General features: G+C 38.3%; 1 protein-coding gene across 3 annotated transcripts; it reads right to left on the bottom strand.

Moving 5' to 3' along the window:
* Positions 1-45,216: 45,216 nt before the first annotated feature.
* Positions 45,217-124,114, bottom strand: MAP3K1 (mitogen-activated protein kinase kinase kinase 1). Of its 3 annotated transcripts, none has more exons than XM_072749953.1 (20): positions 123,618-124,114; positions 79,836-79,986; positions 76,393-76,593; positions 72,338-72,538; positions 71,884-72,000; positions 71,369-71,517; positions 65,567-65,688; positions 64,898-64,979; positions 64,598-64,781; positions 62,045-62,323; positions 58,920-59,041; positions 57,305-57,396; positions 56,474-56,663; positions 54,871-56,149; positions 54,355-54,507; positions 52,693-52,855; positions 50,909-51,040; positions 49,907-50,049; positions 49,047-49,178; positions 45,217-47,824 (listed from the first exon to the last, which is right to left on the bottom strand). In XM_072749953.1, exons 1-20 carry the CDS (start codon positions 124,097-124,099, stop codon positions 47,675-47,677), a joined length of 4,524 nt encoding a protein of 1,507 aa, XP_072606054.1. In that variant the 5' UTR covers positions 124,100-124,114; the 3' UTR covers positions 45,217-47,674. The 3 variants fall into 3 exon arrangements, with proteins under 3 accessions (XP_072606054.1, XP_072606055.1, XP_072606056.1); XM_072749954.1 differs by lacking the exon at positions 123,618-124,114 and adding an exon at positions 123,350-123,411; XM_072749955.1 differs by lacking the exon at positions 123,618-124,114 and adding an exon at positions 122,617-122,702.
* Positions 124,115-134,495: the final 10,381 nt, after the last annotated feature.

Here is a 134,495-nt window from a genome sequence, read left to right as displayed (position 1 = left end):
AAGGATGTCGGCAGACTCTGGAGGCTCTGCGGTCAGGTGCTTGTGTTTGGTAAATTGGCATCACCCAGATTTACCTGATTTGCTAAATGGAGTCCATTCAGTTCCAGGATGCATTGATAAACAGCATTCAAAGAAAGTGATTTTATGGTCTCTACACTTAAAAGGAACCGAAAAGAACTAGTAGAATACTTAGCTGTGGTAATATACTTTTTTTTAAAGCAGTTTTTGTATATATTTCCAGTGTTTTAAAAGTTTTTATCATGTAGTGTAATCATCTGTGTTGTCCATCCAGTACCATTTTGTGTAGACCTGATTATTATCAATAATTATTATCAATTATTCATTGATTGATACATAATGACTTACGACATTATATTAGCTTTACATGTCCAACTAATGATTCTATATTTGTATATATTGCAAAATGATCACAATAGATCTAACATTGGTCACCATACATGGTTACATTTTTTTTCTTGGACTATTTTTTTTTTTTCTTTTCAATTCATGAGAGACACACAGAGAGAGGCAGAGACACAGGCAGAGGGAGAGAAGCAGGCTCCCTATGTGGAGCCTGATGCCGGACTTGATCCCAGGACCCCAGGATCACGCCCTGAGCTGAAGGCAGATGCTCAACCACTGAGCCACCCAGGCGTCCCTTTTTCTTGGACTTTTAAGATCTCTCTTAGCAACTTTCAAATATACGGTAGAGTATTGTCACCTACAATCACCACACTGTACATTACATCTCCAGATCTTATTTTCTTTTTTTTCTTATTTTCTAACCATCCTCTACCCTCCAGCCCCTGGCAACCTCTGGCAGCTGTCGATCTATTCTCTATGAGCTTGTTTTATATTGTTTTGTTTTTTAGATTACACATATAGACGAAATTATACAGTATTTGTCTTTCTCTGTCTTATTTCACTTAGCATGCTATCCTCAGGCTTTATCTCTATTGTCCCAGATGGCAAGATTTTCTTTTTAATGGCTGAGTAATATTCCATTGTATGTGTCTATATACATATACACACTTTGGTTTCTTTATCCATTCATCCATTGATGGACACTTCCATGGTTTCCATGTCATTGGTGTTGTAAATATTGCTGCAGTGGACATAGGGGTGCATATATCTTTTCTAGTAAGTGTTTTCATTTTCTTTGGAAAAATACCCAGCTGTAGAATTGCTGAATCATATGATAGTTCTCTTTTTTTAATGTTTTAAGGAACCTCCATACTGTTTTTCCTAATAGCTGCACTAACTTACAGTCTCACCAGCAGTGCATGAGAACTTTCCACTTGTTATTTCTTGTCTTTTTCAGAATACCCATTCTAACAAGTGTGAGGTGTTATTTCCTTGTGGTTTTGATTTTAATTTCCCCGAAGATTAGTGATGTTGAGTATCTTTTCATTTGTCTGTTGGCCATATTGTATATCTTCTTTGCAAAAAAATGTCTACTCAAGTTTTTTTTTTTTTTTTTAAGATTTTATTTTTATTTATTCATGAGAGACAGAGAGAGAGAGAGAGAGAGAGGCGAGACACAGGCAGAGGGAGAAGCTCCTCCATGCAGGGAGCCTGATGCAGGACTTGATCCCGGGACTCCAGGATCAGGCCCTGGGCCCAAGGCAGCGCTAAACCACTGAGCCACCCGGGCTGCCCTCTACTCAAGTCTTCTGCCAATTTTTAAAAATTGGGTTGTGGTCTTTGTTTTTTTTTTTTTTTTCTTTCTGTTGTAGGATTTCTCTATATTTTTTGGATACTAACCCCTTATTAGATATATGATTTGCACATATTTTATTCCATTCCATAGGTTGCCTTTTCATTTTGTTGATGGTTTCCTTTGCTGTGCAGAAGCTTTTTACTTTGACGTAGTCCCATTTGTTTATTTTTACTTTTGCTGCCTTTGCTTTTGGTGTTAGATTAACAAAACAGTTATTGTCAAGACTGATGTGCAGGAGCTTACCACCTGTATTTTCCTTATTACCTAGGAGTTTTATGATTTCAGGCCTTCAATTTAAGTCTTTAATCCATTTTGAGTTTGTTCTCATGTATAGTATAAGGTAGTAGGCCAATTTCATTCTTTTGCACAAGGCTGCCCACTTTTTCCACCACCATTTGTCGAAAGGGCTATCTTTTCCCCATTGTATATTCTTGGCTCCTTTGTCATAAGTTAATTCACCATGTAAGTGTGGGTTTATTTCTGGACTCTGTTTTCTCTTCCCTTTATCATCTATGTTTATACTGACACTATACTATTTGGTTACTGTAGCTTTGTAATATACTCTGAAATCAAGGAGCAGGCCTCCAGATTTGCTCATCTTTGTGAAGATTGCTTTGGCTGTTCGGGATCTTTTGTGGTTCTGTACGCATTTTAGGATTACTTATTTTATTTTTGTGAAAAATGCCATCAGACTTTTGAAAGGAATTGCATTGAATCTGTGGATTGCTTTGAGTACTAAGGGCATTTTAACAGTATTAGTTCTTCCAGTCCCTGAACAGGGAATATCTTTTCCTATACTTGCTGCTGCTTCCATTTTCTTTTGTTAATGTCTTAGAGTTTTCAGGGTATAGATCTTTCACCTCCTGGGTTAATTTTATTTCAACTTCTTCTTTTTTTTTTTTCTTTTTCTTCTTTTAAAGAGAGAAGGAGAGTAGAGGCAGAAGGAGAGAGAAAATCTTTTTTGGGGTGTGGGAGGAAGAGATAGAATTTTAAGCAGGCTCCACAATCAGCATGGAGCCCCATGTGCCACCCCATCTCATGATCAGAGATTATGACTTGAGCCAAAATCAGGAGTCAGACATTTAACCAACTGACGTATCCAGATGTCCTTCTATTTTATTCTTTTTGATACAGTTGTAAAGGAGATTGTTTTCTTAATTTTTCTTTCTGATAGTTCATTTTTAGGATGTAGAAACAACAGATTTTTATATACTGATTTTGTACCCTGTAACATTACCGAGTTTATTAGAATAGTTTTTCGATAAAGTCTTTAAGGTTTTCTTGATGTATTATCTGTATATAATATGTAATGTGCAAATAGTGACAGTTTTACTTCTTTTCCAGTTTGGATGTCTTTGTTTCTTTTCTAATTGTTCTGGCTAGGACCTCCAGTATTATGTTGAACTTAAATTTATGCTATTAAAATTACTTTTTAATTACCTAAGTTATTCATAAAAACAACATTCTTCTAATAACAAATAGAAACATGGTAAATAAGGCTAAAATCTCATTTAATCACTCCCTTTGACCTGTGCTTACACCAATTCTGGTCCTCACCTGGTTTCCTCAGAAGTTATCAGACTGATGGGTTTTCTGCAAGTCTTATTTCTATGTATTTATATACCTGTGCATATTCCTACAGAAAATCATAGAAATATGTGTGAGTGTTTTTAAACTACTATCAATATCTGCAACTTCTTTTGTTTATTCAGAAATATATTTTGGTGTCTCCCCATACTAGTTTGTATAATTCTGCTTTATTATTCTGTTTATTTCTAAAGTTTTACCATCAAGTTTAATATTTACTATAATTTTCTGGTAGGAATAGTTTGAGTTTAAAAAGTTCTCTTTAGTTTTGATTTGTCAGGAATTTTTGTCTTAATATTCAATGTTGAATATCACATGGCTTTCTTTGCTGTTTAATGAGATGATAACATAATTTCTCTATGTTCTTCTGTTAATGTAGTGAATTACAATGACACATTGTCAAATGTTGTGCCATCCTGGAAGTCTGGAGCTAACTCAGTTATGAGTAACACTTTGGTCATACTCTTTAGGTTTTTATTTGCTTTTGTTGTCTCATATTTATTTTAAAGTGTATTTTAAATTTTTCAGCCTCATGGTTTATTTGTAGTTTTGTTTTCAGGTTTTGGTGTTAGGCTTGTTTACACTGACCTCTTAAATGTATTGAGAAGTGTTCTCTTCTTTACTTTCTAAAAAAAGCCAAAAATTTGTATATGAGTGCTTTTATTCTTTCCTTGATTGTTGATAGAATTCATCAGTGTAACCGTTGAACCTGTAGTTTTCTTTGATAATGAATTCATTTTTTTACGATTGGAGTACAGTTGTTATACAATATTATTTTCAGGTGTACATTGTGATTCAACATTTATATGCATTAGGAAGGGATCACCAGGGACGGGATGCCTGGGTGGCTCAGCAGTTAAGCGTCTGCCTTCAGCTCAGGGCGTGATCCTGGGGCCCGGGGATCGAGTCCTGCATTGGGCTCCCTGCATGGAGCCTGCTTCTTCCTCCGTGTCTCTACCTCTCTCTCTGTGTCTCTAATGAATAAATAAATAAATAATATAAAATATATATATACACACACATATATAAAAAAAAAGGAAGTGATCACTATAAATGTAGCTACCATCTGTCACCATACAAAGTTGTAACTTTATTATTACTTATATTCCCTATGGTGTACGTTGCTTTCTTATTTATCTTATATCTTATCTGTCTTTATCCTTATGTGAGGATCAAGCCTCACATCCTTTTAGGTACAAACTTCTCCTTTCCCTATTTTTGCCTGTCTTCCCTGTGGCACCACAGGATTACTGTCTGTATCTATGAGTCTGTTTCTGTTTTTGTTGTTTTGTTTTGTTTTTAGGCTCCCTGTTATAAGTGAAATCATGTGATAGATGATTTTCTCTGTCTACTTATTTCACTTAGCAAGATGGCAAGATTTCATTTTTTAAATAGCTGAGTAGTATTCCATTGTATATTTGTATACCATATATTCTTTATCCATTCATCTTTTGATGGACAGTTGTTTCCATATCTTGGCTGTTGTATGTAATGTTGTAGTGAACATGAGGATGCATATATCTTTCTAGTGTTTTTGTTTTCTTCCAGTAAATACCTGGCTGTGGAATTGCTGGATTATATAGGTATTTCTATTTTTAATTTTTTTGGGAACCTCCAGACTATCTATCGCAACTGCAGCATTTTCCATCCCCACCAACAGTACCCAAGTGTTCCTTTTTTCTCTATCTTTGCTAACACTTATTTCTTGTCTTTGAGACTCAACATTCTGACTGGTGTGAGGTGATATCTCATTGTAGTATTGCTTTGCATTTCACTGAAGATTAGTGATGTTGACCATCTTTTCATGTGTCTGTTAACCATCTATATATCTTTGGAGAAATGACTATTTAGGTTTGCTACCCATTTTTAATTGGATTGTTTTTTTTTATATTGAGTTGTATGAGTTATTTATATATTTTGGATATTAATCCCTTATCTGTCTTATCAGTTGCAGATATCTTTTCCCATTCAGGTGGGTGCCTTTCATTTTGTTGATGGTTTCCTTTACCATGGAAAAGTTTTTTAGTTTGATGTAGTCCGATGTCTTTATTTTTGTTCTTGGTGCCCTTGTTTGAGGATATAGAGCCAAAAAAATATTTCTGAGACTGATGTCCACAAGTTTACTGCCTATGTTTTCTTCTAGTTTTATGGTTTCTGGTCTTACATTTAAGTCTTCAACACATTTTGACTTGGTTTTGTATATGGTGTAAGAAAGTGACCCAGTTTCATTGTTTTACATGTAGCATAATAGTCCAGTTTTCCCAGGACCATTTATTGAAGAGATTGGTTCTTCCTTATAGTATATTCTAACCTTCTTTGTTGCCAATTAATTGACTGCAAAGTGTAGTGTTTTTCTGGACTCTTTCTCCTGATCTGTGTGTCTGGTTTTGTACCAGTACCACACTTTTTGATTATTATAGCTTTATAGTATAGTTTGAGATCAGGGAGTGTGATGCCTCTAGCTTTGTTGTATTTTCTCAAGATTGCTTTGGCTATTTGGCATTTTTTGTTGTTTCAGAAAATTTTTCGATTAATTAACTTAGTTCTGTGAAAAATATTGGTGTTTTCATAGAGATTGCACTGAATCTGTAGCCTCTCTTTCTGTCAAATAAATAAAATCTTAAAACAACAACTCATTATTCCAATCCAAGAGCATGGAGCTTCTTTTCATTAATTGTATTGTCTTCAATTTTTTATTCACTGTTTTATAGTGTTCAGTGTGTGGGTTTCACCTCCTTGGATAAATTTATTCCTAGGTATTCTTTCTGATGAAATTGCAAATGGGATTGTTTTCTTAGTTTTTCTGTCTGCTACTTTATTATTGTTCTATACAGCAACAGATTTATGTGTATTATTTTTTTTATCCTGCAACTTTAGGTTCATTTATTCTAATAGTTTTCTGGTGGTATTATTATGTTTTATATATGTAGAATCACATTTCTGCAAATGGTGACATTTTTACTTCTTGTTTTCCAATTTGGTTGCTGTTTATTTCTTTTTCTTGTCTGATTGGTGTCATTAGGACTTTCAATACTTTGTTTAATAAAAGTGTCCAGAGTGAGTATATATATATATTTTTTTTCGGAGTGGGTATCCTTGTCTTATTCCTGATCTTAGATGAGAAGCTTTCAGCTTTTCACCATTGAGTATGACATTATTTTTGTGTTGTTGGTATATGGCCCTTTTTATGTTGAGGTATGTTCCCTCTTAGCCACTTTGTTGAGAATTTTTACCATAAAAATTCATAACATAACATAATGGATGTTGATTCTTATCACATGCTTTTTTGTGTCTATTGAGATGATCATGTAATTTTTATCCTTCTTTTTGTTAATGTGGTGTATTACATTGAAGATTTGCAAATATTGTGTACCTGGAAAACAGTCTAGGTGATCATGCTGCATGTTTATTGTATTAGTGAATACAGTTTGCTTATATTTTGTTGAGGATTTTTGCATCACGTTCATCAGGGATATTGGCCTGTAATTTTCTTTTTTATGGGCATTTTTCTTTGCTCTTGGTATCAGGCTAATACATTGTGGAATGAGTTTGGAAGCATTCCTTCCTCACCAATATTTTGGAATAGTTGGAGAAGGGCAGGTTTCAACTCTTCATTAAATGTTTGGTAGAGAGGTGGCCCGATGGCTTAGCAGTTTAGTGCCACCTTCAGCCCAGGGTGTGATCCTGGAGGCCCGGGATTGAGTCCCTTGTTTGGCTCCCTGCATGGGGCCTGCTTCTCCCTCTGCCTGTCTCTGCCTCTCTCTCTCTCTATTTCTAATAAATAAATAAAATAAAAAGAAATGTTTGGTAGAATTCACTTGGAAGCCATCTGGTCTTGAATTCCTATTTGTTGGGAGGTTTTTTGTTTTTTGTTTTTGTTTTTTTCTGATTCAAATTCATTGCTAGTTATGGGTTTGGTAGATTTTCTATTTCTTCTTGATTCAATCTCATAAGATTGTATGTTTGTAGGAATTTACCTATTTCTTCTAGGTTATCTCATTTTTAGCCTATTAATTCCAGTTTTCTCATAATCCTTTGTATTTCTGTGGTGGTATATGTACCTTCTCTGTTATATGTACCATTTCTGATTTTATTTATTTGGGCTTTGCTTTTCTTTTTCTTTCTTTCTTTCTTTCTTTCTTTCTTTCTTTCTTTCTTTCTTCTTTTTTTTTAAATCTGGGTAATGGTTTATCAATTTTGTTTATCTTTTCAAAGAACTAGCTATTTCATTATTTCCTCTGTGATTTTTTTTTAAGGTTTTATTTATTATTTATACGTAGTTTGCTGTTTTGGAATAGAATACTTTTTTAAGTCCATCTGGTATAACATGTCATTTAAAACCATTGTTTCCTTATTGATTTTTTTGTCTGGATGATCTATCCATTCATGTAAGTGGGGTGTTAAAGTCCCCTACTATTATTTTATCACTGTCCATTTTTGCCTTTGTGTCTGTTAATATTTGCTTTATGTGTTAGGTGCCCCTGTGTTGGGTGTGTAGATGTTTTTAAGTGTTATATCCTCTAGTTGGATTGATCCTTTTATCTTTTGTAATGCCATTCTTTGTATTTAGTTACAGCACGTGTGTTACAGTGTTTCAGCCTGATATGAGTATTACTCCAGCTTTCTTTTTGTTTCTAATTGTATGGAATATCTTTTTCTCTCTTCACTTTATTTTTTTTTTAATTTTTTAATTTTTTAATTTTTTATTTATGATAGTCACAGAGAGAGAGAGAGAGAGGCAGAGACACAGGCGGAGGGAGAAGCAGGCTCCATGCACTGGGAGCCTGATGTGGGATTCGATTCCGGGTCTCCAGGATCGCGCCCTGGGCCAAAGGCAGGCGCCAAACCGCTGCGCCACCCAGGGATCCCCCTCTCTTCACTTTAAGTCTTTGTGTGTCTAGATCTGAAGTGAGCCTCTGGTAGGCAGCCTGTAAGTGGGTCTTGTTTTTTTTTTTTTTTTTTATCCATTTTCCCCCTTATGTCTTTTTTTTTTTTTTTTTTTGAGATTTTTATTTATTTGAGAGAGAGAGAGAACAAGCAGTGGGGAGGGGCCGAGGGAGAGAGAGAGAAGCAGACTCCCTGCTGAGCAGGAAGCCTGATGCGGGGCTCCATGCTAGGACCCAGAGATCATGACCTGAGCTGAAGGCAGACACCCGATTAAACCACCCAGGCACCCCCATCTTATTTCTTTTCATTGGAGCATTTTGTTCATTTGCATTTAATGTAATTATTGATAGATATGTACTGCTTGCTGTTTTTGTCGATTGTTTTCTGGTTGTTTTTGCTGTTCTCTCTTCTCTTACCCTCTTCCTTTGTGATTTGGTTATTTTCCTTAGTATTATGTTTGTATTCCTTTCTGTTTATTTTTTATGTATCTGTTATTTTTAGTATTTAGTTTTGTGGTTCATATATAACATGAGGTTCATATGTAACATCCTAAGTATTTAGCAGTCTATTTTAAGTTGATGGTCATTTAAGCTCAAACCCATTTAGGTTCATGTTAAAAACACTACAGTCCCCCTATCCCCAACATTTTATGTTTTTGATGTTATATTTTACATATTATTATTTTGTGTATCCTTTAATTATTTTAGGTCTTGATGATTTTACTACTTTTTTACTCCTTTTGTCTTTTAACCTTCATAACTAGCTATGTAGGTGATTGGCCCATTATCTTTATTATGTGTTTACCTTTACCAGTGTTATTTTTTCTTTCACATATTCTTATTTCTAATTAATGCCTTTTTTTTTTTTTTCATTTAAAGAAGTTCCCTTAGTGTTTCTTGTAAGACTGGTTTTGATGTTGATAAACTCCATTAGCTTTTGCTTATTTGGGAAACTCCTTTTCTCCTCTTCAGTTCTGAGTGATAACTTTGTCAGGTAAAGTATTCTTGTTATAAATGTTTTCCTTTCAACTCTTTGAATATATTGTGTCACTTCCTAATGGCCTTTGAAATCTGAAAAAAATCAGCTGATAGTCTTTTGAGGGTCCCCTTATACATTACTAGTTGCTTTTGTTGCTGATTTTAAGATTTTGTCTTTAACTGTTTACACTGATTATAATATATTTTGGTGTGGGTCTCTTTGGGTTCATCTTGTTTAGGAAACTGTGTTTCCTGAAATGAGATGTCTCTTTCCTTTACCACGTAGGGAAAATTTCTGTCATTATTTCTCCAAATAGGTTTTCTGCCCCTTTATGTCTGTCTTCCTCTGCGACCCATTATGCAAATATTTCTGTGCTTCCCAGCATGCTCTTGCTGGGAATGTTGTCCCATAGGTCTCTTAAGCTATCCTGTTTTTGATTCTTTTTTCTTTTTGCTTTTCAAATTGGGTGATTTCTATTACCCTGTCTTCCAGGTTCCTGATCCATTTTTGTGGATCATCTCATCTGCTGTTGTTTTCTTCTAATATGTTCTTCGTTTCAGTTATTCTTGAGCTCTGATTGATTCTTTTTTTTTTTTTTATTTTGTGTGTGTTTATTGAAGTTCTCAGTGTTGTTCATCCATTCTTCTCCTGAGTTTATGAACATTACTTTGAACTTTTATTCAGGTTTATTGCTTATCTCTCTTTTCTTTAGTTCTTTTTCTGAGGTATTGTCTTGTCTTTTGTTTGGAACTTATTCCTTCATGTCTTTCTTTTGCCTAACTGTATGTGTTTCTTTGTAGGTAGATCAGTCATATCTTCCATCTGCATGGCTTTATGCAGAAGGTATCCTGTCAGACCCAGTTGTGCAACCCCATCCCCAATCCATTACTGGAGCAAGGTTCCCTAGTGGTCTCCCCTGTTTGAGCTGCAGGTACCCTCCTGGGCTGCACTTGGTGTGGACTCACTGGTGTGCAGGGCTATTCCCCAGATTATGCACCTGCCCATTAATTGCAGAGTCTTGGTTTCCTATTGCCATCTGGGTCTCCCATACGTAAACCCCACTGGTTTTCAAAGCCAAGTGTTATGGGGGCTCCTCTTTCCCAAGCATGTCTCTTGGCTGTGGATCCAGATGTGGGGCTTGGACCTCTTACTCCTTTTTTGAAGGCTTATATGTTTGTGTTATACCTCCTGCAGGGCATCACTGTGCAAGGGCTGTGAATCCTGACTTCACATGTCTGCCCCTTCCACCCATTCTGATGTGGCTTTCTCTTTGTAGTTGTAGAAGATCTATTCTGGTAGTCTTCAGTTTGTTTTCAGAGATAGTTCTGTATGTAGTTGTGGGTTTTGGTATGTCTGTGGGAGGAAGTGAGCTCAGGATCTTTGTACTTTGCCAACTCGATCCCCCGCTCCTGAATTCAGTTTCTTTGAAAGCTATTGAAAATTTCTGTTTTATCTTCTTTCAGGTTTGGTAAGATATTTTTCATGGAATTTGTTCATTAATGCTGGCAAACTGTTTGGCATAAAGTTTTCACTAATATAGTCTTACTATCTCTTTGATCTTTAATGAAAATCCCATTTTCATTCCTGATATTGGTAATTTGTGTCTTGCTCTGTCTTCATTGTTGTAACTGGGAGTTTTCTGTTTTTTCAAAGAGCTTTTGGGTTTATTAATTTTGTCTTATGTTTGTCTATTTTCTATTTTGTTAATTTCTGTTTCTATTATTTTATACATTCTACTTTGGTTTTACTCTTTTTTGAGCTTTGATGTAGAACCTTACATCACTGATTTTAGACCTTTGTTTATTCCTTTCTTTTTTTTTTTGTTTCATGTTTTTATTTAAATTCTGGTTAGTTAACATATAGTGGAATATTAGTTTCAGGAGTAGAATTAGTGATTCATCACTTACAGAAAACATCCGGTGCTTATCACAAGTACTCTCCTTAATACCCATCACCCATTTAGCCCATACCCCCACCCAGATCTCACCTCCAGTAACCCTCAGTTAAGAGTGGTTTTTGGACTTTTTTTAAAAAAGATTTTTTTTATTTATTTATTTGAGAGAGAGTAGGGAGAAGAGCAGAGGAAGAGGAAGAGAGAAGGGGAAAATAATCTTAAGCAGACTCCGTACTGAGCTTGGAGCCCAGCATAGGGCTTGATCTCTTGATCCTGAGATTATGACCTGAGCTGAAACCAGGAGTCTAACGTTTGACTGAGCTGTGTCCCAAGAGTCTGTTTATGGTTTGCCTTTCATGGTCTACCGTTTTCTCCCCAATATTTATCTGTTTTTTTTTTCTTAAATTCCACATATGAATGAAATCATATGACTTTTGTCTTTCTCTAACTTGTTTTGCTTAGCATAATACACCATAGCCATAGCTCTATCCGTGTCATGGCAAATGGCAAGATTTCATTCTTTTTTTATGGCTAATATTCCAGTGTATGCATATATACCACAACTTCTTTATCCATTCATTGCTCAGTGGGCTTTAGGGCTTTTCCCATAATTTGTTGATAATGCTGCTACAAACATCGGGATACATGTGTCCCTTCAAATCAGTATCTTTGTATCTTTTGAGTAAGTACCTAGTAGTGCAATTGCTAGGCTGTCGGGTAGCTCTATTTTTAACTTTTTGAGGAACCTCCAAACTGTTTTTACAGAGTGGCTGCACCAGGTTGCATTCCCACCAACAGTGTTCCCCTTTCTCTGCATCTTCACCAACACCTGTTTTCCTGAGTCGTTCATTTTAGCCATTCTTACAGGTGTGAGATGCTATTTCATTGTAATTTTGATATGCATTTCCCTGATGATGAGTGATGTTGAGCATCTTTTCATGTGTCTGTTAGCTGTATGTCTTTGGAGAAATGTCTGTTCATGTCTTTTGCCCATTTCTTTACAGGATTATGTGTTTCGGGGTGTTGAGTTTGATAAGTTCTGTATAGGTTTTGTATACTAACCCGTTTTTAAAAAGTTTTCTTAGTTTCATTGATTGTTCCTTTGCTGTGCAGAAGTTTTTTATCTTGATGAAGTCCCAATAATTCATCTTTGCCTTTGTTTCCCTTGCCTCAAGGGACCAGTCTAGAAAAAAGTTGCCATGGCCCATGTCAAAAAAATTACTGCCTTCTACTCTCTTTTAGGATTTTGAATAGTTTTAGGGCTCACATTTTGGTCTTGAATTCATTTTGAATTTTTGTTTGGTGTAAGAAAGTGGTCCAGTTTCATTCTTCTGCATTTTGCTGTCCAGTTTTCCCTACACCGTTTGTTGAAGAGACTGTCTTTTTCCCATTAGGTATTCTTTCCTGATTTTTCAAAGATTAGTTGACCATATAATTGTGGGTCCATTTCTGGAATTTCCATTCTGTTCCATTGATCAATGCATCTGTTTTTGTGCTGCTACCACACTGTCTTAATGACTACAGCTTTGTGATAAAACTTGAAGTCCAGAATGGTGATACCTCCAGCTTTGCTTTTCTTTTTCAAGACTGCTTTGGCTGTTGAGGGTTTTTTGTGATTCTGTACAAATTTTAGGATTGTTCTAGTTCTGTGAAAAATGTTGATGGTATTTTGATAGGGATTACTTGAAATGTGTGGATTGTTTTGGGTAGTATAGACATTTTAACACTATTCTTCAATCAATGAGCATAGAATATTTTTCCATTTCTTTGTGTCTTCTTCGATTTCTTTTATAAAAGTTATATAGTTTTCAGAGTACAGATCCTTTGCCTCTTTGATTAGGCTTATTCCTAGGTATCTTATGGTTTTTGATGCAATTTTAAGTGGAATCAATTCCTTTATTTCTCTTTCTGCTGCTTCATTATTGGCGAATGGAAATGCAGGATTTCTGTATGTTGATGATTTTCTATCCTGCTACTTTACTGAATTTATGTATCAGTGCTAGCAATTTTTTGGTCAAGTCTTTCAGATTTCCTATATAGAGTATCATGTCATCTGCAAATAGTGTAGATTTGGGACTTCTTCCTTGCCAATTTGGGTGCCTAGTACTTCTTTTAGCTGTCTGATTGCCAAGGTTAGGACTAACAGTACTGTGTTAAATAACAATGGTGAGAGTGGACGTCCCTGTCTTGTTCCTGATTGTAGAGGAAAAATCTTATTCCCCATTGAGAAAGATATTAGCTGTGGATTTTTCACATATGGCCTTTATGATGTTGAGATATGTTCCCTGTATCTCTACTTTTTTGAAGGTTTTTATCAGGAATGGATACTGTACTTTGTCCTATGCTTTTTCTGCATCTTTTGAGAGGATCATAGGGTTCTTATTCTTTCTTTTATTAATGTGATGGATCACATTGACTGATTTGCAAATATTGAATCCCCCTTTGTAGCCCAAGGGTAAATACCACTTGACTGTGGTGAATGATAATTTTAATGTACTGTTGGATTCAATTTGGTAGTATTTTGTTGAGAATTTTTTGCATCCATGGTCATCAGGGATATTGGCCTGTAATTCTCCTTTTGAGTGGGGTCTTTGGTTTTGGGATGTAGGTAATGCTGATCTTGTAGAATGAGTTTGGAAGTTTTCCTTCCATTTCTGTTTTTTGGAACCATTTGAGAAGAACAGGTATTAACTCTTATTGAAATGTCTGGTAGAATTCCCCTGGGAAGCCGTCTGACCCAGGACTTCTGTTTCTTGGAAGGCTTTTGATTACCGATTCAGTTCCTTTGCAGGTTATAGATCTGTTCAAGTTTTCTGTTTCTTCTAGTTTCAGTTTTGGTAGTTTGATATGTTTCTAGGAATTTATGTATTTCTCCCAGATTGCCCAACTTGTTGACATATAATTTTTTCATAATATTCTTCTAAAATTGTTTGTATTTCCTTGGTGTTGGTTGTGATCTCTCCTCTTTCATTCATGATTTTATTAATTTGGGTCCTTTCTCTTTTCTTTTTGATAAGTCTGACTAGAGGGTTATCAATTGTATTGATTCTTTCGAAGAACCACTCCTGGTTTCATTGATCTGTTCTACCAATTTTTGTTGGTTCCTGTATCTTTTATTTATGCTCTAATTTATATTATTTCCCTTCTTCTCCTCGCTTTATTTATTTATTATTTCCCTTCTCCTGGTTGTTCTTTTAGCTTCTTTAGGTATAGGGTTAGATTGTGCATTTGAGATTTTTCTTGCTTCTTGAGGTATGTCTGTATTCTTCTCTCTTAGAGAGGGAGAGCGAGAGAGAGAGAGAGACAGAGACAGAGACAGAGACACAGGCAGAGGCAGGCTCCATGCAGGGAGTCCAATGCGAGACCTGATCCCTGGACTCCAGGATCACACCCTGGGCTGAAGGCAGGCACTAAACCGCTGAGCCACCCAGGGGTCCCCAAAATTTCTTCTTTAATTTTCTGGTTGACCCATTCGTTCTTTAGTAGGATGTTCTTTAACCTCCATGTATGTGTGGTCTTTCTTTCCTTTTTTTTTTTTTTTTGTGGTTGACTTCAAGTTTCATAGCATTGTCGTCAGAAAATATGCACAGTATAATCTTCTTTTTGTATTTGTTGAGGTCTGATAATGTGACCCATTATGTAATCTATTCTAGAGAATTCACTCAAGAATGTGGATTCTGCTACTTTAGGTTGAAATGTTCTGAATATGTCTGTTAAGTCCATCTGGTCCACTGTGTCATTCAAAGCCATTGTTTCCTTGTCGATTTTCTGACTAGATGATCTGTCCATTGCTATAAATGGGGTATTTAAGTTCTTTACTATTATTGTTTTATTACCAATGAGTTCCTTTGTTATTGTTTTATATATTTGGGTGCTTCCAAGTTGGGTGCATAAATATTTACAATTGTTAGATCTTCTTGTTGGATAGATCGCTGTGTAATGATATAGTGCTGTTCTTAATCTCTTGTTACAGTCTGTGGTTTAATGTCTGGTTTGTCTGATATAAGTATAGCTACTCCAGCTTTATTTTGATGTCCATTAGCATGATAAATTGTTCTCCACCCTCTCACTTCCAATCTGCCAGTGTCTTTAAGTCTAAAATGAGTCTCTTGTAGGCAGCATATCGATAGATCTTGTTTTAGCACTTAGTCCATTTACATGTAGAGTGATGATTAATAGATAAGAATTTCGTGCTGTTGTATTACTTGTTAAGTAGTTATTTCTAAAGATTTTCTCTGTTCCTTTCTAGTATTTGTTGCATTTGGTCTTTCTTTCCCACTCGAAGCATCCTCTTTAATAGTTCTTGCAAGACTGGTTTAGCAGTCACGAACTCCTTTAGTTTTGTTTGTCTGGGGAGCTCACTTTCTCTCCTATTTATGATAGCCTTGCTGGATAGAGTTGTTGGTTGCATATTTTTCCCATGCAGTACTTTGAGTATATCATGCCACTTTCTTCTGGCCTGTCAAGTTTCTTTGGAGAAATTTGTTCCTAACCTTATTTGTCTTTCCTTGTAAGTTAGAGATTTCTTTTCCCTTTCTTTTCCCTGCTTTTAGAATTTTTTCCTTATCTCTATATTTTGCAAATTTTACTGTGATATGTCTTGGTGTTGGCCTCCTTTCTTGATTTTGACGATAGTTCTCTGTGCCTCCTGGATTTGGATATGTGTTTTCTTTTCCATATTAGGGAAAATTTTCAGTTATAATTTCCTCAAGCTGCCCCTCTTCCCTTCTCTTTTTCATCTGGGACTCCTATGATATGAATATTATGCTTTTATGAGGTCACTGAGTTCCTTATGTCTACATATGTGATCCAATATTTTTCTTTTCCTCTTCATTATTTTCTATAATTTTATCACTATATCACTTATTCAGTCCTCTGCTTCTTCCATTCTTGTGGTCATCATATTCAGTTGGTTTCACAGCTGAGTTACAGCATTCTTTTCCTTTTAATTTTGGCCTGACTAGTTTTTAGGTCTTTTACTTCTGTGGTAAGAGACTCCCTAGTGTCTTCTATACTTTTCTAAGCCCAACTAGTGTCCTTATGATTATTGTTTTAAATTCTGGATTAAAAATAAATAAATAAATAAATAAATAAATAAATAAATAAATAAATTCTGGATCAAGCATAGTTTTTTTTATATCTGTATAGTTTTTTTTATATCTGTTTCAATTAGATCCCTGGCCATGACCTTTTCTTTCTTTGGGATGAATTCCTCCATGTTGGCATTTTGTGTAGGTCTTTCTCATCTTCTCTGTGTTAGGAAAGCCTGTTATTTTTCCTGCTCCTGAGAGTAATGGCTTTTTAAGAAAAGGTCATAAACTGTCCAGGGCCTGCCAATTCAGGAAGTGTTTCTGATGTATGCTCTGTGCACTCTACTGCTATGTTTTGGCTGTTGTTTCCCTCTGATCAGCAGCCCTCTGCAGAGTTTCTCCTTGCCTGCAGTGGGGAGTGTTTGTACCTTGGCCAGAGTGTGGTGAGTTTTAACTAGGTGTGCTCTGGTCTCCTTGTTCAAAGAGACCTGCTGCTGCTGCTCCCAGAGCTGAAGCTTTGCAGCACTCTATGGTCAGTAGATTTGGTGCATGTGGTGGGTTTGTGCTGGTCTTCTGGGGGAGGGGGCTGCTGCTCTGGTTCTCATGCACACTTGTCCTATTAAAGAAGCACATGCAGAATACAGGGGGAGGGTAAACCACTTGGTATAAGTGGTTTATGCCTCCCTCCACTGTTGGTGTTTCGCTGCACCATAGGAGGGTAGGGAGGGAAATGACACCGGTCCTCTCCCTTCTCCCTGAAAAATGGAGTTTGTGCCCATCACTGTTCAGGAAGCCCTCACAAGAGAGTGAACAATCTCCCCTCATGTGTCCCAGGCCTCCCTCAGATCCCTGCCTTTACCCTGTCTGTGTCTGGTTTGTCTGCTGCCCTGCAGCACAGTATACCTGTGTTCTATCCCAGGGAGGCTGGCTGAGTTTTAAAACTCCAAACTTTAAGGACCTGGCATGTGACAGATCTACAGTGGTCCTCAATGGGAGGGTCTCACTGTTCTGGGCCTGGTGCAGGTTTTTCCCAGAAGGACAGTCACACCAAATCATAGGAGCTTGGAATTTGGAGGAATCTTGATAGGTGTTTCTGTGCCTGTGCGCCTGAGGGACGGGAGAAGGTAATGGCGCCCAACAGCCCTTTTGTCCGTGGTAAGGCAATGCTACCTCTTCCAAATGTGCTCCAAGAAGGGGGAACCATTTTTCCCAGTGTGTCCTAGGGGATCCTCAGATTGTGCTATCCACTACTGGACTCTCTGCCCTCCTTTACAGGCACGCTGCAGGGTCTGCTAGGCTCCACATCAACCATGGCACTGACCTCTAAAATTCTAGTCTTCCAGTTCTTCTGGTTGTCAAAACTCAAAATATTCAACCCGGAGGAGGGGCAAGATGGTGGAAGAATAGGGTCCCCAAACCACCTGTCCCCACCAAATTACCTAGATAACCTTCAAATCATCCTGAAAATCTATGAATTCGGCCTGAGATTTAAAGAGAGAACAGCTGGAATGCTACAGTGAGAAGAGTTTGCACTTCTATCAAGGTAGGAAGCCGGGGGGTGGGGGGTAAGAAACAAAAAGCATCCAAGGGGGAGGGGCCCCGCGAGGAGTCCGGCTAAGGGCAGGGCGAGTGCCCCCAGGACAGGAAAGCCCCGTCCCAGAGAAGCAGGAGCTGCACCAATCTTCCCGGGCGGAAAGGCTCTCGCAGGTAGTTAGAGCAGGACCCCAGGAGAGCGGGGATGCCCTCAGGCTCCTTGGGACACTAACAGAGCAACTGCCTACCGGGGAGAGTGCGCCGAGCTCCCTAAGGGCTGTAGTGCGCACACGTATTACCCGGGAGCAGCTCGGAGGGGCTCCGGCGGCGGCGGCTCCGCGGAGAGGGGGCTGCGCGTCCCGGGAGCAACTCGGAGGCAGCTCCGGCAGAGGAAGAGGCTCCGTGCGGAGGGGGCTGCGCAGCTCCGGGAGCAGCTCGTGGAGAGGCGGCTGCGCGGCAAGGAGCGCGAATCCAACAGCGCAGGCCCGGGAGCACTGGGCGCCGGGGACACGGCCCAGGACCCGGACTCCCCCCGGGACAGGCAGAGGCCGGGAGGGCCCAGGACAGCAAGGACGCTCCTGCCCGGAGCTGAGCAGATCAGCGGCCCCGCCCCGGAGCATCCAAGCCCCTGCAGATAGAGAGCTCCGTTACTGCGGGAGCTGAATCCAGGGCTCCAGAGCTGGCCGCCACCACTGTGGTTGTTCCTCCTGGAGCCTCACGGGGTAAACAACCCCCACAAAGCCCTGCACCAGGCAGGGGGCAGAGTAGCTCCCCAAGTGCTCACAATTGAAAATCAAGCACAACGGGCCCCTCCCCCAGAAGACCAGCTAGAGGGACCGGTTCCAGGGGAAGTCAAGGGACTTAAAGTATACAGAAACAGAAGATACTCTTCCTTGTTTTTTTTTTTTTTTTTTTTTCTTTTTGGTTTGTTTGCTTACCCCACCCTTTTTTCCCTTTCTTTCTTTTTCTTTCTCTTTTCCCTCTCTTTTTTCTTTTTTTCTTCATTTTTTCTTTTATCTTTTTCTCTTTTCTTTCCTTCTTTCTCTCCTCTCTTTTTCTCCTTTTCCCAATACAACTTGTTTTTGGCCACTCTGCACTGAGCAAAATGACTAGAAGGAAAACCTCACCTCAAAAGAAAGAATCAGAAACAGTCCTCTCTCCCACAGAGTTACAAAATCTGGATTACAATTCAATGTCAGAAAGCCAATTCAGAAGCACTATTACACAGCTACTGGTGGCTCTAGAAAAAAGCATAAAGGACTCAAGAGACTTCATGACTGCAGAATTTAGATCCAATCATGCAGAAATTAAAAATCAATTGAATGAGATGCGATCCAAACTAGAAGTCCTAATGACGAGGGTTAATGAGGTGGAAGAACGAGTGAGTGACATAGAAGACAAGTTGATGGCAAAGAGGGAAACTGAGGAAAAAAGAGACAACCAATTAAAAGACCATGAAGATAGATTAAAGGAAATAAAGGACAGCCTGAGGAAGAAAAACCTACATTTAATTGGGGTTCCCGAGGGCACCAAAAGGGCCAGAGGGCCAGAATATGTATTTGAACCAATCCTAGCTGAAAACTTTCCTAATCTGGGAAGGGAAACAGGCATTCAGATCCAGGAAATAGAGAGATCCCCCCCCCCCCCAAATCAATAAAAACCGTTCAACACCTTCGACATTTAATAGTGAAGCTTGCAAATTCCAAAGATAAAGAGATCTTTAAAGCAGCAAGAGACAAGAAATCTCTGACTTTTATGGGGAGGAGCATTAGGGTAACAGCAGACCTCTCCACAGAGACCTGGCAGGCCAGAAAGGGCTGGCAGGATATATTCAGGGTCCCAAATGAGAAGAAAGAAGACTTTATCCAGCAAGGCTCTCGTTCAAAATGGAAGGAGAGATAAAGAGCTTCCAAGACAGGCAGGAACTGAAAGAATATGTGACCTCCAAACCAGCTCTGCAAAAAATTTTAAGGGGGACTCTTAAAATTCCCCTTTAAGAAGTTCAGTGGAAGAATCCACAAAAACAAGGACTGAATAGATATCATGATGGCACTAAACTCATATCTGTCAATAGTAACTCTGAACGTGAACGGGCTTAACGACCCCATCAAAAGGCGCAGGGTTTCAGACTGGATAAAAAAGCGGGACCCATCTATTTGCTGTCTACAAGAGACTCATTTTAGACAGGACACCTACAGCCTGAAAATAAAAGGTTGGAGAACCATTTACCATTCAAATGGTCCTCAAAAGAAAGCAGGGGTAGCCATCCTTATATCAGATAAACTAAAATTTACCCCGAAGACTGTAGTGAGAGATGAAGAGGGACACTATATCATACTCAAAGGATCTATCCAACAAGAGGACTTAACAATCCTCAATATATATGCCCCGAATGTGGGAGCTGCCAAATATATAAATCAATTAATAACCAAAGTGAAGAAATACTTAGATAATAATACACTTATACTTGGTGACTTCAGTCTAGCTCTTTCTATACTCGATAGGTCCTCTAAGCACAACATCTCCAAAGAAACAAGAGCTTTAAATGATACACTGGACCATATGGATTTCACAGATACCTACAGAACTTTACATCCAAACTCAACTGAATACACATTCTTCTCACGTGTACATGGAACTTCCTCCAGAATAGACCACATACTGGGTCACAAATCGGGTCTGAACCGATACCAAAAGATTGGGATCGTCCCCTGCATATTCTCAGACCATAATGCCTTGAAATTAGAACTAAATCACATCAAGAAGTTTGGAAGGACCTCAAACACGTGGAGGTTAAGGACCATCCTGCTAAAAGATGAAAGGGTCAACCAGGAAATTAAGGAAGAATTAAAAAGATTCATGGAAACTAATGAGAATGAAGATACAACTGTTCAAAATCTTTGGGATGCAGCAAAAGCAGTCCTAAGGGGGAAATACATCGCAATACAAGCATCCATTCAAAAACTGGAAAGAACTCAAATACAAAAGCTAACCTTACACATAAAGGAGCTAGAGAAAAAACAGCAAATAGATCCTACACCCAGCAGAAGACGAGAGTTAATAAAGATTCGAGCAGAATTCAACGAATTCAATGAACTGTGGAACAGATCAACAGAACCAGGAGTTGGTTCTTTGAAAAATTAATAAGATAGATAAACCATTAGCTAGCCTTATTAAAAAGAAGAGAGAGAAGACTCAAATTAATAAAATCATGAATGAGAAAGGAGAGATCACTACCAACACCAAGGAAATACAAACGATTTTAAAAACATATTATGAACAGCTATACGCCAATAAATGAGGCTATCTAGAAGAAATGGACACATTCCTGGAAAGCCACAAACTACCAAAACTTGAACAGGAAGAAATAGAAAACCTGAACAGGCCAATAACCAGGGAGGAAATTGAAGCAGTCATCAAAAACCTCCCAAGACACAAAAGTCCAGGGCCAGATGGCTTCCCAGGTTTAAAGAAGAAACCATACCTATTCTACTAAAGCTGTTTGGAAAGATAGAAAGAAATGGAGTACTTCCCAATTCGTTCTATGAGGCTAGCATCACCTTAATTCCAAAACCAGACAAAGACCCCACCAAAAAGGAGAATTACAGACCAATATCCCTGATGAACATGGATGCAAAAATTCTCAACAAGATACTAGCCAATAGGATCCAACAGTACATTAAGAAAATTATTCACCATGATCAAGTAGGATTTATCCCCGGGACACAAGGCTGGTTCAACACTCGTAGAACAATCAATGTGATTCATCGTATCAGCCAGAGAAAAACCAAGAACCATATGATCCTCTCATTATATGTAGAGAAAGCATTTGACAAAATACAGCATCCATTCCTGATCAAAACTCTTCAGAGTGTCGGGATAGAGGCAACATTCCTCAACATCTTAAAAGCCATCTACGAAAAGCCCACAGCAAATATAATTCTCAATGGGGAAGCACTGGGAGCCTTTCCCCTAAGATCAGGAACACGACAGGGATGTCCACTCTCACCACTGCTATTCAACATAGTACTGGAAGTCCTAGCCTCAGCAATCAGACAACAAAAAGACATTAAAGGCATTCAAATTGGCAAAGAAGAAGTCAAACTCTCCCTCTTCGCCGATGACATGATACTCTACGTAGAACATTCAAAAGCCTCCACCCCAAGATTGCTAGAACTCATACAGCAATTTGGTAGCGTGGCAGGATACAAAATGAATGCCCAGAAATCAGTGGCATTTCTATACACTAACAATGAGACTGAAGAAAGAGAAATTAAGGAGTCAATCCCATTTACAATTGCACCCCAAAGCATAAGATACCTAGGAATAAACCTAACCAAAGAGGTAAAGGATCTATACCCTAAAAACTATAGAACACTTCTAAAAGAAATTGAGGAAGACACAAAAAGATGGAAAAATATTCCATGCTCATGGATTGGCAGAATTAATATTGTGAAAATGTCAATGTTACCCAGGGCAATTTACACGTTTAATGCAATCCCTATCAAAATACCATGGACTTTCTTCAGAGAGTTAGAACAAATTATTTTAAGATTTGTGTGGAATCATAAAAGACCCCAAATAGCCAGGGGAATTTTAAAAAAGAAAACCATATGTGGGGGCATCACAATGCCAGATTTCAGGTTGTACTACAAAGCTGTGGTCATCAAGACAGTGTGGTCCTGGCACAAAAACAGACACATAGATCAGTGGAACAGAATAGAGAACCCAGAAGTGGACCCTGAACTTTATGGTCAACTAATATTCGATAAAGGAGGAAAGACTATCCATTGGAAGAAAGACAGTCTCTTCAATAAATGGTGCTGGGAAAATTGGACATCCACATGCAGAAGAATGAAACTAGTCCACTCTCTTTCACCATACACAAAGATAAACTCAAAATGGATGAAAGATCTAAACGTGAGACAAGATTCCATCAAAATCCTAGAGGAGAACACAGGCAACACCCTCTTTGAACTCAGCCACAGTAACTTTTTGCAAGATACATCCATGAAGGCAAAAGAAACAAAAGCAAAAATGAACTATTGGGACTTCATCAAGAGAAGAAGCTTTTGCACAGCAAAGGATACAGTCAACAAAACTACAAGACAACCTACAGAATGGGAGAAGAGATTTGTAAATGACGTATCAGATAAAGGACTAGTTTCCAAGATCTATAAAGAACTCATTAAACTCAACACCAAAGAAACAATCCAATCGTGAAATGGGCAAAAGACAGGGAGAGAAATCTCCCAGAGGAAGACATAGACACGGCCAACAGGCACATGAGAAAATGCTCTGCATCACTTGCCATCAGGGAAATACAAATCAAAACCACAATGAGATACCACCTCATATCAGTGAGAATGGGGAAAATTAACAAGGCAGGAAACCACAAATGTTCGAGAGGATGCGGAGAAAAGGGAACCCTTTTACACTGTTGGTGGGAATGTGAACTGGTGCACCCACTCTACAAAACTGTGTGGAGGTTCCTCAAAGAGTTAAAATAGACCTGCCCTACGACCCAGCAATTGCACTGTTGGGGATTTACCCCAAAGATTCAGATGCAATGAAACGCCGGGACACCTGCATCCCGATGTTTATAGCAGCAATGTCCACAATAGCCAAACTGTGGAAGGAGCCTCGGTGTCCATCGAAAGATGAATGGATAAAGAAGATGTGGTTTATGTATACAATGGAATATTACTCAGCCATTAGAAACGACAAATACCCACCATTTGCTTCAACATGGATGGAACTGGAGGGTATTATGCTGAGTGAAGTAAGTCAATCGGAGAAGGACAAACATTATATGTTCTCATTCATTTGGGGAATATAAATAGTAGTGAAAGGGAATATAAGGGAAGGGAGAAGAAATGTGTGGGAAATATCAGAAAGGGAGACAGAACATAAAGACTCCTAACTCTGGGAAACGAACTAGGGGTGGTGGAAGGGGAGGAGGGAGGGAGGGCAGTATGTTCTTAGAGTCAAAGAGGGGAAAAGGCTCCTTTTTGCCAGAAAAGGAGTGGGAAGATATGGGGGAGATGGTAAATAAGGGATTTTAATGCATAGGGAAAGGGAAGGGGATGGTGGGTTGTGCACTTTTCTCCTACCCCGTAGCCTCAATATAGGTGGAAGGGGAGGAGGGTGGGGGGTGGGGGTGAATGGGTGACGGGCACTGAGGGGGGCACTTGACAGGATGAGCACTGGGTGTTATTCTGTATGTTGGTAAATTGAACACCAATAAAAAATAAATTTATTATTAAAAAAACCCAAAATATTCAACCCTTCTCATTTTTCCAGTGAATGGCTTTTGGGAAATTTTTCCTTGTGTGATCCTCGTGCACGTCTTTCTCTCTCTTGCCTCTGGGTGATTAGTGCTCCCTCCCCTCTACAACACCCACATCCTTTCTTCCCCAAATCACATCTCTGCACCTGCTACCTTGACAGTGTGACGTCTTCTCTCCACCTACTTGGGCTGTTTGTTCTGTCAGTCCTCAGATTGATTTCTTAGGTTTTCATAATGATTCAATAATTAGCTATGTTTGATTGATAAGACAAGCCTGGGGTCCCACTACTACTCTGCCATTTTAGCTCTATCCAGTTTTTTCTGATATAAGCTTCTGAAGTTATAACTTTCTTTCAAAACATTATTCTGGATCATTCAGGAATTTTAAGATGTTGTAATTTCATTATCATTCAGTACAAAATGTATTTAAAGTTCCCCTTATAATTTCTTTTTTGATCTATGGATTATTTAGAGGTGTGTTTTGATTTTCAAATATTTGGGGCTTTCTTTTTTGTTTTTAAGATTTATTTATTAATCCATGAGAGAGACAGACTGAGAGAGAGAGGCAGAGACACAAGCAGAGGGAGAAGCAGGCTCCACATTGGGAGCCTGATGTAGGACTCGATCCCGGGACCCTGGGATCACGCCTTAAGCCAAAGGCGGGTGCCCAACTGCTGAGCCACCCAGGCATCCTATTGTAATTGGTTCTTAATTGTGTTGTGGTTAGAGAAAATGCATGGCTTCCGTTATTTTAAATTTTTTGACTTGTTTTGTCTTTGTATGTAATATTCTATCTTGGTGATAATACCATGCACAGTTGAAAAGAGTCTATATTCTGTAATTGTTACGGTTAGTGTTTTGGGTCATGGTGGTTGATAGTGTTGATGATTAGATGATCATCTGCGTCTGTAATGATTTACATAAGAATTGAAATATATATAAATGAGAAACAGACTGGTGGACAATTTTATAATATACGTTACAAGTGAAATGTTAGCATTGATAGGTATGGAAATGTGCTGCTGTCCCAAACTGCTAACTTCTCTCAGATTCTTTGCCCTTACTTCTTATTGTTGTTTCAAATCTCCAAAGACCCTACACAATTAAGAATAAGATACGTGTGCTATATTTTATCATTTAATGCCCATTTATGGTATAAATCACAAAAATGCCATGTGGAAAGATAATCTATATGAGTAATATCCTAAGAACCCACAAGTAGGGCATGTGTCTCTAGACATACTGTAGCTTCTAGAATTCAAAATGAGATTTCAGTACGTAATTTATAGAATACCTTCTACATTCAAGGCTCTAGTATAGGAAGCAGATACAAAATAAATACAACAATAATGTCAGCAAGTAATTAGTGGCCTGAAAATGAGTCAGGGTACTGACAAGAAAGTATGATGGATAACTTATTTGTGTATCATCTGTTTCCTGCTGGGACTTAATTGTCTTTATAAGGTTCACCTGGTGAGAATAGCAATAGCAACATTAGATAGGAAGGTGACATGAATGACTGAGACCAAATTACAGGGAGTCACCAAACTTGGGAAGATCTGTGGGGAAGAGTCTCTGGATAGGAAATGCAAAGGCACTGTGATAAGGGAGGACCTTGACATGTTCAAGTAAGGAAAAGAAGACCAGTGTGGTTAGAACATGGTAGTAAGGAAGAAGGGAAAGATGAAGTCAGGGAAAAGGACAAATCACATAGGGCCTTGCAGATCTAGATCTGATAAGGAGTTGGGATTCTCAGTGAATGGAAAGCCATTAGGGTGTGATTTTTGTATTTATAAGATCACTTTGAGTAGTTTTTGTAGAGAATAGGGGGGCAGTCACCCTGCAGGGAGGGTTCATTAAGAAGCTGATACAGTAGTTCAGGTGCAAGACGATGATAGCTTGGCCTGGAGTGGCAACTGTGAAGGTGGAAAGGATGGATGGATTAGGATTATTTTTTGGTGGAGTTGATAGGACTTGCTGATGGATGTGGCAGGGGGAAGATTTGAAATGTCTGTGAGAAATGTCAAATAACTAGTTTGACATCCACATCTGATAGCATGAAAGTGAAGCCATACCTGGAGATAAAATTAGAATCTTTAGCCAGAGGGCTGTATGTCACCTGGGAAGAAAAAATAGTAAAGGACATAGATTGATCAATGACCATGAGTTTTGCAAGATGTGGTCCCATAATGATTTGGGCAAAAGTAGTTTGAGTGAGTTTGAGGTTTTTTTTTTTTAAGATTTTATTTATTTATTCATAGAGATGCAGAGAGAGAGAGAGGCAGAGACACAGGCAGAGGGAGAAGCAGGCTCCATGCAGAGAGCCTGACGTGGGACTCAATCCAGGGTCTCCAGATCACGCCCTGGGCTGCAGGCGGCGCTAAACCGCTGCGCCACCGGGGCTGCCCAAGTTTGAGGGTGTTGAGGAGAAAATGTGAAGTTAGAAAGGAGAAGCATCCACAATGTTTTAGGTAAGTTTCACTGAAAGGGAGGCAGAGAAATGGAGCTACAAGTAGAGAGGAATTTGATAAAATGAAAACCTCTCTGGCATATTTGTGTGCCAATGAGAATGATCCAACAAAGAGAAAGAAATCAATAAAGATGTATGAATAGTTTCCTGAATAAAATCTTTGAGAAGATGGGAGCTGAATGAGAGCACAGGTGGAGAGGTTATTCTCTGACAGGGTAGAGGCACATCTTTAGTTGTAGCCAGAGGGAAGGAAGAAAATGTGGGCTCAGAAGAAGGTGTATTCGTGGGTTTGACTAAAGAAAGATGAGGCTAAGTTTGATAGCTTCTAGTTTCTTAGCAACCTGTGAGGTAAAATCATTAACTGAGAAGTTATTGGGGGAATAAGGGAGGCTTGAGATGAGAAGATGAGATGTAAATAGCCTAGAATGAGAAAACCAACCTTGTAGGGAAATGCAGGAGGGAATTGCTGAGCTGTTTTGAGTGAACCTACCATTGTCTGTCCTATTCTGGCGAACCAAAGAGGGGTCTTACTCCCTTTCTCCACTTGCAGAGGAGGAGGTTTAGGTTTTTTTGTCTGTGGAAAATGAGGAAAAGACTGAGTTTATGTTGACATACTACTAGATATCCTGACATTTTATGAAATTTTTTATGGTTAGAATCACTAACTTTGAGTTTGTTGAAGAAAGAAGAGTTTTTCAAACTTGGGGCACCAAAGTGGCTCGTTTGAGTAAGCATTTGAGTCTTGATTTTGGCTCAGGTCATGATCTCAGGGTCATGAGATTAGGCCCTGAGTTGGTTCTGTACTGGGCATGGAACATGCTTAAGATTCTCTCTCTTTGCCTCTGCCCCTCACCACGACTCACATGCATATGCGTTCTCTCTCTCTCAAAAACAAAGTGTTTCCAATGATAAGCTAGAGGACAGGCAGGCTTATTTTGCATGAATTAAATGATACATTTTTAGTCTCTTTTCCTTGTTCCCTGAATGGAATTTTATTGGTGTGTATGCGTGCGCGTGTGCGTGTGTGGTGTATTGAAGGGGAAGGTAACAGTAGATTGGAGGCAGAACCTAACAGTTCTCTGATGGAAGAGAGATGATGTTTAAAGATGGGAGGTATTCTGGAGGGTATTTGAATACCAGCACTGTCTAATGTGGGTAATATAACCAGCAAGTATTTATTCACCCATAACTATGTGCATAGATCCAGCTTCCAAAGATTACACTTTGATTGGAAAAACATATAATTTAGAAAAATTAAATATTAATTACCATAGTATGAGTTATTGGAGTTAAGGAGTCCTTGAAAGAAATAGGTAGAAAAAAGGTGGAAGAGAAGGGATAGTATAAGCCAGTAGTGCTCATAATTTACCCTGTGGACATTGGGGGCCTCTAGGATTTTTTAGAGATCTGCAAGGTCAAAACGACTTTCATAGTAGTATTAAGATGTTATTTATGTTTGTTTATTCCCATCTTCTCAAGGGTACAGTGAAGTTTTCTAGAGGTTACATGTTGGGTGAAGCATATAGGAGAATCCAGCTCTTAATTTTTTTTTTTTTATGGTTGATCCATTTGTATATTGACATGGACCATTTTTAATTTCTTTTTCTCTTTTCTTTTTAAAAAAATTATTTTAACCTTTTGGTGCTCATCCAAAGAAGTGTACTCCTTAGTCCCCGTCACCTACTTCACACTTCACCCTCCCAGTAACCATCAAATTGTTCTCTATAGTTGAGAGTCTGTATTGCTCGCTCGCTGTCTTTCTCTCTCTCATTTTCTCCTTTGCTTTTTTTTTTGTTTCTTAAATTCCAAATATGAGTGAAACCATATGGTATTTGTCTTCTCTGACTCACTTATTTCCCTTAGGATTAAAGTCTTTAGCTGCCATTTGTGTTGCAAATGGCAAGATTCCATTATTTTTTTATAGCTGAATAATACTCCATTGTATATTTATATCTTCTTTATCTATTCATTGATCAGTGGTAGGCTTCCATAGTTTGGTAAATAATGCTACTATAAAAATAAGCATGCATATATCCCTTTGAATTAGTGTTTTTGTATTCTTTGGATAAACATCCAGTAGTATGATAGCTGGATTGTAGGATAGTTCTTTTCTTAACTTTCTGAAGACCCTCTATACCGTTTTCCAAAGTGGCTGCACTAGTTTGCATTCCTACCAACAGTGTAAGAGGGTTCCTTTTTATGCACATCTTCACCAACACTTGTTATTTCTTGTGTTCCTGATTTTAGCCTTTTTAACAGGAGTGAAGTGATATCTCATTGTAGTTTCGATATGCATTTCCCTGATGATAAGTGATATTGACTATCTTTTCATCTATCTGGATGTCTAATTTGAAGAAATGTCTGTTTATGTCTTTTGCCCATTTTTAATTAGATTATTTGGTTTTTAGGTGTTGAGTTTGATAAGTTCTTTATATTTTATATTTTTTGGATACTAACCCTTTATTGGATATGTCATTTGAAAATGTCTTTTCCTATTCCATAGATTGCCTTTTAGTTTGGTTGATTGCTTTGCTGTGCAGAGGACAGCACATTATTTTGATGTATTCCCAGTAGTTTGTTTTTGGTTTTGATTCCTTTGCCTCAAGGGACCAATCTAGAAAAAAGTTGCCGTGGCCCATGTGAAAAAAATTACTGCCTCTGCTCTCTTCTAGGGTTTTTATGGTTTTAGAGCTCACATTTAGGTCTTGAATTCACTTAGAATTTATTTTTGTTTGGTGTAAAAAAGTGGTCCGGTTTCATTCTTCTGCATTTTGCTATCTAGTTTTCCCTACACTATTGAAGAGACTGTCTTTTTCCCATTAGATATTCTTTCCTGATTTGTCAAAGATTTAATTGACCATATAATTGTGGGTCCATTTCTGGATTTTCCGTTCTGTTCCATTGATCAATGCGTCTGTTTTTGTGCCAGTACCACACTGTCTTGATGACTACAGCTTGTGATAAAACTTGAAGTCCAGAATGGTGATAATTCTTTTCTTTTTCAAGATTTGCTTTTCTTTTTCAAGATTGCTTTGGCTGTTCAGGGTCTTTTGTGATTCTATACAAATTTTAGGATTGTTCTAGTTCTGTGAAAAATTCAGTGAATGTAGTAAATGTAAAATAATAAATGTAGTATTTAGATGGAGATCGCATGAAATGTGTGGATTGTTTTGGGTGGTATAGACATTTTAACAATATTTGTTCTTTCAGTCCAGGAATGTGGAATAGCTTTCCGTTTTTTTGTGTACTTTTCATTTCTTTACTATTTTTTATAGTTTTCAGAGTACAAATCTTTCATCTCTTTGTTTAGATTTATTCCTAGAGACTTGATTATTTTTACTACAGTTGTAAATGGGGTTGTTTTCTTAACTTCTCTTTCTATTGCTTTTTTTTTATTGCTTCTTTATTGATATTTAGAAGTGCAACAGATTTCTGTATGTTGACTTTGTATCCTCCACCTTTACTGAGTTTGTGTATTAGTTCTAGCAGTTTTGGGGAGAGTCTTTTAGGTTTTATGTATATAGTATCATGTCATCTGGAAATAGTGAAAATTTTACTTTTTCCTTACCAATTTGCATGCCTTTTATTTCTTTTTGTTATCTGACTGCTGTGGGTAGGACTTCCAGTACTATGTTGAATAAAAAGTGGTGAGACATCCTTATTTTGTTCCTGACCTTAGGGGAAAAGCTCTCAATTTTTTCCCCAGTGAGGGTGATGTTAGTTGTGGGTTTTTCATATATGATCGTTATATTGAGGTATGTTCCCTGTAAACTTGTGTTGAGGGTTGTTATCATGAATGGATGTTGTACTTTGTTGGATACTTTTAATGCATTTATTGAAATGATCATATGGTCTTTATCCTTTCTCTTATTGATGTGCTGTATCACACTGATTGATTTGTGAATATTGAACCACCTTTGCATTGCAAAAATAAATCCCACTTGGTCATGGTGAATGATTTTTTTTCAACGTATTGTTGGATTTGGTTTGCTAGTATGTCGAGGATTTTACATCTATGTTCATCAGAGATACTGGCCTGTAGTTCTCTTTTTTTGTGGTATCGTCATCTGGTTTTGATATCAGGGTAATGCTGGCCTCCTAGAATGAATTTGAAAGTTTACCCCTCTCCCCCTTTTTTGGAGTAGTTTGAGAAGAATAAGTTTTAGATTTTCTTTAAATATTTGGTAGAATTCTAAAATCTTTTCACAAGGGATGGAGTACACCTGGATAGCTCGGTTAAGCATCTGCCTTCAGCCCAGGTTATGATCCTGGGGCCCTGGGATCACGCCCAATGGGAGTCTGCTTCTCCTTCTCCTTCTGCCCCTCTCCCTGCTTGTGTGCCCTCTCAAATAAATAAGATCTTTAAAAAGTGTGGCAGAATTTGCCTGTGAAGACTTTTGTTTGTTGAAAGTTTTTTTTTTTTTTTTTTTACGAATTCACTTATCTTTGCTGGGGTTTAGTCTGTTCAAATTTTTTGTTTCTTCCTGTTTCAGTTTTGGTAGGTTGTAAGTTCCTAGAACTTAATCAGTTTCTTCTAGGTTTCCACTTTGTTGGCATATAGTTGTTCATAATATTCTGTTATGTTTGTTTGTATTTCTCTGGTGTGTGTTGTTATTTCTCCCCTCTCATTTGTGATTTTTTGGGGTTCTTTTTCTTTTTCTTGATAAGTCTGGCCAGAGGTTTACATCAGTTTACTGATTTTTTTCAAAGGACCAGCTCCTGGTTTCATTGATCTGTTCTGTTGGGTTTTTTTGTAGCTTCTGTATCATTTGCTTCTGCTCCAATCTTTTTCTTTTTCTCTCCTGTTGTTTTTAGGTTTTGTTTGTTCTTTTTCTAGTTTCTTTTGGTGTAAGGTTGGGTGGTTTTTATTGAGATTTTTCTTGTTTCTTGAAGTAGGCCTGTACTCCTGTAAACTTCCCTCTTAGAACTGCTTATGCTGTGTCCCAAAAGTTTTGGACTATTGGATTTTCATTCTCATTTGTTTCATGTACTTTTTTGTTTTTTTATTTCCCAGTTTACTCATTCATTATTTAGTAGCATGTTCTTAAACCCCCATGTTATTTGTAGTCTTTCCAGATTTTTTCTTGTGGTCGACTTCTAGTTTCATAGTGTTGCGGACAGAAAAGATGCATGATGTGACCTCAGTCTTTTTGAATTTGTTGAGGCTTGCTTTGTGGATGCTTTTTTTTTCCCCAGGAGAATGTTAACAACAGCTTTATTTGTCATCAGTAAAAATTGGAAACAACCCAAATCTCCTTCAGCTAGTAAATGAATGAACAAAACATGGTATGTTCACAATGGATTATTACTCAGCAATTAAAAGGATCAAACTACTGATAATACAACAATGTGGATGAATCTCAAGTGATTAACTTAAGTGAAAGGAGCAGACTCAAAATCTACATACGTGATTTCATTTACAGGCCATCGTTTAAAAGACAAAACTATAGGGAAGAAAACAGACTCCTAGTTGCCAGGGGCTTGAGCTGAGGGATGAAGGAGAGCGTTCTGGATGTAATGGAATGTAATCTGTGATCTGTTTTGGAGAATGTTACATGTGCACATGAAAAGAATGTATATTCTGCTGTTTTAGGATGGAGTGTTCTGAGTATATCTGGTAAATCCATCTGGTCCAGTGTGTCATTAAGAACCATTGTTTCCTTGTTGATTTTCTGTTTGGATCATCTGTCTATTGATACAAGTGGGATGTCGAAGTGTCCTACTATTGTTGAATTATTATCAATTAGTTCCTTTATGTTGTTATTAACTCCTTTTAAAAAAAAAAAAGATTTACTTATTTATGAGAGACATAGAGAGAGAGTTGGAGACACAGCAGAGGGAGAAGCAGGCTCCTCGCGGGGAGCCCGATGCAGGACTCGATCCCGGGGTCCTGGGATCGTGAGCTGAGCCAAAGGCAGATGTTCAACCACTGAGCCACCCAGGTGCCCCTGTTATTAACTGTTTTATATTAATAAACAGGTGCTCCCATGTTGGGTGAGTGAGTAATTACAATTGTTATACCTTCTTGTTGGATTGTTCTCATTATTTTATAATGTCCTTCTTTGTCTTTTGTTAGTCTTTGTTTTAAAGTCTGTTTTGTCTGATATAAATATTGCTGCTCCAACTTTCTTTTGACTTCTATTTGCACAATATGTTTCTTGATTCCTTCACTTTCAATTTGCAGGTGTTTTTAAAAAGTCTAAAATGAGTCTCTTTTGGTAGCACATAGATGGGTTTTGTATTTGTTTATTCTATTCTGTCACCCTATGTCTTTTGATTGGAGCATTTAGTTCATTTATATTCAGGGTGATTGGGATCCCTGGGTGGTGCAGCGGTTTGGCGCCTGCCTTTGGCCCAGGGCACGATCTTGGAGACCCGGATCGAATCCCACGTCGGGCTCCTGGTGCATGGAGCCTGCTTCTCCCTCTGCCTATGTCTCTGCCTCTCTCTCTCTCTCTCTCTCTGTGACTATCATAAAAAATATATATATATATATATTTTTTTTTTTTCAGGGTGATTATTAATAGGCATGTATTTACTGCCATTTTATTACTTGTTTTGTGGTTTTGAAGATTTTCTTTGGTCCTTTCTTGTCGTTCTGTCTTTTGTGGTTTGTTGGTTTTCTTTAGTGATATATTTGGATTTCTTTCTCTTTAATCTTTGCATATTTATTAGTGGTTTTTGATTTGTGGTTACCATTAGGTTTGTATATAACATCTTTTGCAGGGTGCCTCGGTGGCTCAATGGTTGAGCGTCTGCCTTTGGCTCAGGTCGTGATCCCGGGGTCCTGGGATCAAGTCCCACATAAGGCTCCCCATGGGAAGCCTGCTTCTCCCTCTGCCTATGTCTCTGCTTCTCTCTGTGTCTCTCATGAATAAATAAATAAAATCTTAAAGAAAAACAACATCTTTTGCATATAGCAGTCTATATTAAGTTGATGGTTGTTTAAGTTTGAACTTGTTCTTTATCTCCTCCCCATGTTTTAGGTATATGGTGTATATTTTACAGACTTTTATTTTGTGAGTTCCTTGACCAATACTTTACAGAAATAATAATTTTTACTGCTTTTGTGTTTTTACTGTCATTTTTGTCTTTCCACTCAGAGAGTCCCTTTTAGTATTTCTTGGAGGGCTGGCTTAATGGTCACCGACTCCTTTAGTTTTTGTTTGGAAAAACTCTCTCCTTCTATTTCGAATGATAGCCTTGCTGGATAGATTATTTGCAGGTGCAGGATTTTCCCATTTGCACTTTGCTTTTTTTTTTTTTTTTTTTTTTTTGAGTAACCTCTCCACCCATTGTGGGACCCAGATTCATGACCCCTGCGATCAAGAGCTACATGCTCTATTGACAGCCAGCCAGGCTCCTCTCCTATTCAGCACTTTGAATATATCATGCCACTTCTTTGTGGCTTGGAAAGTTTCTGGCGAAAAATCTGGCAATAGCAGTATGAGATTTCCTTTGTAGATAACTATCTTCTTTTGCTGCTTTTTTAAAAAAGATTTATTTATTCTTTTGAGAGAGAAAGAATATGCATGCAAGCACATGTACACAGGGAGGGGCAAAGAGAGAGAGGTAGAAAATCAGACTTCCTGTTGAGGGCAGAGCTGGTGTGGTCTCAATCCCAGGACCCTGACATCAAGACCTAAGCTGAAATTGAGAGTCGGACTCTTAACCTACTGAGCCACCCAGGTGCCCCATATCTCACTGCCTTTAATAGCTTTTCATTATCACTATATTTTGCCATTTTCATTATAATATGTCTTGGTGTGAATCTGATTTTGTTGATTTTTGGGGAGTTCTCTGTGACTCCTGCATCTGGGTATCTATTTCCTTCCCCAGATCAGGGAAGTTATTCTTTAAGTAAAGTTTCTGCCACCTTTTCTCTTTCTTCTTCTAGGACTCCTGTGATACAAATATACTATGTTTGATGGAGTCACTGAGTTCACTAAGTCTATTCTCATTTCGCATAATTCTTTTCTCTCTGTTTTCTTCCAAACTGCTGTTTATTCTGTCAAGTGTGTTTCTCATTTTATTTACTGAGCTCTTTATCTGTTCTGTGTTGTTCCTTATCTATGTGTTAATAGTCTCACTCGTGGTCTCCACTCTTTTCTCAAGCCCAGGGAGTATCCTTATCACTGCTTTCAATTCTCCATCAGGCATGTTTACTTCTATCTTTTTCACTTAAATCCCTAGTGTGGCCTTGTCCTCTTCTTTCATTTGGGACAAATTCCTCTGTCTTCTCAGTTTGTTTAAGTCTCTGTGCCTGTTTCTTTGTGTTAGGAAAGTCAGCTATGGTTCCTATTCTTGAGAGTAATGGCTTTATGAAGAGGTCCCTGCAGTGTAGTGTCATCTGTTTCCTAAGGCCTGGTGCTACTGAGGGTATCTCCATTGTGTGCTGTGTGTGCTCTGCTTTCGTGTCCTGGCTGCCTTATCCTTCAGGCCAGTCATTTGCAGAGGCTCTTGGCCTGTTGTGGGCAGTGTTTGGTGTCTGGTCTGAAAGTGGTGAGTTTCAAGTAGTGTACTCTGGTCTGCTTGTGAAATGAGAGACCTGTTGCCACTGTGCCACCAGAACTGAGGGTGCCCAAAACTCTATAACATCAGGAGATGTGAGGTGTGAGCATAGGTTTGAGCTAGTCTTGTGGGGGAAGGGCCCACTGAGCTGGAACTGAGGCAAATGTTGACTGATAGGGGCAGCTCCACCAAAGCTTGGGTGTGCAGAGCTTGGTGTAAGTAAGTTAGGTAGTGTCTGTGCTGGTTCCTGCAGGTGGCTCTGTGCTTCTTATGAGGGGCAGGATGGGAAATGGTGCCGGTGAGTTCTTTTCTACCAGGAGGAGTCTCACCATGAACACTGCCTCTCTGTGACATGCTCTGAGATGAGCAGCTAACCTCACCATGTGTGCCCCAGGTGCTCTTCAGATTGCTCTTTCTGCTGTAAGTCTGCAGGATGTTTGACCTGACTTTTCTCTAAGAGCAGCCCCAATGTCCTCTGAGCTCTTCTGGAGCCAAGCATGCTGACCTTTAGAACTCCAGGCTTTAAGCCAGGCTGGTTGGAAGAACTCAAGAAATTCAGGCTTGCTTGCTTTCTACCCCAGTTGCTACAGGGGATTCGTTTTTCCCTTGCCCTCCGCTGTGTTTTAACTTGTCTGTAGCCCTTCTCTGCGACCATGGCTCCCTCCCCACCGCAGCGGCCACAGTCTCTTTCTCTCCCAAACTACGTCTCTGCACTTCCTACTTTCTTCAGGGTGGCCTCTACCTTTAGTTGTGGAGTTGTTTTGCCAGCCTAAAAGTCGATTTCTGGAGTATTTAGGATGATCTGATAGTTATCTAGTTGTATTCATAGGGTGAGGTGAACCTAGGGTCCTCCTATTCTGCCATCTTCCCCTGTCTTGAGAATCTAGTTCTTTTATTAAGCTAGAAATAAAATACCTGTGGAAAAATATAAAAAATGCCATTCTTCTCACTGCTTGGCAGGGTGAGGAGAATTAGCTGTTTTTTCATCAAGGTATGTGATCTATATTAAGATGTAATAGATGTTGAATTTTTATTTTTATGAATTAACAGGTAAATATTTTAAAGCATTAGTTTTCATATAATATGGGAAATATCAGTAGATACAGCCCATGTAAACAGAAGCTCCCTGGGGACTCTTGATAATTTTCAAAAGTGTAATAGAGCCTGAAGATGAAAATGTTTTTAAAATCGAGTGTTAGAACCATAAAAAGAAGAAAAGAAATGAGCTCTGCTAGTCTTTGGATTAGCCAAAGCCGCCGCTTCCTCCAGACACTTTACTGCCATCTAGTGGAAAGTAATAAATACACAAATCTATTAGGACAGTAGTGTGAATGATGCCTTAAAGAATTGTGTGGTACACTGTTGGTTGTGGCATCTCTGAATATCAACTGGAAGATTCAGTGCAGTTAGTTTCAGCTACCTTTCACACCAAATTACGAGACCAAGAAGTTTGAGAACCACTGGCATGAGCAAAAGTACAGAGATGGGATTGAACCCAGTCGGTATACAGAGCAAAAATAGAATGATCTGAGTAAAGCAAAAATTTGCCTTTGGAGTAGTAGGAAATAAAGTTTTCGGGCCAAGTAAGATTACACCTTTGGAAATGTTGAGATCTGAGGTAGTAGGTGATAGGGAGTCATTGAAGGTTCCAGAGCACTAGCATGCAGAAATAGTTTAGGAAGCTCAGAGGAATAGTGGTTGCCAAGACAGGTAGGTGGTGAGTGGGTGGGTAGATGGATGGTGGATGGATGGGTGAGAGCAGGGGTGGAAAGCTGGGAGCAAGGGGGGTGTTCAGAACAGGAGAACGTCAAAAAAGCTATCAGGTGTCCTGATATAACCTGTCTGGTTGTAACTGTCTAGCAGAGAGGATGGGAGAGTAGGAATGTCCTGTCAGATAATAAACATTGAGTCTAGATTTTAGAAGTCTCAGTGATTGCCTTTTGAGTTTTTCAGTTTTCTAAGAGGAATACTAACACAACTGCTTTATTCATGAGAGAGGTGAAGTAAAGTCTGATTTTCAGATAATTGGCAAAGTTAACACACCAAGCATTCGTTAATTAAAGAAAAGTTTTACTCTGCTGCCCTCTTCTGGATATTATGTAATTGTCTAAGTAGTTCTTTAACTGGTGGTCAGTCAGTTCGTGTGGGCAGAATTGCCACTCAGATGCGGCAAAAGAAGGAAATCAAGGTAAAATGTAAAAAAGAAATGATGACAAACCAAAAAACATACAAACTTAGACATATTTTACCAAAATTTATTTGAAAATTTTTAACCTATGGAAAAGTACAATGAACAACCTTTTAAGTAGTTTCACCAGTTGTCCGTATTTTGCAACGTTGCCTCCTTTTGTCTCTTTTTTTCCTTTCCATTTGAGTGTAAGTTCCAGGCATCAGCTTTACAAGAATGACATTTTCCTATGTGATCCCAATATCATATGCATCATGAATATATAGTCCACACTTAAATTTCTCTTGTCTCAAAAATGACTTTTGGTATTTGTTTCTTATTTTTTCTTTTCTTAATTATTATTATATTTTTAAATATTTTATTTATTTATTTATTTATTTAAAGATTTTATTTATTTTTCATGAGAGACAGAGAGAGAGAGAGGCAGAGACACAGGCAGAGGGAGAAGCAGGCTCCATGCAGGGAGCCAGATGTAGGACACGATCCCGGGACTTAGGATCACGCCCTGGGCCAGAGTCAGACGCTCATCGCTGAGCCACCCAGGAGTCCCTACTATTTTAGTTACATTCAGTTTGCAAACATATGGCATAACACCCAGTACTCATCCCATCAAGTTGTTATTTGTTTTTTAAATTGGATCAGAGTTCATGTATTGCATTTAGTCTCTTAATCTGGTCTAATTTAGTCTACCCTGCTTTTATTTGTTTTTCATGACATATAACTTTTATTTATTTATTTATTTAGTCAGTCAGTCAGTAGGCTCCATACCCAGTGTGGACACAGCATGGGGTCTGAACTCACAACCCTGGGATCAAGACCAGAGCTGAGATCAAGAGTCGGACACTTAACTGATTGAACTACCCAGACGCTCCAAGACATAAAACTTTTATGAAGATATCAGACCTGGTGTCTTGCATAATATTTTATGTTCAACATTTTTCTGATTGTTTCTTCATAATTCAACTTGGACACTTTTGGCAAAAGGTAGACTTCTAATTTTGATGATAAAGATATATATAATGTATACTTCTTACTGCATCACATCAAGAGTCACATCATTTCAGTCTGTTCTGGTATTGCGATGCTATTTATGACCACTTCTGGTGACAACAGACCTCCACTGGAAGATATTGGTTTCCCATTGTATTTTTAAATAATCTCTAGAGTGATGTTCTGTGGCCATGAGAGGATCCTTTTTTTCAGTATTTCACTCAGTGGTTTCAGCATCAATGAGGATTTTTGCCTGAGTCCATTGCTACACTGGCGTTCATGAAATGATGTGTTTCTAACATTTGATGATCAAATTACCCCAGATTGTTCTGTAGGAGCCCTGTTAAGTTGTATCCTTTTGATTTGCTCCATTAGGCTTATGTACTAGGCTCACTTTATATTTTATTGTTCCAGATCTGAAACTGGTTATTTATATAAGGAGCACTGTTTCTTTTCATTTACAGTGTCAGCCTTAGAAGCCAAGATTGAGAAGCTAGATATGCACATTGTTACTGAAAACTATATATATATATATATAATATATATGTATATATAATACATATGTATATATATTATTTATTTTAAAGATTTTATATATTTATTCATGAGAGACATAGAGGTGGAGACATAGGTAGCATGAAAAGTAGGCTCCCCATGGGGAGCATCTCTTGATGTGTGTTGGCTCTCTGTACATATTATCTGGAAAAATAACTATTCTGTATACTATAGAACTCTGCCTGTTTTCTAATCATATTGTTTTTTGGTGTTTAATTGTATGAGTTCTTTATATATTTGGATATTGACCCCTCATTGCATATATCATTTGCAAACATCTTCTTCTATTTAGTAGGTTGCCTTTTTGTTTTGTTGATGGCAGCCTTTGCCGTCCAAAAGTTTTTTAGTTTGTTTTAATTCCAGTAGTTTATTTTTGCTCTTGTTGCCCTTGCCAGAGGAGAGTGAACCAAAAAATATTGCTAATTCTAAGGTCTAGGAATTTACTGCCTATTTTCTCTTTTGAGATTTTTATGGATTTATCTCCTGTGTTTAGGTCTTTAATCCACTCTGAGTTTATTTTTGTATGTGGCGTAAGAAAGTGTTTTCTTTTACTCGTAGCTGTCCAGTTTTTCTAGCACCATTTATTGGGAAGGGGACTGTCTTTTCCTCATTGTGTATTCTTGATTCCTTTGTCATAGATTAATTGACCATATAAGTGTGGCTCTACTTCTGGGCCCTCTGTTTTCTTCCATTGATCAGTGTTTCTGTTTTTGTGCCAGTACCATACCATTTTGATTACTATAGTTTTGTTGTATAGTGTAAAATCTGGGACTGTGATACCTCCAACTTAGTTACTTTTTCAGGATTATTTTGGCTACTCAGGGTCTTTTGTGGTTTCAGACAAATGTTAGGATTCTTTGTTCTTGTTCTTTGTTCTTGTTCTGTGAAAAATGCTATTGGTATTTTTCTTTAAGATGTATTTATTTGAGAAAGAGAGGGAGTGCACACATGAGGGGAAGGGCCGAAGGGAAGATTCTCAAGCAGACTCCTCACTGAGTGGAGTGACCCCACTCAGTCAGTGAGTATGGTATTTATATATGATTATAAATCATATTGCTGGGCTCAATCTCAAAACTAGTGCAGTCATGACCTGAGCCATAACCAAGTCTGGGACGCTTACCGACTGAGCCACTCAGGTGCCTCTATTAGTATTCTGATAGGGATTGCATTGAATCTATAGACTGCTTTGAATAGTATGGACATCTTAAAATTAATTCTTCCAGAACACCTTGAATTCATCTTCAGTTTCTTTCATCGATGTTTTATAGTTTTTAGAGTACAGGTCTTTCACCTCTGTGGTTAAATTTACTCCTCAGTATTCTTCTTGATGCAATTGTAAATGAGATTATTAATTTCTCTTTCCGCTAATTTTTAACACTGTATAGAAATGCCACATTTCTCTACATTGATCTTGTCTCTCAACTTTAGAGAATTCATTTATTCTAACAGTTTTTGGTGGAGTCTAAGATTTTGTATATATATGATTATATTATCTGCAGACAATGGCAATTTTACTTCTTCCTTTCTGATTTGGATGCCTTTTAGTTCTTTTTTCTTATTGTTCTGGCCAGGAAATTCCAGTACTTTGTTGAGTAAGATTGGTGAGACTAGGCACCCCTGATTGTTCCTGATTTAAGAGGAGAAGCTTTCAACTTCTCATCTACACAACCATATGCAGCCCTCATCCTGTCAGTATATTTACATAAAGGTTGAAAAATATCTTTATGTACATTGACTTTAAGGGAAAAGAAGTTACATATATGAAAACTTAGTCAAGTATGCTGTTAGTTGTGTACATGTCATGTATGGCCTTTATTATATTGAAGTATGTTCTTTTGATACCCTAATCATGGAGTGCTTTTTTTTTAAAATCATAAAACAATATTGCCATTTTGTCAAAAGCTTTCTGTATCTCTGTGGCATATCACATTTTTTGATTTGTATATGTTGAACCATGCTTGTATCCTAGGAATAAATTCCTCTTGGGTTCATGGTGTATGATCCTTTTAATGTGCTGTTGAATTCAGTTTGATAATGTTTTGATGTGATTTTTTTGAGTCCATATTTATCAGAGACTTTGGCCTGTAGTTTTCTTTCCCTGTAGAGTCTTCATATGGCTTTGGTATCGGGGTAATGCTGGCCTCATGAATTAGTTTGGGCGTGTTGCCTACTCTTCAGTTCTTTGGAAAAATTTGGGAAGGATATTAATTCTTTAATGTTTGATAGAATTCACCTGTGAAACAATCTGGTCCTGGGCTTTTCACTTTTGGGAGTTTTAAAATTACTGATTCAGTCTCCTTACTTGTTATCAGTCTGTTCACATTTTATTTCTTCATGATTCAGTTTTGTTAGGACCTATTATGCTGTTGATGTCACTCTCTGCCTTCACAATTCTTTTTTAAAGTAGGCTCCAAGCTCAGCATGGAGCCCGGTGTGGGGCTTGAACTCCCCACCCTAAGGTCAAGACCTGGGCTGAGCTCTAGAGTTGGACACTTAACCGGCTGAGCCACCCAGTCACCCCCATTCATAATTTATCTGGACACTGCAGTTATCTCCTGACTTTGTCTCTGCTTCTTGTACCACCCTGTTTGATCTTTCTTCAAGATGCTACTAGAGTGATCTTCACAAAATTGTTTCATGCTCCTTCCTGCCAAGGATTTCTCAGTATTTCCCATCCCATCTTATTTCTCCTTCCTTCCCTTTCACCCTAGATACACCCTCATTCTCCTATTATGTCTTTATGCATGTTGAGAAATCTTCAGCAAATTGACTTTAAAGGAAAATAACATTTATTTATCTCTAAACTCGGGATCCCTGGGTGGCGCAGCGGTTTGGCGCCTGCCTTTGGCCCAGGGCGCGATCCTGGAGACTCGGGATCGAATCCCACATCAGGCTCCCGGTGCATGGAGCCTGCTTCTCCCTCTGCCTATGTCTCTGCCTCTCTCTCTCTCTCTCTCACTGTGTGCCTATCATAAATAGAAAATAAAAAAAAAATTTATCTCTAAACTATAACAGGAATGTCAGCATTGTCAGAAAAGCTACTTTGGGGTGTGATGGCTTTGCCTTTTCTACCGTCAGGCTATCCTCGTTTTATCTCTGCGTGGCTGGCAAACTATGAGGGCCATGAGGCGTGGGCTACAGTGACTCCAGCGTGGCTACAAGGTGATGAGACTGGCTTCAGTCACGGATGGAGTTCTTTCTTCACATAATACAGACAGAATATCTGTTGTCAAATAAAATTCACGACAACTGTATCACGGTGATGATGGCGTATTTGAATGCTACATATGCATAACTTGCTACCTGATGATGAGGCTCGTGGTAAACATTTCACATTAGTGCATATAATTAGACATCAGTTCTCTCTTCAGAGGTTTCTTCTCTAGCATCAATGATCAGCATCTCCACTTTCCCCTCTTCTTACAGCTCTTAGAAGTCAAAGTCCTGGATTCACTTTTCCAAAGCCGAGATTCTCTTCCAATATTCTACTTTTGTTTTATAAGTCTGGACTAAGGTCAGATCAGAACGTGGTTGGCCACACAGGTCAGATCTAGCATATGAGTTCTGTTAGCCTATAATTACTAATCCAAATTTTAAATTAGTTTCTCCCAGTGTTTAAATACCAGAAAACTGTAGATAAAATATAGATTTCCAGTTTCTTTTAAAAATTTAAAGGCTTGGGCACTGTTATTTTTTTTTCTTCCCATTCCAACATGGCAAGCATGGACCTTGAACCTGAGTTTAGCTTGGACTGTCAGACTGGCCACACACCCTACTAAGGACACCTCTAGCCACACAGGTATTTAAGTGTGGAACCTTTGTGTCACTCATGCACTCATACAAACATATATTGTGCATCCAACGTGCCTGGCAATGTTCTAGGCCATTTACATAGGTTCTTCACTTCATACAACACTGTCACTTTTACAGAGGCAGAAATAAATGGAGGTTCAAAAGGTCAAATGGCAAGTGGCAGAGCCAGATTTGACCCAGGGTATGTTTCATGCTCTGTGGTTTCCAGGTCCATCTTTATGACCTACTTTAAAAGGCCCATCCTTTCCTCCTTTATGTCAATTCAACCTGAGTTTTTTGCTTACAATCAAGAAAGGAGAAACCTAAAAATTGCAGATATGGTCCTTTTACACAATTATTAATGCCATTTAAATAGAATCAAAGAACAATAGAATTTAATTCCTATAAGGCAAAAACCTGTTCTCAAAGGTATTGTTTTCTGGAAATGACAGAAGTATACACTTTAATAGTAATATCTAGAGCCTGTTTAAAAGATGCACATTTTGGGGGGTGCCTGGGTGGCTAAGTTGGTTAAGCATCCGACTCTTGATTTCAGCTCTGGTCATGATCTCAGGGTTGTGAGATAGAGCCCCACATCAAGGTCTGCACTGGGCATGGAACCTGCTTATGATTCTCTCTCTCTCTCTCTCTCTCTCTCTCCCTCCCCCCCACCCCACGACCTCCCTGTGCCTCATCTCTGCTCCCCCTCCTCTCTTAAAAAAAGATGCGCATTTTCAAATTATACAGAAACTTTAAAACAAAATGCTGTCTGAACTCACACTTACTCCATGATATTACCTATTTTGTAGGGTTAATTCATCTTGTTTCTGATTAAGTTTGATCCTGTGAGAAATGACTACTGGCAGAAAAATGAAGAATAAAGTGGAAATGAGTACACAAGCACAGGTACAATCTAAGACTGAAACTGTGGGGCAGGCCAAGGGAGCTCCCTGTTGTAGCTTATGTTGCAGAATGATTGAAATTGGCTCATTTCTGCATTTGTGAAATGGAGTATAATCACTGTGTTCTAAGGTTTGCCTGACAAATACTTGCTAGTGAGTAATTCTTCATTCCTCTTCTAATCAGTTTAACATAAGAGGGCAGTTTTTATTGTTTTTTCAATTCCATACAATATAAAAAGAGTTGTGTGGATGGAGTCAGTTAAGTTTAATCTATACTGCCTTGGAATAGTAGTAGTATTTATGTGAAAGTACGTAACATACCAAGTCATATAAGGTAGACTGTTCGAAGAGTTATAATTTTCACTTAAGATTTAAAAGAAAAACAAAATTTTTTGGAAGAGCTTTTCTTCTGGTCAAAAAGCCCTTAGATGTTGATAGTGGGGGGGAGGCTGTGAGTAATGGGGCCAGAAGGCATATGGGTAATCTCTGAATCTTCTGCTCAGTTTTACTGTAAACCTAAAACTGTTCTAAAAACTAAAGTATATCGTATACATATGCTGCAATATGTATAATACAACTTTTATATATACATGTAAGATGGTTTTAAAAAAAAATATGTGGAACAAATATGTATTAAAGCCCACAGGTAAATGGGAACAAAGGCAGTCCAGCAGGGGTTGGGGCCATGCAGGGAAGGAAGCCTGATGGGCATCAGGAAGATTGGCTACTCAGGGGGTTAGGGGGAGGACTTGAAGAGATTAAGATCCATATATATGAATATATCTTGATATATATATCTTGATATATATATATGGATATATCATATATATATATTGAACAGATCCATATATTGGATCTTAATATATGGATCTTAATATACCATATATTGAGGCACATGGGGGTCAGGGTTTTTGTTTAGGGAAGTGTTAAAAATATGGAATGAGGGGAAGCTTGAATGAAGAACCCTAGTGGTGGTAAATTGAAATTAGATTGGTATGAACTCATGGTTTGTGTATGTATGTATATTTCTCATCTGTGCACAAGAGAAACTACTTGGAATATATATAGTAGTTTTGTCTACCAGGAAGGTGTGGGAGCCAGTGACAAAGGCACACCCAAGAGCAATGAATACTGGTGGCTTGCCAGTTGGGACACAGAAGCTAGCTTTCAAGAGGCATCCAATGGCCGAGAATGACAATTTGAGCAAATACATGATGACAGTAATGGATTTTCTCTCACTGAATAGGAATCCACAAATCCATTGTTATATAAATGAATAATAAGTGGGAGAAGAGGAAGCTCTTCTTTATAGCAAACTGTCCATTAATAAAATACAGAAAGAATGCAAGAACTAGAAAATCAGCAATTGGCAAGTGTCAGAGTAGTAATTCAGAATTCAGGAAAGCTAAGAGCAGAGGGCTAAAGTTGAATGAAGAACAAACTACATAGTCTCAAAGTATCATCTCTGCACAATACTTAATATAAAGCTAGATATTATGAAGGGAAACAGTAACTTGATAGTGGTGAGTGAGGCCTACTCAGATGATCACCGTATCACCAGCACTGGCACAGATTGGCTTTGGAGCGCCTCCTGGTAAGACACACCAAGAAGAGCACAGCGTCACCCCTCCCACATTCCGGTCACAAACTCATACTCTGAATCCAGGCATGAGGAAGCACCAAACTCCAGTGAAGGACCTCTATAAAACATTAGCCTGTAATCTTAAAAAATATTAAGGTCCTGAAGGTCAAGAAAAAACTGAGGAGTGAGTCTGGACTGAATGAAACTGAAGAAACTTGACAAGTAGGAGGAACATATGATCTTGGTCTGGATCCTTTAGCTATACAGGACATAACTGGGCACCTGGCAAAATAAACAAAATTCCAACCTTTGTTCAAAAACTTTTATTTACTATAAAGACAAACACCAAAATAGGTACAAATACTATAAAATTGGTTCAATGGGGTAAAAATTTTAATTAAAATATCTTGATATATTTAAAATAACAAAGGATACATTTAAGCCAAATTTTCTTAACCCAGAGATTTTTTTTGTAACATTTGCTTACACAGTAAGGTGCTAATAGAAGTTAGCCCTTAAGCCCTGGAAGTCTTAGGAATCATAGTCACACAGCAAATATAATTTCATTGTGAAAGTGAACTTTGGTAGAAGAAAAATCTATAGGACACCTGAGGTAGTAGAACCTGGAATAAACAGCAGTAGACATTATTTACAACTTGAGTACCAAATAACATTAAGAACACAAAAATAATTACACAATACAATTTTCAGTCCAGCTTTGATCCAAAGAAAATAAGATTATATCACATTTGCATTGAAAACAAAACAAAACACAAAACACCACAATTACCAGCAAGCTGAGGGAACTGCAAACAAACTCAAACAATGGATTTGGACATCTAGAGGCAGTTTGAGTTTGAAATGTGGTGGGCATGGTGATCTACAAAGTAATACTGATTAGCTGAGGTTCCTCAGTTTATACAGTTTACATTTCTGTCAGACACAGTATTAATCTGACCAGTGATCTTCCAGTACATAAAATGGCAAGAGTGCATCCATTAAAGCTTGCACATGAGAAACTCGGAAACAATCTTATTAGGGTTGTGAAAATTCTAAGTAGTCACACACACAAAAAAAGAAGAAAATAAAAAAAAGACAGTCAAGTACAACACATTTAGAGCTACCAAACTTCACATTTCGGTACTATTTTTAACTCTTCAAATATTGCCAATCTTCCAAAACAAAGGAATGTAAAATTTCACTAAGAGACACATTCACATAAAAAAAAACCTGCTTTTTAAAAATTATATGCAATATATCCTTGTAAACTTATCTTGTAACTTATTTTACTTCCAATTTGTGATGTACATTTAAAATGTACTCTATATAGCTTATTTAGTTTATCCTGAGTCTTTGAGAATAACCAATTCTGTTTCACTCTGCAATAATTCAACTGGCTTCTGAAGAGTTAAAACTTAACATCTCAAAAAGTTGTATTAAATATTTAATCAGTACTTGATTTAAAAGACTTACAAAAAGATAAAAGAGCTGCCATTTTCCTTCAGGATTCCATGCATCTGAATTCAACTCAGATGAAAACCAGTAGATAATTGGGCAAAATCCTATAATTAGTGTGTAAGTGAAATTCAATTTCACTTTTCTTTCTGATCATGTTTTCAAAGTTACAAGCAAATTTATTTTGTAAAAACACTATTACTCATTGGTAGTTGAGTCATTAGTTAATTTTCCTTTAAGTATCAGCCAGGCCTACTGTAAGGAGATGATGCATGGTAGAAGGAAAATAGCAGTTTAATAATATTATTAGTGGTGATGATGAACAATGGATTGTTACATACAAAGTAAGACTTCAGTGGTGTGAAGTTTCCTACAAAAGAAACCAATACATTAAAAAAAAACAATTTCAAGGTAATCTTGATCTTGGTTGTGAGCTGCATCACAGAGAATGTTGATTTTCACTTAATTTATATTTAACCTGCATGAAAAGAGCAGTGACTGACTCAGTGAAGGTAGTATTTTATTATATTCCAATTTTTAAAACAAACAAAATTAAATCTGTATTAAAACAAAAAAACCTCTTGCAATAGCAAGATATTTAATAAACCCTAGTTCACACCTAGTTCTATTTTTTTTTTCTGGTTTGAAAAGATCACCTTTCCCTGAATATTAAACAAAATGAAGGTAAAATGAAAATATAGAACCATAATTTCCAAAAACGAAATGAATGGGCCAACAGTAAAATGCACAGTGAACCACAACTGCCCAGGAATTTAAAAAATAAAGGTCAATTGTGGTTCATAAAGAAGTTATCAACTTTTAAAAATATATTTACTGCTACTTATAGCATATTCTGACCTAAAAGAGGCAGATACTGATTTATAGCCAGTGACAAAAAAAAAAACTGAACGGAATTGTAGAACCCCCTGCTTGTCATCACGATATGGAAGAAAAATTGAAACATTAAAATAGATCCTGAGCCCCTCAGCTGCTAATATTGCTGAAAAAGTGCTCCAAAAAAACCAAAATATGCTTGTTAGTCATGCAAAACTTCGTTGCTTTCCTGTTTACCTATGGCCAGTTCTTTGAAAGGCACGGTTTACAGTTTGTGCACAAATTGTGGACTTTTGCATACTAAGCTTAGGTACAGATCATGATTTGTCAATCACATACTTAGGTAAGGGTTCCCCACTGGTCTTGTTCATAGCTGTTCAGTGGCATGAAGGCCAGCAGATTATCAGCGTGGTTCCCCACAAAAGTTTTGCTCTCGTTGAGCATCCTGTCTCCATTATAGTTTATTTGTATAATTGGCTACCATGTAGTACGGAAGACCGGATGCTTCAGTAGCTCTCTTGACGGGGGTCTGTCCTGAGGTTGAAGTTCTAAACACCGAAGAGCCACATCTCGTAAACCAGGAGACAAATGTGAGGGGATTGATGGAGCAGTCGTCGCACTTGCAATCTGTAAGAAAAACCACCAGCGTGTTTAAACTTTCCACAATAGGAGCTTCTGATCTAGAAGTACACGTGCATCCTGTACATAGAAGAACTGAAGCTGAAATTGGTGGACTTGCTTCCTGACAGGGAGTCTCTGGAAAAACTCACCCACTGGATGGGAGGCTTCCTCTAAGAATCTTCAAATTTTAGGATTTCAGAATTTAATCAAACACATCCTGAGCAGATGAATCTATGGTTTTCCTTTCCTTGTCTCAAATGAACATGACTAAGTACATCAAAATGATTAGACAGGTAAAGTATTCACTTCATACTGTATGCTCTCCTCATACTCTGCAGTGTGATGGTTTGTCATCCTTGCTTCATCATACATGTTCTATTATTCAGCACAGAGAGCTATACAAAGCTACTGAGACCACACCTGGCCAGTCCGCTTAGTACATCAGAAACTCAACTGCACAGAATGGGGAAGGTATGGAAGTGTGGGAAGGACTGGTGGAGGTGCTGGGAGGTACTGAGGTACTGGTGCACTGGATTTCGAGTTACTCAGGCCCAGAGATTTTATTCCCATAATAATCCCATGAAGTAGATGCTGTAATTATACTCGTTTTATAACCAAGAAAACAGAGGGCAGATGGAGTCATTTCCCGAGTCACATGGCTTTTTAAGTTTAAAGGCTGGAACCACCGTTTGAAATCAGGTCTGTATCATTCCAGAGCCTGAGTTTTTAACTGGCACATGTCTGGATCAAAAGCTAAAAATCTAAACTACTATACTTTTCTCCGCTGGAAATGGACAGAATGGATTTGAGAGTTGTCAGAAAGGTAGAACAGACGGGATTTGGTACCTCACTCGTGTAAATTTTTTAAATACAGAAAATAGTAAATCAGATTTTAAAGATTTGTGGATTGTGTCCATAAAGAGCTCTACATTTTTACATTTGAAAGTTGGATATACTTACGTACATATTTCACCTAAGAACAATGATTCATTATTTGCTAACTCATTGTTCGAAGTGACTTTATAGAGCCTAACTATTTGAAAAACGAGGACCGACTGTACATGTCACCAACATTCATCACACCGTATGAATTCCGAGAGATACATATATGCATATTTATTTCAAGGAGGATACATGCTTTGACATTAGATTGAGAGTTAAGGGGAACCCATGAAAATCTGCCTCCTGCCAATTACAGCAGAAAAAGTAATTTTTATATTATAGTTACCTTAAATATCAAAGCAAGATGATTGGAGTGTTTTTCTGCATTCCAAGGTGGTTTAGCACAAGCCATTTCTATAATAGCACAGCCAACACTCCATACATCACAGCTCCTACCATACTGCTGACCTCTTAGTACCTAAAATAGTTAATTTAGAAATATGACTCATTAACAAAAGAGAAAAATATTCTGTAGTCATGTATTCTAGGTTTTATTTCAGACCAAAACAATGGTACAGACAGCAACTCCATGGACTACCTTGATGTCTCATTTATTTCATTAACAAGCTTAATCTCCTACGTGGCACAAAAGTACTTTGGAGAATTGTGAGATTCTGAAAAGGAGTCAGATCACAGAATATCCAAGCAGCCCCTGTGTACTTAAAGTCACTGTGGGGCCAGAGGACAACCAATTATCACTACATATAAACATGAAGAGTGTGGAACACAACTGAAGAAGCCTGATTCAGAACAGCAATACTATGTGAAATTTCTTCACTACTGTGAAGACTAGCTTCTGTGTGCTCATCTCCCTTTGGAATAGAGAGAGAGCAATTGTTAAGATTTTTAATTATGTGTACTTTGGGCATACTACAAAACAAGTAGTACAACTACCCCAAAATTCTCTGTTGGCAATGGTCTTATAAGCAAGTCTACTAAAGCCTGCTCTTTTAGAATTTTGTCAAGACAAAGATGGAAAGTCAGGGATTAAGAGTCTGAAATCAAGGATATCATTAAAACCTTATTTTAGAGCCATAATCTTCTCATTGGTAAGCACATACGGAACAACACTGCAACCTAAGTTGCTATAATTCTGTCACATGGAAAGCCAGCTACTTTGCCATCACATTCACAGCTGCTTCTCACCTCAGGTGCCATAAATGCAATTGTTCCCAATAACTGTCCCTGAAACTCTCCTGCACCAGTTCCTTTTGATGCCAACCTGGCTGCAGCTCCAAAATCTGCAATTCTCAGTCTCTGACCTGTGCTGTCAATTAGCAAATTGGCACCTGTCAACAAAAAGAGCAAATGACCTTGTATGTTAAAAAACAAAAGAATAGATTCAAAACTCAGTAAAATACTACTAATGAAATAGGACAGTAACAAAGGAAGTGGGCATGGAAGGGTTCAGAGAAATCTCCCCTCTTGATTCACTTCATTCTTGCTAAAAAGGCACACAGGTATCAACAATGTGAAAATAAAATCCAAATCTTCAGAGGGAAAGATCAAAGTAACAAGGCAGAAGGAGATCAAGGCAGACATTTAATGAAATGTTACTAAGTGTTGAAAACCTTTAATGTTCCCAACAAAAATCTTCCCTCAAAGTTAAAATTTTAGTGGTTTCCATTTTAAGACAGTTCTATTGAAACATACTCACCTAGACCAATTCAAAATAGTGTAATTCCTTAATTATAACTCATAAAAGTTAATGTTATAAAATTATTTGAATACTAGTCACACATACATGTCAGAAAACAGTTATTCTTAATAAGATAAACTGCAAAAGATCTTAAAGGATTTTTCTCAAAAGAAGCTCATGATACCCCAATTATTCTAAATAAAACTAGAAACAGGAACGTTTGGGGAGGCAGTAGTAGATCATGAGACCAAGAAATCAGAATCCTGATTTTTATACCTGGTTTGCCATCAATTAGCAGTGAGACTGGAAAAATCAGTCTCTCTGAGGAAGGCAGATTTCATGACTCCAAGGTTCCTTTCACTTCTAATAATTCTAGTAATTTGAGTTACTCAGGAAAAACAATCTGATAGTTGATCTTAAGTTAGAAACTGCCAATAAAGGTCCAAGTTGTAAAACTCTCATTTGTTTTCTATTTATTGTTAGTAGGTAGTAATTAAAAGAATTCCTACCTTTGACATCTCTATGAATGATCTGGTTTTCATGGAGATAGGAAAGGCCACGAAGTAACTGTTCAGTATAGTTAATAACTACTGATTCCTTGAAGGCTCCGTATTTACTGAGCAAATGAGCCACAGATCCCCCTAGAAGACAAACATATAATACTAATTATCATAAACTTAAGCCAAAATTAAAACCGCTTATTACACTTTGGTTACATAAGCTTGCACCACAAGAGCTCACATTCACATTTGAAATGTTAAGTTTATACTCTGCATCAGAAGCGAAATGGACTTAAAAACTAACACATTCCAGTCATCTCAAAACCTGTCAAACATTTTCATCAAACTTTCACGAACTAGTTTTTTTGAAAGGTCAAGATTTCAGAAAGCTTTAAACTTAACAGTTTTGCACCAAACTATTTTTGCAATGTACAATTCACCTGTCTTTTTGATGAAGATGTATAAAATACTTTTCATAATAAGACTTAAGCTGCAGGGTAGGGCACCTGAGTGGCTCAGTCAGTTGAGCATCTGCCTTCGGCTCAGGTCATGACCCTGTGGTCCTGGGATGGAGTCCCGAGTGGGACTCCCTGCGTAGCGGGGAGCCTACTTCTCCCTCTCTTCCCCGCTTGTGCTATCTTGGTCGCTATTTCTGTGTTTCCCTCAAACACATAAAATCTTAAAAAATAAGACGTAAGTAAACAGTGCTAAACATGTTATTTAGCAGAAGGTAGAGCGAATGGAGGAGCCAGAAGATCCAGCGTTAGGTTTCATATTCTCCTGGGAATGCTCTGACCTGGGACAGGTCACAAACTCAATAAACCTCACTAAGAATTATTTATAATAGTCAATCTTATCAACGCAGCTACAACCAACATCAGGGAACATACTAAAGAATGGATATGTGAATAGAAATCCACTCTTCAAATGTAAAAAAAATCTAAGAAGTGAAACCAAGCATTTATTTGTTCTATACATCCTAAGTTACTTGTCTTACTGTATGTATGATATGATACCACATAAAACCTAGTCTGTATTTGTTCAAGCAGATAATAAGGTTCAGTTTTCTCTGTCAGTGCTAGTTGACCTACAATAAGTTTTCCAAGTTCTATCTTGATTTCATTTTTATACTGTCAAGTTAGAACATCTCTCATTGATGATGGCCGCCTGGAAAAATATGGGTCTTATACATAGCAGGTTTAAAAAAAAAAATATTCCTATAAAACAGTGCTATACAATCATTTAAAAAGAAACACTGAAAAAATCTGAAAGGTAGAGACAATATCTTATTTTTATTTAAATGTAAGACAAGGGATCCCTGGGTGGCACAGCGGTTCGGCGCCTGCCTTTGGCCCAGGGCGCGATCCTGGAGACCCGGGATCGAATCCCATGTCGGGCTCCCGGTGCATGGAGCCTGCTTCTCCCTCTGCCTGTCTCTCTACCTCTCTCTCTCTCTCTCTCTGTGACTATCATAAATAAATAATAATAAAAAAAATAAAAATAAATAAATGTAAGACAAAACGGGCAACCCAACCCTCTCAGGTTCCCTCCCTCTTTGGGAGCTTTGTAGTATCACTCTGTAAACTTTGCTGCCAATCAATCAATCAATCAATCAATGTAAGACAGAACAAAGTATTTACAGTTCATATTATGTTAGGTAGGGGTGACTTGCTTTTAGAAATTCAAACTACTTATTAAAAACAAGTGTTCATTAAACTGTTTTTCCTAAATTCAATGTCAGCCAGAAAGTTAAATTCATGTACTATCACTGGCAATTTAAAACAGGAACATACCTGCCATCCATTCAATGAAGAGATTATAATTGCTCTTCTCACATGTGGCTCCCAACATCCTAATGATGTTGGGATGATTCAAATGGCTCATCATTCTGATCTCTTCTCTTAATGCTTCCACTACTTCTTCTTGTTCAGAAGATGTATTTCTGACATATGTCACCTGTTTTAATAACCATGTTTACAAAGTTTTGAATTCTGATGAATTTCCATTTATAATTTTTACTAACAATCTGATCTGAAATGGACAAATTCAAATCAGTTTATATATTAACAGAAGTTGGCATTTTTGTTCATGGATGCAATGTAGATAATTTATTAAAAACCAAGTCAAAATCTTCTACAGAAAAGAGTCTAGCTTAAGAAGCACTGAAATAGGGAAAAAACTGGGACTTAGCCAATCCTCCAAAACTGTCTAAAGATAGAATAAGAAAAGCCTATCCGTGGAAGAACCAACAGAATTTAAAGATGAAAGTTTTAAGAATGCCTGGGTGGCTCAGTGGTTGAGCATCTGCCTTTGGCTCAGGGTGCGTGATCCCGGAGTCCTGGGATCAGGTCCCACACTGGGCTCCCGCAGGAAGCCTGTTTCTCCTTCTCCCTCTATGTCTCTGCCTCTCTGTGTCTCTCATGAATAAATAAAATCTTTAAAAAAAAATGAAAGCTTTGGGATCCCTGGGTGGCGCAGTGGTTTAGCGCCTGCCTTTGGCCCAGGGCGCGATCCTGGAGACCCGGGATCGAGTCCCATGTCAGACTCCCGGTGAATGGAGCCTGCTTCTCCCTCTGCCTGTGTCTCTGCCTCTCTCTCTCTCTCCATGTGACTATCATAAATAAATAAAAATGAAAAAAAAATTCTTTAAAAAAAATGAAAGCTTTGTTATTTATCTTCATAAACATGCTCACTAATAAAAAGTAAGCTACAGAGATCCCAAGATGATATTGCACTGGTAACACTGCTAAAAGGAGTAGGAAACCATAACTCTTGCTTATAAAAAGCACAAAAAAGACCAAGAACCTGGAGGTCCATCTTGATGTTGCATCTTATTTTTTTTTTTTTTAAGATTTTATTTATTTATTCATGAGAGACACACAGAGAGGCAGAGACACAGGCAGAGGGAGAAGCAGGCTCCATGCAGGGAGCCTGATGTGGGACTCGATCCCGAGACTCCAGGATCACGCCCTGGGCTGAAGGCAGGCACTAAACCGCTGAGCCACCCAGGGATCCCCGATGTTGCATCTTAAAATAATCATGCTTCAAGACTATATACTTTCAGGGATCATTTCTATAGTTAAAATAATCATGCTTCAGCTTTTCATTAGAATTCATGATGCTTTTAGGGGTGCCTGGGTGACTCAGTTGAGCATCTGCTTTCAGCTCAGGTCATGATCCCAGGGTCGTAGGCTTGAGTCCCGCATCAGGCTCCCTGCAGTGAGCCTGACTCTCCCTCTGCCTCCCTCTCTCTCTCTCATGAATAAATAAATAAAACCTTAAAAGAAAAAAAAGGAATTAATGATGCTTTTGGTGCTGGCAGTATTTATTTTGAAATCTGGGTTTCTGAAAATTAAAGAACCTAAAGCATATATACATAGTGACATATCCTTTTTCTTATTTGCTCATGCTTTGTTTTTATAATTTAAGTCATTATGTGCTCACTAGATTTTTACCTGTTTAACAGCCATTAAAGTTCCAGTTCCCACATCCTGAGCCTGGTAACAAGAAGAAAATGCTCCAAGGCCTATCTGCTGACCTTTCAGCCATTCAGTGTCTTCTCTGTAAGGTTGTTTTGCTTTGGTATGTCCTGGTAGAGTTTCCGGTGTCTACATATTAAATGAAAGCAATCTTTTTACTGTTAAGTTAAAAGAGGAAGAGTTTGTAAAATTAGTCTGGCAAAGTATTATTCTTGTTCAGTCTGGCTTCCCAAACCACCTATAAAGTTCTGAAGGGACAGTGCTGGTGACCAGTGTCAAAAGCAGAAGTGATCACCATTACAGAATCAATCAGAAATGCCTTTGAAATAGGCAAGTAGTGTTTGTGGTAAAGCAACGATACAAAACTGTTGTATAATTCCATGTGAAAAACTGCTTCTAATGATTAACTCATGTGAAAAGCATCATTTCTGAATTAGATTTCTTTTAGCTTGCTCCAAGGAAATTCTCTAATCTCTTCAAGACTATACTTACATCCTGTTGAATAATGATGATATCTTCTCCATTTTCAACCTGTAGTTGAGGAACTATGGGGAGGGCATCCTGAGACGCTGACATTGCCATGGCAATTGCTAAAGCTTCTTCTTCTTCAGCTTCCATCTTTTCTTTGCATTTCTGATTATGATTCACATCATCTTTGTAGGTATCATCATTTTCATCCTTTTCAGGAGAGAGGACAGCAACTTCTGACTTAAAAGTTACTGTCGTGTCACTTGAAGGCATGGATGCTTCAAGAAGGTCCTCAATACTAGAGTTGAGTTCTGTGTTGACATCTAACCTGCATTTCTCTTCTACTGGGGTGAACACTGTCTCATCACTGGGTATAAGAGCATTACTACTATTGCTGCTGCTGCCAAAGCTGTCATCACATTTGGAAGTACTGTTCAGATCAAGTGTCATGTTATTCTTTGAGGCATCTCCCTGTTTACTTGTATTACCTGGGGTAGGTCGAGATGGCTTTGGCCTGTGTATATTACTAGAGGGCAGGGGTCTTGATTGAGTAAAAATGGGGGAAAGTTTATCTGAGTCTCTGTTTTCGGAACAGTTTCTCTGGAACTGTAGAGAAAACTTGCGCTGTGTTTGAGGAGATGCAGAAGGTATTTTGCAGGGAGTGAATCCCTGAGGTCTATGCTTAGAGACCTCTGTTCCAGTGCCAGGTGGTGCAGATGGGGCAGATGAAGGAGGAGTTGACAAGGGTGGAAACATTAACGGGGAATGATGAGATAAAGGAGAGGAGTTCAAACACTGACTGTGCGGTCTGCCTTTTGTTTGAACCATTGGCTTTGGTTGCTCCATTGTTGAACTGGGAAGTCCTACAGAAATGCTGCCCAGTCTGTCAGTAATGTCCTCTGAATTGGCACTCAGTTTTGTAGCACACAGTCCTTTTCCAGTTTTCTCTAAATGGTCTGTACGCTCAAGGGGGCTGTTCTCTGTGGCTTCTGGATAGCTGGTGGGGACAGATGCCTGCAAAAAGCTGTCATGTCGATCATCCAAAGTGTCTCCTATGCCCAGATGGATGGCCTCAGCGATTTCCACCTCATCTGCAATAGCCATCAAACGACGACGCATCCTGGTAAAATGAGTGGAACTGGAAACATTCAGCATTTCTAATAGTTTTGAAAATACGTGGGGTACTGCAGTAACCATTCTTGCAGAACTCAAATATATCCTTCGGGAGAGTTTACCAACCATTGAGTGGGAATTATCAATGGACTGCAAAGCAAAGGTTAAGAGGGACAGCAGCTTTTTATACCTGAAAGAAAAAAAGACACATTCAATTACTAGACAAGTCAAAATTACTGCAAAATGTACGCAAATAAAAAGAAGGTACTACTTTAAAGCGTATACATTTAAAAATGTCATTTCAGAACAAAGGATTGATAATTTTTTGGGGAGGATCTATAAATTTTTAATTAGCCTAGACTTGAGGTTTTTATGTCAATTGAAGATTAAGGTATTAGTAACTTATATATGCTCTGTAGTTTGAGTCTTTCATAAATCTAATGTGTCTTTCTTAGGGGGTAGGGATGGGGCAGGAAGGAAGAACAAAGTAATCTATTTGCAGAAGAAAAATTACCTGACTTCAACAGGCTCAGCTTGTGAAACATCAGTACTGACAATATGAGGGTAAAATTCAGCAGGAAATTCCAACAGCAGTCTGTCTACAAGACAAAGGCGGCCCAGGAGTTCTTGCCAGTTGTTTGACTCAGTTTGGTTTCCAAGAATACAACTTAAGACGTAATCAACGCCACCAATACCAATGGATCCTATGAAAAGGAAAGTAAAAATAACTGAAAAACAGTGATATTAAAATCTAAAACAGGGACGCCTGGGTGGCTCAGCAGTTGAGCACCTGCCTTCGGCCCAGGGTATGATCCTGGAGTCCCAGGATCGAGTCCTGCATCGGGCTCCCTGCATGGGAGCCTGCTTCTCTCTCTGCGTCTCTCATGAATAAATAAATAAAATCTAAAACAAAACATCAAAAGAGCATAATGCCAAGAATAATACTCTAATTATATTTATTTTAAGATTTCCTTAGAGGCACCTGGGTGGTTCAGTCAGTTAAGCATCCTACTCTTTATTTCGGCTCAGGTCATGGTCTCAGGGTCCTGGGATCAAGCCCTGTGTTTGGCTCTGCACTCAGTGGGGAGTCTGCTCCCTCTCCTGCTGCCCTTCCCTCTATATGCATGTACACACATGTGCGCACGTGCCCCCCCCTGCTCAGATTAAATGAATCTTTTAAAAAAGAATTTCTTTGGCTAATTCATATTTCTACTGTTAGGTGACTAAATCCATTTACACAGTTACTCCAAAGTCCTGTATACAACTGCCCTATCAGAGATTATAGGATTCGATAGTCAGCTAAGGAAAATAGTAAGACCTGCTATATTAAGTAAAAAGTTATTACCAGCTTTAAGTATTTCTCTGCCAACTGCCAACTCTCCTGCTTGGCCTTTGCATAATTCCAACAGTGTTGATATAGACAGCTGACTTGTACGACTAAAAATGAAAGAAGCAACATCAGACTTGGATCTTGGATAAAATACACATTCAAAGGACAATACTAATGTGATGCTATGTGTGAAAGTGGGAAAAAAAGTTTCCACAGGTATTTGTTTTTCCACCACTAAAATTACATTAACAATGTCCCTACAAATAATTGTATTCATTATTTAGGGTCTAATTACATAAATTTTATCTGTGTTAAACACAGAATCTTTAGCAGTGGCTCTTAGAGAACAAATACTGATATCAAAATAAACCAGATGAAAGGCATATTTTGATTAATTCATTTAAAATAAAAAAGGCTCATTTTAATTTCTGAATTTTCAGTAAGAGTCTCTTACATTAAAAACAAAACCTTCCCATCCAAAACTTTATATTCTCTTAAATAGCCAGAGTGAGTTCCCAATACTTTAAAATCTCTTTACTCTGTTTTTTATAATGTTCCGTCATTGAAGTGACCAGGTAAACAACCTAATTTTAGCATTCCAGAAAGCCCACAATACAACAAATGTCACAAAAGCAGTGATGTTCTCAGAAAAATATGTACTCTAATACTGAAAACCTATAATTTTTCTATGCATCTTGCAAATTATTTGATAATTTGCTTAATGTTGTTCAGGTATTATAGTATTCTCTCTAACAAGATAATTTCTAATACTTTCAATCCATCCATAGGCTTGAGTAGAGAAAACAGTGGAGACAAACTTCATGAAATGAGAAGTCAAATCTAAGCACCTAGGTTTTGAGACTGGCTACACACCTACAATGTACATCGTGTGACTGAGCAAGTTCCAAATGAATGTAATGGCAGGGGCACAACAATGGCGATTCAGTGCTTCCTCTCCTGTCAGATGGGCAGGATGTAAAGTGGTGAGAATGCCCGACAACTGACAACCTTTGGCGGGAGCTGTCCTCATTAAATGAATAGTGAACAAACCAGTGGTCCCACTGAAGCAGAGTTTGAGCTTATTTTCACTACAATTGTGCCTCACTTCTCTACCTTCTTGTTTTTACCCCTCTAGTTAGCATTATTCTTGTTCCTTGTCAGTTTTGGAGGATGTTGCACAGATATATGCAATTTGTTGCTGGTTTTTTTTAGCATAAACTGTCAGTAAACACAGCAAATATGGAATGGTTTGGTTTTTTAAGCAGGTGTAATGATTTTATTGGTTCTTATCCTGTGTAACTCATTCTCTAAAATGAGATTATGTATATAATAGCTATTGTTCTTTCAACTGGATTTGAGATTAAGAAATATTATTTTAAAATAAAAGAAAATCACAACACAAAAATATGGTTATCCATGCAGTTTGTTAGCCTGGTTTTTACTTGCCATCAGTACTTCTCCCTAGTGTTCAACAGCTTTAAGTATTATATTTTAATTTCAAATCTCATGTTAGAAAACAATATTCAGAGCCTCATTTAATAAACATGTATCAAATACTCACCAGGTGTGAAGCTTGTTGCTAGGCTTTTAATATAAGAGGGTGTGAAGCAGTTCATTAATAGGGCCTTACCTATTGGCATCTGCACACTTGACTAGGATGGTGTCTACCACTGGCCGGAGAAGTCTCTGCAGTTTGATTCTTTCTGCCAAACTATGGCAAGGAGTATATACTAGCATGGCTCTCAATGTTTTCTGGGAGGAAAAAACTGAAGGTCAGTTTAACTGCATTTGAGAAACATCAGAGACCCTGAAAAATCTGAGATAATGTAATAAAATAATGACAGGAAAGGATTATAACCCACAAATAAAAAAAATCCATGAATCTATACTGATAACAAATAAAACATGAGGTAGAAAGCAGCTCTCTGAACTACTTCTGCTATTTTTGAAGTATGAATTTCAAAGTAAGTTAAAAAAAAAAAGCTTCTAGTGGCCAAGCTGGAATAATATAAGCAACAAATTAAATGATGATAGTCCTGGATTATAATCCATAGGTGAAAATAAATACCCATTAGCCTATATTGATTAGAAATTTAAAAACTGAATAAAAAAATAATAAAAACTGAATCAATACATAAATGGAGAAGAGACAGTTCCTCTTTATAGAAGAATTCCAATTAATTTAGAAGGAATGAGGGAAACAGAAAATCACCACTGAACACCACAATAATAACTGCTGTAGGCAAGACCCACTGACAAATGGGCAAAAAAGAGAAATAGGGTATTTGCTTAGTCTCAAAGTATTTCTCCCAAGACATTTATTAACCGTAATTTTATAGCAAGAAACACAATAGCCATCACCTTGACCAAGTGATAAATGACGGCATCACCAATAATAAGACAGTAACATCATGTACCCTTGATAGAGTACACTAATAATGGCACATCATCTCTGGTATTCTTTCAAAAAATGCATAAACCCAATCAAATTATGAGAAAATACTAAGCCAAAAATGAGGGACATTCTTCAACATAAGTGGCCAGCACATTTCAAGTGTCAAGATCTATGTAAGATGAGGGAAGACTGAGGAACTGTCACAGATGGAAAGAGATTAAGGGAACATGACAACTAAATGCAATGTGAGTGTCTAGACTGGACCCTAAAATAGAAAACAGACATTAATGAAAACAGACATTAAACAGACACCAATTAAACTGGTGAAAACTGAGTAAAATCTGCGACTTAGCTGTAAAAGACACGGTTGCAACAACTGGGGATATATGAATATGGACTTTATAAGTACATAACAGTATTGTTATTAATGCTAAATTTCATGAGTCTGCTGATTGCATTGTGGTTATACAGAAGAATGTATTTGTTAAAAGATATATGCTAAAATATTTAAGGTGAAATGTCATGTCATGACTCCTTTAACTCTCAGTGGTTCAGCGAAGAATTATATATGGCGAGGGAGGGGAAAGGGAAAAGAGGAAGGACAAAAAGGAGAGGAGAAAGAGAATGGAGAGCTTTAAGGGAAGGAGCCATTTCTGCCTCCATTATGCGTGGCACACTAATTACAGAGGAAACAGAATACAGTAGGATTCTCAGAGTCCCTTCACCCCACAGCTCACAAACTAGATGGGAAACCATCTGAACTTAAGAAGAAAACCCGACAGTAAGGCAGTACATTGAACAGTCAAGTGTGTCTGAAGGTTTGTGTTGGAAAACAGTAACAAGAACAGGTCAAAAGTTGGGCCCAAAACATTGGTCTTTACAGTACGCTGGTCCCTGGATATTCTACATGAAAAAACAGACCACGGTAAAGATAGATTTGGGAAATAATGCATTCTACCTCTTGCTCTTATAAATTCCTAATGTACATTAGCTTATTGAAGGTTCCTGGGAGCCTTGCAGTGAACAGACTCACTGAACTTCTATAATTCAATGTTCATCAATTTTAACTCAGAACTTTCTTCAGGGAACTTTTCATAATCCTGCCAAACTGCCATGAAATATACTTTTGGAAGTGCTGCTAAAGCAAGTGAATCCTTTAAAGGTTTCTAAGCTAGGAAATAAAGTGGTCTTTAAGGAGGTAATATTTTCATTATTTTATAGGTGAGAAAGCTGAAATTTAAAGAGTCCTGAAGTCATACTGCTTAGCAAATGGAAGAACCAGAATTTGAATTAAGGTCTCTATATAATCGTGACCTTATGTTCAGACTGCCTAGGCTAGTCCTAGTTTAACTAGCAGATTAGATTATTCAAATATCTCAGGATGATAAATTATAAGATCACTCAGTTCTAACTCCAAATTCATGTTCATAACCATCAGGCTATGCATTAGCATAGTTGCTAGAGAATGGATTAGAAAAAGCCAGAATAAACAGAGAGATTAAGGAGTTTTAAAAACTGACTAGGTAAGAATGATTCTAAAGCAGTGGTTGTGAACTGGGGCAATTTTGACCCTCAGTGGACACTCAGCAATGCCTAGACACATTCTTGGTTGTCATCAAGGGGATGGGAGGGAGAAGAGAGGTTTGCTGCTGGTATCTAGTAGGTAAAGACCAGGGATGCTGCTAAACATCCTACAGTACACAAGACAGTACTCTTGCCCCCAACAAATAATTATCTGGCTCAATGTCAATAGTGCGAAGATCGAAAAACCCTATCTTAAGATATGGATACTCAGAATGGAGAAAGTCAAATTAGCCTCAAAAATTGCAAATTAAACAACCTCTTCATCATTCCATCCCACTCATGAAAGACAACTTCTAATAGCTTCAACTAGAAAAACTCAGTCATCTATGTCATGAAGCCCTCCTCTGTGAAAAGGATTCTGAATTTCTGTACAATGTTTATTAATAACCAGTTCTCCTTAATGTCTAATAGAAAATTTTTTAAAAATCAAAGTAACTACAATCACTTGGTATCCCATAAAGCGTTTTTAATTTGACCATGTGTAAGGTGTAAGGAAAATTTAAAGAGATGACCAGCAAGACATGGCTATTTTAGGGGAGAAAAGTAAACAGTGTATAAGAAAACCTTAATAGATTAAAACCTGAATAGATTAAAACAAGTAAAATGCGAATGAAGAGATTAATGGAAAATTGCAATTTCTTGGGATTATGGAATAAAAATTTGGATTTTCCAAAATTAAATCAGGTAAAGTAAGTTTCATTGCATCTTAAGAGTGATATCTACAAGCTCTAAAAAAACCACCCATAATGCTTTAGTTATGTAATAAAGCTACTTACTAAAGCAGCAACGTACACTTTGTAGACAGGGTCAGCACAGACCATTGACAAAACGTTGCAGCATGCCTCTACCACGTCTCCTGAGATACTGGTCTGGGAAGACCCACTGCTGGCTCCAGCACTCGGACTGCTTCTACCGTTGCTCCCAGAGTTTCCAGTGCTCTCCCCATTTGCCAAGAGCAGAGCCCCACTAACATCGTGTGAAAGACGCCTGAGAGCCATCTCTCTTACATTCCAGTTTTTAGAAAATAAGCAGCCAACAAGTTCCATTCCAAATACCTATAATCAAACAAACACAATAAATTCAATGTGGAGAAAAACTAATGAACCTAAAGTATTTGGGAATAAGCATGATTTTTTATTATGAAAGGAAACTTGTGGACATTTCTCAAATTTTCACCAATCTTACAGTTTCAAATATGTCCAGCCACTTAAAATTCATATATATTTATATATGCTTCTGTACTCCTATGCTTATGACAAAAAAAAAATCTATGAAGTATCCAAACTTTGTATTAAGGTAGTTAACAGAGAAGAAACTGAAGCAAGATAAAGCCAGACCAAAAAAAGGCACTGTAGTGTCCAAGAGATAGAATATTTCTCCTCTAGATGACAACAGTTAAGTCAAAAACTTTTAATGTGCTTTTTGTCTTGTAGAAAAAGGTTAAAGAAAAAGAAACACTCAACAAAATAGAACTATTATAAATGGAGTGGAAAAATCTAAAGACAAAAGAAAAAAACTCTTGTGTTCAAATCCGCAAAGAATAGTGACATGCGGGATCCCTGGGTGGCACAGCGGTTTGGCGCCTGCCTTTGGCCCAGGGCGCGATCCTGGAGACCCGGGATCGAATCCCACATCGGGCTCCCAGTGCATGGAGCCTGCTTCTCCCTCTGCCTGTGTCTCTGGCTCTGTCTCTGCCTGTGTCTCTGGCTCTGTCTCTCCTTCTCTCTCTCAAGAATAAATAAATAAAATCTTAAAAAAAAAAAAAAAGAATAGTGACATGCCTATGATTATATGTCATTACAGTCATCATTACCATGCCTGCAATGCCAGAGTCCCTAAATCAAGGAAAGGGTACATGGTCTTGACATTATGGGCTCATTAGCTAAAAGTAAACTTAATACCCTACATAATTTATATGAAAAATTTCTGAATTTTACAGATGAATAAACACAATTTTAGGAAAAACGAATGATGATTTATTTAAATGTGTTCTAAGGTGATAGTAAAGGAGAATAAGTCAACTAGAATACAATTTGTTATATGGCTGGCACTCATTGTTAAATAGCATACCATAATCTAAGGCTTAATTCTGTCTTGTATCACATCAAAAAAAAAAACAAGGAGTATATAGGCACAGTCCAACCTAAAGCTTAAGCAAAACTGATTAGACCACTACCTTGAAAGATAGCATCCAATAGTTAAGTATCAACTTGAAAGTTCTCTTGAGGACTCCTGAAGGGGCAGGTGAGGGCTTACGTTTAGTAAGTACCATTAGTGAACCAGATAAAAGAAATAATTTGTGTTTATTAATTTTGCAGATTTTATTAGATTCATAACACATTACTGAGAAAAGAGAATTCAAAAGCTACAGGAAGATAGAAATCATAAAAAGAAAAAGGAAACAAATCCTTATGATATACAAGCTGAGTCAGTGTCTCTGTTTACAAATTTAGTAGTACTGAACAGAATTTAACAGATTACTGAAAATATTTTACTTCACTATTGTTTATTGGAGAGACTGGTTTGGGATTCTACATTTTTAAAAGTAATAGACAAAGTAGGCAACGACAAAGAAAATCATTAGAGTCCCACCAACCCACCAAAGAAATTCCAATTTACTGTGGAAGAAAAAGCATTTCATCAGAAGAGAAAGTGAAGGAACAGAAACTGCCCTTACAAATAAAAATGGCTAATATAAGGCAAACACTATACTTTTTTTCTTATTCATCCACTCAGCAATTATCAAGCACCTATTATATGCCATGAGAATACAGAAAAAAATTGAGTTTATTTTAATTATTTTATTTTTTAAAAGATTTTATTTATTTATTCATGAGAGACAGAGAGAGAGAGGCAGAGACACAGGCAGAGGGAGAAGCAAGCTCCATGCAGGGAGCCTGACATGGGACCCGATCTCCCGGATCCTGCGCTGGGCCGAAGGTGGCGCTAAACCGCTGAGTCACCCAGGCCAAGATTGAGTTTAAATGGTAATAAACAAGAAAAATGATAGAAATTCTTAGTAGGAATGGGATTAAACATTTGAACAGGTTAGCACTGAAGAGGTCTAGTGTCTATCCTTAGATAATCCTTTATGTCTGATTGTTTAGAGATTTTTCTAGAGCTGGGAGGTGTGACTCCAGGAATTTTCAAAGTTTAAGCTCTATAATAAGCAGGAGAGTGTTAACACCAAAGGTAAAATTTTCGATCAAATTATCGGTCATGAGGGAGGCAAGCAAAAGTATTTCCTTAAATTATAAACAACTGGTAGACAGCTACATTAATTGGTCTGTAAAGGTTTATTTGAGAAATGAAGAACAAGAACTACTTACCTGAATCCATGGCTCAGCTAAATCTTTGTAAGCAGGAGGAATCTGCTGAGTTCCATAATGAGTAAGGTTAAAATTGCTCTCCTGACTCCTTCGTTGTGATCCAGCCAAAGGCTGCTGTTGTATGGTTTGCTGCTGTGCAGCTCGCAGGGAAGAAGGGGAATCCACAGGGCTTGACAATTCATGGCTAAACGAAAAATTAACAAAAGCTTTTTTAAAAAAAATTAAAAGATTTAAATAACACCCTGAGAACATTTTTATTTTTTATTAAACATATCCAATTCATTAATTCAAAATTGTTACCTGTAGAAATCGTGAGATCTCCACTTAGACCTACAAAGGGGACATATTAAAGGCTCTCTATTTCTTCTACATTCTTCTGCCCCTGAAAATTAAAGGAAAACACTTAAAAAATACAAATGCTTAACATTAAGTAGTTACATATAATAATTGTTGCTAATGGCTAGTATAGGTTTATACTGAATCTCAAAAAATAATTTCATATATTTATGTAGAAGCAGGCAAACACAGGAGGCAAAATTATTCTAACGTGTACCTTCTGCAAATGCTATTTTTTAAAGTTACAACATGTATTTTGCTGTTTTTGAAAACATTCTACCTACTTGGTTACCTAGTTATGTTATTCCAAAACTTGCTTTCATGTTACCCTGTCATGCCTGCCCAGATCTTCTCACCTCCTCACCTCCACATACATCTTCCAGACCAGAATTTTGTTTTAAATTCTGTGCCTGCCTTCCGTTACTACACATATCACACTGTATTACATTTCTTTGCTCACACACCTCATCTCCTAACAGATCCTCAACTCTAGTGAAAACTTTAAATAAGGGCCTAAAGTTCTTTTTCTTCTCTCCCTAGTCTCCCTAAAAGTCATGTTAGAACCCTAACTCACATAGTGGGCTCATGTGCTAACTGTGCTGGGTAAGCACGGGGAGGAGAAGAGCCACGTACAGATTGACATGCAGTGGTGATGCAGCTTGTTTCTGCAGCCATCTTCACACACCGTGAGGCTCTCTTCATCTAGCATGCCCAACAAGCAAATAGGACACATCTGCTCCTCCTCATCTTTTATACTATAAGGAAGGGGAGAGGAAAGCATTAGACACAAAAGAATATAATAAAGGATTAACACCAGAGCTAAAAGCAGTTTTGGGTTCTTTAAATATGAAAAAACTAATTAGAAATGCTTGTTAAGAGCATTTTCTATAGAACTATTTGGGAAGTATTTATTTCTCACATTAGTATACTAATTTTAAATAAGATTCGCACCACTAAATATTTATAGGTTGTGGGTATGAATTAACCTTTTCTTGCTATGAATACAATTCAATATATGAAGTACAATCTAAGAGACCCATGTAGCCCCATAATTCTGCTATTGTACCTTTTAAACAAACTGTTGTAAGGTTTGACTATATACAAACATGCTATATGCCAATAGTTCTAAGGTTTCAATTACTGGAGAGGACCTTAGAACTCATCTACTCCATGTTAAGTTTGAAGGCCCATCAGAAGCACTTTGTGTGGGTCCATAAACTGGTCCAACTTTCCTAGAAACAAAGCTAGAAACATATGTTACATTGTTAATATACAAAACCTTTCAACTAGACTTCTAGGAATATATCATAAGAAAATAAAGAGACAAAATAAGATTTTATTATTTTTGTATTATAATCTATATAATAGATTATATATGTATGAAAGAATGTTCTCTGCAGTATTTAGCATAAAGAAAAAATTAACCAAATGAACATCAAAAAGTTTAAAAAGCAGTACACTCACACACTGTGAAGCCTTTAAAAAAAAAAGAAAAGGGCTCGGGCTTGGGATCCCTGGGGGCGGCTCAGTGGTTTAGTGCCTGCCTTCAGCCCAGGGCGTGATCCTGGAGTCCGGGGACTGAGTCCCACATCAGGCTCCCTGCATGGAGCCTGCTTCTCCCTCTGCCTATGTCTCTGCCTCTCTCTCTCTCTCTCTCTCTCTCTCTCTCTCTCTCTCGCATGCGCTCTCTCTCATGAATAAATAAAATCTCAAAAAAAAAAAAAGTCTCCAAGACATTCACAAACAATGACAAAAACATACATCCACAACATACTATGTGGTGAAGAACACCAGACACCATGCCAGAATTCTGATTTGTACAGAATGATTCCATTTATGGTGAACCTGCAACTTTATCAGGTATATGTGAAGGATACTCTATGTATTAGACTATTCTTAATACAGAAAGTGCTTTTAAAAATCAGCAAGAAAAATACTAGTAATTTAATAGTAAAATGGCAAAGAAGATAAGGCAATTGAAATGAAAAATACCAATAGCCAGTAAGTATGAAAAATGAAGTACAAAATGCATTTTAATGAAAACTTTTTTTTTTTTTTTAAATAACCTGATTGACACAAATTGTATAGGTTGGTCACATCTGGCCTGGGTATTGGCATAGGAAAACAAGTTCTCATATATACTGCTAGTGGAAGTAAAAAATGAAATTTCTGGAAAGGGATTTGCTAGTATTTCTTAAATTACTTAATATAACATATCTATGACCTAAAAAACCTATTTTGTAGGATGCTATCCTACAGAGAGATTTGGAATACATAAACAGAAAAAGAAAATTTGTTGCATTTAATAGGCAAAAAATTAGAGGTGTACTAAATGTTCATTAATTATGGCAATAGCAAAATAAATTGTAGCATATCTATATAATCTTATACAGCCATGAAAAAAAAGTAGTGTCTATTTTTGTACTGACCCAGGAAAACTGTTCCAGGTATCAAAAGTTTAAAAAAAAAGCAAGTTTCAGATCAAAATATAAAGCATGACTTTTACATTTGTTTAAAAAACAAAGATGAGAGTAGTAGTAGTGTGTGAGTATAAACAAATAGTACAGAGAATTCGATTTTCTTTATGTAATTTTTAAAAGTTGTATTAAACTGTTAAACAGTAGTTAGTTTTGTATGCAGCTCAGACTAGAGACGGGGGTTTTGTTTTCTACTTCATAAAGTTTTGTTGAACCTTCATGATGTCATGAGTAGCTTTTAAAAATCAGTATTTTCCTTTATAAAATAAAGATTAGGCTCTGAAATGCTAAAGAAGCTGCCAAAGATCATAAAATCACTTCATGGTAGGCTTTAATTTCAGGAGAATAACTCATAATCTACTTACTCGTACAAATTTGAGTCTCTACTAAGTTCAGGCTTTTCTCTGAGCCTAATATTACACTTCTATAACTTTAAACTATAATTCCTGAAAAACAGGTCTGAATAGTTGACAGCAAAGTAACAGTTTCCTAAAAAACTTTCATAAAAGCTGAACAGGCCCAGCAAAGTCATGATGGATGATTCCTGAGGTAAAGGCACACGTACTAGTCTCTCTCCCTCCTGCTCATTTGCCCCTTCTAGCTCTCTTCATGATAATGAAGCTATATTGAGTGAGGAAATGCTGTCAAAATATGCATGCAGTAATGATAAAAATTAACAAAAACACTGCAGAAATGATTTACACAACAATCTATAATAAAAATATTAATGGCAGAGATGATCCCAGGTCAAGTAACTTTCAAATTACATCAAAGTGAGCTTATTCAAAAGATTTAGAAGAAAAAAGAAAATTCCACAATTCAGTCCAATTGCAGGTACAACTTATTTCTTAAATGCTTTTCTGACTTCATCCATTTATTATTGGACATGAACTGTTTCTGTATTTTCATATTTTAAGAAAGCAGTAGAAACATTTCTCACTTCTACATTTCACATTTTCTTTTTAGCAAGTTTTTTTTAAAGATTTATTTATTTAAAAAAAAAAGATTTATTTATTTTTTTTATGATAGACATAGAAAGAGAGAGAGGCAGAGACACAGGAGGAGGGAGAAGCAGGCTCCGTGCCGGGAGCCCGACGTGGGACTTGATGCCGGGACTCCAGGATCGCACCCTGGGCCAAAGGCAGGCGCTAAACCGCTGAGCCACCCAGGGATCCCCTTTTAGCAAGTTTTATCAGAAGTAAAGTCATTTGAGTAGAGAGCAGGTATTAGTGTACTACAAGGAGATCAAATTAGTCTGTTGTGAGCTTTTGTAAATAAAGTTTTCCGGGAACAGAGCCCCACCCATTTATTCACTTATCCTCTGTGGCTATCTGAGCTGCAAGGGCAGAGGTGAGTAGTTGTGACAGAGATGAATCTGTGACCTGATGAATCTTAAAGCTCAAAGTATTTAAAGTATAAAAGTCACTCATAATAATGCCACCTATTAATAACCATTAAAATTTCTGCTCATTAAATATGTATGGATCCCACAATACCTTTATATGTAAAAACTGGGTTCATGCGTAATATACGGTATTATAACTTACATTTTGTTTCATGCCATTCAGTATTCTTCAGAAGCATTTTTTTTTTTCAGAAGCATTAATTTTTTTAAAGATTTATTTATTTGAGGGCAGCCCGGGTGGCTCAGCGGTTTAGCGCCGCCTTCAGCCCAGGGCCTAATCCTGGAGACTTGGGATCGAGTCCCGTGTTGGGCTCCCTGCGTGGGGCCTGCTTTTACCTCTGCCAGTGTCTCTGCCTCTCTCTCTCTCATGAATAAATTAAAAAAAAAAAAAAAAAGATTTGAGAGAGAAAGCGTGTGAGAGAGCAAGTGTGAGCAGAGGGAAGGGTGGTAAAAATTGGAAAGAATCCCAAATAGACTCCCTGCTGAGCACAGAGCCTTTGCACAGCCTCAATCTCACAACCCTGAGATCATGACAACTGAGCTGAAATTAAGAGTCTGATACTTAACCAAGCCACCAGGCACCCCAGAAGCATAATTTTAGTATCTGTATGAACTATTCCTGATATGAGTATATTTTAACCATTCCCTTGCTGGGTATTTCAATTTTTTATATTATACTGTGACAAAGAGTCATATATATATATAAATCTTTTGCATTTCTCAGATTAAATTTTTTTTCTTAAAAGTACACTTACTGCATCAAAATTTTTAAAGTATATTCAATTTGTCCGAATTCTGGCTTTAATTGTTTCTTATATAATTTAAAATTAATACAATGCAGTCAGGTCTCCAGATAAATTTCCTGTTTTGTTTTTTAAATTGTAGTCTTAAAAAAAAATTGTAGTCTTTAGATATAAAAATTTCCGATTACATGAAACATTAATCTACTTAGCTACACAGCATAATCCCAGTATATCAAGATTATAGCTTCTGTGGTCCCCCCCCCACAGATATAGTAAACCAAACAAATTAATAAAACCTCCATATTATGACTAGCCCATGTTTAGAAGTTATCTTTGTTCATTTTAGCGAGAAACTTTCTATTTTGACTTTGACTACCTGGTTTTAAACTTTTTTTTTCCAAAATAAAAAACTACAGGAATGTGAATCAAAGGGAGGATGGTTCCAGAATAAGTCTGGCTCAGGAAGCTTAACAAATAAAGTTCATTTTTTTTTCATCTATTTTGAAGAGATAAGGAGTTAAGGGAAAGAGACCTGAACAAGAAGTCAAGATACTGAGGTTCTGGTTCTGCCTTTACTCAACTGAGCTGTTGCATGATCTCTTTTGGCTTCAGTTATCACCGAACCATGTAAAGTAGAAATCTCTAATTCCCAAAAAACTTGTAAAACTCTATGATTCTAAAATCTATTCATTTAATCAAAAATAAGAAAATTCAAACATTTACTTTTCCCATAGGTCTCTCCATTCTTTTCTTCACAAATCCCTTGGCCTGATCTATTCTTCATGAATTTTGAAGCAGTTACAACACTTAAAAAAACTGATGGGATGAAGATGGGATTTAATTACTTAAGATTAGTGCTTCTCAAACAGGTCCCTCAGGAACATATCAGAAGTGCCCTTTTAAGAGAAGCAGCACTCCTTTCTGGAGTAATTTAAAAAACTCATTTTTACATTAAAACCAATGAAGAAACCCAATAAAGAACTTGGAAAGGAAAGAAAATTCACAGGTGTTTTAATAATACTACAGATTTGAAAATTTTTTTACACCTGTCATTTTGAGTGTAAAAATCCTTCACCATTACATGTTCATTCAGACCCTTTAGCATTACGTGTTCATTTTTATCAGCAGTTAGGAAATGGAAGAGTTTGAGAAGCGCAGATTTTAAATAACTGTGATTAATGGCTACTTTATCTCTTAATTACTAACGATTAGTCTGTTTAGAAGAGCATCCTTGTATTCTCACAAGTAAAATAGCCTGTAATGAGAATTCTCTGGCAAGATCATTAAAAGAAGTGATGTCATTCAATTTAAAGGTCCTACATTTGAAAGTGATTTTGGAAAACCACTTTGGCTTGTATATGATTTATTTATAAAAGAACTACAGAATATTTTTTATACAGTGCTTCAGCTTCACTGTCTGCAAAAGAGTGATAATCAGGTTGGTATATGAACAGAATTAGACACCATTTTAGGTGCTTGGCACAAAGTAATGACAGATAAACAGCAGCCACTTATATTTTATACTTGCCACCTGACTTTTCTTGTGAAATGACTATTCTGATATTTAAGGTGCCAGTTTTCAACAGTGTAGTTGTTCAGGATAAAAAGTCCCTATATATGTATGCATATATGTGTGTATATACACACATACTGAGATGGCCTTTAATATTGCTTACCCCTGATTTTAACTTTAAAAGTCAAGATTCAATAAGTAAATTAATTTAGAGCAATTTAATAGATATAAAAAAATACCTCTAAAATTAGAAAGTAACACTGGATTAATGCTTTTAATTCCTTAAAAAGTACTAACCTGTTTTCTGAACTAGATGTAGAAGTACTAGATGATGACAATGTATGAGAATTTGACATGCGTGAAACAAACTTCTGGATGGTGTTACGAGATGGAGCTTTGATCCTTGAGCTACGCCTACTGTGATATTTCTGGAACAAACTTTCAACCTAACATTGAAAAAAGACAGTAACAATGATATTCGTGCCATAATATACATATGAAGAGTTCTAGAGGTTGAATTATTTGTCTTTTATTTCATAAATTTTTCACAAAGCCAATTTAAGAGCTTCAAAAGTAATATATATAGGTTACTAAAGACAGTATTTTTATAGGTCAGTGTTTACTTTCTTTACAGTCTGGAAGAAAAAACTAATTAGTGGATTATAAGAGATAAGCCTCAAATAATAATTAAATATCTTCATGCCTTCAGAATGATTGCTGTCTAATTAAATTTACACCTCATGGAAAATTGTCAAGAATGGGCCATAAAAATTTGTTAGTAATTTTACTCGAAAGCATTTATTAAAAGTTACCTCAAAATTCTTTAAAGTTTTTCTCCATAACATTGGATCTGAAGGTTCCAGTTGAAATACCCGGAGCATAACAAACAACAGATGAATACAAAATGTTCCACGCCCACAGCTGCAGTTCTAGAGTTAAAAGAGAACCTATGAGTAATAAATCTGTGGTTCTAAGATGATCACTTTTTTTTTTATCTTTTTGAGTTTAACAAAGTTGCTACTAATTTGCTTCATTATTCTTATATGGTAAGATATGTAAGGATATGCAAGAAAAGTATATTAAGTATACTAGAGACCTTCACAAGTACATTAAATAAAAATGTTTATTAAGTAAACACAAAATATATTTTAAATTCACTTTAGTTTACTAAAGAAAATTAAGTGATGTAACTTTAAGAATGTTATGGTATATACATCTGAGTTAATACCAGATACTAATAAAATGTAAAATGGTCAAAGATCCTACCTGAGGCCCAATAAACACCCGGTATTTATTGTCTGGGCTGTCTCCTCCAATCAGGAAAGAGTTGGGTCCTATTTGTTGCAGTAAGTACAGCCTGGCTCTCATAACTTTGTTTACACGGCGGTTTGTCTCCTCTGGGCTATATGGTGAGAAGCCATCTGGTGAAGGGGCTCTTCGAGGTGGTGTGATTCTCCCACTCTGAAACTTCACAACATTGTTTTTGTATTAAGTAAATTGCTTACTTCTTGATAAGACACAATTACCTAAAAAAGGGTCATACCAGATGGCCATGTAGCATTTTATATTCTGAAAAAATGCTCCAAAATATAATGGAACAAAATGCATTTTACAAATGCTTTTATCTAACATACCGCATCACAAACTTCTAAAATCTCAGTTATCCCTGTAACTAATGATACTTAGCTGATTGAGACAAATGTGGTAATTTTAAAAAATGTAAATATTTGAGTACTTTGAAAAGTATTATGTAAACCAAGATAAAAAAGCATAAAGATGACTTATTTCTAGTGATAAAAATTAAAATCCAATTTCCTGGCTTCCACTTAAGGTGTTACTAAATGCTCTTTTGCAACTGGTAATTTATAAACACTAACATGGAATTCCTCCTGTGGTAGACTCTATAGAGAACTAATGGCAAGTGACTCGCCCCAGACTAAGGCATTTATTTTACTGAAGGCTGACAAAAACTCCTGTGGCAAAGGTGATATATACTACTCATTCCACTTCACTGTTTCTCCTAGAACTTGGTTTTTCCATCAATGCCCAGTGGAAATTCTAGTTCTTTTTATGCCTAATTTAATTTTTAAAGATAATAAATGTTGGTGAGAACAAAGAATTAGAACCCTCATACAGTGCTGGTGGGAAAATAAAATAGTACAGCTGCTTTGGAAAACATGAACCAGCAGTTCCACTTCCAGGTATAAACCCAAGAGAAGTGAAAAGATATATACACAAACAGATTTGTACACAAATGTTCCCAACAGCATTATTCATAATAACCGTGAATAGAAACAATTCAAAAGTCCAACTAAATGAATGGACAAACCAGATGTGTATATCCATACAAAAGAATGTTATTCTATAGCTAAAAATGGAGTACTTCCAAATATAATTAGAGAACTATGTTGATTGGAAATTTATTCTGAATGTTAAACCAACAAACAAAAATAACAAGAATGATATGGCATAGATAATTTTTGTTTTAAAATATATATGTATATGGCAAAAATCAATGCATACACTGATTAATAAACATATTTTGTGGGGAAAAAAAACCCCAGAAAACAGAACAAAAACAAATGGGGTACTGATACAAATTATACTACAGATGAACCTTCAAAACATGATCCTAGGTGAAAGAAGCCAGTAACAAAACACCACATACACTACATGATTCCATTTACTGTTTATGAAATAACCAGCGTGGGCAAATTATATATAGACTTCAGAAAGTAGAGTAATGGTTGCCTAGGGTTGGCCTAATTGGCCTGGAGTTTCTTATGGGGGTGATGAGAATGTTTTAAAGTTGACTGTAATTACTGGCTACAACTCTGAAAAGACCAAAACTAATCAATAGTATAATTTAAAGAGGTGAATTGTATAGTATAGGAATTATATCTCAATCCAAAAAAAATACTGATTTTTTTTTTAATGGGCAGTTATTAAAAAGTAAAAGAAAAAACAAGTACACATGCACATACTATAGACCTAAGTATTCAGACTATGGATATGCTCACAGATGTGTAAAATGATACATATATAAAAAGTATGTTTGCAATACTGTTTTTTAGTAATGAAGAGGAAAATGCATGATATCCATTAGTATGTAGAGTTCATTAAATAAACTATGATTTATCCAGATAATGAAATGCTAACTTGGTGTTTAAAAAAATGAGGGATAACTTTGACTAACATATATCCTAAAGTGAGGGAGGGAAGGGGAAATGCAATTCTGTATATACTTGTGGTAGACTTTTATACTTTGATGGCCCCTATAAACCACACCTCCCAGCATTTATACCTTTGTGTGGTCCCCCACCACACTAATTCTGTATTTGCAACTAGCATGTTACTACTTTTGGGCAATAAGGCATTAGGAAACAAAGTGGCTTCATAAAAGCTTCCAGACTGGATTTGCCCTCTTAGTAGCCTTTTTTTTTGGGGAGGTTGGGTGGGGGAGCTTAATAGAAATTTGTCTCATAGTTCCAGAGGCTAGAAGTCCAAAAACAGGTGTCAGCAGGGTTCTCTCTGAGGACAAAGAAAAAATCTGTTCCATAAGCTCTCCTGGCTTACAAAACGTGGTGTTGCAACCCAGCTTCCATGCTATGAAGAAGAGATGCCAACAGCCTCCAACTGTTCTAGCATCCCAGCTGAAGTACCAGACACATGATAAGGAAGCATCTTGGATATTCCAGCTTCAGCAGGTATGATGGGGAACAGACATAAGTCATTCCTGCAGAGTTCCACCTAATTTAGAGATTCATGAGCTAATAACAAGACTTTATATGCTTTAAAAAAAATAGCTCGTTTAAAGATGTGTCAACATAAAGCAAATAAATACTGTTGGGTATCTTGGGCTTTATTTATTTATTTATTTATTTATTTACTTACTTACTTACTTATTTATTTAGTATCTTGGGCTTTAATGTAAAAAGATTTACTTAAAATTTACTTCTGGAAGGATTTTTTTTTTCTTTTTAGAGTTTATTTATTTGAGAGACAGAGAGAAATAGCGAGAGAAAGCAGCAGACCCCTTGCTGAACAGGAAGCCTGAAGCATGGCTCAATCCTAAGACCCTGAGATCATGACCTGAGCCAAGGGCAGCAGTTTAAATGACTGAGCCACCCAGGTGCTGCTACTTCTAAAAGGATTTTTTATGCGCTGATCTGAGGAAAACCAAATCTCCCCCTTGTGGTCATGATCATAATCATTCTATTATCCACTCATTTGCTCTTCAAGTTTATAAAGTAAATTTTAACTTGCATTTCTGCCACTAGAAGTCTCATTCTTCCACTCTTTCTCTCTCTCTCTCTCTCAGAAAGTCAGCACCTATCACTTTGCCAATCTCTTTGAAGTCTAATTTAATATAGACAACTGGATTCTCATCCATGCTTCTACAGTAAGCCAGCTGTGATAATGATGTTTTGGTTAAAATACATGAAGAAAACGTGGCTTCACAAATATATGTAGCTGGAAAAGGTATTTTAAAAGACTCTTCCAATAATTATGAACACAGTTCTTTGATAACTCCCAAGAAATGGTTTCTTAAAGACTGATGTAGAATCTGAAACCACACCAACCAACTTTTCCTACTGTGCGATTATATATGAAAAATAATCACATTTGATAGCATCACTAATCTCATTATAAAATTCTTTTAAGTACTGGGAAACTGCAAGTTTACAGTAGTAGATATGAATTTCCTGGAATTCTAATTTTTGCTTGAAATCTCACTAGTGAAGGGACCTGAGTGGCTCAGTGGTTGAGTATCTGCTTTCAACTCAGGGCGTGATCCCAGGGTTCTGGGATTGAGTCCCGCACTGGGCTCCCTGCGAGGAGCCTGCTTCTCCCTCTGCCGTGTGTCTCTGCCTCTCTCTCTGTCTTTCATGAATAAATAAATAAATAAATAAATAAATAAATAAATAAATAAATAAATAAAATATTAAAAAAATAAATCTCACTAGTGAAAAATAATTTGTTGTATTTATTGAAGTTCCTTCCTTCACTTGTCTTAAGTATGCCACAAATACCCCAGGAAGGCTACAGTTTCTGTTGTTATAGCTTTAATTTAGATGAATGCATCAGCTTTACCCACCACTGTAAATATTAATGCAGTGAAAGAGGCAAGTAACATCTCAGTTTTCTTAGAAAATTTGTTTTGATCTAATGGATCCATTGGAAGGGTCTCAGGACCTGCTTTCCTCCCCAAACCAAGGGTCTGTGGGCCACACCTGGAGAAATGCTGCTCTAACAGATTGCTGTCAAACTTTTCTGTAAAATTGTAGAAAGTTAACATAATTGTTGAAACGTTAACTTACAGGCACCGGGGAAACTCTTTTTCTCCGAACTCCCGGAGATTCTGACTTCACTGTGCGACCAGATGGGGAGCTGCCAGGAGAAGGACTGCGTCGGCCTTTAGCAGTGGGTGATGCAGTGCTTGCCTGGCCTTCTCCTTGAGACTCAGTAGCCAGGTTGTGAATTTCAGAACCATCTCCTTTAGTAGGGATTGGTTTTACCACCTAAATTAAACAAATTTACTAGTTTGGTTACTTAAAAATATAAGAAAAATAAGTAAATACAACAAAGAAATAAAGTCCTTTTCATTACACAATGCTATACAAATGTAACAGTATATCAACTTTCATTTAGTATTACTTCAAGCAATAAATGTTAAGACTATTTTTATCCACAGATTTCATTCATTTAGGCTCCATCACTAGTTAAGACGTTATACATAATTTTAGAATTTAGTATGATCTGTTATCATGTGCCCTAAATTACTTAACATTCAAAATCAACAATCATAGGTTAGTAAACAAATGTGAAAAATAAGCACTTTTACCTTCTACAGTTAATTTATTCAACTAGATTCAAGGAGACGTTTTCTTATTCATTTGTATTGACAAAATGCAGGATCTTGAAAACAATAATGGGCATAATTTAAGTGCCCAAATAGTCTGATTAATATATTTTGCCTTTTTTGGCAGTGTTTTATGACAATAGTTTCGACATATATTTCAGAATGACTAAAAGAAGCTACACATTTGAAGAGCAGTCTGTCAAGCAGAAATGAAGGTTGTAAGATCTGTTGTTTCTCAACAGACCTAAACTAGCTGTGACTAAAACACTATAGCCTTAGCCAACCTTCCCTGCCTTTCTTCCGCTACTCTCCTACTGTTCTACTTGCCAGCTGCTATGCCTACCAAACATGACTAACCTGATCTCTTCCTGGGCTTCCACTCCTACTCTCCCTCCTAATCCACATCTCTAGCCTGCAGCACACCAGCACACTCTAGCCTTCACCTGGTGAAAACTGCCATCTTGGTTAACTCCCTTTACAAATGCACACTTAACTCTATCAGCCTAACACATTTTTCTTCTTTCTAATCTGTTACTGCTCTCTGCCCACTCCACATGTTTTTTTGTTTTTTGCATTCAGTCACATACTGTTCTGTGATATTTCATGCTTTTGTTTTTATTTAATAAGTTACATTTTCATAATTGGAGATATTTGTACATCACTTATGTTTCAAGGACCTGATTTAATATAAACATAATAAAAACAAAAAAAATCAGACTTTCCAAGTAGATTATAAACTTCTAAAGGGTAATATGAAATCTGTAAACTATGAGATGTAGGGTAGTATAATTGAACTTAAGGACTACGTGTTGTGTGTCTTATTCCACAAATCTCTTCCCTCTTTACCTCTGTCCTACATACAGGTAACATACTTGAGGATTTGAAAAAAAGGTTTCAGTGAGAAAAAACAAAATTTGGTCTTAGATAAGTGAATGTCCTTAGTTTATATGTAATAAAGAACTGGCTTTTCAAAAAGTTGTGATTTCTGCTTTATGGTATTCTCAAAAGACTTAGACTTTCCACCACCACAAGGAGCTCCAGAAAGCAGCATATTCAAACTTCATATGGCTTAAAGTTCTTTATATTAATTGGGCAGAAATTTACCCCTTCTATAAACTGTTTAAACAGAACTTTCTCTTTTCTTTTTTTTTAAAGGTTAGTTTATTTATTCATGATAGACAAAGAGAGAGAGAGAGAGAGAGGAGAGACACAGGCAGAGGGAGAAGCAGACTCCATGTTGGGAGCCCAATGTGGGACTCAATCCCGGGACTCCAGGATCACGCCCTGGGCCAAAGGCAGGCACTGAACCGCTGAGCCACCCAGGGATCCCTAGAACTTTCTCTTTTCTAAGATAAATTCTGTATTTCTTTCTTCATCTGAATCCTCTGATATGATTATTGAAACTGTAGGGGGTTCTCACCGTACTACTTCACATGAAAAACAAATGGAAGAAATGTGGAAGCTTAGCTGGAAAGGAAAAGACTCATGGGTAATGTGGTAGCTTAGCTTAAAAAGTTGGTATATAAAGGAACAGTTATATTCTATATTAGGTCCCTGGGTTAGCACCAGTGGGTAAAATGTGCAACACATAACGCAGTTCAATGATGATGTATTGAGCATCTGAAACATGGTTAATGTGGCTGAGGAATTAAATTTTTACTTAAATAGGCAAGTGGGGGACACCTGAGTGGCTCAGTTGGCTAAGCATCCCACTCTTGATTTCAGCTCAGGCCATGACCTCAGGGTTGTAAGATCAAACCCCATGTCAGGCTCTGCACTAAGCATGAAGCCTGTTTAAGATTCTCTCTCCTCCCTCTGCTTCTCCCACCCCCTCTTAAAAAAAATAAAGGCAAGTAGGATGAATATAGGCCTAGATGATCATATAGCTAAGGGAAATGTCAAATGAATAGTTTACTCAATAACTTTTATGGTTATTCCCACCATCCCTTTGCCCTCCCCCAAATGTAATAAATTTTAACTTGTCATCTTTGTTTATACAGAACAAACAAAAAGCAAATAAAAACCTGCTGATACAAGGCACCTAGATGGCTCTGGTTGAGCATCTCCCTTTGGCTCAGGTCGTAATCCTGGGGTCCTGGGATCAAGTCCCACATCAAGCTCCCCAGAGGGAGCCTGATTCTCTCTCCACCTGTGTCTCTGCCTCTCTCTGTGTCTCTCATGAATGAATGAATGAATGAATGAATGAATGAATGAATGAATAAATAAATAAATAAATAAAATAAAATCTTAAAAAAAAACTGCTGATACAGACAGATAACTGGGTCACTTAACAATCAAGGTCTACATCCTTTATAAGAAAGACAAAAAAAAAAAGAAAAAAAAAAGAAAGACAAGCACATTTCATAGTATTTGTATGCTTTAGAAGAAAATAACTATGGCAAAGTATAGAGTATGCCTTTCCTAATCCCAGGATCTAGATTTTCTAGATCAAAACCTTGGGTATCTTTTAAATTTACCTCAAACCCCATGAGTCTATTCAACCTGTTTGGTTTTCTGGATTGATTTCTGGAACTCAGATCTTTGGATCCTCCCTTAGAGACAGACTATCAAAATAAAATGAGAAAAAAAAATGCTTTTCTTTTTCTAAGGTACAATATAAATCTCTACTAAAAGGATTTTAGATACTGACAGTAGAGGGCAGTGTTGCTTTAAGCATTACCTCCCCAAACCAGCCAGCTTAGTTTCTCGAAGTTTAAGATGCTTAGTGAGCATAATTTTAGCTATATTTTGTTCCAAGTGGCTAGAATATCAAGCAAATGAAACAACTGCATTTAAAATCAAGAAAAAAAAAAAAAAGCTTACAAGAGGATCTGTGGATACTTAATTTCCCATTTCCTCCTACTCTTTTTTCCTTACAGCAGGTAACCCACAGTGACTTACCACGGGGCCTCTCCTGTTTCTTCTTTCCAGCCACTCGTGCTTCCAGGCTGGCATACAGGTTGCCTTCAGTTTCTCCCTAATCATTCGTTCTTCTGGGCGATCGTCCATCTTGTGCAACCCCTTGAGAGTTTCTTTATTCTCCATCTCACGACTAAAATGCAGGGAAAAACAAGAATGAGGTTAATATATAAAGAATAATTTCCAAGAGCAAATAGTACTTTATACTTTCAATGGACATATAACTAAAAAGATAACTGCTAAAAACCCTCAAATGATTTAAGCCAAGAATAAAGTATCGCTGTGAATCATCCCTGTATTGTTCGACACTGCATGATAATGTGAGTTTAAAAATACCTTTAAAAAGAAAATATATTTAGAAGGTGCAGACAGACTTACTAATAATACTAATGCAGAACCTTTGTTCCCAGGTAGTTAACAAAACGGATCCCAAGACATTAAGCATGGCATTTACGAACACATTCATGAGCACTGCATTGTTGCCAATTATACCACTTGCACATCCTAAAGTATTTAAGACAGTTATTTAGAAGAGTATTTTACTACTGTAGGATTTCCAATAATTTAAGGATTTCCAGGATTTCCAATAATTTATCCAAACAGTTATAATAATTTAAGTCAATACAGACTGAATCTGGATATGCTCATTTTCTGAAAAAGTTAAATATTTAATAAGCTAAGTATAACCTAATCCATCTTCTATGATTCCACAATATTTGTTCAAAGCCTAAATGATTAAATTTGTATTCTCACAACAATAATTCCACATCAAAGCATTGGGGATACTCTGTATATAAAAAGTAAAAACTGGTACAAACACTTGACCTTTACTCAATATAGTGTGGAGTTATGAAAATAAAATAATCTGTAAGTTAGTACTTTTGAGAATTAATGCCACAGAGCCTAAGTAGTAAAGTATCTGCTAATTTCAAATATACTTATATCCACATGTGGATATATTTGAAATTATATATATAACTATATAACTATAGTTATATATATAGTTTTATATATATAATTATATATATATATATATAAAACAAATACAATATACATAAGCATGGATTTTAAAACCTGATTCATAAGGAAAGAGTTTTGCACTCTGGGAGAAGTAACAATTTAAAAAATACTACACTAGCTTCAATAACTATTTTGGACATTTTATAATGCTACAGAACAGTGATTTTTTTTTTCTTACACAGATAGGAAAAGGAAATACTCAAGGAAATACCAGAGACGATAACCACAAGCTTACTAAAAAGTCAAATGCAAACTGCTCTAAGGAATTTTCCAGCTAATTACAACCACAGAGCAGCAGTATCTTCAGAGAACAAGCAAAAAACCTACTTAAAACTAAACATGCACTAGAAAGGAAATGGTTAACCGCTTTTCCTGAAGCATCCATTCTGTGAGGGGAGTGGAAATCAAAAAGTTAAACACCTCTGTGCAGAGAAACTGGTCTAGATAGTTTGAGGAATGCAAAGAGCACAAAATATCTGAAACTTGCAAATGGGCATTAAGAGGATACAGTAGAATATTTCCACCACACAGGTATAAAAAAACTGTCCAAGAGAAAGAGGCTATATAAGAAAAAAAGTAAATAAAGAATGGAAGGAAGGAAGGAGATTCTTTTATTTACTTATAAGTGCCTGTCTGTTTTTCCTGCTCTGATTATAGTATAAAATATAAACTTTTGGGGTATATAAGAGGGAAAGGGGGAGGGAGGAGAGGGAAATGAAGAGAGGGAGGGAAGGGAAAGGGAAAGAAAAGGAGAAGAAAAGAAGAGGAATGAGAAGGAGTGGGGGAGCAAAGAGAAGGAAAAGGGGAGGGCAAGTAGAGAAATGTTTTCCTCAAATTTCATCCTGTTCAGTTACTACTTACCCAGGGAAGCTCGGATTTACAGGCAACCCAATTTATGGGCTGATTGCATAACCAAAAATTCACTTACAACTCTCTGGTTTGAAAAGCAAACACTTTTCCCTCCAGTAACAATGTTGCAAGGCGTGGCTATGTTCCCAGGCTAGTTCTCAAAAAATAAGTCACAATGCAGAACTGCAGTGCATTTTTATCCCAGAAGCTCCAGCACTCCTGGACCAAAGGAACCTATCTTCCCTTTGGTCCTAAATGTCTCTCTTCCCCCAAATTTGTTTTATGAGTATCTCTTCTCCATTCTATTTTCAGTGTCTCTCTCAGTAGCACTCACCCAAACATGAATAAGACTCTCCCTGTCTAAACAAATGAATGACATGGCCTCCTTAAAGTCTGCATGATTTGCCTCTTTCCTTTCCACTTGTTTAAAAATACTGTAATTCAAACCCATTTCTTAATAAGTAATAGAGATGAGCATATTAGTAGCTCAACTTTTACATATATCTAAGATTATTTCTTTAGAACTAATGCCATGAAACTGAACTGCTGTGTCAAATTGAACACAAATTAAGATTTTTGGTAATACTGGCAAATTATTGTCAAGAAAATGCATCTTCTACTCACAACCCCCCAGGTCAAGTTGCCAATTTAGCCTGTCTGTACTAACAATAGACTCCTACCAAGGCTTCTTCACTTTGATCTTACTCCAGTCCAGGCTTTACAGAGCTGCCAGGGTCACTTCCTCTATTAAAATCCTCCAGTGGCACTCCCTGGGCTTAGACCAAAAGTCTGACAGTTTAACAGGTCCTACGTGGCCATGCACTATAAGGTCTTTACCTCAACTCAAGTCACCTAGACCTCCACCCTATCCGTTTATTTCACTACCTGAAATACTCCAACATCTCTCCTGCTCAAGGCTTTTGCACAGACTGCTTATTGTCTAAATTTTACCTCGTTCATTTCTACTCATTTTAACTATTGTTCTATACCTCGGAGGTGGTCCCAATCTCAGTTAGGAATTTCTTCATAGCACTGTACTTTTCCTTTAAAGTGCTCATTGCAATTTGCAAACCTATTTCCCCACCATGAACTATAAACTCCTTGAAGGCAGGGACCATGGTTTTATTCATCATTATATATCCAACATCTAACAATGTCTGGCTTATGGTAGGTTTCAAAGCATATATTAAATGAATGATCATTTGTGAACATCTTTGACAGCCCTAAGGACCTTCCTAACTTTAAAATTTAATGACTACATCCTGCATTTAATTAAGACTACATTTGCAATTTAGATATTAAATAGAGGAATTTTTGTTGTTCCTAAATTAATATGCAAATAAACCATAAATAATAATCATAGATCATTAATTCTGAAATGTATATTTTGTTGCATTTTAGTATCTGTGAAATCTGAATGCTTCTTGCAATCAAATATAATTTATGGTAGGGGGATCCCTGGGTGGCGCAGCGGTTTGGCGCCTGCCTTTGGCCCAGGGTGCGATCCTGGAGACCCGGGATCGAGTCCCACGTCGGGCTCCCGGTGCATGGAGCCTGCTTCTCCCTCTGCCTGTGTCTCTGCCTCTCTCTCTCTCTCTCTGTGTGACTATCATAAATAATAAATAAATAAATAAATAAATAAATAAATAAATAAATAAATAAATTTATGGTAGGGTTTATATAAGGTAATGGTTCAATTTATAACCAATGAAATCTTAGATTCAATGAAATATACAGTAAATCCTATTCAACTTGCTAGGAAAAAAATCATGCGTGTATGTATATAGCAGTCATGTCTATCCAATTAATACTATAGCTCTAACAGGAAACATCTTTTTTTTTTTTTTTACATAAACTAATCTAAACAGATAGTTGCTAAATCACCAGGAGACTAGAAGGCCTCTAATTCACTTTGGTTAAACATGAGTGTTTTGGAGAGTTATTTTTGCATTAGTAGCTAAAACCAATACCTGTTATTTTAACTAAAGTAATAGCTTGTACATTTCTGACTCTTTTTTTTTATTTGACTCTTTGACAAAATATACATATTTTGAGAAACTACTTTGAAGACTTTAAAAATAAATGAAATTTTAGCCAAATATAAGAAACTTAAATATTGTTACATATTAAGCTTTATCTTCTTTTCCTGTTTATTTAGAAAACATGTTTCTTGCTTTTTTTGGGGTTCTAAACATTTCTCAGAATGAATCCGAGATCAACGCAGAGGTTCAAAGAACCTTTCTCTTCTGAGGTTATTAGGCTTCTTGTTCTGGTCCCTTTCTCTAGATCTACAGAATTTATCTGCTAACAGATGAGATAGTTCAATGGCCACTTCTTAAAGAAGCCACTCGGTCCTCTCTTTGCTGACGCCCTGTGGTAGCAGCTATTACTGACTGGACTGTCACTCTTCCAGCTCACCTCTCCCTGAACTTCTAGGAGGTGATTTTTTTCCTAGTTCTGCTTCTAACTCGCTGATTGACCTCACTGGTGTCATATACTAGACCCTCTTCCCAGAGCCCCTTCAATACTAACCACTGGGGATCCCTGGGTGGCTCAGAGGTTTGGCGCCCGCCTTTGGCCCAGGGCACGATCCTGGAGTCCCAGGATCGAGTCCCGCATCGGGCTCCCGGCATGGAGCCTGCTTCTCCCTCTGCCTGTGTCTCTGCCTCTCTCTCTCTCTCTCTATCATAAATAAATAAATAAATAAATAAATAAATAAATAAATAAATACAATCTTTAAAAAAAAAAAACTAACCACTATTTCTCAAAGCACTAAAATACTCTCTTCTTAAGCACCCCAAGGCATGTCATAGCTGCTATTGCAGATGATTTTTCTTCCCTGACAGAATTACCCTATCATCTTACATGCCTTCAGTAAAGAATTTCCTACTACCATTTTATAGCAGTTGCCACTCTCTCCCCCGCTTAGTTCACAATAATTATAATACAGCAGAAAGCTGAATATTAGTTCATTTATCTGCCTCTTCCCTCATCCCAACAGGAGCTTTTCTGGGACAGGTTACAACATTTTACTCATTTTTCTATCATCAGTGGCAAATGTCCTCAACAAAAGGCATGTGAACTGAAGCCAGGGGCCCTAACCAGCGACAGCCACCTCCTCTTCCAAGGGTGGTGGTGCCTGATGTTTGGGGGGCACGATGCTTTATACATTTGAACCCATCCTGCAGTCCACAGTTGGCCAGTGCAAGAATGAACCCTGGTCCCAAGACCCTCTATACTGGATGGTACATTTTAACCAGATCTGCCCACTATGGGTGTTTGCAAGATACACAGATAGTGTCACTGCAGGAAGAATGGCATCAAAATAGAGAAAAATAGCAAAGCAATAAGTAGGAACAATGAGAAATAAGGGAGAAGAAAAAGAAATTCGAAGGAAGATATGGTTAGCGATGGAGAGAAGGGAAAAAGCAATGCAAATAAACATAGAGTTGTACCCAAGTACCCTGATATGCTGTTAACACGATTAGAACTACTTTTAAACTTCCCTGGTGGTGAATAACCAAGTTCTCCAGAGGCCCAATGTATGCGCTGAATGGAGGAAAGGAAACTTCATGGGTCCTTTTTACATAGCGCTGAAATAAACCCTAATAGGTCTCTCTTCCCTGCATCTCCAAAGAGCCTGACTACAGCACTAATACAACACACTTGCTATGGCACACAGAAGATATTCTAAAAACACTCAAAAATAGAATCCTACCAAGTTAATTATAATTTTTTTTAATTTTTATTTATTTATGATAGTCACAGAGAGAGAGAGAGAGGCAGAGACATAGGCGGAGGGAGAAGCAGGCTCCATGCACCGGGAGCCCGACGTGGGATTCGATCCCGGGTCTCCAGGATCGCGCCCTGGGCCAAAGGCAGGCGCCAAACCACTGCGCCACCCAGGGATCCCCCAAGTTAATTATAATTTTTAAAAGGTATTTCTTAAATGGTTCATCTTTAGCATGAAAATGTCTATTAGTCAACTACTAGTGATATGGAGAAATAACTGCCAGACTTATGTCATAATAGGAAAAATTAACGTTACATGCCAGGCATGGTATTAAGTGCTTTACATGTACTTCACCCTCCAAATAAGCCTATGAGGTTATTACCATCTGGGGCTTGGAAAGGCTGATTTACATGCCTGGGGTCACACAGTATATATGGAGCAGGGGCAGGATTCAAATCCTGGTCAGTCTGACTCTGACTGCTATGGCAGGTCACTGTCAACTCTGATTTTGTTTTTACAATGACTCAATAGGAGGTTATCTGTGCTGTTTATCTATTTGATGAGAATACAAAGAGCATTTTTACAATGGTGATTATTTTAAGAATTAAAGAAGCACATTAATTGTCTTCATTAATAGAACACTTCCCTGTAGTAAGAGTATATAATGATCATATGAAACCTTTCTAGAGATTAATGAAGTTAAACTTTAGTATATATAGATTTCCAGAACAGTTCACATTATAGGCAACTTATATAGAAAGAAAGTCAATTCTTCAGTGTCCAAGGAATCTCAAGGAACCCTGAAAAATACAGTGAATTGTTTAGGATAGGCACAATTCAGACCCACCCAACTGAGGTCCACTTGAGAAGTTCTCATGAGAGGAGGAATTCATATACTAAAATCCACAAGCTTTGTGACCAAGGGGAGAGGAGAAGAGAGGAACTATCTTCCAAAACAAAACTACTCTGTTGTGAGACCCTTAAAGTTTGAGTTTCCAGGTAAAAGTCAAGAGAAGGAAATGATTTATTTATTTATTTTTTTTTTTTATGATAGTCACACAGAGAGAGAGAGAGGCAGAGACACAGGCAGAGGGAGAAGCAGGCTCCATGCACCGGGAGCTTGACGTGGGATTCGATCCCGGGTCTCCAGGATCGCGCCCTGGGCCAAAGGCAGGCGCCAAACCGCTGCGCCACCCAGGGATCCCAAGGAAATGATTTAGGTAAGAATGGGGAGAGTATATGGTAAAGCTAAAAGCTAACATAGCTAACAAATAAGCATAAAGCTAACAACAGACGCTAACCAAGGACAGGGCACTGTGCTAACAGCACCACATGGGTCACCTCAGTCAATTCTCATGACGGGATTTTTACTATCCCATTGGCAGATAGGAAAAACAACCAAAAACCCCCAAGGAGTTTAAGTTATATGTCCAAGGTGATAAAGTCTGTATGTGAAAAACACAGGATTTATAAACCCAGATAGCAATGATTCCACAGTCTCTCATATTCTACAAGTCAAAAAGAAAACGAGTATTTACAAGTGTTTAAAACTTGTTGACCAAGATCTGAAGCCAAACTATCTGTAATAGCTCTATTTTCCCATAATTCTCAAGAGACACAGGCTACTACTGATGGTTTCCCTATTCTAAGCAGGAAGAATTAAATAAAATCAATGGTTGGTCCAATCCTTCCATTTTGTAATACAATAATTGCAACATACCTAATTTTACATAAGAAGTAATGGTATATGAAATGGCTCACATATGTATGATAATTAGTCCCCAAAAGATTTTATTCCAACTTATGCTCAGTAATATTTGACCCTGAGAACTCACAGTGGCACAGCTATTTATTTACAATGAGAAACGCAATCGCTTTTCTTTTTCCCCATAAGGAGTAGCCATTTTCTTTGGCACAACAAAGGACTATTGGTTTCTTAATATGGATATGGCCATGGTATAATCAGTTTTATAATATGTGGAATTTCCATCTGAAGTCTTTATGGGGGGGCAGCTATTTCTAGTATTACACAAATCTTCCTAATTAGTCCTTCGAGAGATACAGGCACAGAATCTCACCCTCAAAATCTCATGTTCTAATTAACAACATCAAAAGTTAAATAATATGGAAGCCAAATAACAAAGACAATAATATAACTTATTGTCAGCAATGATTGTAAGTAGTGTAATACCACCTCAGTGTTTTGATTGATTCCTATTTATAAATTATTCCAGGGGCATCTGGGTCGCTCAGCAGTTGAGCATCTACCTTTGGCTCAGGTTGTGATCCTGGGGTCCCAGGATCAAGTCCCACATCAGAGCCTGCTTCTCCCTCTGCCTAGGTCTCTGCTGCCTCTCTCTATATCTCTCACAAACGAATAAGTAAAATCTTTAAAAAAATTATTCCAAATTATCTGTACATATTAAAAATTAGTGTATCTGATATCATGGATTAGTTTCTATTAAAATGTCACCTAATCCAGGTTTTAAGATTAAAGATATTCAGCAAAAATTACAGGATTTTTGAAAAGTTGAATATAGTATAGAAATGTGAAGAGTATATATGAAATTAATCAGAATTAAACCAACATAATATATTAATGGGTAATCATACTGTAACTATTTGCTAACTAGCTGACTTAAGCCAACCTAGACAAGGAAAGTACAAGTGCTTTGAGGGCAGGGCCTTTCCCCTGGCATGTTCTGCAGCTACCAAGAGAGCATCCACGGACTCCAAACAATTGCTGATTCAGTCAGAAGTAGTTGGCTATCACTTCTAATAAACAAGTATCTGGGAAATAACACTGTGCAGAAGTTGTATCAGCAGACACATATAGCACATTTAACCCATAACTTCTACCATAGTGTCTCTTAGACATAAAAACAATTTCAAAGAGAACAGGAAGAATATTCAAAAGGTTTTGACTTCTAAATTAGTAATCTGTAAAATATTAGCTTACTAGTCATTGTGCAAATATAGTAACAGGGAGTTTACCAAAAAAGCAGAGAGTTATTAGACAATATCAGAGCATTTTTTTAAAAGATTTATTTATTTTAGAGAGGGGAAGCAGAAGGAGAGGAGAGAGCAGACTCTACCTTGAGCAAAGAGCCCCACTCAGGGTTCGATCTCATGACCTGATGTGATATCACGACCTGAGCCAAAACCAAGAGTTGTACACTTAACCAAGTGCAAAACCCAGCCACCCCACCATCAAAGTATTCATAAAGGTAGCAACTCCACATGGAATTTTTTTTGGCAGTCAATTACCTATGACCTAGTCTATAGAGTAAACTACATGCCTCATAGGCTCCTTCTAGAGAATTCAAGTGAATTAAAAAGAAAAACGTATTTTGGGACACCTGGCTGGCTTAGTCAGTGGAACATGGGACTCCTGATCTTGGGGTTTAAGCTCAAGCCCCATGAGGCGCCTGGGCAGCTCAGTGGTTGAGCATCTTCCTTTGGCTCAGGGTGTGATCGCAGGGTCCTGGGATCGAGTCCCACATCAGGTTCCCTGCATGGAGCCTGCTTCTCCCTCTGCCTGTGTCTCTGCCTCTGTATGTCTCTCATGAATAAATTTTTAAAATCTTAAAAAAATATTTTGAATAAACTCTAAGGGATTGGTAAGGAAACCAATTATACTGGTAATTATAACTGTTATAAAATCAGACACAATTAAAAATATTTTTAAATGAGGGACGCCTGGGTGGCTCAGCAGTTGGGTGCCTGCCTTTGGCTCAGGTCATGATGCCAGCATCCGGGATCAAGTCCCACATCAGGCTCCCTGCCAGGATTCTGCTTCTCCCTCTGCCTATGTCTCTGCCTCTCTCTCTCTCTCTCTCTCTCGGTCTTTCTCATGAATAAATAAATAAATCCTTAAAAAATGTATTTTTATATTTATTTTTTAAGATTTTATTTATTTATTCATGAGAGACACCGAGAGAGAAAGAGGCAGAGACACAGGCAGAGGGAGAAGCAGGCTCCATGCAGGGAGCCTGATGCAGGACTTGATTCAGGAACTCCAGGATCACACCCTGGGCCGAAGGCAGCGCTATACTGCTGAGCCACCCAGGGATCCCCCAAAAATGTATTTTTAGATGTATATAACATATTGAAAACTACCAACTAAGACAATATCATGATGAATGGAGGATACATTTTTTTAAAAATTTTATTTATTTACTCATGAGAGACACACAGAGAGAGGCAGAGACACATGCAGAGGGAGATGCAGGCTCCCTGCAAGGAGCCTGATGGTGGGGCTCAATCCCAGGACCCTGGGATCACACCTTGAGCCCAAGGGAAGCAGCTCAATCACTGAGTCACCCAGGTGCCCCTGGAGGATGAATTATTAAGTGAAGAAAGAAAAAATTCTAGGTTGTTTTCTTTTATAAACCGCATTTTTGTTTAATTCGACTCGAAACTGTTTTATGATTAAAAGGCACCTCTTGATCACAAATATTCATAGCAATATTCAAATATGAATTTGATAAAACTGCTTTGCAGGAAAAGTAAATCTTGTGTAACTAATACACAAGCCTTCAGGATGGACTTCAGTAGCTTCCAAAATTACTGACATACTGAAGGTAAAACACTAACGTTAGACATTCAGGTAGACATGCTTATTCATGAATAAATATCATCAAACAAAAGGGGCTGTGTTTCCTATGCCTAAGAACAAGATAAACTAAGAAAAAGATACAATGGAAAATATCTTTCAAAATCACCTCTTTAACACTTGCCTAGTCCCAGGAAGAATATAAAACAGCAATGCAAAAACTTGGTTAAGAGGTTTCCTTGGTACATCCCTATCTCTCAGAAATGTAGCTGGCAGATTCCATTAAAAACTACCATATTCAAGTTAATTTACCACAAAGAGATCAGTCCAATATGCATTACTGATGACATCATGTGGTAATGGAGTTGTGATATTCTATCCAAATCTGGGGGAAAAAATTACTCTTCCTTCTAAAATGTACTAACAGATGAATCTGAAAATCAATTTATATCAAATGAAAATAATTATATTTTATCAAGCTAGATAATATATAAGATAATAATCACAAGTAATGACTGGTCAAGAAAATGTCTACAGAAGACGTTAAAACCTGCCAAGAGGCAATACGAATTTAAAGAAAACTAAAGGAAATAAGAGAAGTCAAGTCAGTAATCAAGTTAGCAAAGAAATAAAAATCCTACAATATTAGCAATTTGAAATTATAAAATACATTTGTAAACACTCAAAGAAAAAAAGCAGAGATAGTGAGGGCAGACATCTTTTCAAGGTAACACCCCTCATGTACGGGCATAAAAAAAAACAAATTAGACTAAAGTGAAACTGAAATATGCTTTCAGTTCTATAATGACTCAAGTTAGTGAAATTCACTGACTTGGCACATAAATTATGAACTAAAATGAAATGGTAATATTTATTCTTTTTAAAGATTTTACTTAGTTATTCATGAGAGACACAGAAAGAGAGGCAGAGGGAGAAGCAGGCGAACCTGATGCGACACTCGATCCCAAGACCCCGGGACCATGCCCGGAGGCAAAGGCAGATGCGCAACCACTGAGCCACCCAGGCGTCCTGAAATGGTAATATTTATGGTAGACATGTGAAAATTACAAAATTGGTCAGAATTGGAGAGAAATGAGTTTTGTGATTTTCTAAGATTCATCGATTCACAAAATACATGAAAATCTTATTGACAGAAAAACAATGAATGCTATTCTGCGAACAATGACAGACAAAACAAATGGACTGAAAAGCTAACTAGCTGCCAGTGGAATGTTTATTACTTAAATATTTTTCAAAAATACTTTTTTTACTCATCAAAGTAATGACCTTTGTAACAATATTTCTAAATAATACTACCCTTCTACTTATCTTTCCAGGGGGAAAGAGTCACGCTATTATTTTCTTCACAACCACAAATTGGGAGATCTACCAGGCTTAATGTAAACTAGTTTCTGAGAGCCAATGTTTACAGAGGCAGTTTAAAACCAATATGGTCCCATTTTTCATTCATTTCCAACAAAAACCCATGAAAGCTTCAAAAACGTTTAATCCCATAGGCTTGTATTCTTTTGGTATTCACTGCTAAAAATTCCACTGTTTATTCCTTCGTTTGTGTGTCCTTGATATTTGACGAAGAACCTTTAGAAACCTTTGGAAAAAAAATGGGACGTATGAGCATCCTTTTCCTTAATTGTTGAACACAGACCAGTAAGCAAGGAAAAGGATGCTAATATTTTATAGCATTTGGCTAAATGTGTATTTCCTTTTAAGAATTCCCCTTTTGTGCTACATAACAAATCTAGGGTAGAGAATGTCTAAATGACAAATGATGTGTAAGTATAGTGAGCTTTTACAATACATTAGAGAAGTACACTGGAACTCCCTACACCACTACTGTGGGACAGTTTCTAGCAAAGCACTGTGTTCTGTCCTCCATCTAGTATATAGTTCATGGTACAAAGCAGGTAAAGGGGCAAGGGTTTGTTGGAAGGGATGGCTGTTCCGTCACCATTTTGCTTTTTATCAAAAAGTCCCAAATCAATGTTATTTGGAAGCTCTGGTGTATGTTTTTCTTTGGAACCTTTTCCATTGGGTGTGTAACTACATTTTTACAGAGTCCATTATTTTTCAAAAACCATGGCAGCTCAGTTTGAGTATTCTCTTAAGAGATCAAATGAATAAGGCTAATAATTGGGAAATTGGTCTATTACTGTACATATTCCCTTCTTGTAAGAAAAGTTGGTTTACAGTTAAAATATAACATTTTGAGTGAATACCATCTATGTTAATAAAAACCCTTGAGCTGTTTTTAATGTTCCCAGATTAATGGAGAAGAGGATATAGCACTGGATTAGAGCACAAAGCCCTCTTACAGCCTTTGCTAGGAGAATGATTTCTTTCAAATGCCGCAGAACAGCTGATACTATTTCTATAGTACTTCCTTCTAGCTGGTGGAAAGGCATGTTAACTGGGATGCTCAGAATGAGGAAGAATGACTTCCTGACAAATGCTGCTTTTCTTCTTTATTTTTTTAATGCTAGAAAACCACTCTGTTCAATGAATGTTGGCACATCTACTACATGTAAGCTCTGTGCTAGGCAAGAGATACAAATACAAAACAGGGTAAAGAAATGAAAGATAAAAAAGACCTCTATCCCTCCAGGGGCTCAGTCTAGCACAACAGAGAAAATATTATGCCATCTCTGTTATAATAGAAGTATTTCAATATATCATAAATAATTGCAAGGATGGAATGGATCTCCCTCCTTTATTTTATCTAGGGGAGTCCTGGAAAGATCCGAGGAAGTAATTTTCAAGGGAAGAACAGGTTTGGCAGGCATGGAGCTGAAAAAGGCTGAAAAATTTAAAAGACAAAAGATATAACTTTGGTGAAAATAAAGTTCTATAAAATACTAAACAGTTTATGATCCTGCTGTTAGGAAACAGGAGATAAAATGAAGTTAAACAGGTTTATTTAAAAACCTATGTGCACTTAATTTTCCAAGAGAGGAAAAAAGGTACACAGCATTTCTCACACTTATTTGGCACAGAAGTCCCTCTTAGCAGAACACCTTTGATAGAGTAGTGGTTTGGAGGATATACTGTGAGGAATCTGTACTGAATCATCTTTATAGTTCCTTCTGGCTCAAGTTAGTATGTCTAAGAAAAATCTAGAGAAGAAACTAACACTAGCTGTCTTACTGTCTTAATACAAGACTTCTCAAGCTATCACAAAATTCAGCATGTCTTTAGTGCAACAAATGCTCTAAAAATTCAAAATATGAGGGGAAAAGATTATTTGACAGCCAGCTTCAGAGATGGATAAAATCACCCAATACGAACCCATCCTAAGAGAAGTAGGTGTCAGACGTTCAAACTTGGCCTCGTCTAATTGTTAGCAGAGGCCAGAGTTTATCACTAAAATTTGCCCGTCTACTTACTCTTTGTAATGGACTTAGGTCTTGGGTGAAGGTGAGACATCAGCCAAAGGAAAACAAACAAACAAACAAACAAAAAAACCCACAAGCCATTTTCTCTAATCTCCATATGCCTAGACTACAGTCCCAGAATATGAAATAAAAAAGGGACTTGGGGCACAAGTCCACTTCACTGCAAACTCCCAGAGCTCTGGCACAGTGGGAGCACTCTTGTTCCTGGCAGTAACTGGTGGGAAGGCAGTCAGACCAGTGTAGCAGGAGGAGGTAAAGGCAATGGACAAGGAGGCAGTGCTATCCAGAGACAGCTACAGGGCAACAGACCAAATGCATTCACAAGCCATGTCAGACCCACACTGGGGAGTTTAAAAAGTATTGCAAGGGGTGGCTGGGTGGGATATCTTAGGAGTACTGATGGGAACAATAGCCACTCAAACCAGCAAAATCTGGGTTGCACACACAACAAAACCAAAAAGGTGTCTTATTCACCAGAGATGACATAATTTGAAGGATATGTTTCTAGGACGGGAGATACAGAAGTCATGCCACATACATAAGAAGTATGGCACAGTGATAAGGGCAGTGAACTCTGGAGTTAGACTGCCTGGATTCAGATCCAAGGTCTGATGCTATTAGCTGTGGCTTTGGCCCAAGTTGTTTAACTTCTCATATCTCAACTTCCTCACTGTAAAATGGGGATAGTAATACCTATTATAGAGAGGACTAGTAGGATTAAATAAGTTAACATATATGTAGAGTGCCTAAAAGGAAGTTAACCTCCCTAATTTCCTATTAATTTCTGCTGCAAAATGGAGATAGGTAATATTTATGATGCACTTTCCTATGTGTCTTTCACTGTTTTAAGCCCTTTGCATATAGTTCTCATCTCACAGTTTTAAAGTGAATGAACATGAATAAAACACTTAAAAAGTCCCAATTACATGGAAAGCACCCAATAAATGTAACTACTAAAACTATTACTATTATTATTTATGATGATATTGGTTAAAACTACTCTTTAGGGAGCACCTCCTCTGTTCTAGGTATTATGCTAGATGTTGTCCATATAGTGGTTCTAATTCTCACAGTGGTTACAAGGTGAAGCACACCAACTTCATGGTGGGGACAAAGAAACTCTTGCAGAAAGATCAATTAACTTGGATTAAGAATTCATAGTCAGGGATCCCTGGGTGGCTCAGTGGTTTAGTGCCTGCCTTCAGCCCAGGGCGTAATCCTGGAGTCCCAGGATGGAGTCCCACACTGGGCTCACCTGCTTCTTCTCCCTCTGCCTGTCTCTGCCTCTCTCTCTTACTGTCTCTCATGAATAAATAAATAAAATCTTTAAAAAAAAAAAAAAGAATTCATAGTGGGAATTCTGAGATTTATTTTATTTTTAAATATTTATTCATGAGAGACAGAGAGAGAGAGAGAGAGAGAGGCAGACACAGGCAGAGGGAGAAGCAGGCTCCATGCAGGGAGCCCGACGCGGGACTCGATCCCAGGTCTCCGGGATCAGGCCCTGGGCCGAAGGCAGGTGCTAAACCGCTGAGCCACCCAGGCTGCCCAAATTCTGAGTTTTAAAACTGGGTTTCTTTGGCCTCAAAGTCCCATCCTTCCCCTTATACACTATGCTGGTTCTTTTTCTTTTCTTTCTTTCTTTATTTCTTTCTTTTTTTTTTTTAATTTAAATAATACGTTAGTTGAAAAACAGATGAAACCAGCAAAATAATTTTTTTTTTCTAGTTTTAGGAGATAATTGCTATACAAATCTACCAGGTAGACTGCTATCTGTGAGGTGCCGGGATGGAGGCAGGGGGACAAGAAGGCCTCCAACTGTTTAGTATTTATTCCTATAAAGTATATACATTCACATGCCAAACTGCAGCAAGTATGATAAAATATTAACATTTATTAAATACAGGCAAGTTTTATGGCTGTTCATATTATCCCTCTGTATTTTTCTGTACATGTTCAGTACCATGTGCTTTTTAAAAGATTTTGGCCATACTACTTCTCTCCACATTGTGGGAGGCTTTAAGAACCAAAGAAAAATAGGATTGGGGAGTTTGGAAACTCACAGTCAAGTCCTAACTGTACCATTACCCAGTGACAAGACTGTCTGTAATTCATAACCTTTCTGGAATTCCAGAATTTACCAGACCAGATCAGACTACAAGGCAATACATTAGGGTCATCCAGTGTGAACATTATGACTTATTTATTAATATGCCACTATATATGTGCTCTAGTTCTGCAAGGGAAAGATAATATCAAAAAACAGAAAGCTCAACATGACTCATAAACTCCCCTATTTGTTAAATCTAGAGAGTACCTCCTAGTAGTTTATTTGCGTAAAATATTCTTTGCCACTCCTATCAACTAGTGGCTCCTAGTATATTAAAATGTGAGAATCCTTTCTTAACATCATTAGCACCATTAGCAAAGTACATATGTAGATCCACAAACCCTGTGAAAACTTAGGCTAGGAAATATTAAACTTTCAGCCTCCATACACTCAATGGTCACTATCATAAAATAATTTAAACCTAATTATGAAAAGGGGGGAGTATTGTTTTTAAAAGATTCTATCAAAGTTCTCTTAGAAATGTCAAACAACTGTCAGGAGGAACACTCAAGAAAGAAGAGACCACAAAACATGGATTTTTAGGTTGTTTTACATTAAAAACTCTTCTAGTTTTTTTTTAAAAACAAATTAACCATGAATTTCTTTTTCTTAAAAGACACAACCACTTTTGCAATATTTAAGTTCCGTAAGTAAAAAAGATGTGAAGTAGTAGCCAGAAATGAGAAACGAAGCATGAATGCTTTCTGGCCAAGTCTCGAGCAGCACTGGAGACAAGGGCTCAATCTGAATTATAACTCCCATGGTTCCAGAACTCTCTGCAGCCACACAGCCTGTTTTTTGTGTTTTTTTTTTTCCATCATGTGATGTCATCATTTCAGAAATGTTTCTTGATCTATGTCACAAAAGTGATAGTTTGCTTTTTTAAAATGAAGAAAATCTAGGATACATTAATATATTTTTTTAAATCTCTCTTCTGGATAATTCTTTTTTTTAAAGATTTTATTTATTTATTTTATTTATTCATGACAGACTCAGGGAGAGAGAGAGAGAGAGGCAGAGACACAGGCAGAGGGAGAAGCAGGCTCCATGCAGGAAGCCTGATGTGGGACTCGATCCCAGGTCTCTAGGATCACACCCCTGGCCAAAGGCGGCGCTAAACCACTGAGCCACTGGGGCTGCCCGATACATTAATATTTAATGTGTCATTTGGAGTGCTGAAAACCCAATTACTGCTAAAATAGTTTTATTTTGTATTATTAAAAATTATGTTTTCTGAGGGGCACCTGGGTGGCTCAGTCAGTTGAGCATCTGACTCTTGATATCAGCTCAGGTCATGATCTCAGGGTCATGGGTTAGAGCACTGTGTGCTCGGCAAGGAGTCTGCTTGAGATTCTCTTTCCTTCTCTCCCTCTACCCCTCCCCTACCTGCTTGTGAGCGTGCTCTCTCTCTCTGTCTCTCTCAAATTAAAAAAAAAAAAACGTTACGGGGACGCCTGGGTGGCCCAGTGGTTGAGAGCCTGCCTTCGGCTCAGGGTGTGATCCTAGAGTACCAGGATTGAGTCCCACATCAGGCTCCCTGCATGGAGCCTGCTTCTCTCTCTGCCTATGTCTGTGTCTGTGTGTGTGTGTGTGTGTGTGTGTGTGTGTGTGTGTGTTTCTGATGAATAAATAAATAAAATCTTTAAAAAAACTGTTTTCGGAGAATGCCTATCACTCGGCCAATTATTAGTCTTTATTTATATAAGAGTAGATATCACTACAATTAACTTTTTCTTTTTAAAAGATGTACTATCTTAGATGCCAATTTATTTTTTAAACTGAAAGCATGATAACTAACCTGTGGTTTATTACATCTGGTATTTACAACACAAGCTTGACATTTCTGGATTAGATGACAAAAACATTTTATATGGAATAAATTCTAATACCCTACACTGTATTTTTGTTTTTCAGTTCAGGATTTTGACCCAAAATATCATTCTTCAGTGGGCTGTATAATCACTCTACAACAGCAAGTATACACCATCTGTCATACAGTTTAGCTCCTCTTGAAAAAAAAAATCACTCTCTACTTACATAGTCCAATAAACAAAAGGAAAAAGCTGTGAACATTTGATGCCCAGCAGTAAATTAAGCCAAAACACCACAAATGTGCCAATAAACCATAAATAATGGCCATGTAAAATTCTCAAATAAAATCTCTTAATTGTTACTGGTGTGCTTGCTAATTGTTCATGTTCTCAACCTTTCACTATTAAGATAACATCTTGTTAATAACTACCAAAAGTACCATATAGATTATTGTGAAATAGGTATTTGGATTTCCAACTTGACTTCAGCAATCTCCCCAAACGACCTATGGCCAAGTTGTGATCAAATAATGTCTGTACTAATATTATTCTCAAGGTTACTGAAGTCTCTCCACTAGATGTACACTAATGTAATATGTTTCTTATAAAACCCTGTCAGTTATTCCTTGGAATAATTTCTTTCCAGCCATTTGCTCACCTATTCCCACTCACTGACTGTACACATACCCATCTTAAAACAAAACAAACAAAAACCGTTGGGTCAATGAATACATTAAAATCATGGGAAGGTTTTGAAACTTGTGAAGTACTGAATCATATTTATGTTTATATTTTGTTCTCTACAACTACTTTTGGGGGCACAAAATTCGCCTAAGAATACTAGCTACCCTATTTTAATCCACTGGATGATGAGATCAGAAATGAACCTAAATTCTTTGTTTTTTGGCTGGCATAAACTATTTGTTGTTGAAAAAACTAAGAATTCAAAATGAAACTGAACATTCTAGAATGGAATGACAGGCAAAGAAGAAAATCTTCATTCAGTAGGTGGCACTCTTTCCTTAAAAATGTCACTTAAGCGAATATTAATATAAAAGATGTCATTTGCACTACTAATCACTTTAAAGAGAAGGCACATTAGTTCATTCTGACATATCCTGTCCCAGATATAGTCTGAATCATTACTTTCTGCCTACCTAAATACTATCTCCCTCATTTCAACAAAATTCTGGAGGTGTTTATAAATAAATATGACAATTTCTTTTCACTGTAGCAAAAGCTAAAATTCAGTAGAACCAAATAATTGCATTCATTTTAAAATAGCTGGTTCTGACTTATGACTTAGTTTAGTATATGCTTAAAAAGATTGTCATTATAACCATTTCTAATTTTAATCAATTCAGTTATAAAAATCTGAATGGAAATGGGGCAAAAGACTCTACTTACATAAACTGTATTATTGTGTTTATTCCTGTTTTATTTTTTTTTTTAAGATTTTATTTATTTATTCATGACAGACAAAGAGTATTCCTGTTTTAAATTGTGGCAGTGTCTCTTTTTCATAAGCACGTATGTGAATATTCTCCTGGAATAACTCTGACTCAATTCATTACCATTCTGGCTGATACTCAACCTCAAAGCTTTTAAGTTGAAAAATGAAACAAAGCTGATAATAAAATGTAATTTATCTACTATACAGAAAAAGGAAAAATTAAAAGTAAAATTTTTTTAGTTTCCTTAGGCATATCTCTTGGTCTCAATGCCCTGTAGTTGCCACCTTAGCACTCAAGTTTTAGAGTCATCTCTACCTTAGAGAAACTATCCCAAATGCTGTTTTCAGCCTTCCCCACCAGGCATAGTTCCTCTAACTCAGTCTGAGGTTGGAGTGAGGGGTGAATTCCTCTATCCTGAGTAAATAGCACTATTATAATGGCCTCTTACTTATTTGTCTCCAACACTTGACTGTGAGGGCAAGAAATGATCTTTGAGGGCAGAAATGGGTCTCAACATGTCCCTTGCCCCAGCAGAAAGCTTGGCATACAGGACGTACTTAAGAAACATGTGCTTACTAAAGGAACAGATTGATCTTTCCTCTCGTGCTCTATTTTTCTTGTAGATAAGGCCCACGTCTTACTGGTTTTCCATTCTAATATTATGGAGCTTATAATGCTTGGTACCTGCACATGGCTGGCTGGGAGGAAGCAATGTCTTTTCAATAAAAGCCTCCAGACCAGAAAGATCTCTAGGATGTAAATAAGCTTCACTGAGGCCTTAGTTTAAACCAAGTACACACACACACACACACACACACACACACACACACACACACACACAAAATAAACCAAGTACACACTATTACCTCTAGGGGCTGCAGAAAGAAAGCAGAGCTGGGATCACTACTTGTGGAGTGAAAGATTTCATCTCCAGTAAAAGAAGCCAAGAATCATGAGCCTAGACATCTTATATTTCAGTGAAAAAACTTCCCATACTTTGGAACTTGTCCATGACTCTATTTTGTTAATGCCTGTTGATTTCCCCATGGTTAATAAGAATAAGAAGTCTTGAAGGAAACCCCAACAGGTTTTGTTCCTGGGAGGGGAGGCAGAAGCCATAAGACTACATCTTACTATGAAGCAACCTTCATAGTTGAGGGAACTAGCTAAGGGAGCCAATAAATGCGGTGTGTCCAGGGAAGCAGCAGTGCTGGAACCCCAAGCCCAGACTTCTCAAACCTGGGTTCTCCTAGTTTAGGGGGATACAGCTGGCAGGATACATTTGAAGCCACAGGAATTGCATGAAAAACAGACCATCTATTTCTAGAATGCCAATTTTATTTTAAGATTTGGGAGAATAAAAAAAAAAAAAAACAAAGATTTGGGAGAATAGTACAATGAAAGCTCTGTGTTAAAAATACAAAGATGACCAAAACATAAAATTCAAAAGAATTAATTAATGTAAACCATGAAACTAGAGACTTGATAATCAATTTTGTTCATTGTTCCAAGTAACCATTCTCAGGATGGCAGATTGCACGGGATACTCCTAGGTTCTTTCTCTTCAACAGAACTGAATAGATGGCCAAAGTCTTCATGGATATGCTACATAAAGTAGCTGTTCTCAACCACGTTCCAATCACAATTTGATATTTACATAAACAAGATACAAAACTTAAAAAATTGTTTAGAGGGCATAATTTGTCAATGACAGAGCAATCAGCCATAGATAAGCAATAAGTCACCGTCTACCTGAGGCAGAGATAAGATAAACCACATACTTACCAAGTAAAAACCATCTCTCTACCACTTTCAAGAAAGCTTACCAGTTATGTAACAAAATAAGTTATAGTGATATTTCTAAATCTGTCCTAAGCTATTTTTCTAAAAATACTTTAAAATTTTGATACTTTATTATTACCAAGAAAGTAGTCCTGGATCACCTCCCCAAGTGCACAGCCACACTACACCTTCAAACATCAAAATCTGACTGGCTAGCAGTCAGGTATGTGTGCTGACCAAATTAAAAACGGGATAAAGACACTACTTCCAGGAAAGTATCGAGAAATGTAAGGAGTCACCAAGAGGGCTTGGAAAAAAACAATCTTCTGAACACTTGGGCGGGAAAGTCACTTAAAAAAAAAAAGTGTTTCTTGCCATCCACAGAGAAGTCCATAAAACATGAACAAACTCTGCATGTAGAAACCACGAAATGGGTTCCAAGCACACTTACAACCATGTTTTGTTGGAACATAATCTCTGTAAGAACAGGGATTTTTGTCTGCTCCATCACTGGTGTAGTCCTAGTACCTGGCACATAACCAGTTCTTAATAAATTTGTTGAGTGTTTTGTTTCGTCATGAATTACAATAATTTAAACACAGAAAAAATGCCTATCTACATATTTCATAACCATGGCAAAGTTTTAATCACAGACTGGCTTCCTCTTCATCATTCAGTCAAGTACCCTCCAAGCCTCCTCCTGGAGAAATGTCAGTGTTTCAAAAAAGCACACTTGCAAAAAAAAAAAAAAAAAAAAAAAAAAGCACACTTGCTACTTGAACAATAAAACCTTCATTCCTCCATCTCTTTAGCCTATACGCGTTCTTCCCTCTCCTAGCCTTCTATAAAAACAAACCAAATCAATTCTAAAATGCTTCTTTGCCTTTGCTAGTCCTTAGGCCTTCCCCTCACTCCCCTTCTATCCTCTACTAGCTTCTCAAGAGGAGCCTGTGCTTCCTCACTGTTGTTACCCCCTAACAAAGCACAGTGGCTCGGATGCCCACCACTCACTCCACAAAAACTGGTCAGGAGACATACTCTGCCACCCTTGGATTTCCTTGCCCAGTGGCACTGCTACTGCAGACCATTTTCTTCTTAGACAATGTCCTCTCCCCTGCCTTTCGGGTGTGTCTTATGATATCTCAGGCTCCTTTGCAAGTTCCTCTGCTCTCTTCTAGGAAATCCTGGCACTCCTCAGAAGGAGGAACCTGAGTTAGTTTCCCTACTACTCTTTCAGAGGTCCAGAAATGAGCCAGGGCCTATCTGTAAAGGAATTAAACTTGCCCACCAAGTTCATTCCTCAATTCTCTGCAACTGTGAAAGATTCTGAATAACCCAGGGTTTAGCTGAGCAAAGGTATCCTTAGAAACACTCATGAGAAGCCTTGAAACTTCATTCCCAAAGCTGGAATCATTATCACCGTAATAAGATGTAAGATTAAGCCTATCTTACTGTCCACAAGAAATTTTCTTAAAAGATGTATACAAATAAAATATACATAATAAAATCATTTTCAAGAGTTTGACACTGCATCATTCTTCATTTTTTTCTGGGGTGTGTGTTTGTGTGTGCCAACATACATTTTTATTAAGAGGGCTTTCTTAAAGCATAACAGTATGCTTCTTCATTTTTTTTTCTTTACTGCCTACATCATTTGTACCTTAAAAGGATAATCAACAGGCAGCATTTATGAAGCTGTCCTCATACCTAGTATATACATGAATACTATCAAGTCCATGTAGAATGGACAACTACTTTTTTTCTCCAAGAGTCTCTCCTGAAACTAGCTATCAGTAGTCGATAACTGGCTAGACTGCACAAGAATTGAATCATCTCTTTATCTTCCCAAATGAGTTCCTAGCACAGCAGTATGTACATAGTACACCAGTAAACATGGACTGAGTTGAAGTGATAGTGTAAGTTTATATAAGGAGCACATATGTAAGATTTACAGGACAGCAAACACATTACTATTATTTTTAAGAAAACAAAATAAGGGGAAAACAGTTAAGGGCAAATATATTTTTCTTGCCCTGCAGGAGCTTCATTTTTACCTGAGTGGCCTTTCTATAGTTAAACTCAAAGATAATCTCCTTTGTTTGGGGGTGGGGGGTGGGGGAAGCACAGGGTCAGGGAGATTACTGATTTCTCTCAAAGCCACTAAGCTCTTTTAATTACCAAAGAAGCTGCCTGCTGAACACAAACTAAAGATCCCACACTTGGCAGGCAGGTATTTGTTAACTTATATTACTAGGTGAGAACAAGTATCAACAAGAGAATAAATGGATTAAATTTCACTTAGATGGGATGAGCACTGGGTGTTATACTGTATATTCGCAAATTAAATTTAAATTTTAGAAAAGGAAAAAGTAAATTAAAATTCACTTAGGCGTACCTCTGTATTAGATGTTAGCCTTAGATATTGACATCTTTACACAAATTAGTAAATAGGAATAACCAACAATTAAAATATATCAACTAAAAGAATGCTGAAGTCTGAACTGAGCTGTAATTTAAAATCACTGGACATGAAAACAATTTTTTTCAGGACTCACTTATAAAGAGTTCTAATAACTACATTTAGGTATAAAGAAATTTCAAAATGTCTGAAACACTCTAGGACACTCAGGCGTAAGCTGAGGAAAAGCAGCACAGGAGGGAGTGTGTGTGTATATACAAAACAGGGTCAGATTTTTCACTCTGCCTCTTACTACTTCACTTGTGTGGAGAGGCTAACTGTTCTGAGGTATTCCCACCAACTGCAAAATGGGAATGAGGGCTATGTCACAGGGTTCAGGGGAGACAAGGTCTGTGCATGCACTCTCTTAAGGGTGAAGGTTCCAGTGTTAACAATGACCACTTCTAATGCGCACGCACCTTAAGTACATCTCCCATTCTGTGGGCAAAGGTCTGTGTGTTAAGGAATTCAACCACATTTGCAGCCTAGAGCCAAATCTCTTCTCTAGGACAGTAAACACAGGAAAAAAAAAAAGATTTGTGTTTACAACTGTCCTTATTTTATAAGAACTTCATATCACAGTGAAAAGTATCAACATGCTTCACTGATGCCTCCTGTATATTTTGGGAGACCTAAACATAATTTAAAATGTTATCACCAGGGCAGCCCGGGTGGCTCAGCAGTTTAGCGCTGTCTTTGGCCCTCCTGATCCTGGAGACCGGGGATCAAGTCCCATGTCAGGCTCCTTACATGGAGGCTGCTTCTCCCTCTGCCTGTGTCTCTGCCTCTCTCTCTCTCTGTCTCTCATTAATAAATAAATAAAATCTAAAAAAAAAAAAAAAAAAGAAAGATTATTATAAAAGTTAAGGGCACAGTCTTAGATTCAAACTTAAAAGAGTTCACATCCAGGCTTCACTGCCTAATAGCTGCCAAGTCATCTCACCTCTCACAATATCTTCTTTCTCACTTGTAAAATGGGAATAAAACTGCACTTCACAAGGACAGAGCAAGGCTTAAACGAGAGAAACCAGTGGACCAGGCATAGAGGAAGTGAATTATTACTGCTCTTTCCAATAAGATCGGCACACAGGAGTACCCTGCTGAACTAGGACAAGCTGAGGGGAATCAGCACTGGCCAGCCACCCCAGCCCTGCACTCCATGGCTTCACTCAGCCCCCCCCACCCCCATTGGTGACTGAACATCTCTAATGCCACTGTGATATTTAGAGAGGCAGGTGCTTGCACTCTGGAATTCTAAAATGCTGGGACCCTAAATCCTAGTACTTCATTTTTACCCTTTGAAAGCACTTTCATATCCATCATCTCATTTGATCTTCTCAAATTCTCGAAGTGGGAAAGGTATTATTTCCAATTCACAGATAAGGACAAACTCAAAGTCGTTAAACTACTTGACTCAATGTCCTGCAGAGGTGGGAAGATGGTATTGGGGACAGGCCAGCTGGTGTGAGGCAATGCTAAAACTTAGTCTACCACAATCAGCTCCTGGACAGCAGGTTAAATACCTTTCAACTAGACATGAGAAAATTCCCTATACAATAGCTGAAAGGAAAAAGAAGGAATCAGATGTGTTCATAAAGAAATCTTGAATTTGAACTGCAATTTGATTAGGCTTTTCATTTTAACTGAAACAGGAAAGAAAACTGAAGTTTTCTACCAGAATAATTTTGGTTTTCAAAGTATTTTCTACCTTTTTTTTTTTCACCTTTATGTTGGGGCTACTTGACTCTTGAGAAGTCAAAGAAAAATTCTTATCGAATTCATTTGTTCCTATTTTTTTCTAATTAGTCCTATATAAGCAATTGTAAATATCTTGAAATAGATTAGAATATACGAAAAATCTTTAAATGTTTAAAGTTCTGAGAGAAAGACACAGTTAATGATTCCAAATATTATTTAATAAGTGAAATGAACAAGCTACCAAGTTTCTGAAAGGACAGTCAAAAGGCCCACTAGTACTTAGTCTGAATGAACTTGAATTACAAAAGGAACAATTAGAAAAACATTGGGTTACAAATCAGAGGTTAACAAAAAATTAAGGCCTGGGTCGTCTGTGGTCCATCTCCCTCTGTCAGAGTCTAATCACCTTATAATAAATGATTAAGTTTTGTATTTTGTAGTTCACGGGCTGTAAACATTGATTCTGGCTGATGCTGCTACCACTGCCACTAGCAACAGTCCCTTCTGTTCTCCATTCCACCTATTCCTGATCCAGTCTCCTAACAAAGTCCGGTTGGCGGCCTCTATGCTCCAGCAGGGCAGAACAAGTCAATATCCTGAGTAAGTCTTATCTAACAGCAGTTCTGTGGTATCTGAACTCATTGGGGCCAGGCAGTCTACTTGGCTTTAGCTGTAGCATAGCAGAGGACCCCTCTTTGCCCAAGATCCAGGGTGAGACTCAATAATGTTTCACTTCCCAGATTATAGAAGAGACCCCAAAATAACTACTGGGCTGCTGGGCAGAAACTGAAAGCCACAACAGCTAAAAGCGCTGATTTCACCATTTCCTCCATGACATACAATCCTGGAGGAGAGGTGGTGATGGCTATCAGGTCCTCACAGTGTCCAAACCCCAAATTTTTACACATCATCCTAAGAACCCAAGATTTTGTCCCATTTTCACAGGTAAAGAGTTGTAGAAGAAAGAGCTAGAATGGTGAAGTTATAAAATTTCCAAGGATATTTCAATGGTTTATGGAAAAAAAGATACAATATTGTACTTAAGAAGATGTGACACAATGTGGGTCACGAAGCGTATGGGAAAATATGAACATTTAAAATATACCCCTTAAGTAGAAACTTTTAACAAAATAGAAGTGCTATTATCTATGTTTTTAATACATGCAATCTCCCTTAGTACAATTTAAAAAAATCAATCCTAGATGAGGTATTTTAAAAAATCAATAATTGATAGCCCATATTTTTCTAGATCTCTGGGCTAACTTCTGTGACAGATTTAAAAACAATCCGGTTTCAGCCAGTATAAAATGTAGATCCTGTGCTCTGCATTTCCACAAAGTAACATACTGGGGCAGAAGTAACTCGATAACATGAGAATAGATAATCAGCCTAGTAGTAAAAGTATGGTATAAGTAATTCAAGGTGCCGAGCAGATTGATCACAAAGGCAAATCCTATCAATGCTCAATAAATGATTTATAAAGTAAGATTTATTTTTAATAAGAACTGAGAAATACAAGAAAATGTGTGAATACAGTGGCATTATAGGAACCTTGCTATATAGCAAAGAATTCGGGCAGCATGGGTGGCTTAGTGGTTTAGCGCCACCTTCAGTCCAGGGCCTGATCCTGGAGACCAGGGATCGAGTCCCACATCCGGCTCCCTGAAAGGAGTCTGCTTCTCTTTCTGCCTGTGTCTCTGCCTCTCTCTCTCTCTGTCTCTCATGAATAAATAAAATCTTAAAAAAAAAAAAATATATATATATATATAGCAAAGAATTCAGTGTAGGTGGCTTACTGAAGATCTTGTAATAGCAAATCCCAGAACAATTTGTCTGTATGGGTAAAAGAAAAGGCAAGACCCATGTGTGTGTTTGAGGGGTTGGGGTGTGTGTATGTGTTGTAGGCAGGGGAATATGAAACAGACACAACTCAGAAAAAATACTTTCATTTGGCTCAGTGTTTGGCCAACCATATTCTCTACTCAGATAAGAAACTTCTACTAATTTGTTTTTAGTAATTAATATCTGCGACATTCAGTATTTTGGAGAACCTTTGATAAGAATAAAGCATTTTATTACACAATGTAATTCTGAGCACATTTCTTTACCAAGTTGCTGTATTTAGAGATAAGCTGACTTCAGACACCAACGGTTTTATGTCTTATCACCAAAACTTGGCCCAGGAAGAGGGAGAAGAAAAAGCAAGAAGTTCTTGAGCATAAACCTTTTCTCTTTGGTGCCAAAACTGTCTTTATGGATCTAAGCCCCAAGAAGGAAGGCTTTGTTCTCATGCATCTTTGGCACTATTTAAAACCCCTAGCAAATCCTCCTGCAGTGGAGGGAATGTTCCACCATGCACTTATAAAACTGCAGGATGATTTGAGTTTGCATTGTGCAAATGACAATCTTACCTACCTTATTAGTGATAACAAAAACTATTGCTAGTTATCACAATCAGTCACAATAACCTAGAAGAATGGTGTTAATGCAACCGAGACTCAAAAGAACTTCCTTTATTTCTCATCACAGCTGTGTCTGTGAATAAATCAGGAGCCTACAGCATGTAGTAACTACTCCCAAATATCTGAATAACTGATCCCAACAACTGGAACTAAATGTACGGGTTGTGATGGAAGCAGAAAGGGTCAAGTATTCCTCACTACCAGGTATCTAAGACAAACAGTAATTAGTATTGGATGTACCCAGCAATGAATTAAAGCAGCTTCAGTTCTGTGTATGGGCAAGAGTTTTCTGTAGATACATTTCAATTAGGTACAATCACAATGATTAAGTCAGTTAAAAAGTCCTATTCTAAATCTACTTGAAAGTCTAATTTTTCTATAACTTGAGCCCCAAATTATTAGATTAAAAAATTCATAGTAAAGTTCATACTTACTAAGAATTGCCAACTCTATCCAATTTATGTGAAAAGACCCCCCACCCCGTACAATTAAATTTGAATTTTCATAATCAGGAAAAAATACAATTAAGTGTCACCAAACACAAAATAAAGTTTTAAGTAAAAAGGAAAGTATGTATACATATGGGCATTTATAGAAAGAACTTTATAAGCACAGAAAAAAGTCCAAGGAGGTTATTAGACCTCCTTGCTTATTAGAGGTTATCCCTGGGGATATCTGTTCCTTATACAATTAAAGCTGATGTTTAAAAAAGACCATTTTAAACAGTTTAGTTACCAAAAATTATATTTAAAGTTATTTTCAAAACTCTCTAACAGTATCTGTTAAACATAAACATGCTTACTACTCAGGCCTAATTTCTCTTGACTTTGTAAAACACTATTCTCCCAGTATAGTTATAGGCTTTAAAACAGTAAATATTTTCTCATCATTTAAGGTCATTTAACAAATATGATTTCTCTTTTCTGAGCCTTCACTGATTTTCCTTACTATTTCTCCTTAGAGTTGATATCCAGGTTTAAAATTCTAAGAGTTTGTAAGTTCAAAAAACCAACTGTTGTTTCAATAATTGGGGTAACTTTTAAATTAAATTAGTGGGAAGTTGCTAGAGCTTTAAGGGAACCAAGAGAATATGTAAGTCAACCTCCTTTTTTCACAGATGAGAAAAACCAAACCTAGGAGACTAGCCTTATGTCCTCATAAAGTGATGAGATTCCAGATCTATGTACTACCAGTGATATGCTTTATACCGTTTTATATAGTTTTGAAAGTTATGTTTTCATGTATTCTAGTAAATAATTTCAAAATAATAAGGAAAAATAAATTGCTCTCAAGATGATGTATAATCTACACACACTACCTTTGCTAAACTAATGGTAGCTAATAAGGTAACCTTGAATCTCTTAACCTTATCCTCATCTGCACAAATTATTAATTAGTGAGTCTTCATGGTTACTTGCAGTGATGTTACTGACAGTTAATTTTCCTGAGTACTTTCCTGGGTCAAGAATCATGCTTCATTATTTCATCTAATCACTCCACTTACACCATTTCTGAGGTAGGAAATGTGAAGTTCAGAGAAGTTAAGTGAGTTCCCTGGAGACCAACAGTAGTAAATGGCTAACAGATCTGACTCTTAGGATGCAGGTTCCTAATTACTATGCTGTGCCATCTCTGAAATATAAATGTGCAGTTCCAAAACCACATTCAGGATCAAAGTGGATGGAATTTGTTTTGCAAGAGAACACCTCCCAATCTGTGAACTTTTGAAACTGTGGGAGTTGTTGGCAGTGCAAAGGTGGCTGCAGACTATCTTGCACCAGCTCTGATGCAACTCCTTTGGGTCTCCTGATCCACTTCCTAGCAAACTGTGATAACCTGTCAAACTACAAAAGTTTTGTCCTATGCACAAAAATGTAAAGACTAGCCATTGAGAGCAATATGGAAGCAGGGAGCTCTGCATGCCTCTCTAACAGAGACAGAAATCTTGTCCCCAGCTTCGTTCCTGAGCCCCATCTACACCCTGCCCTCCACCCAAAGCTATCTGAACTATACTTGCAGTTCTTCATGGTAGCAGGAGGCCTGCTTGCTGCAGTCATGAAACCTCCCTGCAAGCCCCTTTCACCTGTTTAATAACTCTGCATTCTTTGGGACTTGGCACAGACCTCTCATTTCCCAGAACACCCTCCCTATACCGACCGGCCTCACTCCCAGCTGACTAAGGTCTGCACAACCCGTGTCATCAGAAGACTGTTAACTTGTTAAACTCCTTCACAGGCATCATCCCTGCTGGGTTCCCAGCACCTTGGTGCCTGGTTCACAGCAGTGACTCGGAGTGCTCCTGAAGGCACGGACAGTGGCAGTGTCAAGGTGGGGGAGGGGGATAAGAGTACTGGCAATAGGCATTCACCTTGGCATGTTTACTGCTCTGTCTTTTGGTTTCTCTAGAGAGAGTACCCACAGAACAGACAAAAAGAGATTTCCCACATCTGATATGCCTGTCTTCCTATAGCCCATCAGCACCTTGGGACCTTTCCTAAGGAGGCCAGGCAGCTGATATAAACCTTGTGATGATGTGCCCAGGACACAATCAAGCCCTGTCTGTGCTTGCAGCATTTTAGCATGTTTGTTCTCTGAATGATGGTTTGGGATTATTCTCAAAGACAGTAATACATTGCATGGTACCAAAATATTTTCCAAACTTTGCACCTTTGAAATTTTAATACAAATTGAAAAATCTGGCTCACTTTATAAAAATGTGCACTTTACAAACAACTCTTTGTAAAACACTGTTGTTCAGTTAAGACATGACCACAACACAATGACAGAAGAAAAACTGAAGAGGTTTAAAAGTAGCAAATCTAACACAGATACTGAAGAACTTTACACAAAAGAGTTCAGCAAAATTTACAACACAGTACTGACTTCTACAAATAGCCACGTTTATATTTAGCAGAATACCAATAACTCTTTATTACAAAGGGAAAAAAAACAATTAAAAAAAAAATCTCACAGTGGAGATAAAATGAGTATTCCAGATAGAGGAAACAGCACACTAAGAAAAAAGGGGCAAGCTGGGAAAACAAAAATATGAACATGGCCCTAGAATGCCTGGAGCAGGGTGTCCTGGAAGGGGGAGCTAAGAGGGAAGCAGAGCTGGTCGCCAGAGGCTTCTGAGCTATATAATAAGGAGTCTGAACTTCATTCTGAAGATGAAGGAAAGTTTCATGGACAGAAGTGTCAAGGTCAGACCTGAACTGTAGAAGCCTCAGTCTAACTGCGGTGTAGGGAAAAGACAGGAAGACATGTCTAAAAGTAGGAGACTAGTTACGAAGGACACTTTGCAAGAATCAGGATGAGGTGACAGTGGCATCACCCCGGGTTAGCAGCTGTGGTGTAGATTCCAAAGCCCGTAGAGAACTGGCAACACTAGAATCGGAGGCTGCTCGGACGCTGACAAGGAGAAAGCCAGAAGAGTAGGAGCACGGCAACTTGGGAGATGGTAGCAGGCATTACCAACAGGAATCCAGAACAACCAAGTGATTGGAGGGAAAGGATGGGAATGCTGGAGAGCACAAGTAATCAGTTTGGAAACGTGGAAGCTGCAGTGACTGCCAGAGCTGCATCTTCTAGAGAAACCATCCCAGAGGTAGTTGGATGCAGGGTTCTGTCACTGAAGCCAAGACATTTCGGGAACCAAAATATCCATCAGAATGAGTCAGCAAAGATACAGTTAATGGTCTCCTGATATCTCCTCTTTCTCTAGTCAATGACTTTCTTTTAAATTTTTGTAAAAAATTTGAAATGTGGTTATTTAGGAGTTTAGGCTCCTAATAAGAAAAGATCTGGAATAAAGGAATGTATTTGGGAATTTCCAAATGCTTGAAAATTTAGTATATGATAAAGGGGATGTTTTTCATCAATGAATAGTACTGGAACACCTAGTTAGTCATTTGGGAAAAATAAAGTTAGAGCCCTCTGTCACCTCTTAAACTTCAGATGGATCAATGATTATTTTTTTAAAAACATAAAAACAGGAGCCTTGGTGGCTCAGTTGGTTAAGTGTTGGACTCTTGGTTTGGGCTCAGGTCCTGATCTCAGGGTCATAAGATCGAGCACTACATCAGGCTCCACACTCAGCATGGAGTCTGTTTGAGATTCATTTCCCTCTTCCTCTGCCCCTCCCGCTTGTGCTCTCTCTCTCTCTCTCTCAAATAAATACACATATATTTTTAAAATGCATAAAAATATTATAAAACACTGATGAAGTGTGATAATTCTGCAATTAGGGAATAATAACAGTATTACTTACATAGTGTTCCCCATGCACCATGCACTGTTTGAAGAACTATACAAATACACAGTCTTTGCAACAACTATGAAGTGGCATCTTCATGTCATAGTTATGAAAACTGAAGTGCAAAGAAGCTAAGTAACTGCCCAGTTACCCTGCTTGTAGTTGTGAAACTGTGACTAGAACTCATGTACTTGTACTCTTGAGGACTATACAACACTGCATCTCTAGAAAGCCATTCTATAAGACTTAAATAGAAATAATGAAAAGAACTGAAATTTGAAAAAATAATTAAAGCTTCTTTATGGAAAAATACTGTAACTGAAATTCATAACTCACAAAAGTGGAGGAAAACAATTATAATACATATCAGAGCTAAAATTCTAATATACAAAGGATGATTACAAACCAGTAAGAAAAAATGAACAATTCTTACCCATGTGTGAAAGGAAATATACCAAAGAAATATGAAACTAGTAATAAACAGGACAAATTATACAATGATCTAAAAAGCTAAGAATTACAAATTAGAGTGAGAAACCATTTTTTTAGCCACCAGACTGGCAAAAAGTGGAATATCGATGATACCTAATGTTGGCCAAAATGTGGGGCCAAGGGCACTCTCACATACTGTGAGGTAAATATAAACTGGTACACCGTTTGACAGGGCAACTGAGCTCTGGAGTCAAATTTTAAATATGTGTGTTCTTTGACTCAGCAATTCCACTTCTGAATATTTGGTTTATAGAACTAAATGCACAAATATTTGAAAATGTATGTACAATGATAGTCACTGAAGCTTAACAGAACAATCTGAAAACAAAGTATATAAATGTCTAAAAATAGGAAACTGGCTAATGTGACATTCACATGATGGAATATTATTCAGTCATTAAAAAGACAGCTCTGTTATCAAGATAACACTGTCAAGAAAGAAAGCAAATTGTATAGTAGTCTATTATACAAGTAGTCCTTTTTTGTTAAATGATAAAGATATAAATTTTTAAAAATTAATTGTTCTATTGCTTTTAAAAGGATTGCCCAATAATTTTATTAATGAAGTTTAATTCTGTAAATTCTGAATCCCAGAAACATCATTAGGACCTTGTACAATGGCACAGAGATGTCAGTGCATCAGAAGTGAAACATATTTTCAAGATTCAAAATAAACTTATAACACTAAAATTTTTCAGGAATGTTAATATCTACATTAATCTGTCACGTCTTTTATAAAATCTAAGTTTTATTTATTTACTTATTTATTATTTTTAAAGATTTTATTCATTTATTCATGAGAAACACACACACACACACAGAGAGAGAGAGAGAGAGAGAGAGACAGGCAGAGGGAGAAGAAGCAGGCTCCATGCAAGGAACCTGATGTGGGACTTGATCCCGGGACTCCGGGATCACGCCTGAGTCAAAAGCAGACGTTCAACTGCTGAGCCACCCAGGAATCTCTAAAATCTAAGTTTTAATGAAAATAATCTTACTTACTACCCAAAGCAGAATTTAAGAATACTAATAGAAACCTGGAAAATTAATGAGATACAATCAACTCATTATTTTGAAGGAGCAAAAAGAAGAAATGTGAAATGTGTTTCAAAACACTTATCATCTTAGAGCATACAGACATGAGGAATGTTTTTGCAAGAAATTAAACCAAAAATCTTGCAGTCATCAAGTAACTTGATCAATGTTACAAAGTTGGAGTTTACTGCCTAACTCCTCAGTCTTCCTAGGAGAAAGGTCAGTGTATACCAGTGGTGGTGGTGGTGGTGGTGATTAACAAGTTTCTTAAAGAAACTGCAGGCTATAAGGTGACTCAGACCAACAAATAAAGCAAGAAAGATTTTCCCCACAGACAATCCACACGACATTTCTAATGAGTACTGTCCAACTTTATGCAATTCTAAAGAACATATCATTTACGCAGTATCAACAAGGTCATAGGAATATCTCTTCTACGTAACTTAGAAGCTTACCACATTAAGGATCAAAATACTTTCTACAATTATCTTGAATGGAAATCCTGATATATAATAAGCCTAATTCAGTTCACCAAGTAGAAAGAAACACCACAACCTTACAATGATGAGCCACCACACTCACCATTACAAAACACAACCCTGATCACACTCATTCTACATATAAGGAAATTGATACCCAAAAAGTAATATGGAAAGTTCTGTCATTTAATAAATTTATGATCTGGGACACCTGGGTGGCTCAAACGGTTGGGCATCTGCCTTTGGCTTAGGTCATGATCCTGGAGTTCCGGGATCGAGTCCTGCATCAGGCTCCTGCATGGAGTCTGCTTCTCCTCCCTCTCTGCCTATGTCTCTGCCTCTCTCTATGTCTCTCATGAATAAATAAATAAAATCTTTAAATAAACAAACAAACAAATAAATAAAATGTATAATCTGAGAAGCTATCCAGACATGTAGAAATGAAAGATCCCATACCAGGTGTCCCCTGACAGCCAGGTTGTGTGGTCTTCTTCTCCCTCCCTCTCTCCTCTCTTGCCGTCAAATCTCTCTCTCTCTGACTATACTGCTGCCATCAGGGAACCTGTCCCTTCCTCATTCTGTTAGTCCTTCTAATTGGCTGCTTTTTTGATTACTGTGTGTTGGGAGATACCAAATGGATAAGACTACAAGAATAATATCTTAAATAAGTGTCAGTGAATCCTGAGCCAATGCCCCTGGAACTCGTTAAGTGTAAAATCAAAGAACTTCAAAGGACAGATTTTGTTACAGGCCCTTTGGCAGCTGAGAGCCTTTTTTCCTTACTTCTTAGTGCTAAACCATGTTCTAGATAAGGGAGGTTGCAGGGTTTAGTTACCATCAGTAAATTTTAAAATGTTTTCTGTTAACGTGGGCTCTTGGTTCGTAAAATCTTACACAGTATTCGCCTAGCAAATTTTTTTCTTTTTTTTTAAATTGTTTATTTATTCATGAGAGACACAGAGTGAGAGAGAGAGAGAGAGAGAGAGGCAGAGACACAGGCAGAGGGAGAAGCAGGCTCCACGCAAAGAGCCTGATGTGGGACTTGATCCCGTGACTCCGGGATTATGCCCTGGACTGAAGGCGGAGCTAAACCGCTGAGCCACCCGGGTTTCCCGCAAATTTTTTCTTTGATGCAAATGTGAACTATTTATTCCAAGATGAATTATTAATAAAAAATTAATATATTTTGCATGAAATAGGATTATTGGGATAAGAATCCCAGAAGTGGTATTTTAAGTTTACATTAAGAGTACTTAAAAGAGAAAAATTAACGCATAACACTTGAGTATAATTATACACAAAATATAAATATACTCAAGGGATAAGAATCCTAAAATGGTATCTTAAGTTTACATAACATTCTAAGAATTTGAAAAAATGAATCATTATATTAATGCATAATCCCTTTATGTGTATATTTATGTATATATGAGTATAAACATGAATATAGATATCACATATACATAAATATACATACACACATATTTTCACCCCCCAGTAAGTACAAAAGAATTACATACAGATAGTAAGTTCTTCTAACCTACAGCAGATTATCATGCAATAGAGCAGTCTCCCCTTTTCCACAAGGGACACATTCTAAGACCCCAGGTGATGCCAGAAACTACAGATAATATTGAACCCTATGTATAGTATGTTTTTTTCCTATACATATATACCTACAATAAAGTTTAATTTATAAATTAGGCACAGTAAGATAGTAATAATAATTATCACAATATACTTTAATAAAAGTTATATGAACTTGGTCACACTCTCAAAATCTTACTATACTGTACTCACCCTTCTTGTGATGATATAACATGATAAATGACATAAACATTGTGATGTAGCATTAAGCTACTAGTGACCTCCTGATGAAGTGTCAGGAGGATAGTCTGCTTCTAGACCGTGACTGATTACAGGTAACTGAAGCCTCCGAAAGTGAAACTGTGGAAATGGGAGGCAGGGACTACTATATAGCTATTTCCTCCATACCACATTAAGCTGTCCTACCTTACTCAAAACACTTGGCGTGTCTTCTAGTCTAGACACTTCCCAATGAATCTATCATAAACTGAGAACGTGGCAATACCAATCATCAAGCCTTCTGCTGTTTAATCCTGTCTCAGCTAGGTCCCAGACTACAACTGACCAAAGGTGAAGAACACACAACCTACTAAGTTGAACTTGTCATGTCATTATTATCCTTACTCATTTATTCCACAAATATTTACCAAGGGGCTACTCTGGACCAGGCATTTTGCTAGGTGCTGAGTCCCTGTCCAGCCACAGGCACTCTCCACTCAGGTCTTACAGTCTTCTGGAGAAGGCAGCCATTCATCAGATGAGATAACAAATGTAAAACCACAACACTGAGAGTAGGGACACTGCTATGAAGCCAGTCTGAGAGATCAGGGAAGAAAAGCTTCCCTGCGGAAGTACCAGTGAGCTAAGATTTGAACTATCAAGTACTGACTTGGGACTGGGGAAAGTGTTCCCGGCAGAGGGAGCATGCAGTGCATGCCAAAGCCCTATGGCAGGAGGTAGTGTGCTGAGTTTGAGGAAATGAAAGAAGGCAATCCTGCAGAGAACAAGGGCAAGTGCGAGCTGAGATAGACTTGGAGAGGCAGGCAGGGGCCAGACAGGGCAGGGACTGGGTAGGGGAAGTTAAGGATTCCTTGGTCCTTAACCAAATGGCAAGCTTCTGAAAGTTTTTAGTTTTATTTATTTTTTAAATTTACTTGACAGAGAGAGTGCAAGTGAGTGCAAGAGCACAAGCAGGGGAATTGGCAGGCAGAGGGAGACAGAAAAGAAGGCTCCCCAAAGAGAAGAGCAGGAAGCCCCCGGTGGGGCTCAATCCCAGGACCCTGGGATCATGACCTGAGCCCAAGGCAGATGCTTAACCACCCAGGCGCCCCTTTCCAAAGTTGTTATAGTTAATCTTGGGGGCACCTAGGTGGCTTAATTGGTTAGGCGTCCGCCTTCCGCTTGGGTTATGATCCTAGAGTCCAGGGATAGAGACCCGCAGGGAGCCCTGCAGGGGGCTCCCTGCTTAGCAGGGAGTCTGCTTCTACCTCTGCTCACGTACTCTGTCTGCCTGTCTCTTTCGCGCGTGCGCATGCTCTCTCTTGCTCTCTTAAATAAATAAAATCTTTAAAAAAATAAAGTTTTTATACTCAATCTTGTTTACTTTTCTAGAGTAACATTGTTATAATCAAATTAACATTTTACAATGATCACTCTGGCCATATAATATGGAGAACAGGGATGCAGGGTCAAGTCCTGCATCGGGCTCTCTGCATGGAGCCTGCTTCTCTCTCTGCCTATGTCTCTGCCTCTCTCTCTGTGTCTCTCATGAATAAATAAATAAAATTTTAAAATATATATGGAGAACAGATTGGAAGGGAGAACGGATACTGGGAACAAGTCAAGAGGCGACTACATCAGTATAAATATAGGATCATGGAACCCTGGCCTAGAAATGTGGTACAAAGGTCAAATCCCCAGCCTGTGATGGTGGACTAAATACAAGGAGTCATCAAGGGTAACTCCTAGGTTCTGGTTCTGCCATTTCATGAGCAGAGAATATATTTGTAAGACCAGGTGTAGAGAAAACCCTGAATTTGGTTTTAGATATCTGAGTATGGAAATCTCATACAGACAACCATAGGTGTGGAGTTTAGGAGAGATCGTGGCTAGGAAAATAAATTTGGCAATCACTTGTGAATGATCAATAATTATCTAAAGGCATTAGTGGTGGGGATGAAGAAGACACAATGACAGAAGCCCTAGGATCACCCTAAGGATCTTCTCATATTAATGTTCAAGATGGTGATGATGGGCCCCCAAGGAAGAATTGCCAGGGCTAAGAAGAAAATTAGGAGGGTTACCCATTGGCCCAAGTAACTAACCACTTCAAATATCAGAAATTCAATTTTCTTAGTATTTGACAGTTTGAGCATGGCTCTAATTTCTTTGTAATTACACTTAGCTATTAAGCTAATTTAAGTTATACATTTTATACATTCAATATTATCAACCAGATTGCTAAATACCAACTACTGTTATATATAACTACATAAGAAACAGTCCTTGCCTTCAAAACTTACCTTAAACTAGATGATGATTAAAATCATATCGAAGTAAATCACTATAATCTTCAGATACACTAATTTAAAAATAATCACTTCAGGAAATTAATTCATCCTAACATTTATGGGCACCTAATATTCATGGGTGTTGGACACTAGTCTAGGTACCCGGCAATGGTATGAATAGTAAGAGTTCCTTGTTTGTTAACAACTGATATTTAGTATTTAGAATGCTGTAAGACCAGTTTGAAGATTTGATAATATACCAGTTAAATGACTATAGACAATTACAAAAGGTAATGATCCAGTCTATTTGTCAACAGTAGAGTCTCCACCCAGTATCTACTCTTTCCTTACTCTATATACACTCATCATCACTATATTTTCATGTGATAAACTTAGTTAATGCACTAACTACAGCACTGTGTAAACTCCAAGGACTTCCACCAGTCTTCAAGAGGTCCGATGGCCTCATTAATAATTCCCGGGTGTCATACTTTACTCTCAGAAATATGTGCTTTGTGGGTATTAATAACTTAACAGTCCTTTGTACTGTATGACATCTCAATCTATTAAACCAAACTAACCAGACTGGTATTCCAAAGGACACAATCACTAACAATACAGAACCCCCTTCCATATCTAACATACCTACACCAACTGTGATATGCCATAAAGTAAATGAAGATAAGGATTTTTTTTTATTATCTTATACTCTAGAGCATATTTGACATTTCCTAAGGGTTTCTTAACTAGCAGAGTTGCTGTTACTAATAACAAAGACTAAGTTTTAAAACCACCATTGGCATGTATTGAGTTTCTTGCTCCCTATAACCCCTCTCAATGTTCTTTTAAGAAAAAAAAAAAAATCGTGGGCAGCCCCGGTGGCGCAGCGGTTTAGCGCCGCCTGCAGCCCAGGGCGTGATCCTGGAGTCCCGGGATCGAGTCCCACGTCAGGCTCCCTGCATGGAGCCCACTTCTCCCTCTGCCTGTGTCTCTGCCTGCCTCTCTCTCTCTGTCTCTCTCTGAATAAATAAATAAATCTTTTTAAAAAATTCGCATCTGAACTTGCAATTTCATGATTTTCCTCTTAAAAGTGTAAGGAGAAATAGTTTGAAATTAATCTGTATCTAGATTCCTTTTTCCATTATTCTAGAAATGGAAAAACTACAGCACAGACCTAACCTAAGAAAGGGGAAAGAGACCAAAGGACAGGAGCAAAAACTAGCAGACCAAAATATACAAGCAGAAATCAGAAATCAGTCACTACCCTTGACTATTAACCTGGAAGGCCAATTAATTGCTCAGAAAGTTAGGGAGATACCACTGTATTCAGTATAGGAAAACAGTGTGTAAGGCTGTGGATGAGATTCAGAGCACTAATTTTTAATCTGGGTCGTCTTACAGAGATTCGTAAACTTTGGATGAATGAAATAAAAAACCACAAAGGAACAAGGTACAGCTATACTGAAACAGTTTCTCTCCATGTGTGATGGTTTAGATTCATGAGTGATGTTAATTTCAGCTTCTTTATTTTCCCCCACTTATAGCACAAATCAAAAAATCTAAGAAACACTGAGCATGAATCAATTATTCTCCTTGCCTAACACGTTACAGAAAACTATGTAATATATACACATACAAAGAAACAACTATATTGGCTAAGGCACTGAGCAGAGTTCTATTTATTATGTTTGTTAGGATTCCTGCAGAACTTCCTCCTTAAAAAATGACCAATTAATTTATTATTAATTTGGAAAAATAAAAGCAGCGTAGAAGGTGGAAAGAAATTAACTGTGGAGTCAGACTGATCTAGGTCTTTCTTCTAGGTATGTGATCACAGGGCTTTAGCATCAAATCTGAGTTTCCATCTCTTGAAAATAGAAATGACAATGCCTTGGAGGGCTGTAGTGATAATGAAATGAGATACTATATATAACTAACTAGCCTGACCTGCAGAAGGCAAGAAAGGTGACTACATAAAAGGAATCCAAATGTATCTGTATGCTCAATGAATGTGTTTCAGCCACAGCTAAAATCCTCCTATAATCTTGCTATAAGAAGAGCACCTGACTAATCTCACTGCTTTGCATTGAACATTTAATTCTGTTCCTGATTACTTCTTTCATGTTTAAAAATGTTCTTAAATTATTTGTTAAAGACAATTTGGGTCTGTTCCTAAACTGCACATTTCCTCACATTAATCTTCTACCCATTTACGTTTTTAAGTAGCTCTGACTTCTGACTTAGGATATAAAAAGGCAAGGACAGAGAAAAACCAAGTTTAAGGATATACTTGGTATATCTGATATACGCAAAGTATTCCCAAGGTTAGAGGTGCAATATGGTGTAGTTCTTAAGCAGCCTCTGGAGACTATTACTTTCCTATGCCAGTTTTTCTATTGCCTTCTTTACAGAGAAAAATACTTCTCAACCCAAGAAAATGGGTTACAAATGAAAAATTTGTGCTTTTCTAACTCAGAGCACTTCTGAATGCCCCATATCTTCCCTCAGGGGAATCCATTCACCATAACTGCCTTGCCACCCCATTATTTCTTCTTCTGGAATGCTCACAGCCAGTGTCAAGGACTGATGAGCAGACAGCCTAGGCAAGCTGTAGCTGGTTATTTTGCTCTTGTTGAAAACAAAGAACACTCCTTTCTTATTTTGAAATCTTCAAGTCAGTAAGTCAATGACCATTTTTAAAACATGCCACATATGCGTGAGGTACGATAGAAGATGGGAAAGAATATCAATGAACAGGGCTACTTCCTGGGCTTTGTATCTAACAAAATGGAGTTATTATAGAGTATTGGAAATCATACATTAAGGAATGTTGGTTAACCAGTCACCCTTGCCAAAATCAGATATGAAAAGAAAATAAAAGTTGGCGACAACTACAGTTCTGACATTTTTCTTTCAGAATTATATTTATAAGGTTAAATACAATAAAGAATGCACTGATTTTCTTACCTGATTTAAAACAGAATTGAGACAATTCAAAACCACAAAACTTACAAATTCACTTAAGTTAATTTTATGTTAACTACTTCTACTCTTTTATAAAAATCATCAATTTAATTTTTTATAACTTATTTTTGGGTAATAAAGTTCCTATATCTACTCTAGTAAAAAGTCACTAAATTATATTTTTAACCTAGCAGCTTCTAAAAGGAAGTGAAAGCTGAAGGCTATATGAGGATATAAAAGCAGCCTATGAAATAGCTTTATTTTTAAGCAAAAACTAACATTAACAAGCACAGCATATCTTGTTCTTTCATGGGGCCAGCAAATTGATAGTTAGGGTTTTTTTAAGTCACAAAAATAGGATAGAGTAATTATATCTACCAAACTCACAACAGCCTGTTCAATGGAGAGTAACACTGTAATTTTTCTTCAAAGACAATAAATAGGAAGAAAAAGTTCCTAATTCTGTAATAGAAGTTAAAATTCCAAACCCTTGGGCGCCACTTACAGGCACAAAACTTTCATTGATTTCAATTATTACCCTAAAGGAGAGGGAGACATAAAATCTTTTAATATGAGTATAACTTACATAATTTATACTCTGCAAATGTATTTTCTACATTTTCAGTTTCTACATCAAAGATAAAAAAAAACTGAAGTAAATTCTGAAATTAAAATAGAATTCTCTTTAAAAAGTACGGTAAGTCTTTAGGCAGAAGGGAGCTCCAGATCTATACTACTACTGAAACATAAAAATACTTCAAAATATCAGTGCTTTATTTTCCTCTAGGAAGTACAAATGAAACTACTGTCAAGGGCAGCCCAGGTGGCTCAGCGGTTTGGCGCCGCCTTCAGCCTAGGGTGTGATCCTGGAGTCCCAGGATCGAGTCCCATGTCAGGCTCCCTGCATGGAGCCTGCTTCTCCCTCTGTCTGTGTCTCTGCCTCTCTCTCTCTCTCTCTCTCTGTTTCTCATGAATAAATAGATAAAATATTAAAAAAAAAAACTGTCAAAAAGTAAAATGTAAAGTTCACTGAACTCTATAATCAAAGTATTTATACAAATAGGTGCAAATTAATTTCAATCCCACAGACAAGGAATGGAAGGAGAAATCACTGTATTTTCAAGATTAGAGAATCAACATTTTACTATAAATGAAGTCTGTAGGTATGACATTAGCATACTGGCTAATGAAACTCATTTTTTAAAAATGATAATGCTGACTACCTCATTAAACAAAGAGCTCCTTTACAAAGAGGGGTAAAAAAAACCTGTGTTATAAAATGCAAAAACTAAACGTGGGGTTACTCCGTCCTGAATTCGATCTGCCTCCACCTTAGTCCTCTTACGGTGTGTGGTTGCCCTCACGAGAACAGATGCAATGTCATGCTCTAACATTATGCTCTAAAGTTGCTCTCACGAGAACAGATGCAATTAACTTTTAAAATTTAATGCCTAATATTTTTATCTGGAGCTCATTTGTACTATAAATTGCCTTCAAAGAATTATTCTAGTGAGGTTTTAATTCAATCTTCACAGAAGTAGGAAAGTATAGAGAAACCTAACTCTTGTTAGACTAAGTTATATTTACAAGTGCACACAGTAAACTATCACAGCCACAAATCTCCTTTCCTCTCAAGATTGCCACGGCCCAGCGTTGACCATAATTTTTAGGGTTTTTTTTTTTGGGGGGGGGTGCAACTTCCTGGTAATAAATGAACTGCGGTTTTAAATAAATAGAGAAATCGAGCTCAACAAAGTGCTAAAGCACTTCAGATAATTAACCCAAACCAAGGATTCCTATTGCCAAATTCGTCTCACAAGGGAAACAGATATAAGGCATAGTGTTTAAAATACTCAGAATAAAGGTCAGGAGACTCCATGGGGCAACGGTTAAGTATCACAAAAACATTTCCAGCAACTCGAAATACTCATCAGGACTATGCTGTGCAAACACTCCCCAGATTTCCTTAAAAAAAAAAAAAAAAAAAAAAAAGGATTACGGCTGTCACACTTAAGAATTTCCTTTAAAATAAAGATTTTTTTTTCAGTTGTACAGAAAGGGTCAGGCCTGGAACGGCGGGTCCGTTGGGTCGCACGTACCGTGAGGCACAGGCGCCGCCGCACTAGCGGGGCCCGGGGGCCGCCGGCGGGGAGCCCGCGCAGCCGCAGCCCGCAGGACGCCCCGCACCCGGGCCGCGGACCCCGGCCGCGCCGCACAGGCTGCGGGGAGCGGGCACCGCCGCGGCGCGACTGAATGGCTGACGCATCCGGTCCGGCTCTCGCACCGCTCCGCCGAACGCACACTTCAAAGGCCAGATTCAAACTCCAAACCGAAGTCACTCAAATCTCAGTGGCGCTGTGCGCATTCCCAAGAACAGGCGGAGCCCCGCGAGGGCGCAGAGGGAAGACCCAAGTCCTCGGATATTCCGAGCCCCCGAGTCCGCAGCCCGCCCGCCCGCCCGCACCGCTTTGACAGGCGGACGGAGCCTGCAGCCCCGAGCCCCGCGCGGCCCGGCTCCCGGCGTCCGGGTCCCCGCCGGCCCGGTAACCTGCCGAGGAGCTCCGCCTGTCAAGGTCGGGAGGACCTCACCGCGTCCCCCGCCGCCCCCGCCGCCCCCGCCCCCCGGCCCCGGGCTGGGCTCCGCACCCACCCCGCCCCTTTCCGGGCCACCGCCAGCCTGCAGGCTCGGGCCTCAGCCCCCGCGATCCCGGGACTCTCGTCCAGGGCCGCCGCCGCGCTGCTGCCCGCCCCCCAGCCCGGCCCCGAGCGCAGCGCCGCGGTCCCGAGCCGGGTCACCTCGGGGAGTCCCGCTCCCCGGGCCCCTCACCTCACCTCTACGGTCCCCGCGGCGCGGCTCGCACGCCTGTCACATGTCCGCACACAATAACAAACTCTCCGGCGCGTCCCCGCCCCGGGTCCCCGGGCCGCCCCCCGGGCCGAGCCCCGCCCGCCGCCGCCCGCCGCCGCCCGCCGCCGGAGGGGGTCGGAGGGGGTCCCCGAGGGCTCGGATCCCGACGGGCGGCGCGGGGCCCGGGGTTCATTCATTGCCTCGCCCGCCCGCCCCGCGGGTCCCCGCCGCGCCCCCGGCCGCGCTGCTCACCCGGCGGGGGCCGCTGCAGGAGGCGGCTCGGCGGCGGGCGTCCGCTTCTCCCCGGGCTCGGCCCCCGCGGGGCTCGGGGCGCCGCTGTCCGGGGCGGCCGCGGGCTCCGGAGGGCGGGCGCCGCCACGGCTCGCGGCTCCGTGGGGCTGCGGCGCCGCCAGAGGCTGGAAGGCGCTCCCGCCCGCCGCGGCGTCCGAGGGCTCCGGCGACGGGGAAGGGGAGGAGGACGGCGGCGAGGCGGCGAGGAAGAGCGGCGGCTCCGGCAGCTGGTCCAGCTCCACGCTCCGCACTTTGCGCAGCTGCCGCCGCCGCCAGTCAGCCCGCTCGCGGCCCCCGCTGCCCCCCTCCCGCAGCAGCCCCGCGGCTGCCGCGGGCGCGCTGCTCGCCTTGAGAGCCGCCCCGCCGCCGCCCGCCTCGGGGCTCGCCGCCCCGGCGCCCGGGAATCCCGACGACGAGGCGCGATTCCCCGCCGCCGCCGCCATTTTCTCTCGCGGGCTACATTCGCTCGGCCCCTGCGAGGGAGGGAGGGGGCGGGGAGAGCGCAGGGGGAGGGCGGGCCGGCGGGCGCTGCGCCGCTGGCGTAGGGCAGCCTGCGCCAACTGCGTGAGCCGGGCCCGCCGGGCGCTGGGCCCGGACGGCCGGGCGGGCGCACGGGGCCCGGCCGCGGGGGAGGAGCGGGGCCGGCGGGGAGCAGGTGGAGCGAGCGGGCCCGGCGCCCGCGCGGCCCGGCGAGGCGGGCGGGGACGCAGCCGCCGCAAAGGCGCCCTGGGCTTTGCATGCCGCCCTCGCCCGGCCGCCAGGTGCTCCCGGGCCGCACCGGCGAGGGGAGGAGCCTCCGCGGCGGCCGTGCGCCGCTTCCTCTCGGCCGCAATCTCGGCCCGGCCGGCCGGGAGGTTGCGTTTCGAAATTCGGCGTGTCGGTGCGTCGGGCGGGTGCCGGCGAGAGGGCTCACGGCCTGTCATTCTCACCGCCCTTTGCAGTGGGCGTCGGGGAACCCGGGCGAGGACCGTCCCTCCACCCCCGACTCCGCGCGGGGCGCGCAGGTGGCGTCCAGGGTCGTTGCCTGGTGCAAAGCGAAAGAAACCCAGTGTTCGGCAGACGTGCAGCTGCAAACCAAAAAAATTAAAAATGTGTGTGTTTTTCTTTTAAAGCTTTTCTCCCCTTTTGTCCTCCTCTCTCCCAACATATACAAATAAAACTGCACAGAGTTTCCTGGGATATCTTGTTTACACCCTGGAGTCAGCGATGTGGGACACCCTTCTCACCTCCTCCTCCGCCTCCGCTACAGACACACGAGGAGGAGCGGCCGTCTTTGTACATCTTTAGTTTTTCCTGCGCTCTTTTTTGGGAAAGGCTACAGTGTACAGGACCAATGGAGCGCGTTAGGGGGAAGGAACCGAGGCTGTGCCGGAAAGGGCTCGACAATGTCACCCTCGGCCAGGTTTCGGCCCTCCCCGAACCCAGTGCCCCTGGCGGCACGTCCCTCTTCCCGGCAGGGTCTGGCCACCGGCCGGGTTCCCCCCGCCCCCGCCCCCGCCCCCGAGTTGCCTAACGTGGCGTTCGGAGCCTGTCCAGTCCCCGGGGCAGTCTCGGCGCTAAGGTGCCTTGGAATGGGAAAAGCACCATTTACATGTTAATGACTTTCGACCTTTTTCTTCTGGCGAGTAGAGCTTCTTCTGTGAGGCGTTTATTTCTCCCCTCTCTTATTTTCCTCCAGCTGATTTGTGTTGGGGGGGGGGGGCGGGGGCTCCTACAACTCGGGACACGCATCCCTAGATTTATTTTGCAAAATGTTAATTAAGACATGGGGATGGGTAGGAGGGAGGGGGAGGGTTCTTCACGAACAGAAAGAGGACTATCTTGTCAGTCTTCATAGAATTAGACATTAGGTCTGAACTCTGCAAAATAATCCATTTGACTTCTTGGAACTCGATAAAATGAAAGCCTCCTTCCCGACTCTAAATGTTAACTGAGGAGGGTGGTGGTATTCGAGGGATTTTTAAAAAATGGTTCTGATTTTGTATTAGCTCAACGTTTTGAATACTGCTGCATCTTCTTCCGCAAGATAGTTTTAGATGGTTATATTAAAAGGTAAAAATTTTGAAAGTTTAGATAAATCTGTTAAAAATTTAAAGTCTACATATAGGTTATAATTATACACTTTTAATGGTAGCCAGGTGTATCATTCAAAGTAAACACCAGTTGTTTCCCAGGTCTTCCAAGATTGCCACACCCACCAAATCCTAAATTGAAAAGGATAAACTTTCCTATTTAGATTGAAAAACCTTTAAATTGCACACACATATTCAGGTACCTTGTAAATGAGAAAAGCAAGCGGATGCCCTAGCCTTTCAAAATTGTTCCAATTTTAAAGTTCGGCCATAGTAGCAAAGTAGAACAGGATTCCAGCAGGAGTCTTTATTTGTATACCAAACTCAACACTCAACTAGCCCCAGTTCTCTGCACCACCGCGGAGAAACGCAAGTACTGGTCTTTTGCCTTGTTTTTGATGCTTTAAGTCATTTTGCCCTTGATCTTTTAAATAAATATTTGGGTTGTCATTATGCATCTATCCACTGACAAACTGATTTTTTTTTTTTTTTGAGAGAGAGAGAGAGAAAGAAAGAGATGGAGAGAGAAATAATCAAAGAACATGCTTGACTGCAAAAGATGTTTTTCCTCTGCCATATGTTAATACAAAGTCTCATTTGAGGAGAATTTAACCCATTGGATTGCTACTGTACTTTCTCTGTCTTAAGCATGGTTAGGACTCTAGCTCTGGTTTTGGTGCTGTTGGATCCTGCTTTATGTTAAAGCGTATCTTGAATATCTTGAATTGCATATCTTGAATTGCCTTAAGGTGATTTCTTTAATAATATAAAGGAGACGTGTGTCTATTCAAAGGTTGCTTGTGTACTGAAAACTCCAATTACTGTTCCCAAGCACTCTAGTTCTATCCTCTCTCAGATATAAGCATTGCAGTGATTACATTTATGCCATAAGGACTTTGCTAACCTTTGTACCAGTGCTTTGCAGATCACTGCCTCTATACAGTGCTTCTGGGAATCGCCTAACCCACACTTCAGTTCCTACACACATTCATTTAGAGGATCTCGTTTAATATTGGGGCATTTCTTGGTTGTGCATAAATGTCACTGACATTAGAATGAGCAGATTTCGTATGACTGGTAGAATTATTTCAGACTGTGCGTCATTCATCATAGATTTATTAAGGACCTGGTGCTTACTATGCACATTCAAGGATTTTCCCTCTTCTCTGGGGATATTGTATGTTGTTTCTCATATCTGCTAAATTAAATAAAACATTCCTATCTGCAAATATTTTTATTAGGTATTTAACGAGCTGACTCTGAGAGGATTTCAGATCCCTGTTTGCATGTGTATATGTGTGTTTTAATGGTTGTTTGTAATATCTATGTCTTAGGATGACATAAAGAGTATGAATGTAACCTGGAGAATGGAACAAAAGCTTGTGTTCTATCAGGCTTATATATACTTATATATTTAATACAGTATACTTGCAGGAAAGTTGGGCTAAAATTTGGTTTATCCATACTTTCCAGATACCATACTTTCAGGTATTTCTAGATGTTCTAAGTCAAGAAATCTTGTCATCTAGGGGGTAATTGGCCCCCTACAAGGACACTGTAGGTGACTATATAGTAGAAAGTTTCTTAAGCAGCCTCCATTTAGCTGACTCATCCGGCAACATTTCCCGGTGTGGTGAGCACGGTACCAGAGGGATGCCAGAGCACAGCGAATACTTATGGCACCTGTATACTTCTCCTTCCAGGTGAATTGTGAGCCCCAAGAAAATCTATCGTACTTCTTCCCAAATCTGATTATACCTATTATAACTGTCCTTATGAAATTTAATTAAACACTATTAAACTGATAATGTAAAATCTTCAAATATGTTTTGCAGAAATAAGTAGGTACTCATGACCCTGAAATATGACCTGAGCCGAAATCAAGAGTCAGAGGCTTAATCAACTGAGCCACCCAGGCACCCCAATAGAGACTTTTTTCAGTGTCTTACCTTCTTTCATTTTCCAAAACATTTAATTTAGTTTTCTTTGGAATAGCATTCTTTTTGCATTCACATACCCATGTTTTGTTAATTTAATGCTTTACATTATCCCAAGGTCCTCCTGTAATATTCCATTACTTTCTTTGAATTGATGTCCTTGTTGATTTCCTCTTACTTTGTGGTCCGCTGGTTCAACTCTGTTGAATCCTACACTGAAAAGGCTTTATATGTGAGCTGAGAAGTTCAGTACCACTTCCAGTGGCTTAGGTAACTTATGCATCTTTTGCAACATTTGCATCTCTACTTTGCAATTAATTTGCACTACTTTGGGGTGAAAGCTGCTCAGAAGGAGTACAAAATTGGCATCTACTAGAGCAGTGCTAATAAAATACAATGCAAGGCACAAATGCAAATCACTGTATGTAATTGAAAATTTTTAGTAGCCACATTAAAAAATTAAAAAGAATCCCTGGGTGGCTCAGCTGTTTAGCGCCTGCCTTCGGCCCAGGATGTGATTCTGGAGTCCCCGGATAGAGTCCCACATCAGGCTCCCTTCATGGAGCCTTCTTCTCCCTCTGCCTGTGTCTCTGCCTCTCTCTCTCTCTCTTTCTCTCTTTCTCCCTCTCTCTGTGTCTTTCATGAATAAATAAATAAAATCTTTTTAAAAATAAAAAAATAAATAAAAAGAAACAAGTGAGGTTAATTACAATAATGTGTTATTTTACATAATATATGCAAAATATTACTATTTTAATATGTAATAAGTATATAAAATATTATTAATGATAACTTTTACCGTTTATTTTTGTACTAGATATTTAAAATCCGCTGTGTATTTTATACTTCAGAATATCTCAGACATCATTTGGGACAAGCCTCATTTCAGGTGCTCAAAAGACACACATAGTTAGTGGCTGTGCATCAGACAGCACAGTCCCAGAGCCATTCTATCTAACGCTTATGAGTTTTATGAACTCTTAAAAGCCTGGTTAGGCCAGATTTGGGGTATAATTAAAAATATCCACATTTATGTGTTCAAAAAATAAAATCACCACAGATAGAAATTGGTAACATATAATAAGTAAATTACTTTCTATTTCCAGTGGTTAACTTTTCAAATAAATTTTAGGCACGATTGTCAGTTATCTTTCTAAACTACAGTTCTGATTCTGTCCCTTCTCCTGAAGCTCTTTAATGGTTCCACATTACATAGAGAATAGAATCTAAATTCCTTCTTTCATTCATTGAACAAATATTAAATGCATTAATTTCGGTGTGCTAGAGACCATATACGGCCCAAGAATACCATAGGATTGAAGTAGACTTGCTTTCCATCCTCCTGGACCTCTCTATCTCTTCCTTTTGCTTTCCATTATTAATTATTCGGCTGTCATCATTCACCCTGTCCGGAGGCCCTGGCTCCAGCCTACAAGTGTCTGTTCCTTGGGTCACCCGATAAGGTTGTAACTGGGAAGCAGCTGCCCAGCTAGGAACTGTTTCCCAGCCATCCTTGCAGTTAGATATGGCCATGTGACTGGTTCTCATCAATAGAATGTGAACTCATGGCTTTTAAAGAAATGGCACTGGCTGTATACAGATGACTACAATGTCCCATGGGATACTAGAGTCACAGAATGAAAGGGTCTCTGAAGGACTATGTAGAGGACAGCCCCTCTAGATAACCTGAATTCATTCACAGGATTAAAATTCTATTGTCTCATGCCATACTTATTTAGATCTATTTGTTATAACAATTTAATCTACCATAAATAATACAACGTAATATTCTTTGTTCACTGATGCATTGTGTTACTGCTTCCAGTAGGAGAAGCAGCAATACACAGACACCAGAAGACTTCAGTATCAGCCTGGTTGGCGTTTGAATCTCAGTTCTTCCATTATGAGCTACACGACCTCAGTAGGAGAAGCAGCAATACACAGACACAAGAAGACTTCAGTATCAGCCTGGTTGGCGTTTGAATCTCAGTTCTTCCATTATGAGCTACACGACCTTTGGCAAGTTGCACACATTTTAGTCATCATAAACATGGGGATTTTCTGTTGGAGCCTCCCCCTTCTCCTCTCACTGTTACCGATACTTTGGTATGCACCATCCAGATTTCCATGCCAGCACTACACCTCTCTGGCCTCTGAAGCTCACTTTGTTGACTATATAACCTACTGGAGGTGGGCCCCACACCTCTATCCTGAGCAGTCCTTAACCAGTGTGAGGGTTGCAGTGTTGTACACTGTACATTGGTTGCAGATGCTCTGATCCAATTTATAAGAACCTGGAGTACATGTGTCTCCCCAGCTGCAGGTTCAGTGATGTCACATTGGAAACTTAAAAATTGGCTGTGATAGGTGTATTTATACCATGGGAATTATCAACAAATGCTACAAATCAGAACTCTCCCATCCTCTACCAGAGCAGTTTGTTAAACACTGACCAATATACCAGAATTTTTTACCCTTGGGGTGGGATAATTCAGGAGTGTGCTCCGCAATGATTTCCAGATTTTTTTCCCAGCAGAATTGAGCTCCAGTTACCCATAGTGATCACCAGCTTGGAAATACAACTTTTATTAGCTGCCTTTCCTGTCTCAGTTCTCTATTGGGTGAGTCATTCAGTCATTTCCTTTCCCTGGATTTTAGGGTCTCTGTTTTCTTTCCTCTTTTTTTGAAGATTTTATTCATTTATTCATGACACAGAGAGAGGCAGAGACATAGATAGAGGGAGAAGCAGGCCCCCCATGGGGAGCCTGATGCAGGACTCAATCCCAGGACCCCAGGATCACGCCCTGAGTGGAAGGCAGACGCTCAACCACTGAGCCACCTAGGCATCCGGTGTCCCCATTTTCAAAGTAAGGATCCTGAACAGGATGGTATTTAACACCTATTTCAGCTCTAGCATTTTATGAAAGTTTAGCTTTTTTTTTTTTTTTATTTATGATAGTCACACAGAGAGAGAGAGAGAGAGAGAGAGGCAGAGACACAGGCAGAGGGAGAAGCAGGCTCCATGCACCGGGAGCCCGACGTGGGATTCGATCCCGGGTCTCCAGGATCGCGCCTTGGGCCAAAGGCAGGCACCAAACCGCTGCGCCACCCAGGGATCCCGAAAGTTTAGCTTTTTATCAGAGTCTGACACACATGGACCAAAAGCCCCAATTCAGATTATGTACCCATAATTTGTTAGTCCTGTCTTAATATGTCAAGGGCTATAAGACAGTAGGAAAAGACTTCTACTTCTGTTGTATACTTGTTATTGTCGTTATTGTATCAATTACCATGTGAAAATTAGAAAGTACTAACTTCATCTGTGGAAAAAAAGGCAATAAAGTGTTTTTTCCTTAGGGTTTTAGTGCTAGAAGAACTGACAGATTCATGATTATGGTTTACTTGCTGATGTTTTAAAGCATTTTTTTATACATAACTTACTATTATTATTCAGACTTGCAAATAAAACCAGTAAAATCTATTTTTTTCCCCTAGAAGATTGACAACATTTAAAAAGGTGGAAACTGGGGATGCCTGGGTGGCTCAGCATTTGAGCATCTGCCTTCAGCTCAGGGCATGATCCTGGAGTCCCGGGATTGAGTCCCACATCGGACTCCCTGCATGGAGCCTGCTTCTCCCTCTGCCTATGTCTCTGCCTCTCTCTCTCTCTCTCTCTTTCATGAATAAATAAATAAAATCTTAAAAAAAAAAAAAGGTGGACAATGCCTGATGTGACTGAGGATAAGAAGAAACAGTCACCACCCATGTTAACTGAGGTTCCCCCAAAATCAGAGCCTGAGACAGGGGAACAGGAGTGGGGGAGTGAAAAGGGAAGGATAAAACCAGTCCAAGGGAGCCTTTTCTAGCTGGTCACCATTCTTGTAGGCAGTCTGGGCTGGATCCCTCGGAACCTTCTGAGGAGCTATGTGGATTTTGCCTCATAATTGCCCACCTGAAGAATGGGAGAGGGGAGGGGAGAGTTTACCCACCAGCCCTTGCCTTCTTCATTGGATAAGAGTTGCAACAAGAAGTGTTATGTTAGCCTTTCACATTTCAAGGTGTGCACATGTGCAAACGCTGATCAATGTCCCCAGGCATTGATCACACAGCCTTGAGAAACCTTGGGGAGAAATGAGAGATAATGAGGTCAGGCTAGAGCCAGGTGCTGTCACACTGCAGACAGCTGCAGAAAGCTGCAGCAATAATGGGGAAAAAAGGTGGGTGAGATGCAAGGTGGGAACAAGAGGCATCCGATACAAAACCATAGAAGGCAATGTGAAATAGCTTGCAAAAATTTAAATAAAACTATGCTTTGAGTCAGCATAGTTTTCTACACTGCAGAGAACCATTTCTATTCTCTCTCTTTTTTAAAGATTTTATTTATTTATTCATGAGAGGCAGAGAGAGAGAGAGAGAGTCAGAGACACAGGCAGAGGGAGAAGCAAGCTCCATGCATGGAGCCCGACGTGGGACTTGATCCCAGGTCTCCAGGATCACTCCCTGGGCTGAAGGCGGCGCTAAACCGCTGAGCCACCCAGGGTGCCCAAACCATTTCTATTCTACAGAAAACTGAGAATGTCCTTTAGAGCAGTGTCTATATTCATGAAAGAGTAACAGTGCACCAGATGCCAATTGGTAGTGGTTAGATTTTTTTTAAATTATGCCACCTAAATGAATATTCACTCATGGAGAAGAGTGAAATAACTTATACATATTTATTGTATTGACAAAGATGTCTAAGATGTAGTGAAGTGGAAAAGCAAGTAGCAGAATATGATAAAATTCCATTTTTGTGAAGCCAATACCTATTATATATGTGATGTTAATGTAAGATGACACATTTTTATTTATTTCAAATACATATAAAATAGTTAATAGCAATTCTTGGGAGTTGGATGAAGGAACTTCAGTTTTTTACTTCTATGTTGTTTTTCCATCTTAAAACAGATACATGGGGATCCCTGGCGGCTCAGAGGTTTAGTGCCTGCCTTCGGCCCAGGGCATGATCCCAAAGTCCCAGGATCGAGTCCCGCATCAGGCTCCTTGTGTGGAACCTGCTTCTCTCTCTGCCTGTGTCTCTGCCTCTCTTTCTCTCTGTATCTCTCGTGAATAAATAAAATCTTTTAAAAAACTCACAAAAAATAGATACAGATCTTTTTTCAATAATAAACTTAAATAATACATACTAATATGAAATAATAAGTCTTTCCAAGAAAGTATGCCTTATTATCAGTGATTTTGTTTTGGCTAAGTTTTAGTTAGAGTCCTATAACTTGCCTCCTTTTTGAAAATAAAAGTGTTTCTATATTAAGTCCACTAATTTACACAAATTGGGAAGTTTACATTTTGGGTAGAGGAATAGTCAGGGTGACATTAAATACTAGAATGTCAGGTTCCCTTTTGGAAATATAAAACTTTACTGACTTATTTTCCCCAAACTCTAGTGGTGAAACTTTGAGTTGGTTATGAAGTCTTTGCTCCTCAGGCTGAAATCACAACACTGAAGACTAATCCTTGCAATATATTCACTATATGCTGTGGACACAGCATGTTTTTCAGCACAGTAAGTAACTAAGTGTTTTTTGCTAACAAAAAAAAAGACTAAAAAGGAAATACAACTCATCAGATAGGGCAACAATCTTCATTTTTGGACTAGTTTAGTGGCTCTTTGCATTTCCTTAGGGGACACCTATCACAAACTTCCATCTCTAATTAAATTACAAAGAAAAATAATTTCTGAGATGAAAAAGTATCATCGAATCAACAGCTCTAAAACACAGGCCATCTCTCTGGAGAGCTCTCGCCTTCACACATATTTATTGGCAATTCCAGGATGCATCTGTTGCTTCAGATGATTTTTGGCAGAGAATCTGCTGGGCCAGGCTGTAGCAGAACATGGCAAGATGAAGAAGCTAAGCGGAAGCGTTTACTCTCGTCCAGTTTGTAGACTACAAAGCAAATTGGGTTGTATCCCAGTCTGAGAGAGGAAAAGGTAAACTAGCAATGGCTTTTCTTTGAGAAGTACTCCAAATGGTGGCAAAAACCACAGAACCATCCTCTTTATTGCTAAAGAGATCAGTGTGAAGTGGGTGGGCATTGTTGTTCCACCTTATTAGTATATATGAAAACATTCAAATGCCAACTTACTTTAAGATAAGAAAATACTGGACTAGACAGGCTAAGACCATGGAAACAAACTTTTCATCCTATTTTAAATCACTTTTCATATTGCAGAGGGTATCATAGTTATGTTTTAAAGATTCCTCTCTTTCTTTCGAAATGGGATATTGACAAAGTGAACTAATTTGAAGACTTAGGCTTTGTTTCTTTTTTAATTTCTCAAGTATTAAAATGATGGGACTCCTGGGTGGCTCAGCAGTTGAGCATCTGCCTTTGGCTCAGGTCTTGATCCTGGAGATCCGGAATTGAGTCCCGCATCGGGCTCCCTGCATGGAGCCTGCTTCTCCCTCTGCCTGTGTCTCTGCCTCTCTCTGTGTCTCTCATGAATAAATAAATGACATTTTGAAAAAAAATGTATTAAAATGATCAGAGATGAAAATTATATGGAAATATCATTGGAGATTAAAAGCTTTTGAAGTATAAGAACATTCCTAAACTGGTTTTTAAATTACCAGATTCTCCTAAAAGTAATTCTTTACCTTTCTGAAACAGTTGACCATATCTTGGAACTTAGATTGTGTATTGAGGGTTGAGGAGACACAGGACATTTGCATTTTTCTATTCTCCAACTGCTTTGTAGGCTTGTTGCCTGGGACCAGTGTCCTCACTGCGCTTTCAGGGCCAAGCCCAGCTCCACCTATTCATGTGAC

Source organism: Vulpes vulpes, chromosome 2, assembly GCF_048418805.1.
Source record: "Vulpes vulpes isolate BD-2025 chromosome 2, VulVul3, whole genome shotgun sequence".
NCBI lineage: Eukaryota > Metazoa > Chordata > Mammalia > Carnivora > Canidae > Vulpes > Vulpes vulpes.
The sequence above is the reverse complement of the archived record's forward strand: the minus strand, read 5'-3'. Positions and strand labels throughout refer to the sequence as shown.

Coding starts and splice junctions, on each gene's coding strand:
- MAP3K1 (XM_072749953.1), bottom strand. CDS start 124,099: ATGGCGGCGGCGGCGGGGAATCGCGCCTCGTCGTCGGGATTCCCGGGC. Junction 72,001..72,337: donor GGGTGTTTATTGGGCCTCAG/GTAGGATCTTTG, acceptor TTTTAACTCTAG/AACTGCAGCTGTGGGCGTGG. Junction 51,041..52,692: donor CTTCATTGAATGGATGGCAG/GTATGTTCCTGT, acceptor TTTGTCTTCTAG/GGGGATCTGTGGCTCATTTG.